Source organism: Musa acuminata, chromosome BXJ1-11 (genome assembly GCF_036884655.1).
Source record: "Musa acuminata AAA Group cultivar baxijiao chromosome BXJ1-11, Cavendish_Baxijiao_AAA, whole genome shotgun sequence".
Taxonomy (NCBI): Eukaryota; Viridiplantae; Streptophyta; class Magnoliopsida; order Zingiberales; family Musaceae; genus Musa; species Musa acuminata.
The window spans coordinates 9,352,501-9,467,500 of record NC_088337.1 but is presented as its reverse complement, the minus strand read 5'-3'; the positions used below and the strand labels follow the sequence as shown (position 1 = coordinate 9,467,500).

Genomic DNA, 115,000 nt, shown 5'->3' with positions numbered 1-115,000 from the left:
TAAGATCTTGAGGGGGGTTGTATAAGGATTGCGAGTGATTGTTGTGCCCAAGCATCTGGCTCCTGTTTTCATGATTCATCTGCTTCTTTCAAGTCTTTGTATGCGCTATGTATATGACGACATATTTATAGAGTGTACCTGGAATTTACTGGATTAGATACTGGCAAAATCATTGATCAACCATATCCTGAGAAATGTGATAGCCCCTTGTTTAAATGGATTACCAAAAACGTGAGTTTGAGATTTATGGACATTGTGATATGTCTAATGATCGGAGATTGTTGTTCCATGAATTTGTTCTTGAAGGGAAACGGCTTTTAGGTCGTTATATTAGCCATCGGTGTTGTTGCGTACTGACATCAGTTGGATGATTGTACTGTTAGCCTGTGACCTGTGATGTTCATATCATCTGTGCAATTTCTGAGCATACCATATTAGTTATTATGGTTTAGAAGTTTGAGCTGAAACATAATCTTGCTTGGAAGCTTTTATGAGTTCAAATTTTGTTGCTCCTTGGATGTGTCGGAAACATCTTTAGTTGCTCCTTTTGAGTAATCAATGTTTTGCTAAATCTGTAATTACCAATGAATAAAAAAGACAGGACAGTGGTAATAAGATTATCTACAAAATATGCAGACAAAAAGACTGTCAATAATATGTTTGAAAATTTGATCCTTCTCACAGCAACATTTTTTGCAGTTCATAAAGAAATGGCTGATTCTGAAGAAATCCAGCCTCTAGTCTGTGATAATGGTACTGGAATGGTCAAGGTCAGATATTCTGTCCAGATTCTATTTTTTTCCTGTATGCTCAGACAGGATAGTATACAAGTGTATAATGTTCATCATGCAGGCTGGTTTTGCTGGAGATGATGCACCTAGGGCTGTGTTTCCTAGCATTGTAGGTCGGCCTCGGCACACCGGTGTCATGGTTGGGATGGGCCAGAAGGATGCCTATGTTGGTGATGAGGCACAGTCGAAGAGAGGTATCCTTACTTTGAAGTATCCAATCGAGCATGGTATAGTTAGCAATTGGGATGACATGGAGAAAATCTGGCATCACACCTTCTTCAATGAGCTCCGTGTTGCTCCGGAGGAACACCCTATATTGCTTACAGAAGCTCCTCTCAATCCCAAGGCCAACAGAGAGAAAATGACACAAATCATGTTTGAAACTTTCAATGTACCCGCCATGTATGTCGCAATTCAGGCTGTTCTTTCCCTGTATGCCAGTGGTCGTACAACTGGTATGTGCTGCTTTGTTTATCATCGTCTCTGATATAATTCGACAGCTAATGTGTTGCATCTGTTCCATAAAAGGTATTGTGCTGGATTCTGGTGACGGGGTCAGCCACACCGTCCCAATTTATGAAGGCTATGCTCTCCCACATGCCATCCTTCGTCTAGATCTGGCTGGTCGTGATCTGACTGATGCTTTGATGAAGATCCTTACCGAGAGAGGCTATTCATTCACGACCACTGCCGAGCGGGAAATTGTCAGGGACATTAAGGAGAAACTTGCTTATGTTGCCTTAGATTATGAACAGGAGCTGGAGACTGCCAAGAGCAGCTCCACTGTGGAAAAGAACTACGAGCTTCCTGACGGACAAGTGATTACAATTGGTGCTGAGAGATTCAGGTGTCCAGAAGTTCTCTTCCAGCCATCCATGATTGGTATGGAAGCTGCCGGCATCCATGAGACCACTTACAACTCTATTATGAAGTGTGACGTGGATATTAGGAAGGACCTGTACGGAAATATAGTTCTCAGTGGTGGTTCCACAATGTTCTCTGGAATTGCTGATCGAATGAGCAAAGAAATCACGGCCCTTGCCCCGAGCAGCATGAAGATTAAGGTGGTAGCACCACCTGAGCGGAAGTACAGTGTCTGGATTGGAGGCTCTATTCTTGCCTCACTTAGCACTTTTCAACAGGTAGTTCGATACTTGCATCTTTTTAATGTTCAATGGAAGTTGTCTCTATGGACCGATTTCTTCTTTTTATATTGCAACTTGTTCTGACACTGAATGTTTGCATTTTGATGCAACAGATGTGGATTTCCAAGCAGGAGTATGAAGAATCTGGCCCCTCTATTGTTCACAGGAAGTGCTTCTGAGTTTCTTGGTTCAATTCCTCTTTTTCTTTTGGTTGAGGCAGTTTATTGGTGTTGGTATGGTAATGTTTGGGGTTATGTTGGATTTGCTTGAGATGTGTATGCGTAAGATCATAATAATTATATTCATGGGCTGCCATAAGATGAGTACTCAGTGGTTCTTTGTTCCCACCTTCTTCCAGCAAATTAGGCTGTTAAATTCTGGCAGCAGTAATACTAGAGTATACAACGATACGGCCTGGTTTGTTTGTGCCTTTTTGTTTTGTCTCGAGTAACTTGATTGTAGTCTTGATCATTCAATTGGTTGATTGTATATTGTATGCCGAAGTTTAAGAGGGCTTCATCATGTGGATTTTGTGGTTCTTGTCACCCAATTTGATCATGCAGTGCATTTAAATCCATCAAAGAATGTTGAAGAGCAATCATTCAAATGGTTCAGCTTGTTCAGCCTTGTGATGCTTGTACAGATGAACTGAACTGGTTTGTGCCATAGAGTCATGATCATGGGCTAAGGTGACACTTGACAGGTCATCATAATGTGGATTTTGTGGTTCTTGTCACCCAATTTGATCATGCAGTGCATTTAAATCCATCAAAGAATGTTGAAGAGCAATCATTCAAATGATTCAGCTTGTTCAGCCTTGTGAATGCTTGTACAGATGAACTGAACTGGTTTGTGCCATAGAGTCATGATCATGGGCTAAGGTGACACTTGACAGGGCATCATGGCCCGCTGGTGCAACTGGTCTTGGGTCAATACAAACTCAAAATCTGTTGATGGATAGACTTGGCCTTGAGTCAAATAAAAATTCCCAAATTTGTAGGAGATCAGATGTGGACTTGACCTGAATGTTTAATATGCTCAGAATGCCACTAATGGTGCCACTCCTATGTAATCATCAGCAATGAAATCAGTCCTATGTATTCGCCAGCCAGATTACAGATGTCCAGTGCAAGTATTATTCCGCTACTCTACAGCCCTAAATGACGTGATCTCCTCCTGCTTCCCCTAAACATATACCCATGGCTTGCATAGTCATAGATGCAATCCGAGTAACTAAGAGGAGATCCTTCCCTGGAGCGACGGGAGGGAGAGACTGGAAGGAGGTGGCGCAAGGGTTGAAACCGCCTGTCATGATTCTGGTGTTGTTTGCCGGATTGAACATACTCTACAATCTGGCCTCGAACGATGGCACGAACGCCAGCATCCTCGTCGCCGTCGCCAACCGATATCTCTTCGCCGCCACCTTCATCGGCCCTCTCGCCTGCTTCATAGAAAGGTCTGTGCAGTGCATCCAGTCTTCCCAATTTACACACCGATCAAGTACGAGATTGATCACAGTCCTTCACGCTGTAATAACCCTTCTCCATGTCTTCTGCATGTTAAAGATGCTATGCTGTGGCACTACAGGGATAGCCTTCACACTGCTGGGATGGTGCATCAACAAGTGTTACAAAGAGAGCAGTAGAAGAAATTAGGAGTGAAATCAGTTCAATCTACAGTATTTTAGATTAATCCAAGAGTACTTATTTGTATTGACTAGAAGATAGAGTATAATTTTTTCTTAAAAAAAATTATCATATCATAATAAATCTTTTACCCTCATCTATTTATTTAAATCTAATTTTTTTTAATCTTTTATTTTATCAAATCTTAACTATTTGAATTAATCTTAACATACCCTCTTAATTCAAACCGTTGTAACTTGAAGTTATCTTTGGAATAATTTTTTTTTTTGCCAAAGCTTTTGTGAAGATATCGATAAGCTAATTTTCGGTATCGCATCTATCATTTTTGTATCTTTAACCTTCTTTGGTCGCTCATATTCACTTTCCTTAGAAGACTCATCAAACTTACTATTGTTTTTTTGATGCTTAGAAACTTGTTGCCCTTTTGAATATTCATCATCAAAACTTTATTCAAAGCTGTCATCCATATTTTTATCAGGTGTTCTCCTTTTTGGCAGTTTTTGTAACAGATTTACTAGTGATAGATGAAACAAAATCAGAAAATTTTCGCTTCTTGTGACTCCTGATCACTCTTATCATAACTTTTCATCAACTTTAGTTTTGTTTTGAGGTATTTTCTTATCAATTTAAATTTTATAGGATTTGAGATAAATGAGATAGTTTGTATAGAACCACAAATTCAAATGATGATAGTTTTTATGCCATAATATTGATTCATCATTAACAGTAGCATGAAACGAGAAATTCAAAAATAATAAGAGAAACACTTTATTTTTTTGTCATCCTCACAATCGTTATCAATTTTTTTTTATTTTCTCATTATAAATCAAGTATTTTTTTATCATCAAAAATAGCATAATATCTTTTTCTCATTAGTTGTCCTATACTAATGAGATTTTGTTTTAAATCAGAAATAAAAATCATATGATCAATAAATTTTTTACTAGATTTGATGTTCATAACAACTTATCCTTTACCTTCTATTTGAACCTTATTTTTATTTTCTATCTACACTATAAATCTGATTGAATCATTAAATATTTGGAATAAACTTTTATCCTATGTCATGTGATTGTTATGTAGAATATTTTTCATCAGATGTTATAAAGAAAATATTTTATTCATCCTTTTTTATTATTATTTTTCTCATGATAATTTATTTAATTTTTATTCTAATAATCTTTTTCAAGATGATCATATTTTTTTATAATAAAAACATAGAGAAACATTTAGATTTTTATTTTTGTACAAATAATCTTTTTCAATATGTTCTATTTTTTTGCAACAAAAACATTGATTTGTTTATTTGTTACCTTCATTGGAGTTTCTCTTACTCTTATTTGATTGATCTCGTCCTTTGTCTTGAGTGTTAGATCGTCCACAACCTTCACCATTTTGACCTTTCCCTTGAGATCTAATTTTTAAATTTTTTTAGTTTTTTTTTTATCTATTGGAATATGTTCTAAAGTTTCATATGAAAATATGTTTACTTGTTTTCATTAATTAAAAAGGAGTCAATTAATTCATCAATAGATAACATACTTGTATCTTTAGCTTCTTCGATAACGATATAAATCATATCCAATTTTAGAGATAAACTTTGTAAAATCTTTTCTACTATAGTTTGAATTCATGATAGAAAAAACTTTGTAAATCATTTAGATTTTCATCATAAGATCTCACTTGGTTCATAATAGAAAAAACTTTTAAGAAGAAATCAATAATAGATTTAGAATATTTCATTATAAGAGTTTTGAATTCATGTCAAAGAATTTGAAGTTTTAAAAATTTTACATTTTTTTGGTGGCTCCAAATAGAATTTTTAATATGTTTTAAGATTTTATTAATGTTGATGCCATCATGATTCAGGAAATAGGGTATCATCAATTGCTTGTTGTAGCATATAGAGAGCTCTTGCATCATTCTGTATATTTATATTTATTTGATTTTTTTTATCTTTAGTAATATTAGGATCTTATATATTGTACTTAATAAAACTATATTCTATTAAATTCCATAATCCTTGTGAGATAAATAAAGTTATAATCTTAACAGCCTAAAATGGATAATTTTACTCTTAAAAATAAGAAGAAGTTGATTAGCAACACTCACTCCAATGCTTACCATCTTCTTGCTTTTTTTTTTTCTTTTTTTTTTTTGATCTACTAGTCTTTTCTTTTTAATCGATGTACTCATTTTGATCTTCTTCGAACCATGACTTTTCTATAGAACTTAGTGAGAATGAGAAAGGAATAATAGAAAGAATTAGGAGTACATTCAATTTGCAATGATTTTGATTAATCCAAAGCACTTATTTATATTGACTAAAAAATAAAAATATAATTTTTTTTTAAAAAAAATAATAAGAAAATCTATCATATCCCAATAAATCTTTTACCTCATCTATTTATTTAAATATAAATATAAATCTTTTTATTTTATCTAATTTCAACTATTTGAAGAAAGGTCCGCTGCATGCCACCGTCTTCAATCCTTTGATGCTTCTGCTTGTTGCCTTGTCGTGTTCGCTTCTCCTCTGTGAGAAGTTGTACATGGGATAGTAGGCTCAAACCTTTTCCGCTAGCAGAGTTGGGCACCTCAACTGATGCAAGTGATGGTTCTGTTCGCCATAGCGTGTTGGGATCGGCGTTGTTAGCGATTGGACTCAGCACAAGAAGCCATGGAGGTAGTAATCGTTCAAGAAACCACACTATATGTATATATTGAGTTGATTGCATCATTTCGAGCGTGGCAACAAATTGATTCATTTAATTGAGCTTCTTTAATTATGTTAGTTTTTAGGTATTCTGTAATGAAGTAAAAATAATAATAAAAAGATTTTTTTGGAAAAAAAAAATTCGCCCATATAATTCTATTTTTTTAAGCGGTAAGTAATGATGAAGGTGGGATTGCATGGGAAGAGGTTGACGTTACTTACTTAGCGTAGACTACATGCATACTGAAGGCCCCTCTTTTATTACTAGTACGTACCATGGAGGAGGAGGAGGAGGCCACTCGACGCCTATCGGCGGCTTACCATGCATGAACGCGGGCGATCACCAAACACAAACTTACACATACGTGGTAGATTGATGAAGCGATAAAGTAGGTAGCTCGCGCAGGGCCGACTCAGACACCGCTCGCTCCCGAATTCGAGTCGATTCGCGATTTGAGCGGGTAAATCCGGAGCTCGCCGGTGTCCAAGAGTGCAGCGATGAACCCCGTGGGCTGGACGGTCGTCACACCAGTGCCAAACACACGATGCCACACCGGATCTATGCCGTACTTCTCGGAGTTCACGGTGTAGAGTGCCGTAAGCAGCTCGCCTTCGGGCGTCAGCTTAACCTCGCAGGTGGTGGTGCTGTCTCTGGTCGTCGGAACTCGGTTCACCACCTTCAGGTGGTGGGGACGGCTCTCCTCGTTGATGACGCTGAGGTCGCAGTCGCTGGAGTCTAGGATTAGCCTGTACTTGTCGTTCTTGAGCAACGTCCCCGATTCCGAGACATCGATGGAACGGTCTGACGAGTATAAGATGTAGCCCGGGTCGGCTTCGGAACCCAGCCTGCTGCAATGGTAGGGTGCGGAGGTGGCGGCGGCGGCTGTAAGATCACCGGCCCAGATGGTGGGGCCGAATGTTTTGAGATGGCCTTCGGGGGTGAGGACGAGGGCGTAGCTCCCAACATCCCCCACGTCGCCGAGCACGTCGACGACCCGGCCGTCCTCAGTTCTAATGATCACCTCCCCCCTCTTATTGATCCGGGCGTTGCATTTGGTGTTGGCCTCGCGTCGCATCGACGTCCACCTCGAGCCATCGGCGCGTCTCAGGTCAAGCCGACAGTCATTGTTTATGGTCACCCTGTTTTCGCCGTTCACCAGGATTTGGCCGGTGGAGAGTGTGGCTTGGCCATCAGAGAAGAGGGCGACGTCGGTGTCCGAGAAGGCTGGGAGGAAGACGAGGAAGGGGAGGAGGAGGAGCAAGGAAGTCGTGACAAGAGTTGGCGTTTCCATTGATCGAGCACGTAAAGATGGCTCAAAACCTTTGTGCTTCTTAGTTCAACACTTGCCACCCCCAAATCTCTCTCTATATATGGGCATCTTCTTCCTTCTTGGCTCCGGTTTGAATGTTCCAGTACGATAAGGATTGTTCTCTGTTCACCGTCACTATGACCGTCTTCTCTCTGCTTTTATTTTCGGACGGCGTGCATTTGTTTACTTGTCATATCTCTTGTCCCTCTGATATCCGAACCCAAAACATCATATCTGAATTCTGGAGTGGAAAAGACATCAATTAATATTGACGGCTGTGAATATTTTGTAGACACTGCACTGGTCTTGGTTTCATATTGATCATCCTCTTCCTCTCTCATTACAATCTTCTCAGTTCCTCCTCCGCTCATTCTGTATTCTGTCACTACAAACTCAATGCTTCGAGAATATGCGAGACTCGTTTCATCCAGATCAGTTTGTAGTGACGATAAGGAACACGTATTCATGTGATGCGTCCTTACCTATGATGCCAGCCAAAATCATAGGGACATGGATATGACGAGTAAACAAATGCATGACCGTCCGAGGAGGAGTAATAGTCTTTCTCTTACATGTTGTTGCTTTGGAATGAAAACCTAGGAATCTTATTAGTGATGATATGGTTCCTTACGGATATCAAGACTTTTAAGGACACGTAATTTGTCATGCATGCACGTTAGCGGTCGCCATTTTCTTGCTCGTCAAATTCATCTTTTATGGTTTCGGTGAGGCAGACAGTAAAAGAATGAGTCGCATATAAAAGGATCATCAATGGGGAAGACAGACCGCCGCAAGGCAAGCTGAGAACACAGACGGCAAGAATCAACTCACCCCAATGGCCCATCTCCTCCCCCTCTTCTTCTCCACATTCGGCCTCCTACTCCTCCTCCACAGCCCGGCAGTATGGGGCTACGTGAACTCCATCTACTCCGAACCGTCGCTGCAGGGCATGTGGAGCGGCCATCATCTCAACGACGGCACAAACGACTTGTCACTGGGAGCCAACTGCAGCATACTCCTTGACCTTCGTCACTCAAGAAACCCTGAAACCATATACGGTGGTGTGCCCCATACGAGCTCCCAGTCTTGCGTGCTCTGGGTGGACAACAGGGGAACCATCAACGTGTGGCCGGCCGGATTCCCCAGCAACGTCGGAAACGTCACATCCATGCCCACACCCATGGGCCGCTACGCCTTGGCAGTCGCCAATGAGTTCGCTAACATCTACGGCCCGGCGATGTTCTCCTCGACCGGAGGTCTGACGCCGACCGAGCGAGGGAAGCTCCATGGCACTGAAACGGTCAAAGGAGGCGACGCCGTCGGCTTGAGAACCTACACCCATAATGGTAACATGAACATGAACATCCTGCAGTACGGGGAACACAGGCTGGTCCTCGAGAACAAGTGCAACCTCAAAATAGTGGGTGGCAATAATCAGGTCATGTGGGAGACGCAAACAGAGATGCCATCGGACGCCATCTGCATGGCGGAGCTGAGGAAGGACGGGGAACTCTACCTCGGCTACGTGGTTAACAACATCAAACACCGGCTCTTTGGCTCCGGTTACTTCTCTACTCAGAAGAAGTACATCATGGCTCTCCGCCATGACGGCGATCTGGTCATCTACCCCCTGAAGCCCTGGGCCGGATCCAGCTCGGCGGCGAAGATAAGGATGGTGCTTAACAGCATGAAAGGTTGAGCTCGCAAGTGCCGCCGGCCGGCCACCACGTAGCAAAGCATGCTTGCTCTTCTCTCTGCACGCGGTGCTTCTAAGTAGCACATCCTATCGTACCCGTGGTTGTCCTTTGTTCAGTCCGGTCTTCTTCTAGCTTGTTCTGCGTCCTTTCTGCTTATCGTCTGTCTTGAAGTGAATAAAGAGAAGGGCTTAGACAAAATCTATTTCCACGTGAGAGACACTGTTGCTTTATTTATCTATACAAATGCTTCTTATCTCTTGAATTAATTTTGTGATTTTTTTGGTATCTTTTGTGAGTGTTTTCTTGGACTATATATACATATATATATATATATATATATATATATATATATATATATATATTTATAGGAGGAAAAATTAAACCTCTAATCACAAAAATCCTTCTTTATCTTAATATGTGCAATTGATAGTAGTTTAATAAGTTTGACAAAATTCCTTCAGAAAGGCAAAAAAATGGGAAAGCATCAGATCAGATGAAACTGCATACATTAGCAAAATAGCCGAGATTGTGCTGTTTTACATGTGTTTCAGGGTTTATCAATATCACTTTCAATCAGTAATTCTAATCACGAGAAATAATCAAATCAGTAGGAATTCTTAAATCACATCAAATTACAAGTTCTTCAGGGAACTCAAAATACAAGCCTTGTTTTCATCTAGTATCCTAGCAAAAATTGAAACACCAATAGCTTATTATGCTTCTCCTTTTGTTCTCGCTTGAATGTTGCTAGGGAAGTATAAGAATACATTACTACATACAAACAAATAAATCCAGCTTGAGCTATGCATCTTTGCATTCCTCAGTGAGATAACAACTGCTCAATTGCTTCCACATACAGAGACTTGGGCATTGTACCAGTTAAACTCTTCAGCTTCTCCCCATTCTTGAACAGCAGAACTGTGGGGACTCGATCGATGCCTTCAAAAGCTGCAATTTGTGGATAGTCATCTGCATCCAGCTTGTAAATTTTGATTCTTCCAGCGTAGTCTCGTGCTATTTCGTCGAGCAAGCGGTCGACCATCTTGCACGGTCCACACCATGATGCCCAAAATTCGACGAGAACAGGCAAACCGTTTTGAAGAACAGTGACGTCCCAGGCAGATGCAGTGATTGTTTCAGCTATTAAAATGAACGAGATAAATCAATTATTAGAAATGCCAGCTGAAAGGTGGTAACATTGTCATTGAATAAACTTGCTAATTATAAACCGAAACAAATGACCTTTGACTTATAGGTGTCGGCAATAATGGTCACAGCGACACTAAAAAGTTCCACAGCATCAGCTTCATAAAATGAATAGGAATTTGCTAGTTAAGCCGGTGTATGATGCCTCATTGGAGCATCCTATAAGATGTACAAGAACACATTGGTTCCCAACATTTTAATACTATTATTATTTTTCCCTTTTTGCTCCTTCCATGTCATGACGATTACTGAGAGAGCTAAATAGACAGCCAGTATTGTTCAATCAGCTCACATTTAGCAGTCAAATCATCTTTAGTAGGCAAATTTATTATACGGTTGTCAATAGTCAGATGATAACAATACACCCCAAGTGTAGAACACCCCAAGTGTAGATGCGAAGAGAATCAAATTGAATATACCTATCTGGGTATCACAGGGGTGTATCATAAGACAAAGGAAAGCCTTCCATATATGAAAGACCTATGTTTTCTAAAACATTGGAAGAAATAAGAAGTGATAAATCATCCATGACATAAAGTAACTTAAGGATGGGGAGGACAAAGGTAAAGACAGAGGCCTAAGTAGGTCGATTAAATTACTTAAGCAATTGAAAACAAAAATATCCAAAAATAGGAAAGGAGCACTAGATATGCAGGTGTTAATAGTGATGACAAAGAAATTTGACCTAAAAAAAGAGGCACTTCTCATGTGAACACATTAGGTCAGATGAACTCAGGGGAAGGAAACAATAGGTTCATAGCAGCTTTCATCACAGAAATGTCAAGTTGTGCAAACTCTTCCGGTGCTATGATATGTATGGAAACTACCGGGTGAAAGATGGTAACCATTTCTGACTTGCAATACAGATAACAACACCAACTCTAATGCCAGTTCTTGGTTTACATATGTTTACCTATGTCCTCTGATCCTATCCCGGGTATACCAGGTACAGCAGGTCATATGTAGTTACAGCATTCAAAATCTGAAGATAGTTCAAGTGTAAACTGAATTAATTTTTCTTGTATTTCGACCATGATTTATAGTAAACTAGCAAAACTATAAACCTACAAATACAAATGTTTTCTCCAATCAATGTGAGTGCCTCCAAGACAGTAAATTAAAATAGAACATAATAACACCAACAACAAAGAAAAGGGTAGCATTTCAAAATGATCTTTCATCATATGATGGTTAATATCATATAGCAACATGATTTTCCAATCAACTAATATCAAAACAAAAAGTTGGTACCCAATTACATCTTCATTGACGGGATACGAGGTGGAGCATATGAAATGTCATTCAGTTCATACAAAGCTCTCACTTGAGGATCTTAGCAACACCATGGGTGGAAAAAAAATGGATTTTCCTTGAACATAGTGCAAGCTAATAATTTTTTATTTCTTTCAAATACGAGATTTTCTAAACCACAGAAATTCAATTTGGCCTTGTCCCCTCAAGATGTGATAAATGTTCAACTCTTCTATTTTAGCATTTCCTAGTTATCAATCCTTTGCCTATATACATCCCAGTTCTACCGACTTTGTTGGTTCTGTCTCTAAACAGCTCGGTTACGTTCTGGACAAGAAAGCAAAGATGGTTGTCATCAACCACATCCAATACAGCGGCTTCCAATTCCCTTTTCCGACCTCGTGCATCCATCAGCTTCCCACCCAGATGATGATGCCAACTCTGGCTCACAACTTCTAATGCATCAAATTGACAATGCATTCCAAAATTGTGATGGCATGCAGCCATATCTTTGCATTTCCCCCCAAAACAAAATTATGGGAAACCCTAATTATCAAAAAAAGATCAACTTTCGAATTCCATATACTACAGAAACTGAAACTTAAAAGAATACAGCCAATACCATCTCGAACTCGCACGAAAAAAAGCATGTAAACCATCACCATTATATGTCTACTAATGATCACAACAAAGAACGAATTTTTTAAGCGGGGGGGCAGAGCTTACGAGCATCCCGCCTTCTTGCTACAGAGACCGAGGAAAAGTTCGAGGGGGTTCGAATCCCCGGACCACGAAGCCCGTGTGGAAACGAATTCCGGAGGCGGAACGGCGGAACGGAGGCCACCGTCCCCCTTGCCGCGGGAGCGGGGCACGATAAGCAGGGCGGCGGAGCACGATACGCGGCGGCCATCTTGGAGAGGAAGACGGAGGGGAGGGGAGGGAAGATGGACGGAGAATAGAACGGGCCGCGCGTGCTTTAAAAATAGCGCAACGAGATCCTGCGGAGCATTTAATTTAACGTAGTCAACTGACAAGACAAGAGACTCGGCGTGTTTTCATTGGGTGAAATAGAGTTATCTCACAATGTTAAAGAGTACTCGAGGAGTAGTATATACGAGCAAATCAGGATCATCCGGAAGTCAGAAATAAATAACATACCCTATCACATATGCCCAAGAGCGTACCTGCTTTGTAATCGCATGGGCTCCGACGCGTAATAACCCGGGCGGCTTCTTCCATAAAACCCCAAGGAGGAACCCTAAAAGCCCTCGAACTGCTCTCTGCTACGACATCTACTATGGGCGGACCGGAATCCCCTCCAAACCCTAACCCTAAAAGGTCCTCTCTCTGCGTGGAGTGTGGCTCGAATCCATGGAAGTACCGTTGCCCCGGTTGCTCGATCCTTACTTGCAGCCTTCCCTGCGTCAAGTCTCACAAGGAGCGCACCAGCTGCACCGGAAAGCGGAATCGAACCGAGTTCGTGCCCCTCTCCCAATTCGATGACAAGCTCCTATTCTCTGGTCGATGCCTCTTCTCTGATTCGGTTCTGATTCTTCTGTAACCTTTCCTATTATCGCTAACTTGGTCTCTATTCCCTTTTCGATTCGCCTCGGTGAGTAAAGATTACGACTTGTTGGAGGAGACGAAGAGGGTAACGGAATCGGCTCATCGGTTGATTACTGGGTTCGGGAGCAATTACAGATTTCATCTGCCAACGAGGCTTCGGATGTTAAGGAATGCGGCAAATCGACGGAGGACTCGGCTGCTGAGCCTCCCACTTGGCATGTCCAAGAGAGACAAAAACCAGTCCCGCTACAATCAGAAGTAAGTATATTATATGCATTAATCTACGCCTATTCATGGCTTAGGACATGATTGTTTAGACTAACAGGAGAGGGAGTTAAAGTTATCAGCTGGCATAAAGAATAGGAATTATACTGTAAGTAGTGATATAGTTCCTCAGAGAATGATAGTGGCTGAAAGTTTTAATTTCAGTTTGGTTATGCATCTTATGGAGTCTATGATTGTTGTCCTTGTTTGCATAACTGAGATGGTAAATTATATATTTGCTTACCTTTGTTTCCTTTACATATACCATGTGGGGAATGAATTATTGGTCAAATAAGTGACTCTTAGTATGGCTATTTGATTTGATTTTTTTTGTTATTTATAAATGATCTTTTGAAGTATGTTAGTCCTTTGCATGTCTTGGATAATTATCTACTGGAATTTTATATCAGAATCTGAATTTACTAGCTGATATTGGAATGCCACCATAATTTTCCAATTTCTTTTTTGTTCAGGAATAATTGTATTTATTGGACTGTGGAGTGGAGATTTCATTCGACGGAAATTGTCTTATTTGACCATGGGTGAGTTCAACATTTTTTTTGTTTTGTTTTTGATTGATTAGGGCCATCAGGGTCTTCTTGGATCCAAAGAGGAGTCTCTTTAGTTGGTAGTATCTGCAAATTTTCAGATGGCATCAATGGAACAACAATTTTTGGATATCATATTGAGTCATGATTGCTTTACTTTGGGATTTTAACTTCCATGCTCTAATATTTCTTAAAAATTGTAAACTGAGACTTAATGTTTTTTTCAGTGTAGATGAATATGGAAGCATTTCTTCTGTAATTGAGAAGCATCTAGCACCTAGCCCATGGAATAATCAGCTGAGGCAATTTTGTGATATAAGTTTGGATGATTTGAGTTTTTTCATTCGGAAGAATGCAAAGGTATTGCAATCTCAGATTCTCAGTGCTGTGATCAGTGATGGTAATTCTTAACCAATATTTGAAAGTTTTATCTTTTTTTTTGTTTGTTCTTCTTCACAGGGAACCAAGTCACCATACCGTAAGCTGAACATCAGAGCTCCCATAGGTCAACAATTGCAGAACACTGTGATTGTGGAGTACCCTGTGATTTATGTTTTTCTTCCTTCACATAAGTATGATTTTGAAGTTGAGAAAGATGCAAAGTCGATTTCTAGGAGTGAAGAAGCTCCAGTTTCTGCTAGTGGTATCCCAAGCCCAAAGGGTATTTTGTTCAGGGAAGAGAAATTTGAAGAGGGTGAGATGCCTTTGGACACGCAGGTTATGGATCTTAAGCATTGCAGAACTTCTCAGTCTTCCCATCATTCTCAGATTAATAAGGATGATATTACATCTGCGGAAGAAGGTTATCACCAAGATAGGTCAATGCAAGTGGTAGCAACCAAAACTTTAGAACCTTTTCCTACTGAGAAGCATCAGGCTGCTAGTGCAGAAACCAAGGACCATCCGACTGATGTAATTCCAGAGAATCTTTCTCAGGATGATAAATTTGATTTCCAGCAGGAAATCAAAGATGCATATTTGGACCTTATGGGGGAAATAGATCCTGATGATTTTCTGTGTTTGGATGGTGTTTATAGTGGAGGGAATGAAGTAGTAACAGATAATCCCCCATATTTTGGTGATAACTTCTTGAGAGACGAGGAATTAGAGGAAGGGGAAATCCCAGGTTACTGAAGATAAGTATTGTCACTTAAGACAGCAGGCATTTCGGAAGTAGACCAAAACTGTCAATATTTGAGATTGAATGAAAATCATCCTCTTTTTGGGTTAAACTAAACTAATTTTATGGGGCTGTCATGGCAAGAACAAAGTCTGGGTAAGATCACTATAATTTGAAAGAAAACATTGCCAACTCTAATTCGTGTGAAGATCCCTATCTGTGGAAGGAGATATAACCTCATATTTCAATTTGTGTCTGCTGGTCGATTCCTTCTTTTGAAGTGATATGAGATATGTTGTTCTAAATCTGCTTCTTCTGTATTCTTTTACAGTTTTGGGAATTTAAGTTAGTGAATATGAGCATGAGCATGAGCATGTTTATCTTCGATTATTTCATTGGTGGATTCAGTGATTTCTAGAGATATGACTACTTGTTTCTTGTGCCGTCTTCCAGTGTCACAACTTACGTTGTTTCCTTCATCAAGGGATCTTCTAGTAATTCTATTTTTTTGCGTAGAAAGCTAAAACCTTATTTAGGAATTTTTTTCTTGGTATTAGTCTAGTCCTGACTTTAATTAGTTTTTAGTTTGCTTGATATGCTGACCTATGTTTAGTTAAATGTGAGTTTTCAAAGTATTTAGTTTATCCACTGTCATATTAATCTGTTACTATTTACTACTTTTTTTACATGAGATAAAATGTCTATCAGTTCGAATGTAGTATATTTTGGTCAATGCCATATATATATATATATACATATATATATATATATATATATATATATATATATATATATATAGATTAATCAAAGCAACTATTTTCCTACTCATATCCTTCATTTAATGTGTAATATTCAGTATTACATAATCTTTAAATGGGTTAATTATGTATTATATTTTTTAGTTAGTTATCTTTACTATTTTGATTCTTATAGGTTGAAAAGTTATCTTGACACTTTTATTAGTTATGAAAGAAAAATATATAGATCTATTTATCCTAATGTCATTGATTTTATTAATAGAAACATAAAAATAAAAAAAATAAAAGATAAATTTTATATTTATTCTAATGACGTCGTTGGTTGGTGGTGATAGACGACATCGATGGTGGCGCACGATGGTGTCACCACGAGTCGTAGGTGGTTATTGTAGATGTGAAGAGTAACAACGAGTGATGAGAGTTGCTTAATAATTGCATACACGATGGATATGACAATGCACTTAACGTTGAATTTTGGGATCTACATTTTTTTTTACCATCTCAATTAAGATATTGATAATCGCTCGCCCATTAGCTTTCCAAAGCTTTCTTTCCCGATCGATGATAATCGTGATAAATAAAACTCATTCGATTAGTCTTCCATCTCTCGTTTTTCATATTCATGTTGAAATCAACATGGTAGTAAGGGGAGTGGCAAGAGCTCCGACAACCCTAGCTTCAGATCGAGCGATCCACCTAACGGATCAATAGCGGGTGACCATCATGTGTTAACGTTGATGCAGTCGTCGAACGATAAAATAGTCACTCAGCATCTACATTATCATCTACATTATCTAAATGTTACATTTTCGTAATTATAAGAATATCAATATAATTTTTTAAAATATAAGAATCCAAATAGTAAAAATAGCTAACTATAATTAGCTCTCTTCAAATAAATTCATATCAAATTTCCAAAATTTTCTTTGCGGAGAAAACCTTAATGTTCAACCATCTAATCATTTTTTGAAGGTGTGAACAAATACAAATAATCTTCCACTAAGAAATCAATGATCACTGCATAAATAAATTCTGAAATAAATAAAAGAAACGAAATCCTCAATCTTTAATTTGTCGGCAATCCACGCGAGGCGCACGTGATCGATACCATTTTGTTTGGGGCCCAGCGTGCAACCCCGATCAAGGTCGAAGGGGAGCGACCGAATCGCGCACCGCCGCACCCCCGATGCAGGTCGCCGCCGGCTCCCCCTCCTCATCCACCACCACCACCACCACCATCGCCTCGATCGCCGCCGCGGACCCCGACGATGACTGCATCTCTGGCTCTAACCTAGGCGGCAGTGGCGGCGCCCCTGGGGGGACCGCGATCCAGTCGTGGTGGGAATCCATCTCCAAGGCTCGGTCACGGATCCTCTCCCTAGCCTCCCTCCTCTCCTCGCCGGACCTCGCCTTGATCGCCGACTCCGATGGCCCCGCCCGCTCCCTCCTCGATTCTCCCGCCGCCTCCGCCGCGATCTCCGCCGCACTCTCTGCCCCTTCCTCCGGCACCGGCGACGACCCCCTGTGCCACTGGCTCTACGACACCTTCCAGTCCTCTGACCCCGACCTCCGCCTCGTTGCGTTCTCTTTCCTCCCGCTCCTCTCCGGCCTGTACCTTTCCCGCGTTGTTGTCTCCTCCACCACCGCCGCCATCAACCCGCCGTCCTTCGCCGGGTTCGAGGCCGTCCTACTCGCCGTCTACGCCGCCGAAGTCAAAGCCCGCGGTGGAAAGCCGGTACTCGTCTCCGTCCCCGACCTTTCCCTCCCTTCCCTCTACCATTACCCTCGCCAACCCACCGCCTCCTCCGCCCGGACGCCGCCACGGCCCTCCGTTGGCGTTCTCTCCCCTCCTCTCGAGCCCCAGATCGCCGTCAAGTCCACCAAGCGTGCTTGCGTTGTGGCCGTGGCACTTGATTCCTACTACAAGAACATCTCCTCCATGCCCAGCCGCTCAAAGATTGATCTGTGCGAGTTCGTCGCGGCATGGGCTGGCCAGGATTGCCCTTGTCGCCACGAGTTCGATGATGAGGATGCGAATCCATCCGCCCTCTCTTCCTCCCCCGCAGTCTCTGCCTCCTCATGGCCCCATATTAGGATCTCTTCACAGGAAAACAGAGAAATTGGAGGCACTGCAGAGGAGATGCAGAAATTAGCAATCCGTGAGGGACCAAATGGCAATCACTGTAATGGGAAGGAGGAAGGGAGCAGAGTTCTGAGGAGGGGGTCAAGGGTTCCCCTTCCTTGGGAGCTCTTGCAGCCGGTGCTGAGGATCTTGGGGCACTGTCTTCTTGCACCTTTGAATCCCCAGGAGGTGAAGGACTCGGCATCCATGGCAGTGCGATGTGTCTACGCTCGGGCATCGCATGATCTGATGCCACAGGCTATCTTGGCCTCTCACAGCTTGATTAAGCTGGATAGGAGTTCCAGGAAGGTGGCAAAACCCAAAACAATCTCGGCCGATGCTTCAACACTCAACACTCCAAGCAAGCTGAAGAAGCCAGGAGTTTTCTTGGTCTCAAGGTGATTGGTTGGTACGTAGACGATCTGTTTACCAAAACAAACTGTGGTTATATTATCATTGAAAATAAGTTACATAGTTGCTTTGAGTGCTTTTGCAAGCTTTTTGAAACTACTAATGGTGGTAGCACCGGATGCATTTTACGTTCTATTTCTTGTGAGATTATTGTTAGTAGATGCAGTTAACAAATATTTTCTGGCTTTTCATCGAGTTATAGTGTTCTGTTTCATGATAGTTTGTATCTATAAGGAGATTATAGTATGATATGTAGATCTGTCCTCCTTGACTAAATTCATTGGTTCGTCAACTTCAAGGAGATAGAACCTCCTTGAATAAATTCAATGATCTTAGGCTGTAATTTATTTTACCAAAATAAAACTTTAGATAAGTTTAGGTTTACTTACTAGATTCTCTATCATTTACTCAACAATAAGCTGATTAATCCTGTCATGCTATAGCAATTGCATTGGAGTTTTACAAATTGTTTTCTTGGATTAATTCATGTTTAGATTCAATTTCATTTTTCCTGTAAAAATTATTATCTTTGTCTGATCATTCAGGAATGTCCTTGAATGTCTTATTGCATGCATTAATGAATCCAAGCACAGGAGTTGATAGATGTTGATATATAAGTATCAATGCTATGTGGAATGGTACACGCTTGGCCCAAGTTGATAACCTGCATGATAACTCTTTATCAATGACACAAGTTATCATGCACTGAGTTATAAATGACACGAGTTATTAAGTTACCTCATAACATTGTACTAATGAATCCAAGCACAGATATAAGCTCTTAATTGTTTTTCTACTTATTAAAGAATGGAGATATTTTTTGATAACTCTTCATCAATGGCACAAGTTATCATGTACCGAGTTATAAACCACACGAGTTATTAAGTTACCTCAGGGATATCCGTGTATACCTGATAAGGTTGTACTAACAAATCCAAGCACGAACATAAGTCTTAACCCTTTTTCTAGTTACCATTAGAATGGAGATGTTTTATTGGGGGGGCTGTACAGGAGCTTATTGCCAGATGTCTATAACCTACTTGTGAATTGTGGCAGTGGATGGTATCATGTAAATTTTACCAACACAACATGGTGTTGGGTGGGCAGGGTTGTAGAAAACCAATTAGGAATATAACTATCATGATGTAGGTTTCTTTCAAAGAGCTATATCTTGTCATGCCTAATTTTGTATTTATATATTTGAATGTGTACACATATATATGTCCCATGTACAGAACTACAGATATGAAATAAAAAATTTAAACGATTGAAATTAATCTTTATTATGAAGCATCCCCATAATAAAAAAGAATTTAAAAGTTTCCATCAATTAACTTTGTCCAAGAACAAATAATCTATGTACGGTTGATTAAACATGCAGATTTGAAATGAGAAGTAAAACCTTTGAGATTGACCTATGCCATAAAGTATCCCCATATTGACGAGGAAGAATTTTGTTCAATCAACTTGTCCAAGAACAATTAATGTATGCACTTATAAAAAACTTTGAAATCTAATGGTGTCGGATATTGGGATATTTAGCGTATGACCACAATCCATTTTTGGGTTGATGATTTGCAAACTGTTGATAAGCTCTTGCAATATGAATTCACTTTTGGATCCATACAAACTTACCCTAGCTCATCTCTGTCTCCATGTTCATATGAACTTATGTTTATAAAATTTATTCTTTGCTGGTCATATATGAGTAACTAAGATTCAAACCACAAAGCAACCTCTTTGCTTCGTGGAGTAAGGCTGCATAAATTGATGGGAGCCTCATGCAATAGGTTGCTCTAAAAATTAGTTCTTTGCAGTCATGTGCCTTACCTGGGCTATTGGCTACAAGAGGATGGGGTCCTGCTCACAACAAAATAGCATGTCTTGCCTTATCAACCATTGACCTGCCTCGCATGTGATTTTTATGATGGACCATCCACCTTTTTACTAATCATCATTACTACACTGTTACTCTTCTGTTCATTCCATAAGATTCTTCTAGGAACAAATCTGTCAAAGAGTTTTTCACTTATTTGGATGGCATGCTATTATGACATTTCATGACTTGATTCGGATTTTGTGTGTATGGTGGAGCTTCATGAAACTACTAAATTGTCCTATTGCAAATATCTACACTGGGTACAATTCTCCAGTTTGCATGACTTCTTATCCATGCAGCTACAGCTACCCTATTTTTTTTTCAAAGCTTCTTTCGACAACAGACTCAGAATTGGACTATGTATCTTACAGATATGCAAGCAAAAAAAAAAAAAAATCATAAAATTGAATTTGAATAATATACAAACACAGATTTAGTCTAAGTTTGCTTGTTTGATTTGGCTTGCAGTTGGCATCCACTATTTAGCATCTCCCTTAACCTCTATACTAAATATACCATCCATTAACCAGTCCAAGGCAGCAGTTGATAATTTTTTAATTTTCTCTTGAGTGTTTGTAAGTATTACTCCATTATAAAGCTTACGTGTTTTACAAACAATAAAATGAGATTTGGTTGTAGTGTGACTAGTGATGTTTCCTTAATCAGAGTTCATGTGGCGGACCTAAATAATATGTCGTATTATGCATATTCATACATATGACAGATTTTTGAGGTGAACAGGTTTCTATTTTATTTTTCTCTGGTACTGTGAAGTCTATTATTTTCCCTTTCATGTAAGCTATCATCAGCGTTGCATATATCAGGATTGATTCATAATTTTTTGTAATTTCAGAGAATATACTGGAGTGCCACTCTTTTCTTCTAACCATAGCCATGTACGTCATGCATGTTGTACGGACATGCTAATTTTATATCTTCCATTCAAGTATTACTTAATATGCCGACTAATGGCAGAATTCCTACATCATCTCCTATACATAGTCTGATCCACACTCTTTATTTACTTTCTGTAAGTTTCGGTAATTTGTTAATTTCTGTTGATATGATTCACTAAATGTCATTTTGGATTCTTAATCTAGAATTACATAATATGCCGACTGACTGACAGCAGAATTCGAACGTCATCTCCTATACATGGTCTGAGCCACACCGTTTATTTACTTTTTATAAGTTTCGGTAATTAGTTAATTTCTCTTGATATGATACACCAGATGTCATTTTGAGTTCTTAATATAGTATTACGTAATATATGGCAGAATTCGAACAACTTCTCTTGTACATAGTCTTAATCCAGTGTTTTTACTGGATGCAGGAACTGCTGAAGCAATCAATTGTGATGGATTTATCCACATTTGACAAGGGAAAGACGACGCCGATATGCATACATGCATCGACCAATTTACCTATGACAACCTTGGGATATGAATGGTTCGAGTTCTTTGTGTTGTTATCGGACACGGTGAACAAATTTTTTTTTGCATGTATGTAGATGACTTACTGACTGCCATGTAAAAAAAAGAAGTCTGAGCCAAAACAAAGCATTGTGCTAATCACACAAGTCATTAGTAGAACTATGGATGGGAAAAGGTTGTGACCGTGAGAAAGAAGAGGGATCTGAATCCGCACTGTGAACTTGCCATTATTGCCAAATTGAATCCCTCGAAGGTGCAAATGGTTGCCCTAAACATATTCCTTTTTGACTCTCGAAAGCGTTCATCGATAAATCATATAAAAAATGGAAGAATCAGAAAAGTCAAACGACGGTATGAATTGGAAGCAGCCGTGAAGTCAACAGTGACGCTGCGAGTGGAAGTTAGGATACGATCGGTACTGCTTGAGAAGTACCAATTGTAAGATGCAATCGCTACTGGTTGAGGAAAGAAAGTGAAGGTAATGAAAAATGGAATGGGCGAGGACACAGTCGGTGCCGGTCGAGAAAGACAAATGAAATGAAATGAAATGAAAAATTAGGTTGGAAGAAAGGAAAGCAAGGCGCATCCCCCCCTCCCCCCATCCAAATCCAAGCGGGACGACTCTATTAGGTTAGGTTGTAGTGTGGTCGATCCTCCTCTCCTAAGAAATAAATACCTCACAAAATTTAAAATTTTCAAATCATCGAACAACCAAATAGATAAATAAATATATAATAGAATGTTTGTGAACCTCAGTATATTAATCTGACAAGAGAACAAAAAGGACACAGATATTTATTAAATTTTATAATCAACAATTTTTCTCATATAATCACTCAGTATAATACAATTCACAATATAAATATAGTTGATTAGAGCATCGAAGGTCGCAGGTTCGAAACCTATAGAGCCTTACTAATTTAAATATTTTAAAATTTTCATAATTATGACAAATTCCATAAATTAATTATTTTAATATTAAAAAAGATATCATCATTAATTCAACATAAGGGACTCATGCATAGTAATTTTCAACTTTTTTTCCAAAAAAAAGGATTGAAAGAAATTATAAAGGGCCACAATTATTATAATTATTAAAAAAATTATCTTATATATTGTTTAAAGATTTCATAATCATGGTGAGTCCCATAAATTATTTTTTCTTTTACAAGTCCATATATATATATATATATATATATATATAAGAACTATAAAAGATTCAACATTATAATAATCTTTTAGTCGACCTATTCACTCGATTGGTTAGAGCATCTTTGTCATAAATTTAAGATTTGTAGATGACCTATTAGTTTAGTCGATTAGAGCATCATGCTAATAATGTGAAGGTCGCAGGTTTGAGACCTACATGCGTCAAATCTCATGAATTATTTATTTTTTTATAAGACCAAATAAATATCGTGGGACTCACCCAACATTAATATAATTTTTCAGTTCTTAAAAAGAACCAAAATTAATGGTAACAAACCTCAAATATAAAACCATGATTATTATATTTTTTTATAATTTATTTAAGGGTTTTATGTAATTTTTTTCTTTAACTATAAAAGATTCGACATCATAGTAATTCTTTGGTTGACCTATTAGCTTAGTTGGTTATAGAATCTTGATCACAAATTTGAGACTTGTAGGTAGCTTATTAGCTTAGTTGTTTAAAGTGTTGAACTAATAATGCAAAGGACGCAAGTTCAAGACCATCATGGCCAAATCCTATTAATTATTTTTTCTTTTATAAGACCAAATGAACATTGTGAGACTAAGCCATCATTAATATAATTTTAATAATTTATTTAAGAGGTTTATATAATTTTTTTATAGAACTATAAAAGATTCAATATTATAATAATTTTTTGACCGACCTACCAATTGGTTAGAGTATCTTTGTCACATATTTAAAATTTGTAGGTGGCTTATTAGCCTAATTATTTAGAGCATTGTGTTGATAACGTAAAGGTCACATGTTCAAGATCTACAAGAGCCAAATCTTATAAATTATTATTTTTTCCAAGACCAAATGGATATCGCGTGACTCACCTATCATTAATACAATTTTAGTTATTTCTTAAAATAAAATCAAAATTAATGATAACAAATCTCAAATCTAAAAACCATGATTATTATATTTTTAATAATTTATTTAAAGATTTCATATATTTTTTTTTTGTAAAAGTATAAAAAATTCAACATCATAATAATCTTTTGGCCGACCTATTAGCTCAGTTGGTTAGATCATCTTCATCATAGATTTTAGACAAGTAGGTGGCTTATTAGCTTAGTTGGTTATAACGTCGTGATATGCGAACTCACCCATCATTAATACAATTTGTCAGTTCTTAAAAGAACCAAAATTAATGATAACAAACATCAAATCTAAAAACCATGCTTATTATATTTTTATAATTTATTTAAGGGTTTTATGTAATTTTTTTGTATAACTATAAAAGATTTGACATCATAGTAGATTTTTGGCTGACCTATTAGCTTAGTTGGTTATAGTATCTTGATCACAAATTTAAGATTTATAGGTGACTTGTTAGCTTAGTTATTTAGAGTGTTAAACTAAGAATGCAAAAGTCATAAGATCAAGACTTTCATGGGTCAAATCTTATTAATTATTTTTTTTTACAAGACCAAATGGACATCGTAGGACTCAACCATCATTAATACAATTTTAATTATTTCTTTAAAAAGAATCAAAATTAATGGTAACAAATCTCAAATCTAAAAACCATGATCTTTATATTTATAATAATTTATTTAAGAGGTTTATATAATTTCTTTTTGTAGAGCTATAAAAGATTCAATATCATAATAATTTTTTGACCAAATTACTTGGTTAGAGTCTCTTTGTCATATATTTAAAATTTATAGGTGGCTTATTAGCCTAATTATTTAGAGCGTTGTGTTAATAACGTGAAGATCGCAGGTTCAAGACCTCCAAGAGCCAAATCCTATAAATTATTTTTTTTTCAAGGTCAAATGGATATCGTGAGATTCACCCATCATTAATACAATTTTAGGTATTTCTTAAAAAATCAAAATTAATGGCAACAAACCTCAAATCTAAAACCCATGATTATTATATTTTTAATAATTTGTTTAAGGCTTTCATATAATTTTTTTTTGTAAAACTATGAAAGATTCAACATTATAGTAATCTTTTGGCCAACCTATTAGCTCAGTTGGTTAGAGCATCTATGTCACAAATTTTAGAAAAGTAGATGGCCTATTAGCTTAGTTGGTTAGAGCATCATGTTAAAATGCGAAGATCGCAGGTTCAAGATCTGCATGGGCTAAATTCAATAAACCATTTATTTTTTACAAGTCCAAATGGATATCATGGTACTCACCCATCATTAATACAATTATAATCATTTCTTAGAAGGATCAAGATTAATGGTAACAAACCTCAAATCTAAAAATCATGATTATTATATTTTAATAATTTATTTAAGAGTTTTATGTAATTTTGTTAATAAAACTATAAAAGATTCGACATAATAGTAATTTTTTGGTCGGCTTATTTGCTCATTTGGTTAGAATATCTTGGTCACAAATTTGAGACTTGTAGGTGGCCTATTAACTTAGTTGTTTAGAGTGTTGAGCTAATAAGACAGAAGTTGTAAGCTCAAGACTTACATGTGCCAAATCAAATTAATTATTATTATTATTACAAGACCAAATGGATATCGTGGGACTCACCTATCATTAATACAATTTTAGTCATTTATTTTAAAAATAAAAATTAATGGTGACAAACCTCAAATCTAAAAACGATCATTATTATATTTTTAATAATTTATTTAATGGGTTTATATAATTTGTTTTATAAAACTATAAAAGATTCAACATCATAATAATTTTTTGGTTGACCTATTAGCTTAGTTGATTAGAGTATCTTTGTTACATATTTAAAACTTATAGGTTGCTTATTAGCTCAATTAGTTAGAGCGTCATGTTAATGAGAAGGTCGCAAGTTTGAGACCTACATGGGCCAAATCTTATAAATTATTTTTTTTTTACAAGACCAAATGGACATTATAGAACTCACCCATCATTAATACAATTTGTCATTTCTTAAAAATAATCAAAATTAATGGTAACAAACCTCAAATTTAAAAACCATAATTATTATATTTTAATAATTTTTAAGTGTTTTATGTAATTTTTTTTGTAAACCTATAAAAGATTCGACATTATAGTAATATTTTGGCTGACCTATTAGCTTAGTTAGTTATAGGATCTTGGTCACAAAAATAATACCTGTACATGACTTGTTAGCTTAGTTATTTAAAGTGTTGAGCTAATAATACGAAGGACACAAGTTAGAAACTTTCATGGTTCAAATACTATTAAATATTTATTCTTTTACAAGATGAATACTCAACCATCAATAATACAATTTTAATCATTTCTTCAAGAAGAATCAAAATTACTAGTAACAAACCTCAAATCTAAAAATCATGATTAGTATATTTTTACTAATTTATATAAGAGGTTTATATAATTTTTTTTGTAGAAATATAAAGTATTCAATATCATAATAATTGGTTAGAGCATCTATGTCACAAATTAAAAAGTTGTAGGTGGCTTATTAGCTTAGTTGGTTAGAGCATCATGCTAATAACGTGAAGGTCATAGGTTTGAGACCTACATGGGCCAAATCCCAAAAGCTATTTATGTTTTGCATGACCAAATGGATATTATTCGCTCAGATGATTAGAGTAGTGTCTATAAGTTCAGTTAGCTAGAGCATCGTGCTAAAAACACGAAGGTTATAGGTTCGGTTCGACTTGCATGGGCCAAATCCCATGAATTATTTTTTCTTTTATAAGACGAGGACTCAACCATCATTAATATAATTTTAATTATTTCTACAAAAACAATCAAAATTAATGGTAACAAACCTCAAATCTAAAAAAAAATGATTATTATATTTTTATAATTTATTTAAGGGTTTTATGTATTTTTTTTGTATAACTATAAATGATTCGACATCATAGCAATTTTTTTGGCTGACCTATTAGCTTAGTTGGCTATAGGATCTTGATCGCAAAAAAAAAAATCATTGATGGCTAGTTAGCTTAGTTGTTTAAAGCGTTAAGCTAATAATGCAAAGGACGTAAGTTTGAGACCTTCATGGGCCAAATCCTATTAATTATTTTTTCTTTTATAAGACGAGGACTCAACCATCATTAATATAATTTTAATTATTTCTAAAAAAGAATCAAAATTAATGGTATCAAACCTCAAATCTAAAAACCATGATTATTATATTTTTACTAATTTATTTAAGAAGTTTATATAATTTCTTTTTTGTAGAACTATAAAGTATTTAGTATTATAATAATTTTTGGACCGACTTATAAGCTCAGTTGGTTAGAGCACCAGTTGTAGTTGGACTATTAGCTCAGTTGGTTAGAGCGTCGTGTTAATACCACGAATGTCGTTCTGTGTGGGCCAAATCCTATAAACTATCTGTGTTTTAATCCATGATCAAATTGATATCATGGGACTCACTCGACATTATAGTAATCTTTTGGTCAATCTATTCGCTAAGTTGGAAGTTATAGGTTCGAGACCTGCATGGGTCAAATCCCATGAATTATTTATTTTTTACAAGACCAAATGAAAATTGTGAGACTTACTCATCATTAATACAATTTGTTAGTTCTTAAATCATAATAATTTGACGGACCTACAAGCACAATTGGTTAGAGCACCATTGTCACAAATTTAAGAGTTTTAGTTGGTCTATTAGTTGAGTTGGTTAGAGCATCGTGCTAATAACACGAAGGTCGTAGGTTCGAGACCTGCATGGGCTAAATCCTATAATGTATCCATGATTAAATGGATACCGTGGGACTCACTCGATATTATAGTAATCTTTTGGTCGATCCATTTGGTAGGTTAGAGCGTTGTGCTAAAACACCATCGTCAATTGGTTAGAGCATCGTGCTAATAACGTGAAGGCCATAGGTTCGAGATCTACATGGGCCAAATCCCATAAAATGTATATCGTGGGATTTACTTGACATAATAGTGATCTTTTGGTCGATCCATTCGGTTGGTTAGAGCAGTGCCTATAAGTTCAATTATTTAGAGCGTAGTGCTAATAATGCGAAAGTTATTGGTTCGAGACTTGAATGGGTCAAATCCCATGAATTATTTATTTTTTATAAGACCAAATGAAAATTGTGAGACTCACCCATCATTAATATAATTTGTTAGTTCTTAAATCATAAAAAATTGACCAACCTATAAGCTCAGTTGGTTAGAGCACCATCGTCACAAATTTAAGAGTTGTAGTTGGCTTATTAGCTCGGTTAGAGCATCGTGCTAATAATGCGAAAGTTATAGGTTCGAGACCTGCATTGGCTCAATTGGTTAAAGCAATGCATATAAGTACAGTTAGTTAGAGCGTCGTGCTAATAACGTGAAAGTTATAAGTTCGAGACCTGCATTCGCTCAGTTCGGTAGAGCAATGCCTATAAGTTCAGTTAGTTAGAGCGTCATGCTAATAACACGAAAGTTATAGGTTTGAGACCTGCTTGGGTCAAATCCCATGAATTATTTTTTTTAATAAGACCAAATAGAAATTTTGAGACTCACCTATCATAAATACAATTTGTTAGTTCTTAAATGATAATAATTTGACCGACCTATAAGCTAAGTTGGTTAGAGCATCATCTTCACAAATTTAAGAATTGTTGTTGGCCTATTAACTTAGCTCGTTAGAGCGTCGTGCTAATAACGCGAATGTCACAAGTTCGAGACCTACATGGTCCAAATCCCATAAACTATCTATGTTTTAATCTATGATTAAATGGATATATGTTTTAATCCATAATTAATTGGATATCGTGGGACACACTCGACATCATAGTAATCTTTTGGTCAATCTATTCGGTTGGTTAGAGTAGTGCCTATAAGTTAAGTTAGTTAGAGTATCTTGCAAATAACGCGAAAATTATAGGTTGGAGACCTGGGTCAAATCTCACGAATTATTTATTTTTTATAAGACCAAATGAAAATTGTGAGACTCACCTATCATTAATATAATTTGTTAGTTCTTAAATTATAATAATTTGATAGACTTACAAGCTCAGTTGGTTAGAGCACCATCGTCACAAATTTAAGAGTTGTAGTTGGCCTATTAGCTCAGTTGGTCAGAGCATAGTGCTAATAACGCGAAGGTCACAGGTTTGAGACCAGCATGGGCCAAATCCCATAAAGTATATGTGTTTTTATCCATAATCAAATGGATATCGTGGGACTCATTAGACATCATAGTAATCTTTTGGTCGATCCAATCGGTTGGTTAGAGCAGTGCCTATAAGTTTAGTTAGTTAGAGCGTCGTGCTAATAAAACGAAAGTTATAGGTCACAGGTTTGAGACCAGCATAGGCCAAATCCCATAAAGTATATGTGTTTTTATCCATAATCAAATGGATATCGTGGGACTCACTAGACATCATAGTAATCTTTTGGTCGATCCAATCAGTTGGTTAGAGTAGTGCCTATAAGTTCAGTTAGTTAAAGCGTCGTGCTAATAAAACAGAAGTTATAGGTTCGAGACTTGCATTCTCTCAGTTGGTTAGAGCAATGCCTATAAGTTCAGTTAGTTAGAGTATCGCGCTAATAATGCGAAAGTTATTGGTTCGAGACCTGCATGGGTCAAATCCCATGGATTATTTATTTTTTATAAGACTAAATGGAAATTGTGAGACTCACTTATCATTAATACAATTTGTTAGTTCTTAAATCATAATAATTTGACGAACCTACAAGCACAATTGGTTAGAACACCATTGTCACAAATTTAAGAGTTATAGTTGGCTTATTATCTTAGTTGGTTAGAGCATCGTGCTACTAAAGCGAAGGTCGCAAGTTCGAGACCTACATGGGCCAAAACCTATAATGTATCTATGTTTTAATCAATGATCATATGGATATCGTGGGACTCACTCGACATTATAGTAATCTTTTGGTCGATCCATTCAGTTAGTTAGAGCGTCATGCTAATAACGTGAAAGTTATAGGTACGAGACCTGCATTCTCTCAGTTGGTTAGAGTAGTATCTATAAGTTCAGTTAGTTAGGGCATAGTGCTAATAATGCGAAAGTTATAGGTTCGATACCTGCATGGGTCAAATACCACATCTTATTTATTTTTTTAAAGACCAAATAAAAATTTTGAGACTAACCCATCATTAATATAATTTGTTAATTCTTAAATCATAATAATTTTACCGACCTACAAGCTTAGTTGTTTAGAACACCATCGTCGATTGTTAGAGCGTCGTGCTAATAACGTGAAGGCCGTAGGCTCGAGATCTTTATGGGCCAAATCCCATAAAATATCTGTGTTTTAATCCATGATCAAATGGATATCATGGGACTTTCTCGACATAATAGTAATCTTTTGGTTGATCTATTCAGTTGGTTAGAGCAGTGCCTATAAGTTCAACTAGTTAGAGCGTCGTGCTAATAATACAAAAGTTATAGGTTCGAGACCTGCATTCGCTCAGTTGGTTAGAGCAGTGCCTATAAGTTTAGTTAGTTAGAGCGTAGTGCTAATAACGCGAAAGTTATAGGTTCGAGAACTGCATGGGTCAAATCCAATGAATTATTTATTTTTTATAAGATCAAATGAAAATTGTGAAATCACTCATCATTAATACAATTTGTCAGTTCTAAAATTATAATAATTAGTTGTTTGCTTATTAACTCAGTTGGTTACAATGTTGTGCTAATAACGCGAAGGTCGTAGGTTCAAGACCTAGATGGGCCACCAAATCCCATAGTTGGTTGTAGGTTCAAGACCTAGATGGGCCACCAAATCCCATAGTTGGTCGTAGGTTCAAGACCTACATGATCCAAATCCCATATACTATTTGTGTTTTATATGATCAAATAGATATCGCATGGGTCAAATCCCACGAATTATTTATTTTTTATAAGACCAAATGGATATCATGAGACTCACCCATCATTAATATAATTTATCAGTTTTTAAAAAGAACCAAAATTAATGGTAACAAACCACAAATCTAAAAACTATGATTATTATATTTTTATAATTTATTTAAGGATTTTATTTAATTTTTTTGTATAACTATAAAATATTCGACATCATAGTAATTTTTTAACTGACCTATTAGCTTAGTTGGTTATAGGATATTGGTCACAAATTTAAGACTCATAGGTGGCTTGTTAGCTTAGTTTAAAGTGTTGAGCTAATAATACAAAGGTCACAAGTTTGAGACCTTCATGAGCCAAATTTTATTAATTATTTCTTCTTTTACAAGACAAGGGCTCACCCATCATTAATATAATTTATCAATTCTAAAAAAGAATCAAAATTAATGGTAACAATCCTCAAATCTAAAAACCATGATTATTATATTTTTATAATTTGAAGGGTTTTATGTAATTTTTTTATATAACTATAAAATATTCGACATCATAGTAATTTTTTGGCTGACCTATTAGCATAGTTGGTTATAGGATATTGGTCACAAATTTAAGACTCGTAGGTAGCTTGTTAGCTTAGTTGTTTAAAGTATAGAGCTAATAATGTGAAGGTCGCAAGTTTGAGACTTTCGTGGGCCAAATTCTATTAATTATTTTTTCTTTTACAAGATGAGTACTCAGCCATCATTAATATAATTTTAATCATTTTTTCAAGAAGAATTAAAATTAATGATAACAAGCCTCAAATCTAAAAACCATGATTATTATATTTTTACTAATTTATTTAAGAAGTTTACATAATTTTTTTTTGTAGAACTATAAGATATTCAATATCATAATAATTTTTTGACTGACCTACAAGCTTAGTTGGTTAGAACATCATCGTCACAAATTTAAGAGTTGTAGGTGGCATATTATCTCAGTTGGTTAGAGTGTTGTACTAATAACATGAAGGTCACAGGTTTGAGACCTGCATGGGCCAAATCCCATAAACTATTTGTGTTTTACTTGATCAAATGAATATCATGGGACTTACTTGACATTACAGTAATCTTTTGATCGACCTATTCGCTAAGAAGGTTAGAGCAGGGCCTATAAGTTTACTTAATTAGAGCATCGTGCTAATAACGTGAAAGTTATTAGTTTGAGACCTGTATGGGCCAAATCCCATGAATTATTTATTTATTATAAGACCAAATGGATATGGTGAGACTCACTCATCATTAATACAATTTGTCAGTTCTTAAAAAGAACCAAAATTAATGGTAACAAACCTCAAATCTAAAAATCATGATAATTATATTTTTATATTTTATTTAAGGGTTTTATGTAATTTTTTTATAACTATAAAATATTTGACATCATAGTAATTTTTGGCTGACCTATTAGCTTAGTTGGTTTTAGGATATTGGTCACAAATTTAAGACTCGTAGGTGGCTTGTTAGCTTAGTTGGTTAGAATGTCGTGCTAATAATGCGAAAGTTATAGGTTCGAGAGACTTGCATTCGCTCAATTGGTTAAAACAGTGCTTATAAGTTCAGTTAGTTAAAGCGTCATGCTAATAACATGAAAGTTATTGGTTTGAGATTTGCATTCGCTCAGTTCGTTAGAGCAATGCCAATAAGTTCAGTTAGTTAGAGCATCATGCTAATAACGCGAAAGTTATACGTTCGAGACTTGCTTGTGTCAAATCCCACGAATTAATTTTTTTTATAAGACCAAATAGAAATTTTGAGATTCACTCATCATTAATACAATTTGTTAGTTCTTAAATCATAAGAATTTGATGGACCAACAAGCTCAGTTGGTTAGAGCACCATTGTCACAAATTTAAGAGTTGTAGTTGGCCTATTAGCTCAGTTGGTTAGAGCGTAGTGCTAATAACGCGAAGGTCACAAGTACGAGACCAGCATGGGCCAAATCCCATAAAGTATCTCACTCGACATCATAGTAATCTTTTGATCGATCCAATCGGTTGGTTAGAGCAGTGCCTATATGTTTAGTTAGTTAGAGCATCGTACTAATAACGCGAAAGTTATAGGCTCGAGACCTGCATTTCCTCAGTTGGATAGAGCAATGCCTATAAGTTCAGTTAGTTAGAACGTTGTGCTAATAACGCAAAAGTTATAGGTTCGAGACCTGCATGGGATAAATCCCATGAATTATTAATTTTTTATAAGACCAAATGGAAATTGTGAGACTCACCCATCATTAATATAATTTGTTAGTTTTTAAATCATAATAATTTGACCAACCTACAAGCTCGGTAGGTTAGAGCACCATTATCACAAATTTAAGAGATGTAGTTGGCCTATTAGCTCAGCTGGTTAGAACGTCGCGCTAATAACGCGAAGGTCGTAGGTTTGAGACCAGCATAGGCCAAATCCCAAAAAGTATTTGTGTTTTAATCCATTATCAAATGGATATTGTGGGACTTAGTCGTCATCATAGAAATCTTTTAGTTGATCCATTCGGTTGGTTAGAGCAGTGCCTATAAGTTCAGTTAGTTAGAGCGTAGTGCTAATAACACGAAAGTTATAGGTTCGAGACCTACATGGGTCAAATCCCACGAAGTATTTATTGTTTATAAGACCAAATAGAAATTGTGAGACTAACGTGAAGACATTATAGTAATCTTTTGGTCGATCCATTCGGTTGGTTAGATCGTCGTCTTAGTAACGCGAAGACATTATAGTAATCTTTTGGTCGATCCATTCGGTTGGTTAGAGCAATGCGTATAAGTTAAGTTAGTTAGAGCATCATGGTAATAATGTGAAAGTTATAGGTTCGAGACCTGCTTTGGTCAAATCCCATGAAATTTTTTTTTTATAAGACCAAATGGAAATTGTGAGCCTCACCCATCATTAATACAATTTGTTAGTTCTTAAATCATCATAATTTGACCGACCTACAAGCTTAGTAGGTTAGAGCACCATTGTCACAAATTGAAGAGTTGTAGTTGGCCAATTAGCTCAGTTGGTTAGAGCGTCGTGCTAATAACGCGAAGGTCGTAGGTTTGAGACCTACATAGGCCAAATCTTATAATGTATCAAGGATTAAAAGGATATCGTGGGACTCACTCGACATTATAGTAGTCTTTTGGTCGATCCATTCGGTTAGAGCAGTGCGTATAAGTTCAGTTAATTAGAGCGTCATGCTAATGATGTGAAAGTTATAAGTTCGAGACTTGCTTTGGTCATATACCATGAATTATTTTTTTTTTATAAGACCAAAAGAAAATTGTGAGACTCACCCATCATTAAAACAATTTGTTAGTTCTTAAATCATAATAATTTGACTGACCTACAAGCTCAGTAGGTTAGAGCACCATTGTCACAAATTGAAGAGTTGTAGTTGGCCTATTAGCTCAGTTGGTTAGAGCATCGTGCTAATAACGCTAAGACATTATAGTAATCGTTTGGTCGATCCATTCGGTTGGTTAGAGCAGTGCTTATAAGTTCAGTTAGTTAGAGCGTAGTTCAAATAATGCGAAAAGTATAAGTTCGAGACCTGCATTCGAGCAGTTGGTTAGAGTAGTGCTTATAAATTCAATTAGTTAGAGCGTCGTACTAATAATGCGAAAGTTATATGTTCGAGACCCACATGGGTCAAATCCCACGAAAAATTTATTTTTTATAAGACCAAATGGAAATAGTGAGACTCACCCATCATTAATACAATTTGTTAGTTCTTAAATTATAATAATATGACCGACCTATAAGCTCAGTAAGTTAGAGCATCATTGTCACAAATTAAAGAGTTATAGTTGGCCTATTAGCTCAGTTGGTTAGAGCGTTGTCCTAATAACACGAAGGTCGCAGGTTTGAGGCCGGCATGGGCCAAAACCTATAATGTATCAATGATAAAATGGATACCGTGGGACTCAATCGACATCATATTAATCATTTGGTCGTTCGCTCTTAGTTAGAACACCATCGTCAATTGGTTAGAGCGTCTGCATTCTCTCAGTTGGTTAGAGCATTGCCTATAAGCTCAGTTAGTTAGAGCGTCGTGCGAATAACGCGAAAGTTATTGGTTCGAGACTTGCATTGGTCCAATCCAACGAATTATTTATTTTTTATAAGACCAAATGGAAAACCTACAAGATCAGTAGGTTAGAGTACCATTGTCACAAATTAAAAAGTTGTAGCTGGCCTATTAGCTTAGTCGGTTAGAGCGTCGTGCTAATAATGCAAAGGTCGTAGGTTCGAGACCTGCATAGGCCAAATCTTATAATGTATCGAGGATTAAATGGATATCGTGGGACTCACTCGACATTATAGTAGTTGGTCGATCCATTCGATTGGTTAGAGTAATGCGTATAAGTTCAGTTAGTTCGAGCGTCATGCTAATGTATCTATGTATCTTTGGTCAAATCCCATGAATTATTATTTTTTTATAAGACCAAATGGAAATTGTGAGACTCACCCATCATTAATACAATTTATTTTAATGTATCTATGTTGTAATACATGATCAAATGGATATCGTGAGACTCACTCGACATTATAGTAATCTTTTGGTCGATCCATTCGTATGGTTAGAGTAGTGCCTATAAGTTCAGTTAGTTAGAGCATCATGGTAATAATGCGTATAAGTTCAGTTAGTTCGAGCGTCATGCTAATGGCGTGAAAGTTATAGGTTCGAGATCTGCTTTGGTCAAATCCCATGAATTATTATTTTTTTATAAGACCAAATGGAAATTGTGAGACTCACCCATCATTAATACAATTTATTTTAATGTATCTATGTTGTAATACATGATCAAATGGATATCGTGAGACTCTCTCGACATTATAGTAATCTTTTGGTCGATCCATTCGTATGGTTAGAGTAGTGCCTATAAGTTCAGTTAGTTAGAGCATCATGGTAATAATGCGTATAAGTTCAGTTAGTTCGAGCGTCATGCTAATGGCGTGAAAGTTATAGGTTCGAGATCTGCTTTGGTCAAATCCCATGAATTATTATTTTTTTATAAGACCAAATGGAAATTGTGAGACTCACCCATCATTAATACAATTTATTTTAATGTATCTATGTTGTTATACATGATCAAATGGATATCGAGAGACTCACTCGACATTATAGTAATCTTTTGGTCGATCCATTCGTATGGTTAGAGTAGTGCCTATAAGTTCAGTTAGTTAGAGCATCATGGTAATAATGTGAAAGTTATAGGTTCGAGACCTGCTTTGGCCAAATCCCATGAAATTATTTTTTATAAGACCAAATGGAAATTGTGAGCCGCACCCATCATTAATACAATTTGTTAGTTCTTAAATCACAATAATTTGATGGACCTACAAGCTCAGTAGGTTAGAGCACCATTGTCACAAATTGAAGAGTTGTAGTTGGCCTATTATCTCAATTGGTTAGAGCGTCGAGCTAATAACGCGAAGACATTATAGTAATCTTTTGGTCGATCCATTCGGTTGGTTAGAGCAGTGCTTATAAGTTCAGTTAGTTAGATCGTCGAGCAAATAATGCGAAAGTTATAAGATCGAGACCTGCATTCGCGTAGTTGGTTAGAGTAGTACCTATAAGTTCATTTAGTTAGAGCGTCGTACTAATAATGCGAAAGTTATAGGTTCGAGACCTGCATGGGTCAAATCCCACAAATTATTTTTTCTTATAAGACCAAATGGAAATAGTAAGACTCACCATCATTAATACAATTTGTTAGTTCTTAAATCATAATAATATGACCGACCTACAAGCTCAGTAGGAAAGTTATTGCCTATAAGCTCAGTTAGTTAGAGCATCATGCTAATAACACGAAAGTTATTGGTTCGAGAACGGCATTAGTCTAATCCCACGAATTATTTATTTTTTATAAGACCAAATGGAAAACCTACAAGTTCAATAGGTTAGAGCACCAGTGTCACAAATTTAATTGTTATAGTTGGCCTATTAGCTCAGTAGGTTAGAGCGTTGTGCTAATAACGCGAAAGTCGCAGGTTCGAGACCTGCATGGGCCAAATCTTATAACTTATCGAGGATAAAATGGATATCATGGGACTCACTCGACAGTATAGTAGTCTTTTGGTCGATCCATTCGGTTGGTTAGAGCAATGCATATAAGTTAAGCTAGTTCGAGCGTCATACTAATGACATGAAAGTTATAGGTTCGAGACCTGCTTTAGTCAAATCCCATGAATTATTATTTTTTTTATAAGACCAAATGGAAATTGTGAGACTCACCCATCATTAATACAATTTGTTTTAATGTATCTATGTTGTAATCCATGATCAAATGGATATCGTGAGACTCACTCGACATTATAGTAATCTTTTGGTCGATCCATTCGTATGGTTAGAGCAGTGTCTATAAGTTCAGTTAGTTAGAGCATCATGGTAATAATGTGAAAGTTATAGGTTCGAGACCTGCTTTGGCCAAATCCCATGAAATTATTTTTTATAAGACCAAATGGAAATTGTGAGCCGCACCCATCATTAATACAATTTGTTAGTTCTTAAATCACAATAATTTGATGGACCTACAAGCTCAGTAGGTTAGAGCACCATTGTCACAAATTGAAGAGTTGTAGTTGGCCTATTATCTCAATTGGTTAGAGCGTCGAGCTAATAACGCGAAGACATTATAGTAATCTTTTGGTCGATCCATTCGGTTGGTTAGAGCAGTGCTTATAAGTTCAGTTAGTTAGATCGTCGAGCAAATAATGCGAAAGTTATAAGATCGAGACCTGCATTCGCGGAGTTGGTTAGAGTAGTGCCTATAAGTTCAATTATTTAGAGCGTCATACTAATAATGCGAAAGTTATAGGTTCGAGACCTGCATGGGTCAAATCCCACGAATTATTTTTTCTTATAAGACCAAATGGAAATAGTAAGACTCAGCATCATTAATACAATTTGTTAGTTCTTAAATCATAATAATAAGACCGACCTACAAGCTCAGCAGGAAAGTAATTGCCTTTAAGCTCAGTTAGTTAGAGCGTCATGCTAATAAAACGAAAGTTATTGGTTCGAGACCTATATTAGTCTAATCCCACGAATTATTTATTTTTTATAAGACCAAATGGAAAACCTACAAGTTCAATAGGTTAGAACATCATTGTCACAAATTAAAGAGTTGTATCTGGCCTATTAGCTTAGTTGGTTAGAGCGCTAATAACAGGAAGGTCGCAAGTTCGAGACCTGCATGGGCCAAATCTTACAATGTATCGAGGATTAATTGGATATCGTGGGACTCACTCGACAGTATAGTAGTCTTTTGGTCGATCAATTCTAAAAGTTATAGGTTCGAGACTTGCTTTGGTCAAATCCCATGAATAATTTTTTTTTTTCATAAGACCAAATGGAAATTGTGAGACTCACCTATCATTAATACAATTTGTTTTAATGTATCTATGTTGTAATCCATGATCAAATGGATATCGTGAGACTCACTCGACATTATAGTAATCTTTTGGTCGATCCATTCGTATGGTTAGAGTAGTGCCTATAAGTTCAGTTAGTTAGAGCATCATGGTAATAATGTGAAAGTTATAGGTTCGAGACCTGCTTTGGTCAAATCGCATGAAATTATTTTTTATAAGACCAAATAGAAATTGTGAGCCTCACCCATCAGTAATACAATTTGTTAGTTCTTAAATCATAATAATTTGATGGACTATCGAGCTAATAACACGAAGACATTATAGTAATCTTTTGGTCGATCCATTCGGTTGGTTAGAGCAGTGCTTATAAGTTCAGTTAGTTAGAGCGTCGAGCAAATAATGCGAAAGTTATAAGATCGTGACCTGCATTCACGCAGTTGGTTAGAGTAGTACCTATAAGTTCAATTAGTTAGAGCATCGTACAAATAATGCGAAAGTTATAGGTTTGAGACCTGCATGGGTCAAATCCCACGAATTATTTTTTCTTATAAGACCAAATGGAAATAGTAAGACTCACCATCATTAATACAATTTGTTAGTTCTTAAATCATAATAATATGACCGACCTACAGGCTCAACAGGAAAGTTATTGCCTATAAGCTCAGTTAGTTAAAACGTCATGCTAATAACACAAAAGTTATTGGTTCGAGACCTGCATTAGTCTAATCCCATGAATTATTTATTTTTTATAAGACCAAATGGAAAACCTACAAGTTCAATAGGTTAGAGCACCATTGTCACAAATTTAAGAGTTGTAGTTGGCCTATTAGCTCAGTTGATTAGAGCGTCATGCTAATAACACGAAGGTCGCAGGTTCGAGACCTGCATGGGCCAAATCTTATAATGTTTTGAGGATTAAATGGATATCCTGCTTTGGTCAAATCTCGTGAAATTATTTTTTATAAGACCAAATGGAAATTGTGATCCTCACCCATCTTTAATACAATTTGTTAATTCTTAAATCACAATAATTTGATGGACCTACAAGCTCAGTAGGTTAGAGCACCATTGTCACAAATTGAAGAGTTGTAGTTGGCCTTTTATCTCAGTTGGTTAGAGCGTCGAGCTAATAACGCGAAGACATTATAGTAATCTTTTGGTCATTCCATTCGGTTGGTTAGAGCAGTGCTTATAAGTTCAGTTAGTTAGAGCGTCGAGCAAATAATGCGAAAGATATAAGTTCGAGACCTGCATTCCCACAGTTGGTTAGAGTTGTGCCTATAAGTTCAATTAGTTAGAACGTCGTACTAATAATGCGAAAGTTATAGGTTTGAGACCTGCATGGGTCAAATCCCTCGAATTATTTATTTTTTATAATACCAAATGGAAATAGTGAGACTCACCCATCATTAATACAATTTGTTAGTATTTAAATCATAATAATATGACCAACCTACAATCTCAGTAGGTTAGAGCATCATTGTCACAAATTAAAGAGTTATAGTTGGCCTAGTACCTCAGTTAGTTAGAGTGTCGTCCTAGTAACACGAAGGTCTCAGGTTTGAGGCCTGCATAGGCCAAAACCTATAATGTATCCATGATTAAATGGATACCGTGGGAGTCACTCGACATCATAGTAATCTTTTTGTCGTTCGCTCTTGGTTAGAACATCATCGTCAATTGGTTAGAGCGTCTGCATTCTCTCAGTTGGTTAAAGCATTGCCTATAAGCTCAGTTAGTTAGAGCGTCTAGTTAGAGCGTCGTGCTAATAACGCGAAAGTTATTGGTTCGAGACCTGCATTGGTCCAATCCCACGAATTATTTATTTTTTATAAGACCAAATGGAAAACCTACATGTTCAGTAGGTTAGAGCACCATTGTCACAAATTTTAGAATTGTAGTTGGCCTATTAGCTCAGTTTGTTAGAGCGTCGTGCTAATAACGCGAAGGTCGTAGGTTCGAGACCTGCATGGGACAAAACTTATAATGTATCGAGGATTAAGTGGATATCGTGGGACTCACTCGACATTATAGTAATCTTTTGGTCGATCCATTTGTATGTTAGAGCGTCGTGCAAATAATGCGAAAGGTATAAGTTCGAGACCTGCATTCGCGTAGTTAGTTAGAGTAGTGCAAATAATGCGAAAGGTATAGGTTCGAGACCTGCATGAGTCAAATCCCTCGAATTATTTATTTTTTATAAGACCAAATGGAAATAGTGAGACTCACCCATCATTAATACAATTTGTTAGTTCTTAAATCATAATAATATGACCAACCTACAAGCTCAGTAGGTTAGAGCATCATTGTCACAAATTAAAGAGTTGTAGTTGGTCTATTAGCTCAGTTGGTTAGAGCGTCGTTCTAATAACGCGAAGGTCGCAGGTTTGAGGCCTGCATGGGCCAAAACCTATAATGTATCCATGATTAAATGAATACCGTGGGACTCACTCGACATCATAGTAATCTTTTTGTCGTTCGCTCTTGGTTAGAACACCATCGTCAATTGGTTAGAGCGTCTGCATTCTCTCAGTTGGTTAAAGCATTGCCTATAAGCTCAGTTAGTTAGAGCGTCGTGCTAATAACACGAAAGTTATTGGTTCGAGACCTGCATTGGTCCAATCCCACGAATTATTTATTTTTTATAAGACCAAATGGAAAACCTACATGTTCAGTAGGTTAGAGCACCATTGTCACAAATTTTAGAGTTGTAGTTGGCCTATTAGCTCAGTTGGTTAGAGCGTCGTGCTAATAACGCGAAGGTCGCAGGTTCAAGACCTGCATGGGCCAAATCTTATAATGTATCGAGGATTAAGTGGATATCGTGGGACTCACTCGACATTATAGTAATCTTTTGGTCGATCCATTCGTATGTTAGAGAGTAGTGCCTATAAGTTCAATTAGTTAGAGCGTCGTACTAATAATGCGAAAGTTATAGATTCGAGACCTATATGAGTCAAATCCCTCGAATTATTTATTTTTTATAAGACCAAATGGAAATAGTGAGACTCACCCATCATTAATACAATTTGTTAGTTCTTAAATCATAATAATATGACCAACCTACAAGCTCAGTAGGTTAGAGCATCATTGTCACAAATTAAAGAGTTATAGTTGGTCTATTAGCTCAGTTGGTTAGAGCGTCGTTCTAATAACGCGAAGGTCGCAGGTTTGAGGCCTGCATGGGCCAAAACCTATAATGTATCCATGATTAAATGAATACCGTGGGACTCACTCGACATCATAGTAATCTTTTTGTCGTTCGCTCTTGGTTAGAACACCATCGTCAATTGGTTAGAGCGTCTGCATTCTCTCAGTTGGTTAAAGCATTGCTTATAAGCTCAGTTAGTTAGAGCGTCGTGCTAATAACGCGGAAGTTATTGGTTCGAGACCTGCATTGGTCCAATCCCACGAATTATTTATTTTTTATAAGACCAAATGGAAAACCTACATGTTCAGTAGGTTAGAGCACCATTGTCACAAATTTAAGAGGTGTAGTTGGCCTATTAGCTCAGTTGGTTAGAGCGTCGTACTAATAACACGAAAGTTATTGGTTCGAGACCTGCATTAGTCCAATCCCACAAATTATTTATTTTTTATAAGACCAAATGGAAAACCTACAAGTTCAATAGGTTAGAGCACCATTGTCACAAATTTTAAAGTTGTAATTTGCCTATTAGCTCAGTTGGTTAGAGTGTTGTTCTAATAACGCGAAGGTCGGAGGTTCGAGACCTGCATGGGCCAAATCTTATAATGTATCGAGAATTACATGGATATCGTGGGTCTCACTCAACATTATAGTAGTCTTTTGGTCGATCCATTCGGTAGCATGACGTGAAAGTTATAAATTCGAGACCTGCTTTGGTCAAATCCCATGAATTATTTTTTTTTATAAGACCAAATGAAAATTGTGAGACTCACCCATCATTAATACAATTTGTTTTAATGTATCTATGTTATAATCCATGATCAAATGGATATCGTGAGACTCACTCGACATTATAGTAATCTTTTGGTTGATCCATTCGTATGGTTAGAGCAGTGCCTATAAGTTCAGTTAGTTAGAGCATCATGGTAATAATGTGAAAGTTATAGGTTCGAGACCTGCTTTGGTCAAATCCCATGAAATTTTTTTTTTATAAGACCAAATGGAATATATGAGCCTCACCCATCATTAATACAATTTGTTAGTTCTTAAATCATAATAATTTGACCGACCTACATGCTCAGTAGGTTAGAGCACCATTGTCATAAATTGAAGAGTTGTAGTTGGCCTATTAGCTCAGTTGGTTAGAGCGTCGTGCTAATTACGCAAAGACATTATAGTAATCTTTTGGTCGATCCATTCGGCTGGTTAGAGCAGTGCTTATAAGTTCAGTTAGTTAGAGCGTCGTGCAAACAATGCGAAAGGTATAAGTTCGAGGCCTACATTCGCTTACTTGGTTAGAATAGTTACTATAAGTTTAGTTAGTTAGAGCATAGTGGTAATAACGTGAAAGTTATAGGTTCGAAACCTGCATGGGTCCAATCCCACGAATTATTTATTTTTTATAAGACCAAATGAAAATTGTGAGACTCACCTATCATTAATACAATTTGTTAGTTCTTAAATCATAATAGTTTGACCGACCTACAAGCTCAGTAGGTTAGAGCACCATTGTCACAAATTGAACGGTTGTAGTTGGCCTATTAGCTCAGTTGGTTAGAGCATCGTGCTAATAACGCGAAGACATTATAGTAATCGTTTGGTCAATCCATTCGGTTAGTTACAGCAGTGCTTATAAGTTCAGTTAGTTAGAGTATCGTGCAAATAATGCGAAAGTTATAGTTTCGAGACCTACATTCGCTTAGTTGGTTAGAATAGTTACTATAAGTTTAGTTAGTTAGAGCGTCGTGCTAGTAATGCGAGCTTGTAATGCGAAAGTTATTGGTTCGAGACCTGCATTCGCTCAGTTGGTTAGAGTAGTGCTTATAAGTTCAGTTAGTTAGAGCGTCGTACTAATAACGCGAAAGTTATAGGTTCGAGACCTGCATTCGCTCAGTTGGTTAGAGCAGTGCTTATAAGTTCAGTTAGTTAGAGCGTCGTACTAATAACGTGAAAGTTATAGGTTCGAGACCTGCATTCGCTCAGTTGGTTAGAGCAGTGCTTATAAGTTCAGTTAGTTAGAGCATCGTACTAATAACGCGAAAGTTATAGGTTCGAGACCTAAATGGGTCAAATCCCACAAATTATTTATTTTTTATAAGATCAAATAAAAATTATGAGACTCACCCATCATTAAAACAATTTGTTAGAGCTAATAACAAATGGATATCGTGGGACTCACTCGATATCATAGTAATCTTTTGGTTGATCCTTTCGGTTGGTTAGAGCTAATAACGTGAAAGTTATAGTTTCCATTCGCTTAGTTGGTTAGAATAGTTACTATAAGTTCAGTTAGTTAGAGCATAATGCTAATTGACCGACCTATAAGTTCAGTTAGTTAGAGCGTCGTACTAATAACGCGAAAGTTATTGGTTCGAGACCTGCATTCGCTCAGTTGGTTAGAGCAGTACTTATAAGTTCAGTTAGTTAGAGCGTCGTACTAATAACGTGAAAGTTATAGGTTCGAGACCTGCATTCGCTCGGTTGGTTAGAGCAATGCTTATAAGTTCAGTTAGTTAGAGGTTCGAGACCTGCATTCGCTCAGTTGGTTAGAGCAATGCTTATAAGTTCAGTTAGTTAGAGTGTCGTACTAATAATGTAAAAGTTATAGGTTCGAGACCTACATGGGTCAAATCCCACAAATTATTTATTTTTTATAAGATCAAATAAAAATTATGAGACTCACCCATCATTAAAACAATTTGTTAGTTCTTAAATCATAATAATTTGACCGACCTACAAGCTCCGTTGGTTAGAGCATCATCATCACAAATTTAAGAATTGTAATTGTCCTATTCACTCAGCTGGTTAGAGCGTTGTGCTTATAACACGCAGGTCATAGGTTTGAGACTTGCATGGGCCAAATCCCAAAAAGAATTTATGTTTTAATCCATGATCAAATAGATATCGTGGGACTCACTCGATATCATAGAAATCTTTTGGTCGATCCTTTCGGTTGGTTAGAGCTAATAACGTTATATTCGCTTAGTTGGTTGAGACCTGCATGGGTCAAATACCACATCTTATTTATTTTTTATAAGACCAAATTGAAATTTTAAGACTAACCCATCATTAATATAATTTGTTAATTCTTAAATCATAATAATTTGACAGACCTACAAGCTCAGTTGAGTAAAGCGTCGTGCTAATAACGTGAAGGGTCAAATCCCACGAATTATTTATTTTTTATAAGACCAAATAAAAATTATGAGACTCACCCATCATTAAAATAATTTGTTAGTTCTTAAATCATAATAATTTGACTAACCTACAAGCTCAGTTGGTTAGAGCACCATCATATCAAATATAAGAGTTATAATTGCTTCATTCGCTCAGCTGGTTAGAGCGCCATGCTAATTACACGCAAGTCACAGGTTCAAGACCTGTATGGGTCAAATACCATATCTTATTTATTTTTTATAAGACCAAATAGAAATTTTGAGACTAACCCATCATTAATATAATTTGCTAATTTTTAAATCATAATAATTTGACCGACCTACAAGCTCAATTGGTTAGAACACCATTATCAATTGGTTAGAGCGTCGTGCTAATAACGTGAAGGTCGTAGGTTCGAGATCTACATGGGTCAAATCCCATAAAATATTTGTGTTTTAATCCATGATCAAATGGATATCGTGGGACTTACTCAACATAATAGCAATCTTTTGGTCGATTTATTCGGTTGGTTACAGCAATGCCTATAAGTTCAATTAGTTAGAGCGTCGTGCTAATAACGTGAAAGTTATAGGTTCGAGACCTGCATTCGCTCAGTTAGTTATAGCAGTGCTTATAAGTTTAGTTAGTTAGAGCATAGTGCTAATAACGCTAAAGTTATAGGTTCGAGACCTGTATGGGTCAAATCCCATGAATTATTTATTTTTTATAAGACTAAATGGAAATTGTGAGACTCACTCATCATTAATACAATTTGTCAGTTCTAAAATTATAATAATTTGACCGACCTACAAGCTTAGTTGGTCAGAGCACATTCGTCACAAATTTAAAAGTAATTATTTACTTATTAGCTCAGTTGGTTACAATGTTGTGCTAATAATGCGAAGGTCGTAGGTTCAAGACCTACATGGGCCAAATCCCATATACTATCTATGTTTTACATGATCAAATGGATATCGCATGGGTCAAATCCCACAAATTATTTATTTTCTAAATACCAAATGGATATCATGAGACTCACCCATCATTAATATAATTTATCAATTTTTAAAAAGAACCAAAATTAATGGTAACAAACCTCAAATCTAAAAACTATGATTATTATATTTTTATAATTTATTTAAGGATTTTATTTAATTTTTTTTGTATAACTATAAAATATTCGACATCATAGTAATTTTTTAACTGACCTATTAGCTTAGTTGGTTATAGGATATTGGACACAAATTTAATACTCATAGGTGGCTTATTAGCTTAGTTGTTTAAAGTGTTGAGCTAATAATACAAAGGTCGCAGGTTTGAGACCTTCATGAGCCAAATCTTATTAATTATTTCTTCTTTTACAAGACGAGGGCTCACCCATCATTAATACAATTTGTCAATTCTAAAAAAGAATCAAAATTAATGGTAACAAACCTCAAATCTAAAAACCATGATTATTATATTTTTATAATTTGAAGGGTTTTATATAATTTTTTATATAACTATAAAATATTCGAAATCATAATAAAATTTAGGCTAACCTATTAGCTCAGTTATGTTAGAGCATCGTGTTGAAACACGTTTTAATCCATGATCAAATAGATATCGTGGGACTCACTCGACATTATAGTAATCTTTTGGTCAATCCATTTGGTTAGTTAGAGCAATGCCTATAAGTTCCAATTAGTTAGAGCGTCGTTCTAATAATGTGAAAGTTATAGGTTGCTTTGATCAAATTCTATGAATTAATTTTTTTTATAAGACCAAATAGAAATTATGAGACTCACCCATCATTAATACAATTTGTTAGTTTTTAAATCATAATAATTTGTTAGTTAGTTAGAGTACCATCGTCACAAATTTAGAAGTTGTAGTTGGTATATTAGTTTAGTTGGTTAGAGACTTGCATGGGCCAAATATCATAAAGTATTTGTGTTTTAATCCATGATCAAATGAATATCGTGGGATTCACTTGACATAATAGTAATCTTGGTCGATCCATTTGGTCGCAGACTTTCATGGGTCAAATCCTATTAATTATTTTTTCTTTTACAAGACGAGGTCTCAGCCATCATTAATACAATCTTAATCATTTCTTCAAGAAGAATCAAAATTAATAATAACAAGCCTCAAATCTAAAAACCATGATTATTATATTTTTACTAATTTATTTAAGAAGTTTATATAATTTCTTTTTTAGAACTATCAAGTATTCAATATCATAATAATTTTATAACCAACCTACAAGCTCGGTTGGTTAGACCATCGTCGTCATGAATTTAAGAGTTGTAGATAGTTTATTAGCTCAGTTGGTTAGAGTGTTGTGTTAATAATGCAAAGGTTGCAAGTTCGAGACCTGCATAGGCAAATCTCATAAATTATCTATGTTTTACATGATGCTTAGTTGGTTAGAGCATTACCTATAAGTTCAGTTAGTTAGAGCATGGGCCAAATCCTTTAATTTATTTATTTTTTATAAGACCAAATATATATCATGAGACTCACCCATCATTAATACAATTTGTTAGTTCTTAAAAAGAACCAAAATTAATGGTAACAAACCTCAAATCTAAAATCCATGATTATTATATTTTTATAATTTATTTAAGGGTTTTATGTAATTTTTTTGTATAACTATAAAATATTTAATATCATAGTAATTTTTTGGCTGACCTATTAGCTTAGTTGGTTATAGGATATTGGTTACAAATTTAAGATTCGTCGGTAGCTTGTTAGCTTAGTTGTTTAAAGCGTTGAGCTAATAATACGAAGGTCGTAAGTTTGAGACCTTTTTGGGCCAAATCCTGTTAATTATTTTTTGTTTTACAAGATGAGGACTCAATCATTATTAATACAAATTTAATCATTTCTTCAAGAAGAATCAAAACTAATGATAACAAGCCTCAAATATAAAAACCATGATTATTATATTTTTACTAATTTATTTAAGAAGTTTATATAATTTCTTTTTGTAGAACTATCAAGTATTCAATATCATAAAAATTTTATGACCGACCAACAAGCACAGTTGGTTAGAGCATCGTTGTTACAAATTTAAGAGTTGTAGGTGACATATTAGCTCAGTTGGTTAGAGTGTTGTACTAATAACATGAAGGTTATAGGTTTGAGACCTGCATGGGCCAAATCCCATAAACTATTTATGTTTTACCTGATCAAATGGATATCGTGGGACTTACTCGACATCATAGTAATCTTTTGGTCGACCTATTCGCTTAATAGGTTAGAGCAGGGCCTATAAGTTTAGTTAGTTAGAGCATCGTGCTAATAACGCGAAAGTTATAAGTTCGAGACTTACATGGGCCAAATCCCATGAATTATTTATTTTTTATAAGACCAAATGGATATCGTGAGACTCACCCATCATTAATACAATTTGTCAATTTAAGAACCAAAATTAATAGTAACAAACCTCAAATCTAAAAACCATGATTATTATATTTTTAATAATTTATTTAAGAGGTTTATATAATTTTTTTTTAGAACTATAAAGAATTCAATATCATAATAATTCAATATCATAACAAGCTCAGTTGGTTTAAGACCTGCATGGGAGAAATCCCATGAATTATTTGTGTTTTACAAGATCAAATATATATCGTGGGACTCACTCGACATCATAGTAATCTTTTGGTCGACCTATTCACTCATTGGGTAGAGCAACTTCGTTATAGATTTAAGACCTCTGAGTGGCCTTTTCGTTCAGTTGGTTAGTGCATCATGTGGTTTTAGGTTCGAAACTTGCATGGGTCAAATCTCCTGAATTATTTATTTTTTACAAGACAAAATGGATATCATGGGATTCACCCATCATTAATACAATTATAGCCATTTCTTAAAAAGAATCAAAATTAATGGTAACAAACCTCTAGTCTAAAAACCATGATTATTATACTTTAATAATTTATTTATGGGTTTTATGTTTTTGTTTTAAACTATAAAAGATTCGACATAATAGTAATCTTTTGGCCGACCTATTAGCTCATTTGGTTAGAGCATCTTGGTCACAAATTTAAGACTTGTAGGTGGCATATTAGCTTAGTTGTTTAGAGTTTTGAGCTAATAACATGAAGGTCACAAGTTTAAGGTCTACATGGGCCAAATCATGTTAATTATTTTTTCTTTACAAGACCAAAATGGACATCATGGGACTCACCCATTATTAATACAATTTTAGTCATTTCTTAAAAAAGAATAAAAATTAATGATAACAAACCTCAAATCTAAAAACGATCATTATTATATTTTTAATAATTTATTTAAGAGGTTTATATAATTTTTTTTATAGAACTATAAAAGATTCAACATCATAATAATTTTTTGGTTGACCTATTAGCTCAGTTTGTTAGAGCATCTTTGTCACAGATTTAAAACTTATAGGTCGCCTATTAGCTCAGTTAATTAAAGCGTCATGCTAATGTGAAGGTCTTAGGTTTAAGATATGTATGGGCCAAATCCCATAAGTTATTTTTTTTATAAGACCAAATGGACATCATAAGACTCACCCATCATTAATACAATTTGCTATTTCTTAAAAAAAATTAAAATAATGGTAACAAACCTTAAATTTAAAAACCATGATGATTATATTTTAATAATTTATTTAAGGGTTTTATGTAATTATTTTGTAAACCTATAAAAGATTCGACATCATAGTAATCTATTGGCAGACCTAGTAGCTTAGTTGGTCATAGTATCTATCTCATAAATTTAAAACTTGTCAATATCATGTTAGCTTAGTCGTTTATAATGTTGAGCTAATAACATGAAAGTCACATGTTCGAGACTTACATGGGCTAAATTTTATTAATTATTTTTTTTTATAAGACCAAATGGACATCATGGGACTCACCCATCATTAATACAATTTTAGTCATTTCTTAAAAAAAAAATTAATGGTAACAAATCTCAAATCTAAAAATGATGATTATTATATTTTTAATAATTTATTTAAGGGGTTTATATAATTTTTTTTTGTAGAACTTTAAAAGATTCAACCTCATAATAATTTTTTGGCCAACCTATTAACTTAGTTGGTTAGAACATCTTTGTCACATATTTAAAACTTGTAGGTAGCCGATTAGCTCAGTTATTTAGAGCGTCGTTTTAATAATGCGAATGTCGTAAGTTTGAGACTGCATGGGCCAAATCCCATAAATTATTCTTTTTATAAGACCAAATGAACGTCATACGACTCACTTATCATTAATATAATTTATCATTTCTTAAAAAGAATCAAAATTAATGGTAACAAACCTCAAATCTAAAAACCATGTTTACTATATTTTAATAATTTATTTAAGGGTTTGATGTAATTTTTTTCGTAAAATTATAAAAGATTCCACTTTATAGTAATCTTTTGGCCGACCTATTAGCTAAGTTGGTTATATTATCATGGTCACAAATTTGAGACTTGTAGGTGGCCTGTTAACTTAATTGTTTAAAGTTTTGAGCTAATAACGTGAAGGTTGAAAGTTCGGAGACCTACATGGGCCAAATCTTATTAATACTTTTTTTCTTTTACAAGACCAAATGAAAATCGTAGGACACACTCATCACTAACACAATTTTAATCATTTCTTTAAAAAAAATCAAAATTAATAGTAACAAATCTCAAATCTAAATACCATGATTATTATATTTTTAATAATTTATTTAAGGGGTTTATATAATTTCTTTTGTAAAACTATAAAAGATTTAACATCATAATAAATTTTTGATTGACCTACTAGCTCAATTGGTTAGAGCATCAAGATTGCAAGTTCAAGACCTGCATGAGCCAAATCCTATAAATTATTTTTTTTTACAAGACCAAATAGATATCATGGGACTCACCCATCATTAATACAATTTTAGTTATTTCTTAAAAAAATCAAAATTAATGGTGACAAACCTCAAATCTAAAAACCATGATTAGTATATTTTTAATAATTTATTTAAAGGTTTCATATAATTTTTTTTATAAAACTATAAAAAAATTGACATTATAGTAATCTTTTGGCTGACCTATTAGCTCAATTGGTTACAAAATCTTCGTAGAAAATTTGAGATTTATTGGCTTATTATTTTAGTGGGTTAGAGCATCATACTAATAACATAAATGTTGTAAGTTCAAGAACTGTATGGGCTAAATCTCATGAATTATTTATTTTTTACAAGACCAAATAATTTATCATTTTTTAAATAAAATCAAAATTAATGATAACAAATCTCAAATCGAAAAACCATAATTATTATATTTTAATAATTTATTTATAGGTTTTATATAATTTTTTATTGTAAAACTATAAAAGATTCGACATCATAATATTTTTTTTACTAACCTATTAGCTCATTTGGTTAGAGCATCTTAGTCACAAATTTGAGAATTATAAGTTGCATATTAGCTTAATTGCTTTGAGTGTTGAGCTAATAACATGAAGGTTGCAAGTTTGAGACCTACATGAGCCAAATCTCATTAATTATTCTTTCTTTCACAAGACCAACGGGACATTGTGCAACTCACGCATCATTAATATAATTTTAATTATTTAAAAAAAAAATCAAAATTAGTGATAATAAATCTCAAATCTAAAAACCATGATTATTATATTTTTAATAATTTATTTAAAATATTTATTTTTTTTAGAACTATAAAAGATTTAATATCATAATAATCTTTTGGCAGACCTATTAGCTCTGTTGGTTAGAGCATCTAGGTCACAAATTTAAGACTCGTAGGTGTTCTATTAGATTAGTTGTTTAGAATGTTAAGGTAATAACGTGAAGGTCATAAGTTCTAGATCTACATGAGCAAAATCCTATTAATTATTTTTTCTTTTACAAGACTAAATAGACATCGTGGGACTCACCAATCATTAATACAATTTTAATCGTTTCTTTAAAAAAAATAAAAATTAATGTTAACAAATCTTAAATCTAAAAACCATGATTATTATATTTTTAATAATTTATTTAAAGGATATATATAATTTTTTATAAAACTATAAAAGATTCGACATCATAGTAATCTTTTGACCTATTAGCTTAGTTGGTTATAGTATCTAGGTCACATATTTAAGATTTCTAAGTGTCATATTAGCTTAGTTATTTAGAGTGTTGAGTTAATAATGTGAAGGTCACAAGTTCAAGACCAACATGGGCTAAATATTATTAATTATTTTTTTCTTTTACAAGACCAAATGAACATCATAGGACTCACCCATCATTAATAAATTTGTCTTTTTTATAAAAGAATCAAAATTAATAGTAACAAACCTCAAATCTAAAAACCATGATTATTATATTTTTAATAATTTATTTAAGGGTTTTATATATTTTTTTATAAAACTATAAAACCTCAAATATAAAAACTATAATATTTTAACTGACCTATTAGATCGATTGGTTAGAACATCTTCATCATAAATTTGAGACATGTAGGTGGCCTATTAGCTCAATTGGTTAGAGTGTTGTGCTAATAATACAAAGGTCGCAAGTTCGTGCTAATATCGTGGGACTCACCCGACATCATAATAATCATTTGGCTGACTTATTAGTTCAGTTGGTTAGATCATCGTGCTAATAACTCAAAGGTCATAGGTTCAATACTTGCATGGGCCAAATCCCATGGGAATCACCTATCATTAATACAATTTTAGTCATTTCTTAAAAAGAATCAAAATTAACGATAACAAATCTAAAATCCATGATTATTATATTTTAATAATTTATTTAAAGATTTATGTAATTTTTTTTTGTAAAACTATAAAAAATTTGATATCATAGTAATTTTTTGGTCGATCTATTAGCTCATTTGGTTAGAACATCTTGGTCACAAATTTGAAACTTGTAGGTGGCCTATTAACTTAGTTGTTTAGAGTGTTGAGCTAATAACACGAAGGTCGCAGGTTCATGACCTACATGGGCCAAATCTCATTAATTATTTTTTCTTTTACGAGATCAAATGGACGTCGTGGGACTCACCCATCATTAATACAATTTTAATCATTTCTTTAAAAAGAATTAAGATTAATGGTAACAAATCTTAAATCTAAAAACCATGATTATTATATTTTTAATAATTTATTTAAGGGGTTTAAATATTTTTTTTTGTAGAACTATAAAAGATTCAACATCATAATAATTTTTTGGTCGGCCTATTAACTTAGTTAGTTAGAGCATTTTTGTCACAGATTTAAAACTTGTAGGTGGCCTATTAGTTCATTTAGTTAGAACGTCATGCTAATAATGCGAAAGTTGCAGGTTTGAGACCTGCATGGGCCAAATCCTATAAATTATTTTTTTTACAAGACCAAATGGATATCGTAGGACTCACCCATCATTAATACAATTTTAGTTATTTCTTAAAAAGAATCAAAATTAATGATAACAACCTCAAATCTAAAAATCATGATTATTATATTTTAATAATTTTTTTATAAAACTATAAAAGATTCGATATCATAATAATCTTTTGGCCGATCTTTTAACTCAGTTGGTTAGAGCATATTTGTCACATATTTAAAACTTGTAGGTGGCCTATTAGCTCAGTTAGTTAAAGCATCGTGCTAATAATGCAAAAGTTGAAGGTTTGAGACCTATATAAGCCAAATCTCAAAAATTAGTTTTTTTACAAGACCAAATGGACATCGTGAGACTCAACCCATCATTAATATAATTTTAGTCATTTCTTAAAAAAGAATCAAAATTAATGGTAACAAACCTTAAATCTAAAAATCATAATTATTATATTTTTAATAATTTATTTAAAGGGTTTTATATATTTTTTTATAAAACTATAAAAGATTCAATATCATAATAATCTTTTGGTCGACCTATTAGCTCAGTTGATTAGAACATCTTTACCATAGATTTGAGACTTGTAGGTGGCCTATTATTAGCTTAGTTATTTGGAGTGTTGAGCTAATAATGCGAATGTCATAAGTTCGAGACCCACATGGGCTAAATCTTATTAATTATTTTTTTTCTTTTACAAGACCAAATGAATATCGTGAGACTCACCCATCATTAATATAATTTTAATCATTTCTTAAAAAAGAATCAAAATTAATGATAACAAATCTCAAATCTAAAAACCATGATTATCATATTTTTAATAATTTATTTAAGAGGTTTATATAATTTTATTTTATAGAACTATAAAATATTCAACATCATAATAATTTTTTGACCGACCTATTAGCTCAATTGGTTAGAGCATCTTTGTCACAATATTTAAAACTTATAGGTGGCTTGTTCGCTCAGTTAGTTAGAGCATCGTGCTAATAATGCGAAGGTCGCAGGTTTGAAACTTGCATGGGCCAAATCTCATAATTTTTTTTTTAAAGACCAAATGGACATCGTACGACTCACCCATCATTAATACAATTTTAGTCATTTCTTAAAAATGAATCAAAATTAATGGTAACATACCTCAAATCTAAAAACCATGATTATTATATTTTTAATAATTTATTTAAGGATTTTATATATTTTTTAAAAAAATATTAAAGATTCGATGTCATAGTAATCTTTTGGTCGACCCATTAGCTTAGTGATTAGAGCATCTTCGTCACAGATTTAAGACCTATAGTTGGCCTATTAGCTCAATTGATTAGAGCGTCATGCTAATAACATGAATATTGTAGGTTTGAGACTTACATGGGCCAAATCTAGTAAATTATTTTTTCTTTTACAAGACCAATTGAACATAGTAGGACTCACATCATTAATACAATATTAGTCGTTTCTTAAAAAAGAATCAAAATTAATGGTAGCAAACCTCAAATCTAAAAACCATGATTATTATATTTTTAATAATTTATTTAAGGATTTTATATAATTTTTTTAGAACTATAAAAGATTCGACATCATAATAATCTTTTGATCGACCTATTAGCTTATTTGGTTAGAGCATCACGTTCACAGATTTGAGACATATAGGTAGCTTATTAGCTCAGTTGATTAGAGCGTTATGCTAATAACGCGAAGATCGTATATATTCGAGACATGCATGGGCCAAATCCCATAAACTATTTGTTTTTTACAAGACCAAATGGATATCGTGAGACTCATCCATCTTTAATACAATTTTAGTCATTTCTTAAAAAAAATCAAAATTAATGATAACAGACATCAAATCTAAAACCCACTATTATTATATTTTAATAATTTATTTAAAGGTTATATATAATTTTTTTGTAAAATTATAAAAGATTCTATATTATAGTAATCTTTTAACCGACTTATTAGCTTTATTGGTTAGAGCATCTTTGTCACATATTTAAAATTTGTATGTGACTTATTAGTTTAGTTGATTAGAGTATCGTACTAATAATGTAAAGGTTATAAGTTTGAAACTTACATTGGCCAAATTTTGTAAACTTAATTCTTTTTACAAGGCCAAATCGACTCATCCATCATAAACACAATTATAATCATTTCTTTAAAAATATCAAAATAAATGATAACAAACCTCAAATCTAAAAATCATGATTATTATTTTTAATAATTTTTTAAGGGCTTTATATAATTTTTTTATAGAAACATAAAAAATATAATATTATAATAATCTTTTAGTCGACCTATTAACTCAGTTAGTTAAAGTATCTTGATTAATTTTATTAATAGTCTATTAGTTCAATTGGTTAGTGTGTTAAAAACGTGTAGGCCATAGGTTCAAAATTTATATGGGCCAAAATTTGTATATTTTTTTTTACAAAACCAAATAAACATTTGGACTCACCCATCATTAATATAATTTTTTGAAATATTAGAATTATTATAACCATTTTAATATAATTTGTTTTAAATAATTTATAATTATGACAAACTAGGGTCCCTAGAAGGTGGCTGTTGACGAGTCAAAAGGGTAGATTGGTCTTTTACCATCCCACCTTCAAAAAAATGTCGTTTGGAATCAACTACGTTTCAACAGTTTAATATAGTCATTTCCACAATCAAAGGTAAATTCTTAGTAAACAAGCACCCTCATCTCCAATATCAAAAGGTTAATATTGGTTGCAGAAACAAACGAAGATAAGATGTTCAGTTCATAACTAAAGATGTCAAAAATGCCAAACCAGCGATCAAGATCATGATATTCAAAAAGTAATTAGATTTGAGAGGCGTATCTGGGCTGCCACCAAGTGCTTCATATTCTGCCCTTATCTTCTGCTTCATAGCATCGGATAGTTCTTTCTGTGATTCATCAAACAAGTTTCACAATTGTTGTAAACCACTTTTTCTAAATTTATTGTCAGTTAAAAAAAGTCCACTTTTGTGATAATTTAATCATGCAAGCCATGAGAGTAGCAGAAATATATTTCTTTTTTATGTGGTTCTGCATATGCATCCCGGAAACTGTCTTCCAGAAAGAAAATGATAACAGGGGAAGAAGGCTAGATTTGTACCTTTCTTTCACCATAGGAGTACTTTGCTGCAACAAATGGCTCTGCTGCTACAGTCTTCGAGTCATATTCTATTGAAATCCCCTGGAAAAATAACACCGCAGCATCACTGTGTTAAAAGGCCTTGCAGAGGGAAATCTAATTTTTGTCTTCCTTTGATCTCTCCCCTTTGGAACTAGCAAGCAAAATATATATATATATATATATATATATATATATATATATATATATATATTCTTAGTTCAGTTAATACCTCCGGAGGATCAAATTTGGCACCTAAGTTGCTTAGTTTAGCATGAGCCTCAGCGTAATCTTTGAAAAATGCATCCTGGTCCATTGTGTATTTTGTGGCATAGATCTACACTTGTGTGTATACAATAGCAAATTAGTAAGTTGTAACCTTCGGAAATGTGAATGACAACTGAATTCATCCCAGTCAAAAAAGAGTATCTACGTCTACCTTAAAAGATGGATCTTCAAGTAAAACACCATCTGTGGGCAGAACTAGTAGCTCTTCATCTTTCCGTTCCATGATATCCTAAAGTGTTAGCAAACCAAATTCACTTTGCTGAGGAGCCTTTTGGTATTGCTGAGAGGCATGAAAGAAAAACCTTACTTTGAAATAACTATTGTCGAACTTTAACCATTGTACTGTCCATGATTGTCCACCAGGTGCACCAGGTCCATCTTTCTGTCAAGCAACGTGACATTAAGGATGTGGTCAAATCACAATTAGCTTACAACAATCCACTCCCTAACTTCACAAACTAAGCACCAAGTCTATCACTTGGTAGACGATAAGCAATATATAATGGAATTAGTTCTGACCAAAATTGTGCAAGTGACGAGAATATTCGTGATGCTCTAAATGAAGAAGCAAGCTTGGAACATAAAACTTAATGCTCAAAGATGCTAACACATGTGCAATCAACACAATGAGACAAGAAACTATAACAGACCAAAAGCTCCTTTATTACTGAAAACAATCCAAGTTAATCAACACAAGAAATTCATGTCACTTATTACTCTTCATTTAATCATCCAAACACATTGGAACGCTCACATTTTTAAAAGCAGCATCTGTAATCACATTTAATTTGTAAAATGTGCAATGCCAACAAAGACATTGGCATCCATTTTTTGTGGAATTTTTCAAACAACAAAAGATATTATTTCTGCCAGTAATATGGTATACGTCACAAGAAATCAACTCCAAAAAGCCGGAAAATCAAATAAAACATGTAAAACAACTTATATAAAAAGACATGATGGATTAATTAACGAGCATTAGAAAAGGAACAAGGTTTGATCTATTCCTCATAATTTAATCATCTCTTTATATGATAAACAAGTGAAACCACTAGTAGCTGAGTTATAGCTTAGGTAAGGTAAAACAGAAAGATCAAAAGGATACTTCTGAGAGCATAACTTAATATATGTTGCCTGCTCTTCTAGTTCATAAAGCTTTCCGTATCATTCTTTTTTATCCAGAATTGCAATTTGTGAAATTAACCTCCACATAGACCTTAGTCAATGAAGTTTTTTCAAAATCCACAAACAAATAGCATTTGGTAAATTTATTGTACAATTAAATGATATGGAAGTTCTAAATTATGCCTTTAGAAGAACATTTATACTATGAATTTTGAAAATGACCAAAGGGGACAAAACTCGAAAAGGAATATTACCACTCCATCATCGCCTTAAGCAAAAAACATTGTTTTGGGGTTACTTTTTTAATTTCGAATAATGTCGCCTGGTACGGGCAACACATACCGGTCCGCCAGTAGACCAGTATGCGAACTGCCCATTACCGAGCGAAATGCTGGATATCACCCTGTATTGGACGATATAAGGCTATATCGGATGGTAACAATCAAAATTTCGATTGTTACTGACTTGTAACAATGTTCCAATTGGAGCCCTTTCTCATGGGTTTTTAAACCCATCCTCCCCCCTATTGCACTTCATTTCACTCTCACATTCTCTTCAACTATCTCAAACTCATTTTTTCTCACATTTGCACTCTCCTAAAGTCTACAAAATAATGATTTGTGAATTGAATCGAAGCTAATTTGGAAGGATTAAGAGGAATAACTTTTTAATCATGAGCAATATTTTACATATGCCACCCAAGATTCAGATCATAGAACTCGATAAGGTACTGGTCAAGTTTATACACGGAAGAGGAAGGAGAAGGCAATGGATGAATTTGAGTGGATGGGACAGAGCTTATATGATATGGACACAAAACGAAGCTCATCGTATTCACAGACGTCGTCTTATGGAGAATCATGCAGCCAACAGTAGTACGGTGATAGTTGATCATACTTCCTTCGAGCAACAGTAGCGAAAATAGAAGCTCTGTAGCGAAAGTAGATCAATAGAAGCTCTGATATTCACCAATACATGCCTTAGGAGCCACCTCAGACAGATGTAATTCATCACAGTGATGCACCAATGGCATACGGTGTATCAATACACTATATCGTGGGATCAATTTCAGGATTGGGTCCAACATACATATCATATTGATATGTAGATGCATAGGATCGAGGACCCCGATCCACCACCCGTGAAAGCCCGTCATTCGTTTTGGTGGTAGAATCAACAATCAGGTATATCTACATATGTGATTATTTAATTTATTTGAATTTTAAAGTTTATATTGTAATAAAATAATCTAACAATTCAAATGATTTTTCTATAGATATTTCAATATTTATAGAAGGACAATCCGTAACGAACCGAAATACAAACCTTGCATAAGGTTACTCCTTAAAACTCAAAAAAGATATGTGATACTATTCTTACCTAATTTACATTGATTTTGCTAAACTTATACTATTACTATATTTATTTCTAACTTAAAAACCCTATCCTACCTTTTTTTATTTTTCAGGTATTTTCGGAGGATTTTATGCCTAAATTAGATGTACCGTATTGAGCAAAGCTTGAAACTCCGATACAATACGAAATTTTAATCCTTGTTTTAGAGAATATTCTATCATGATTCATGACCTCATCTTAGAAAGAAAAGAGCATCACTGTTAAGCAAATCTATTACTACACATATAAATGAGCTAAACAAGAGGTCAACATACCGTATACCTAGTTTCTGGTTTTCCCCATCCACTACGTTCTGGTCTCGCTCGTCCAAGTGTATGTGCACCAGATAATGCCACAATCTCCTACATCCAGAAAAAATAATTTTTTTAAAAGAAAGTTATATTAAGCTATATGTTGGAACATTTGTATAAGATTAAACCTTGTCATCAAGGCCCATTCTATAGAAAACATTCCGTAGATGATCAGCTGGTGAAGATGGGCCAGCATCTGAAACAAAGAAACTAAAATGGAGACACTGGGAAGAAAAGAAATACCTCAACAAAACTAGGCACATAAGTTATGGTCACAATCTTTATAGACAAGTCCCTGCTCTATAATAATTATGATGATGATATAAGCTCACAAACCTACCATAGCGATGCACCGCATTAGGGTTGTGAGGTTATTTGCAAGTTGTTGCAATAAAGATAGGGACAAAGTGTATGTCAACAACACTATATGACATCATCGGTACAATTTGGAAGGGTGAATTTCCAAATATTGTGTCATAAACTCAAAGAGTGTTGTACATAAGAACTTGAAATTAACTCTGTGTGGTGGTACTGTTCCTTCATCCAAAATCCACAAAACCAAAGGTAACAAGTTTACCAAAATCATAATCATATGGAACAATAAAATATGTCAGAAACAAAGGACACATGTTTCCTTGTGAATCTTTTCCCTTTTATGATTTTCCTTGTGCATTTTCCCTTGTTATGAGCACTAGTAGAAGTCAAAGATAGACATTCATAAACTTCACTGGTTAAATTAATAGGTATTTAATGATATGTTACTTTCATTGTAGGTTAAGATAACTCAATGGGAAGAAAAGAATGGCCAAAATGTTCATTGCAATTTTATACAGTTACATAGTAATTCTTATTTATATTTTCCTAAGACATGATTTTCATTTTCAGAATCCAAGAATTTTCAAATAGAAAAATTGATTACTTCTGAATCAGGTTGCTTTCACTATAAAAATCACTATGAAAAATGTCATATGCATAATTTCATTCAAACACTTCGAAAAAGGAAACTCATCAGAATTTTAGACATTGAGTAATGTGATCAATAACTCAAATGAGAAGGCATATTGGTCCAAGTCCAATGATGAATAGCATATATGCAGTTGGTCCAATATCGTGAAAGAAGGAAAATGCATAAAATTATAATTTTTCTAGAAAATTGAAGTAAAATATGATGTGCATACAAACATCCTACGATAAGCAAGAAACACAAAAGGAAGAATCTTACTCTCAGTATACATGGATAAGGAATTAAACATCAATAAGTTAAAATCTTTGTGCGAAACAGAACTTATAAAAATCTAATGTCCAGAAAATGAGTCAATGTCCACAGAAACAGTAGAATCCAAGAATTGAAAGATTTGCATTGCTATCTCACCAGGAAGTCTCCCCTCATCAGGGCACTGTTCTGGCCCAGAAACATCCTCCCTCCCATACCTCATAGGAATTTGGGGACCACCAGCCTCCTGATAGAAAACAACAGCAGATTAATATGATCTGTGTTACAGTAACAAGTAAAAGAAAAATGAACATCCGCTATATAGGAGCCCAGTGGCACTGGAAGCAACTAGGTCAGGAAAATGACCTCAATAGCTGTGGCACTTGCTAACTGGAACAAATCTGCATATGTAACGCTCGAATACTTATCCTTAATAGGCTGAATAAGCTTTAGAGCATTTACAAGACCTGCAGTATCAAGTCAGTCCCCCTCAGTTTCAACAGTAATTCAGATTATTTGTGCAAGAAAACCATTACCGGCATTGGCTGCATGATTTAATTCTATTTCAAAACGCAAGCTTCCATTAGCTCCCCCACATTTTGGCCATTCCACAACATTCTTGTCATATGTACCGGCATCATGCCATCCCAGGCGAACCTGTGTGGTCATATATCATCATCATATGATACCTTATTTTAAATAACCTAATAGATCAACCAGGAAAAATTGAAGTGTGAATCGTTATGATGTTTGCTAAAGTAGGAACCAGATAATGTCAAATTAGTATACTTTTTTTCCTATTCTAGCACTACCTTGCTAAAAGATGCATATGCATCAGCACAAAGCAAGAGTGCAATGTTCAGATAAGAAGAGCAAAGACATTCTTTATCCAAAAGAAAAAGAACGATCATATATAGGCCCTATTGATAAGCTTGGAACATGATGAAACAATGGCAATGTGAAAATAAATAGAAGCCATAGGACAATTTATCACACAAGAATAAGATACAATAGAAAACAGATACTCAATCAGACGAATCAGTTAAAAAGAGATTGATCAAATATAATCAGTTCAAATAACAGAAGCAATCTATCTGAAATCAGCAGTGATCAGAGCCAAAAAAAAAAAGTATGAAAATATTTACTTTTTTCATGTCTTCATTAACACAGACAATTTGTGCAGTCCAATGAGATAGAACTGTAGCTTGAACAATCACTATTTCAATCAATTTTTAAAAAGATAATTATAAACAATCTATCTGAAAACAAGCACCGTTTGTAAACTGTTCAAGAATGGCTTTGTGAGTGACCACTACTAAGGATAATTTCTGACCAACATAAGTAAGGAAAGTACATGTTTGACAACAAAATCCAAGCCTCTAGTCTCAGGTACTCTCGATCAGCTACATGGATCCTTCTTACCTTCATCAACCACAAAGTGATATATAGATTTGAAGTCAAGCCAAAGGTTTTTGACGTTCCTTAAACCTTTTTTGCATGGACCCAATTAGCCTGTGTCTCCAATTTATATTTACCAACACAACTAGCGAACTACAAAGCAGTACAACATATTCGGATGTGGCTCCTTCTCTCTGCTTCAACCTTGTATAAAATAAAAACCCATTTTTTTTCACTAAATTTTGTTTAGCGTATGGTTAATAAAACCAGTAGGACCATAAACTCTATCATATTTCCCAAGAAAGGTGCTAACAAATAGCAAAAAAATGGATTCCACCCATAAACTATTACCTCGTATAAAAATATAAAAATATACATTCGTATACTATTAAAAGCACTCTAACAGGATCAGAGAGCTCAATTACCGCCTCAGATCACTAATTACCAACCAACTGTTTCAAAGCATGACACAACGAAATTTGAATACCAGAATCGGATGGCAGAAGGTGGTCTTGAGAAGCTCTTTGATGTCCTCCCTAGCGCTTCTCAGCTGCGCTGGATCCGAAGACGCGCACAAGACCAACATGGTCCTGCGAGGGTGGATCCCAGGCCTCTGGGGATTTTCCAACCAAGAAAGCACAAATCAAACAACTAATTGATCCTACTTCTTCACCGATGTCATCAAAGAGTAAGAAAGAGAAGAGGGGCGGACCCGGAGAAGGCGGAGGGAAGATGAAGAAGAAGTGAGCAAGTAAGAAGCAAGGCGGTGAGATGGGCGGGAGGAGGACGAGGAGAAGCGGTGGGGGAGCGGAGGAAGGGTTGCGGAGGACGGCATCGCCGCCCGCTTGGAGGTAGGGAGGAGACAGCAACAGGAAGACGACGCCACCGAAGAAGAGAACCGCTCCGCCATCATCTAATCCAAATCGCTCGCGGGAATCTGACTCACATTCGCTCACTCTCATCCATATAATATATATATATATATATATATATATATATATATATATATATATATATATAATGTAAAGGTCATAAAAATAATAATAATATTTTTAATTGATTTTGTGTCATCTCGCCGTCCCGCCATCGTGCCTGGGTCCCGCCAATTGCTCCAGCCGCAAGACAGGTACTCGTTGGGTAAGAGAGAGAAACGCCATAACCTTCTGAGCTTTCTCCCTTGAGAGAAGGGGGCGATCACGACAGAGACATTTAGCCAGCAATACTGAGATCTATGGCAGACGTTGTATACAACACATCTTAGTGAAGAAAACCTAGGCAGATAACATCCCCCAATTGGGAATTACCTGTAGGCGTTCTTGAACCCGTCGTCTAATCTATAATCGATCTGCCGAAGAACTGCGAAACTAGTCAAAGAAAAGATGGATTCTTGCATTCGAACCCGGTCAAAGGATCTTGGGCGTCCGTACCGATGTTTTCCTAGCCGACGAGGACTTGGGTGTTCGTCCTAGAAGACATCCTCGTCCGTCATTTCCTCGGCTGCTGCTGCGGCTGGGGTTGAGGGTTTCAGCCGCCGGACGGGTATCGTAGGCGGTGGCGGGCCCCGCTCGCCGCTGATGAAGATGGTGGAGATGGAGCGCGACGGCGACAAATCGGAGAGAGAGAGAGAGAATGGGAATGGGTTGACTGGGGTTCCCGCCACCCGCGGGGGGGGGGGGAAAGGGGGTTCGACATAGTGCTTTTATGTCACGTGATGAGCACGTGCCACATTCGAAATTTTAAATTTTTTTTTCTTTTCGTTTTATCCATTCCTTTGTTTCGCAACAAAAGGAGAGAGCTCATCCACTCGGGACCTGACGCCATGGCAGCCTCATGTTCTCACGCAATATCCACTGAGAGAGAAATCAGTGCTGCTCATCACAAGCTGCAAGACCCCATCTTCCTTCTTCCCATCCGAGAGCAAGTGAGAGAAAGAAGGGGGAGATCGCGAGGTGCAAGTGAATGGCTCTGAAGGCCTGCTTCCAAGTGAGCACCATTGCCTCCTCGGCTGCAGCTACCACCGGCACCTGGGCTTTACCTGCGCACCGACCCTTCTTCATCAGGGACAAGTTCCACCTCCCTGCCGCTACCGGACACAGGAAGTCCGTCTCATCTCCTCCTTCCACGTCGACCGGAGACGACGGGCGACGGAGCCGCGTCACCTGTCGAGCCAAGAAGACCGTGGACGAAGGTAATGTTTGCATTTACCACCGCTTCAAAAGCTTGTGCGGCAGAGATGAATGAGACCATCACAACATAATCTTCGACGCTGCACGCCGTGCAGTGTTGGTGGTGGTGGATGCGAACTGGGAGAATCTGGTGGCTGCCAGCGACAAGCCAGTGCTGGTGGAGTTCTGGGCACCGTGGTGCGGTCCGTGCCGGATGATCGCGCCGGTGATCAAGGAACTGGCCAGGGACTACGCCGGGAAGATCGTGTGCTGCCAAGTGAACACCGACGACTGCCCCGGCATCGCTTCCAGGTTCGGCATCCGCAGCATTCCCACCGTGCTGGTGTTCAAGAACGGCGAGAAGAAGGAAAGCGTCATCGGCGCCGTGCCCAAGAGCACCTTGGTGAGCGTCGTCGACAAGTACCTGGAGGGTTCATGAAGGCATAAACTACATCAATCCAAGTCAAATATGATTTATGGCGCTCTAATTGACGTAGATAGCGTGCACATATTAAGTCGATTATATTGTGAATCATCAGTAACGGGTTTCTCCCTCAAGTCCCTCTTGTCGCCTTCCTCTTTTCGGCACTGTTATGGTTTCCGCTGCCTTTCTCACCTACTGGGAAGGTAAAGTGTCAATGATCTCAAACCGAATCTCCAACAGATTACTGCAGTTCATCGTAAAAGAGAAGAACGAAACATGAAAAGATACGACAGGTCAATTTTCTTTCTTTTTATTTTCTTATTTGATTGGAAGATCACTGGGCATCAATCAGACTGCGACTGCCGACCTAAGCTTCTCATCTTGATCTTGATGATGATGATGATGCATTTCACGATAGAGAACAGAATGCAACATATTTTAGGCTGCTCATGCTTCACAGACGAAGCATGAAATCGGACGAGAGGAGAACGAGGAGGACTTGATCGATCAACGAGCACGAAAATTATTGCACGACGAATACGTCCCACTCCAAGACGGCATCGCCGGTGGTGGTGTTGAGCGAGTACGTCTTGATGAGGGCGTAGCCGCGGGCGAGGCGGAAGACGCCGCTGCCGCCGACAACCGGGAGCTCCCTCACCGGCAAGTAGACGGCGTCCCTCCCAAGCACCGCCAGCGTGCTCCCGTTGCGCGTCCCCTCCGTGAACACCAGGTTGACCCCCAGAAGCAGCGCTGGGTCACCGGTACCCTGGGAAACCATGGCGTAGAGACCCTGCGCCCTGCCGACAGGAGCCGACCGAAGGTCCGGCCCCTCGGTCAGCGGGTCGTCTGTCACGACGACGTCTCCGAAGCCTAACACCGTCGAGTCGGACACTCGCACGACCCTGATGGCGCTGGGGGTGGAGCCGCTGAGAGTGTCGTGCATGTAGAAGTGCAGGTGGGCCGCGTTGTCGCCGGCGGCCAGGTCCGGTGCCATCACCAGCACCGAGACGAGAGGCAAGAGGAGGAAGAGGTTGGGCTGGAAGACAGCCATGGTCAGGAGCGTGCGAAGGCCGCCACTCGATCAGGAGGGATAGACCACAACGTGGGGGTAGGGAGAGGCAACAACTGAGTGTGATATAATGGCTTTTGATGTCTTGCTTGAATGATGGAGCAGAACCCACAAAAAGACTTCCCCCTGAAGTCATCATAAGGACTCGAAACATAACTATCAGAAAGCGATCATTATGAAGTCATTATGAAGCGATCTCGTCGAATCTTAGATCAATGGTTGGACCGAATGTTAGGCAAAACATCAGTTGTATGATAAAGATGATGATATCTACCGTTATAAATATAAACTTTTAACCAGATTAAATAACATGTGATAAAATCTAAAAAGTAATTACATTAATTCAATCCAAAATAAATTGGTCAATGAAATAAACGAAATAGTTTATCCAACAAAGTTATCATGACTTGAATAATAGTCACATATGCGTTCCTCAGAGATCAAAATATATATTTTTTAATCATCAAGGATGTCATTCGATAATTTTACCCCCATGAATCCATTCTATATCATATTCTGAATTTTTAAACTCATTTTGGAACAAAAACGATCCAACCATGTAAGGTTCCTCAAATAAGAAGGTATGATCAATACTAAGCAAAGTCATACGTTGGAGAAAGATGCTATAAGTTACAAAACCCTATATCTATACTCAAAACAGCAGACCAATTCACAGGAGCTATGATAACCAGCTGAGGTGAGTTACCAAGAATTTGCTCGAGCGTGAACTGCATTTCGAAACTGTGATGCATAGTTTACAGCTTCACCATCCGATGGGCCGGCAGCGGGCGGCGGACAGATTGAATTGTCAGAACCATGGACCCATGCATGTGAAGTCCATCATGGGTAACCCGATACACCAGGAAAGAGTTCTGATATCTTGGTGAACACATCCATAATCTAAGATAAAAGAGTGATGAACACAAGAGATCGCAGCATATGAAAGAACATAAAGTGAGATATGAGGAAACTCTGAGATGGTGTTATCTAGGGAGTCCCAGATATGACAAGTAAATTATATGCGGACGATGCACAGTGACTATAGATGCATGCAGTTGCTACATTGTTTACAGGTCATTGACGTTGTTACAATGACAGCTAATAACAGTAAAAGATATCAGCCAGCAATGTCATAACCAATATTGCATCAACATGGATTTAAACATGCATGGTAACTTCAAAAGGAAAAAAGGATAAAATAAAGAGCAGAAGTAATTGGAATCTCATTATTCTGATTTGCAAAATAGACACTGCAGCTATCAAGTCATCAAGGTGTGAGTTGTCACTTACTTCCACTGTTGTGAACTATGAAATGAAGATATCAGTTGGTTCAAATTTCTTGATTAAGTGGTTGCTTCAAATGTAGAAAACTTTATTACAGTAACTTGTTACTTCTTTTACATATAAGATATGGTTATATAACCACAAAATCAAATTCCTTATTACATATATAACCAACATCAAAGAACATAAGCATCAGGAGCGATAAAAAATGATGCTAATGCAGAATAACTGTGCCAACAGAACCAAGTGTTAGTGTTACATAAGATCAAATTTCTCTTTCTTGAACAACCTTAAGATAAGATTATAATGTATTTTCATAATATGCAAAGTTCTTTGAAACCACCAACAACTCAGGCTTAAGAAAGCTAAAAAAATCATTCTAGAATCATTAACACAACTCGTCTAACACCATTATTTATATAGGTATCTAAATCTTTTTCTTAACAGGCAACCAACGTTATAGAGCCTGAGATGACTCCAAAATGTCCCTTGAAAATCCAACTTCTTGATGGATGTCAATATGCAATTTTCAAGCTCAGCATTCAGCATTCAAGGAATAAGCTAAACCAAGAGTCATCTAAATATGTGACAACAGAACCTTACATAACCATCTAACATGTTATCCTACAGAAGCATAAAGTTTCTTCCACCTTCTAAGTTGTTACGAACCTTTTGCCAACTTCAATTCCTTCATCTTGTGATTACAAGTTCAACTTCATATCGTAGTACTACAGCAACTAATTTCTGACTATGATTGCAAATAACTCTTGATACGTCTACAGAACACAACTCACTAAGAAAGATAGAGCAATGGTCTCACACTATTATCTACAGCATAAAGAACCAAAAAAATACCTACATAAGAAAATTCATGATGACATATTGCCAAACAAACTGTATCTATAACTTACCTCCTTGTCATTCTGATATTTTGCAATGCTGAGTGGATTCTGTGAGCACTGTTGAATGCAAAAATATGTTAATATACAGAATATAGATAGACATTTTAAGAAAATGAAATGTGTCTGAGCATACATCTAAGATAGCAGCTTGCACTTTAGGATTTTGAAATGCCATAGCAACATCAGGATTGGCCATTATTTTAGAAATAACTTCTTCCGGGGTGAGCCCTATCTGTTCTGCATTAAATGTAAGATGTATAAGTTTCAGCAAAAGTCACCAGAAGTAGCACCACAAAAAAGAATAAGCAAAGTTTACCGCTACAAGATTTGCTAATAGTTACTTCAACACATATCAAAAAATGAGTAGCTATTCAACAATAGTCACATAAGGAGTACAGTAAACAGTGTGATACTTCTCCAGTTATACTTTCTGCTTCCATGTATGAGCTCACATCAATGTAACTGTTCAGGTAGCTCCTAAGACCAGATGCACTGCCCATGCCATGTGCACTGTGCATGCCCTGTGAGCTTAGTCAAAATCAAGGACAATGATGAACTATACAAAGATGGTTCTCAAAGGCATTCAGAACCTCCATCAAACAATTAAATAAACTATGCTGCTTGATTCTCACAGTGCCAACTAAATCAATACCATAAAGAACACAACATTTTAGGTTGTATTTCATAGAAATAATCTAGAAGACATAAAAGGCTTGTAATGTCAGCCCATCAACAGAAGTTTTACCTGATCTAACCTGATTGTACTTATAAAGCAAACTGATCAAACTTAAGAATGTTGATAGATTATGTTAGCTACATAAAACCAATTCAATAGGTACCCCAGCAGAAGGCAAGGGCAAAATACAAAGATACAATAGAGATGTTAACGAGCATAAGTGGGAAAGAAAGGATGCGGGAGAGGTGATCAAGGCTAGATAAAGTGATAAACCATAACAATTGTTAAAAAGGTGGCAGTGATGAGTGACAGCATATATAAGGGATGCTAGGCTTAGGCAGTTAGGAAAGGTGATGACAGTCTGACAGCCAAGATGGATGTTAGCCTACAAAGAAAGCTGGAATGTGGAAGGGAAGTACTTAGCAAAGATCTAGTAAATTGTGGAAATTAGATAGGCACATTTTCAGAAGTAGCAAAAGAACAAAAAGGTTAGGAGAAATCAGTGAACAAAAAGACAAAGTGAAGACAGAAAGGAAAGAGGATACACACAGATAGTTGCAGCAAGCTGAATAGACAGAGAGATGCAGTTGACTTTTTGCTTTTCTACTGAGTTCTTTATCTGTTATATTCAGTCAAAGTCCAAGGCAGGGTAAACTTTGCTTAGAGCCTACCTCACCATAAAACAAAAATTACAAATAAGGAGTCATGTCCAACTCAAATTTACAATTCTGTACTAAAATTTTCTTCCATGTAAAAGGTTGAACAAGGGATTGAAGAGTTTTCTATTGTATGAATATGCTTTGTCTGAAGATCTTTTCATATTGTTTTTCCAAACCACTTATCAAAAAAGTACACAACAAAGAAAAATGATATTTTTCTGAAAAGGTAATTGTACTACAACAATTAAAGAAGCTTTAAAGAAGTATGATTCAGAAATGACTTCTTTTCCATAACACCGACTGCTATCAACAAAGAGATACTTTCTGACTTACCAAACTGCTGCTTGATCTCAGGACTGCTAAGATTAAAATTTTTCAAGGACTCTGTCAGGCGGTTGTCCCATTCATTATTTCCACCCATATTGTTTCTGAATAAGGACAAGAAATCATAAATTCAAAAGTAGGAGATAACAATGCAAATTCTAATGAAATTGTTGAAAACCACAAATGTAAACCCATTAAAAAACTTGCATATAAATTAGAAACATGACAGAAACTACGAGAAATTCCTTATATTTTGTGTTATAAAGATTCAATAATCAACCACAAATATCCAACAGGCAATTCATTTATTTGCAGCCCAAGAATATTTACAACAAAAATTTCTTTGTCAAGTCTCATAAGGTACTCAAGGATCAAAACAATAATTATACTAATAGGATAAGCTCGTTGAACTTAAAATAAGAATAAAAACTAATTTAACAACTGAAAAAAGACAAAATCATAGCAGTTAACCATAATAAGAGTAATATTCACACATTTTTATACTAGATACTTCAATCTAGTAATAATCTAAAGGATTTGTACAAAGTGCTAAGCATCATAGTTTATATATATGTGTGTGCGTCTGTGTGTGTGTGTAATGATACTAGCTACCATGGCTGTTATAAGACCACCTTGTCAATCACAAATCAAATGCAAGAGTTTATTTAACATGCATTTCTTCAGAAAAAAATATATTTCATTTCTATGTTTGCATATTTTAGAATATATTATTCCAAATAACAAAAGCTGTTGTGTAATATAAAAAAACAAAATGTTTAAAAACGCAAACGGAGATCAGGATTGAGGTCATACAGCATATCTTGCATTTGCTGGCGAAATTGAGGATTTTGCATCATCCCTGAAAAACAAAAGAAAAAAAAAATCAAATGTCTGCCAGTAGATTTATAAGAATTTGCAAATATATGGTAATATGTCTAGATATCTAATGAACAACCACAAGAAGGGAAAGTAAACTTCTCAAGCAGATATGATGAACACATACAGTTGAATGTCTCTGGGTTCCTCATTTCTTCAGGTAAATAGCTGCCACATGAATGCATCGAGACAAGGTCAGTCCTATTTCATGGGTTATGAAGGTATAGTATTATAGTAATGAATATGATAAAAAAAAGGAATAAAACTAAGCCAAATGGAGGATGAATGTGCAACATAAAAAAGCACTTAAGGTAAGACCAATACAAAACTTTCTTTGGTTTTCATTATATCAAAGAAATCCAACATATACTGATGGAAATAAAGACACTTTCCAGATTGATTATATATGAGGTGTGGAAAGAAGATGGGTCAACACGAATTTCTTTGGTGTTTGATGAACTTCGATTCTGGTTTAACCAACATGCTTTAAATCCAGCCCAGTTATTTTTTTCTTTTTCTTCGGAATGGTTTATTATTTTAGAAGGGGTATTTTGTAAAAAAATTATAAATTGTCACGTGGAAATATCTCCGACATTTCTATCTTCATTTCCTAGCTTGATCAAGGAGAAGAGAAAGGAAATGAAAGAAGAAAACGATGAATGGATGGAATCCAAATTTAGTTTGATTGAAGATTTCATATCCATAAGGAAGTTTAACCTACCTGCAAAGATAGAAAACCGTCGAAAATATATTATATCAAAAGGGAAGATTATTTGTCTCTAAAAATTTATTTTCCCCAATTAAAGAAAATTTAACTAATTGATTAGCCTTGATGTAGTTGTCTTTTTTCCTTATTATAGCATTTCCATTTCTTCTTGTACTTTGGCCGATGAAAAAAGTTACTGAATGAATTTTTTCTCTTACAATATATGTAACAGGTGTGAGATCACAAATTTAGTCCTTTCTGCTCAAGCTCCAACCTGAGACAGATTAGATACCTAATGGAACAGAAGAAGCTTCAGACGATCTTCCTCTACTCTCTTTCTCAAATATCCTACCACCTAAATTCCACCATTACTGGATTCCAAAACCCCAAACTGCAGGGAGCTTGACATTATTGGAGTCATCTAGCATAAGAGAATCATGTATCAAACTTCATAACCAAGTCAAGCTAACAAAAAAGGGCATATCAATGTTTTTCTCCTTCATTGTTTGAATTGAGATTTCTATGAATCCATTGTGTTTTATTGAATCCTCCCCTTATTTTGTTTCCATTTTTCTTGTCACCAACTCTCTACCCAAACCCTTAAGTCTATCACCATTTAGGTTGTCCTACGTCATATACAATGCAATAAGATCTAACTACTGTCATGTACTTAAAGAATCAAACAAAAGAATTGGACAAAAGTTTCATGTTATAATATAAAGACAAATGAAGGTCTACATGACCATAAGTTGCCACAAGGAATTTTCTCTAAAGACCAAGTTGTATGCATTATCTAACATCTACATGCTTCTTTCTGACTTCAGTCAACAACCCTGGAAAAGATTGAACCAACGAGATCTCGTAGCTTCATGTCAAAGATGAAGGCAAATGATAACTTTCTATTTAAAAAAATAAAAAAATCAAGCTAACCTTTAGAAAGACTGTAAAGCTTGGATAGGAGTATTCCAATTAATTAATTAGCATGATACTTACGGGTAAACCATATTTTGCACAGTTGGATCTTCCATCATTTTCTCCAATGCATCAACTGACAAGAGAGATGGTGAATCACCTGTGCACAAGGTGAACAAATTAACTTACATGAACATAGCACAAATTTTGAGAAAATTCTTTTTCACAAGTATTAGGCTAACAAATATGAAAAGCTTCATAAATATATTTTCTTCATAAACCATAAAATAATTTGGTAAACAGAGTATGAGAGATGTAACCATTCAGCACAGTGGTGTGTGAATGAAAGTACCTTTGCATTCATGAATGCATAAAAACAGATGCACATAGACAACACAGACACAGGTACATACGTAATTTTATCCTTTTCAGCATTATTTATCTTTTTCGGCATCATAGATGATAATGAATGAAGTAGAACAACATCGAATGAAGTAGAACAACATCTAATGGACATATCAATTCATCGGTATCAAAAGATTGCAATTTTAATACATCAATAAATTTCAGGAGGGCCTGAATGTTTAATCATAAACTATGACCACTTGTATGCACTAAAAAATCCATAAAATAATGCAAAAACTCATGAACTGGCACTGCATAATATCTCTATATGGTCTGCCTTGAGCTTTGAAATATAAAAAGAAAAATGCCATTGTTGGGGTCGCATAACATGTCCCAATAACAAATCATCCCCATAACTTACGAGTTTGAGTTTGTTCATTTGAAGCACTTCCATCCTGCTTAACAGTTCCATTTGGTGGAATCTTCAAAAAGTACAAGCTGATATTTCAGCAGATTTATCACTCAAGAATAAAGCAACTGCTCTGTAACATGCCAAGTACTTACTTCGTTCACGGGTTGAGTCTCAGCTGGACTTGCCTTTGTTGACTCTTTTAGATTGGAAGGATCATTTTGCAGTAATTCTTCTGGAGAAACATCCACAAAAGCTGCAGAAATTTGCAACAGATAGCGAAGTGTCAGCATAGACAACTGATTCCCGTATGCCAAAGATTATAGGAAATTGCTAACAAGATCTGCAACACATTTTTGCTTTCTTCATCATGTCTTGTACCACGAAGGTAGAAATTTGTATCTTCTACTTGTATTGCTGTAACAAGGAAGAAGTCATTTGGCTTTGGTTCAACCTAAGCTGGTAGACCAACTCAATCATTAGGCTGAATTGGGATATGATGGTATTTTTTGGGCATGATTTAGTTAGAAATGGAATAACCTGAACCAGGTTAGATTGACCCATAAGCAACCCAATATAATTTGGCAATACCATTTACAGACTAAATATTTTATTATAATTTATTTAGCACCGCTAACATGCATGTACCTAAACTTTCTAACTGGATTTTATTTTAGAATTTGAAATCTGCGCAGCCCATGCCAACCAGACACAAGATAATCAGCCTATCAACAGCCCATCGCCCCAACCTAATTGGTGCTTAATTTGGGCTGGGTTACAAAGGATAAAGAATCTCAACTTCAGGTCAAGTTAGACTCTATAAGGTTAGGGTCAGGATCTGATGATTGTTTCGGTTTGATAAGGTTGACTTTCAAACCAGGTTGGTTGCAGTCCTATATTAAAAAAAAAAAATCCCCTAATAGGAAAGATCAAAGTGTGGGATATGGTGGATAAAAGTTTGTGGCTTTTGAATTCCTGGTGACACACAGGTTAGTGAAAAAATTTAACCAAAGTATTAGGTCAGTAATAGTGAGATTGACATAAGATTGCTTATGCGAAGAAAGAACAAATATATCGTCACAAAACTTCCATTCAATAAGATCAGAATCATGCTTGTTGTAGATCTAGTAAAATCATCGTCAAGTGCCAAGAAACTAAAGATCCATTGACATAAAAAAAAAAAAAAAGCCTTCAGATGCTAATATATCATGTCAGCAATTCTAAGATGAACAACATTGTTAAAGCACGACATCATGCAATGGAAATCAAGATACTTTCCAGATCTATAGTAGGCATGGAAAGAATAAAGATCAACCTGAATCCCTTTGACTCAGTGATAAACTCATGTTCGTGTTCAACTATCCAAGGAGAAAAATAATAATAAGGAAAAAATACAATTATATCAAGATTAATCAAATAAACTATATTTTTTTTCCTTTTATGGGGAAGATAAATTTCAGGATTTGTCTTAGCTAATAATCTTCCCTTTTGGTTTTGGTACTTGATACTTTTTCTTTCTTGCAGTTACGTGATTCTTTTCCTTTTTATCTCTTCGTTATTCTTTTGTTTTCTTCATAATCAACCTAGGAAACATATATAGAAATGCATAGGACGTTCATATGGCAAAACACAAGTTTCTCAAAAGACCCCTCTAGCCACTCTTTATAAATATATAAAATCTAAAGTAAACTCATCTGCTAAATTAATCTATTCAACATCTTCAAATGAACTTCTGGTCCAAAGGGCCTAATGATGCAACCTTTACATATAAGGAGAACATCTTAGCAGAGGCATTTATTCCCTTTACATATTCAGGAACGATGAGGAATAAATCATGAGGTGATCTTGAATGGCTTCCGGTAAGGATCCACAATAACGGTGGATAGTTTAACTTGCGTCGAAATTTATTACCATGCAGAACAATATTAAAGAAGGTGACTTGAATCTAAAGATGCATACCAAATTTTTTGGATTTTTCCTCATCTAATTGATTTTCATCTCCAACTTCAGACTGTGAAGTTGATTCCACTTTGGTGGCTGGAACATCTACGGTAACAGATTGCTGGGTGGAAACACGTGCTGGTGATGTGGTTGATGCAGTTGGAGATGATGCTGTTGTAGCAGGAAATGGGAAAGGCGAGCCTGGTCCAAAGGAAGGATTATTGAATTGTCCACCTTGAGATGCTGCTTGATCCATCATGGTCTTGAAAGCTTGCTGAAGTGCAAATCTCTAAAACAAGAAACTCACAAGTTCTGTCAACAAGTTTTCCATATGATAAGATTGCCGAAAACAATGAAAACTGAAATGCATGCATGATATACCAACAGCTTCTTTAGGTGCCATGCACTATACTATTTTTGAAGTCCCTAAATGACTGATCGTATAATTAATTATGAAAGGAAACAAGATGAGGATTCAATAAATATAGTCTAGATTTTCAGAAAAAAATTAATTAACCGACACTGAGAACCCTCTTAACAATATTTTATTTCATTTTAACGAAGCAAAGAGGCTGAAGGCTAATTACACCATTAGCCAAACACACCATAATGGAAAGGCATACAACATAACAAATAAAAAAGTATTGAAGAAACAAAAATATCAAGGAGCTATCCTAACTCAAAATATTAGCATTTTAAGTATTTAATAGAATATAGACGATGAGAATATAGCCTATCCAAAAGGACTATACAACTAGTTTGCTAACAAATTCTACTGAAACTCTAAATCACATCTGGCGATAAGCAACAACCTTCTTAAGGACAACATACCTCGGAAAGGAATATAATTAAGAAATGGTGCTCACCTTTAACTTTGCAGCCACCTGTCAACCAAACGACATTGTTTTCAATAAGAAAAGAACAAAAGAAATAAAAACATTATCATCCAAGAGGAATCTGAGCAACATACAACTTGGAATACTACTGATAGACCAACTCCAACTCCAATCCAAAACAATGGTGAACCTCTGCAGATTCTCAAGAAGAAAGGAAGGAGGGAAAAGATTACGTTAGCCTCAGCAACACACACCAAGAAAGGAAACAAGATCTTCCATACTTGAGTAAACAGAAAGCTATTGATTCGATCACAATTGTGTGGCGATGCTTGAATCCCACACATTACAAATATACACAAAGATCCACGTGTGCTCAACTTCAAACACAAAGAAATATGAAGTAAAAAATATACATGGATGTTGGTGACGAAGGCACTGGAAGTGGCGCCATCGCACTACTAGTTGTCATCTCACTGTTGCTTGAAGATGAAGCACTTGCAAAAACTTGTGCCTTGAATTTCCCACGCCCTATAGCAGAACAAGAAATGAAATATAAAGATAAACCAGATCAAATAAATGTATTTAGGGAGAAAATCGTGATGACATGTACTCTAAAAATAGAAGCAGATGCAGGTAACGGATGTATGACTAATCAATTAAACAGCGCGTAAAAATCTCAAGACAAATTTGCGAAACATAAAAGGAAATGCTAAGAACTAATACCAAAATGTATATTTTCCTGCTATCTTCAGTGTTTATAGTACAAAAGAACCTTTCATTCACTGCCTAATGAACTAATTCAGAGTCCAAAGGGCCACAGCATACTTTGCTCCCATAACCACAGAAGGAATTGCCCACCCACAATTTTACGTGAGGAAGAAGGAACCGTAACCAATCAATATCTTCGTCTTTAACCCAATATATTTCAGGAAAATGCTTCGAACACAGATGTGGGACAAAAATTACCGGCATTAGACGGGGCTCGATCAATGTTTCCGCTCTTGAGAGCAAAGAAAACGAGTACGGGAGGTCTACCACCGCACCCGATTCGTCTACCTCTTCTCGCAGGGAGCGAGGGAAGAGAAGAATGAGCCGACCGCCGCCTGTTGAGGATCTCGTACGAAGCTGGAGCTGCTACGACAACGGAGAACTTAGAGGAGAGGAGTGCGAAATTATCCATTAATTCCGGCAAAAACGAAACCCTAGCTCGAGGTTCCCCCGGTCGCTTCCTTTCCCCTCCGCTGTGCCGCTCAACGGCGGAAGAAGGCGTTTACGATTCGAGGGAGCGAAGGCAAACGACTACAGATCGAGTCGGTAAGATGGCATAGGATATTGGACCGGATACCGAATAAATCGTACCCGACCCGACCATTAATCAACGGATTCGGGTTACTCATTCGATCGTACCCGTACCCGTACCCGTCACGAATCAACGATATACATTCTTGGTTCGGTCTTTGTGTCAATTTTGGGCCAACCGGACCGGTCTTTCTCGAACCGAGGCTCTCACATGTCACGCCTGGCGGGCCATATAGGGGCCTGCCGAACCATTAAGGCCACAATTGGGTCAATTGGATCGGATATGAATCAACGTATCGGATCCGATTTCGATCTGATCCAAATATAATTGATCTCAATCCAACGGCGAAAGGAGGATCACGCGACCTGCACATGAGACGTCGGGATTAATTAGTGAATTATTACACAAGTGATAGATCTTATATTCGAGTTCAAGTTTTATATGGATCAACGACAGATATTTTGGTTGACCGACCATAATTTTAATTATTTTGTTGCAAAGTAAAGATGTCGGTAAGACCTATTCAGATATTAATATCACGATCAAAGAAAAGTGGATCGTATCAAAACGTCTATAGTACTCCCACTGTGATGCTTAATTTTGTATACTTTTAATGTGGTCGGATTTCAAAACACGTTGTCGAACCCAATTCGTCTTCTACTTTGCTATGTGATCGTATTCAAATAGACATTGTGAAAGTTGATCCCTGTCCCAAGAACACAACAAGTTTGACTAAATTGGCAGGAGATGGTAGCACAGCTCCTGAAAAGTAGAGGAAAACTTTTAGTCCCCATCTCTCCCAGTTGGCCCCCAATATGTTGATCTCAGCAATTGATTCCCATTGCCGTCGTCTTCCTGCTTTACGCTCTTCTTTACAGCTCCCTAATCCATGGTGTCTTGACCGAGATTAGACCCGTTGACCGCCGGGAAGCATCCGGCTGCTTCACCAAGAACAAGCTCCGACGATGGAGACGCTGAAGCTTAGTGCTGCATCCGCCTTACTCGATTCCCCGGTTGTTAGCTGTTGCATGAGTGTTGGGACAAGGAAAGGAGCAGTCGATCCTTTCCCGACACTGGGGATCTCTCAGATCTTCCATCCCCATCACAGATTTGCAGTAGAGTCGAAACTTAATCCTATGATACGGTCACAATCTCTGCTTTCTTCCTTCGACTGGCTTCAGCTTCTTCTCTCGCAATTATAGCTGTCAAGAATGCGAAATGTATCCTTAATTATCATGCTGTCCCATCTTAATCAAGAAAGAAGAGTGCTCTTTACCTCAGGAGAAGAAAAATCCAATGGATACAGAATATTTAAGGTGATCTGTCCGAGTCAGAACAAAGCGACAGAATCTACAAGATTTTGCCTCCAAAGTCTCCAAGTATCTATCAAAAGCCTATCCTAATGTCCTGTGATTTCTCTCTCTCTCTCTCTCTCTCTCTCTCTGTGAACTGATCGAGTAACATTTGCTGCGTTATGTCATGCCAAACAGCTCGATCGATTTCGAGTAGGGGATTAAACATGGAGTAGTCTCTTGTTTCTTCTCCTGTGTTTCTTACGCCGTAGATTCAGCTTTTGAGCGTCGAGTAATTAATCACCATCTGAATGCAGAATGTGATCGGAAAGAACGACATAAACCGTATGCTTCGAATGATATGTTGTTCTTAATCATCTGCGCGTGAATCATCCTCGTTAAAATCGAGGGTGTCAGCCGATGAGGTAATCGTTACGAGGGGAACGTACGATGGATTACAGGAAGGGATCCCACAAGGATCCATGGGGTTCCCACTCCTCCACCTCGCTCGCCTCGCTGCTCCAGACGGGCGGGCTGAGCAGCAGCGCCTCCGCCAGCTCCAACCACATCTTGGGCGAGTCGAGGCCGAGCTCGTCGTTGCCCAGCCGCTCCAAGGCCGGCGCTATCCCGGCCCTGGCGGTGGCGACGGTCCTGCACCGGAGCCTCGCGGCCGCGTCGAGCGCCGCCGACCGGATGTCCTGGGGGTCGGAGCTCCGGGGCCGCGGCAGCTGGTCTACCGACTCCGGGAAGTTGAGCTGCGCGTCCCGGCCCCGGAGCCGCAGCTCCGCCACGTCGTGCGCCACCGCCGCCATCTCCGCCGACTCGAAGCTCCCCAGCCAGATCCTGGTCTTCTTCCCGGGCTCCCGGATCTCGGACACCCACTTGCCCCACTTCCTCTTCCTCACCCCTCGATAATGCACTCCCCCATCCGCTCTCGTCTCCTCCAAATGCTCCATCGGCACACTGCTAACGTACTTGGACGACGAGGAGGGAACCGATGCACAACATGAGATCATGAGCGTGTCCGAGGAAAGCATATATAGGGAACGGGAGAAGCGAAGCGAGCTTCCAAGTAACTACGTAAGATGGATACAGGTTCAGTGGATTTACACGACGACATCCGAATCCACCGATCGCTGTCCTCAGACCAGCGTACATTCATAATTCTCACTCGACACAAAATCTTGGATTTGTTGCATGCAGTGCGTCACCGAGAGGGCAGCATCGCCGTGAGACAGCTGGATCGAACTGGCTTCCACCGATAGGGCATAACGTGTTTGTCGAATTGCCCGGGGAGTTCTCTCCGGTGGGTCAATTCATCGAACATCTCTCGTCTACGCTTCTGTTTGATCGATCGATCGATCGATCGATCGATCTCAAACGAGGCAACGATTTACGTGGGAGTAACGATTGGTGTTTGCACGACAAGGACATGAGTCGATGGATTCGATGCATCGACACGATGCTTCTGTGGCGAGATGCTGCGAGAGGCCACCACGTGGACGGGACATCGATGCCAACACGATCCAATAATGCAGAGAGTTTGTATTGAAGTCTCTGATGGAGATATGACACATGATCCTATAATTTAGATTCGGAGAGTGACAATTTGTGAGAATATAAAATAGTGTTTATATTTCTTCATCTTCTTCTTCGAATCCTATCATCTTTTTTAAGTGCATTTTTATTTTAGTTTTTATCGATTATATAAATAGATTATCCTAAATTTGTCAGCCTTACTCTCCCAAACATATATTCCATCAACACCACATTGTTAACCTTAAATGATGCTGGTAGTGAAAATAAGTAATAAATTAGGAAATGTAGTATGGAATTACATGCTTAAGAAAATTAACGGATTGTTTATCATCGATTAATATGTTAATATATCGGAATTGTTAATGAAAACAGTTTATTCGTGATATTTTTTTTCTCACTTATTTATATAATATTTTATTTGAAACCATAAAAACACTATAGCACCATCAATCCTCTTTCCTCCCTCCTGTGCAACCAAAGCAATGCTTTTTCTATTCTTTTAATGTTGGAAACAGCTGCATATGTGACATCTCATATGGTTTTGTTGACAGAGATCGAAGTGAACACACATAAATTCCAAGAAAACCTACTCTTCTTAACCAACAAATTTGATCCTGCAGGAGCTTGGAGGCGACATGGAAACAGCACCAAGCTTCCTCTGATCCCAGTGCTTTGGCCATGGTGATGCAGAAACAGCCAGTGAAGACAGGAAGGGATGGAGTCTCGGGGAGCCACCGATCATTGGCTACCCCATGCACTGATCTGGAGTTTGTGCAAGGGGGATGTACCAGTCTTTAAGACCTGTCCTTTCAAGTACATCTGCTGGCTGAAGGCTACTGGTTTTGTCCTGTAAAGTTCTGCTTGATGCTGAAACCATTCTCACATTCTGTTTGGTTCTCAGGAAAGAATAGTTATCATAGGCAGCAATTTTGGATAAGAGACCCACAAATTAATTTCACTCGCCAGCATCCTTCTTCTTATTGTTGCCTTGGAAAAGGGAATTGCGGCATCAAACAATGGCAGCTTATCAACAAATAAATGTCTTCTACAGTATTTATAGTTCTTGGCTGTTAATTTATAGTTGTTCCACAAATTAATGCGAATCATGGATTTCGTTGTTCTTATTGTCGGGTTTCTCACTCTTGCTGTGTCTTTTGGACACTCTTTATTGCTTCCTAACAAAGGTAGTTACTTACAAGGCATTAATAGCAGCCAACAAACGTTTGATGAAATAAATGCACAGGACATCTGCAAAACAACAAATGCCAACAGCAGTCTACGATGAAAGTTTAATGACTCGATGCTCATTGCAGAGAGAAAAGTGTTCCAAGATATAATTGCTAAGTGATAAAAATTCGAATAGAGTTTACAGAGAATGTTGTGCATGCTGTCATCTAACAGACTACATCTTACAGATAGACTGCTTTATCAAATTGTTTGCTGAAATATAATTAACCAATTACAACATTAAAGAGCTCACATTAGTCTTGTAGAGTCGTAAGCTCCAAGTAAAGAAAGAAGGGAAAAGAGGGGGACATCAAGAGCACAGCACAGCTGCGGTAAGATGGATGCGTCTGCTCTCGACAAATCTCTGTCGGAACAAGTCAAACTTCCCACCCTTGATAGCTTCTCTCATAGCACGAAAAAAACCCAAATAATGGTGTGTGTTATGTCTGCATGTAGTAATAAGGACACAAGTTAGACAAGAGTCTGCAAACCATCCATCATAATAGTAGACGAGTTACGGTGCTTTTCATAATTGGGAAGAGCAACTTACATTTCTAGTAGGATATGAGCCAACATTTCATGAACATTAAGTAGGTGGTTTATGTAAGCTCGAGTGTGATTTTGGCATGTGAAGCAACTACAGTTGGCAATAATAGGCGAAATATCCTTCCTGAAGAGAAAGTGGTGTATACAAAACATCAGAGAACAGGTATATAAACAATTCTGTTAAAAATTTGCTGATGACGGCAGTTGCTGTGAAGTTAAGAATGTTAGACTGGTCATTCACTTGGGTTGGGCACATATAGCCTTCGTGATAATTACAAGGTGAATATCCATCCATCATTCACTAGCAAGTTTGAGAGGTATCTAGTAGTATGACTACAAAAAGCAGAAGAGATTGTAGAGGAAATCTTACAAGACCTATACTGGAGTGTTAGTAAAAAAATGGCAGCAGTCAAATCTGAAAAACTATGAAACGATTTCCAACTCAGTCAAGAGCTTCTAATGTGCTATAAAGTTCACGAGCAAGACACTTTAAACTCTATGATGTGTCAAGGTATTTAGCTGCATCAAGAAATACAAGAGAGCAGAACTATGAGACCATGCATGTTTGTTTTTCGGATGAAACCATGTGTGTTAATTTACAACTGTATGATGTATTAAGAGAACAGAGATCACACACCTGTAGATTGTTGCCCGCAAATTTATTTTTGCGCGATCACCAACAGTATCATCGAGCTGAAAATCTAGATTGTTATGATCAAGAATCTTGAATGGGAAGATTAGTGCAAAACCTCCAAGTGTAAGATGGTAAATGTACCTGCATTCGTGTTGGCATCGGTTTAAAAATAATTATCATAAGTTTTAAAAAATTGTTGGAAAATAAATATCTAGAGTTTCAATACGTACGTGGAGTCAAAAAGGTCAATTCCTGAAGCCACACCCTGCAAGACTTCCTCTATAAGAGGGATTACACAATATCACCAAAATTATTATGCAACAGGGATTGAACGCATATCACAACATGGCAAAGCGTTATCGTTAGAAAGTTGCCAAAAACAAGATTACTGGTCATGATCAGCAATATAGTGTAACTTATTCGATTGATCAGAAAAACAAAAACCAGGTTATGCTAAACAACAGCTGAAAAATTCTTTTAAAAGTAGCCAGGACTCAGAAAAAAGCTTAGGAAGAGGTATTTTTTATGTTTCCTAAGCTATATAGTATCAATGACTGAGACAAGGCAAGTGATAGAAATTTTGAGCTTATGAAAGCTAATCATGTGTAAAAGGAAAAAAGAACAGAGCACAAATTCATTTGGGCAATAAGCAGCCAAGAAATGAAAATAAATTTTTTTGTCAAGATGGTTCTCCATAAAGAACACTTTGCTTATCTAGACAAATTGTATAAAAAGAACTGAACAGTGATATGAGGATAAATAGACCAGGATGATGATAGTCATATTAGTAAAGATTTGGGATAATAAAGTCAATTAACAGCACAACAGGAAAATATAGGCACTGGGAATGAAGATGTTAATGGTACATGATAATGATTATGGTAATAGGAAAAAGGGCCATAACCAGATTACACAGGTTCGATAAAGGGGCCATGACAGAAGTATGCAAGATACAGCAAATCAAATGTGCAAGTTTTAGAAAGGATTCAAAAAGAATGCCATTGCTTTTTTACATCTATGAATTTGATTTCAATGATATGTACCATTTCTACCATGCGAGTCACTGCAAATTACTGGTACAAAAAAGAAAAAAGAAATGGCACCCAGCATTCAGCTCTGCTTTAACAAATTAACAAAATACTGATTTAGCCATTAATATCATCTGTGTTTTCAGTCAAAGTAGAAAGAACACGAGTGCACAAGTATGTCTTGATGATGTAAAATAGCTAGGTGTATAACATCAATACCTGGGAGAGAAAGTCCAGATATAAATCGCACCTTTTCCTCCGGGAGATTATCCTGAAAGATAAGCCAAAAAGTATCATAATCCTGCAAGAAGCACTAATAGATGCCACTGAAGAATTCAGTTTCTGCATTGACATTTTAGTTTCCATACCTTGACACACAAACTGATAAAGCAAAAAAATATTTGAAAGACTCCAATTTCTGCACTAATAGAAGCACTAATAATTTGAAAGCTAAAATGTCTCATTGATAAATAAACGAAGCACAAATTGTCCCAGTAAAACAAGGTGATCATTCATGAAGCATTATTTGGATATTTGACCTCAAGATCATAACTTGATTTTCTAACCCTATTGAAAATTAAGGGACAAGACAGGTCAGTCACATACTGTTCTTGGGTGTCCAAAAGAACGATGCATTTGCATATGGACTCAGCTAATTGTTCTTCATTTAAAACAATGAATCCAGGAAAAAGAGTGTGCATGATTACAAGGTATACTGCCATTTACAGCATAAGCATATGCATGCAATCATTCATGAAATGGCCCTGAAACTATACAATGATAAACAACATACCTAAAGGTAAACAATGACAAACAACACAGACGTAGATCCAAGAATACCTCACAAGGTAACAAAAAAACCACTGTGGTTGAAATAGCACTTGAAACAGATAAAAAAAAAGATTGAATCAATCTTGCAAAATATAAAAGTACAACTTCCCAACAAAATCAGTTTTCACTTCACATTCCATGACTGGATAGAATTAAGCTAAAATTTATGAGGCTATCAAGTAATTGCATCATGAAAATTGAACTAGTCTGCATCTCTAATATCCTAATTGGCATATGACTCACCATTGAAATTATGTCTAGCTCAATAATAACCATAAAGAAGCTCTATGGATCAAGTAGGTTCATTCTTAATCTTGTATATTATATTAAATCAACCATCTGAGATATATACATGGCATATACTTGTGGTTGTTCGTAATGCAATTGTTCATTACATTTACAAACACATGTAAAAATAGTACATAATGCAAAAGGAGTATGCAGACCAGCATGTATATTTAGGCCTACAAACCACCACTTCTGCAATCTTTTCTATTAATAGGCCATTAATGTCCAGTAATCTGCTTATCACTTACTGTAACAGCATTGAGCAAAGCTGAGCGTTCTTCCACATTCTCTCCGAGCCCAAAACCTCCAATCCAAAAACCTAGATCAAGCATCACATAGGCACTTTATTTTGTATCAGAACATAGATTACAGTGGTGGGATAAAAGTTCTGCTAATCACAATAAAAAAAATAGAAGCATCAAACAAATAAAATGCATGGCATATGATGAATATATAACATGATATAACTCAAGTGACTTCTTGCTCCATTTGTTGCAGCAGCTTACAACAAAACAAACAGCTAATGCATCTTAAAAGTTAACAGTTATTTAGAGATTGCAGAAAACAGAAACCATATATAACCAATGGGACAGATCATGTCACCAGATAACCATACTAAATCCCAGGGTCAATAACTACAAATGTTCATACTTTCAAACACAGTCTAAGAACATTCTACAAAACCTATCATCGTCTACAGTTTATGCTGGCAACTGCATGTAGATCATACTTTTGTGTTCATTAGCCAACAACCAATGAACTTCAACCTTGAAGGTGTCCTTTTCACATCTGGGAATCATGATAAAAACATTGGGTGCAATTAATTATATATTAAGCAATTAACTTATAACAGATAGTAGCAGTTAACTAATTAACTGAGAATCATGACATATGATATTCAATAGCAACTAAACATCTCATAAAAACCCAAAGTTGCATTGTTCTCAGCCTGATGAATGTACACATTAAGAAAATCAAAGAACAATAAGAGACAACAATAGCACATGCATTGCCTGGAACAGCAATGGCATCTATATGCATATTAAAAGTTAAGAATATTTCATCAAACCTGATACATTCCGAGTTGCCACTTCGATTGCACAGTGTTTCCGTTCTTCAATATTGGACCCACCAACAACAACTCCTAACATAGTTTTCCCACCTGCCTGTATCAGATATCACAGTATAATCACCAAACCCCAAATCTTAATTTAGAAAAAAAGAACATAGCATGTTTAATGATGACCAAATGCCAAATTCTTAATTTAGAAAATAGAGCCTAGTAAGTTAATGTGAACCTCTAATAATTTGCATGTGAGAAGCAAATTTATTATCAGTAAGCTAAAGCATTTTATGTTCTACAGTCACATGCTAGAATGCATAGCTATGGACTATGGTGTGAATAATTCAGCATATAATGAAGTCATCCTATTTTGACCTAAGTTTCAAAAGTTTGTCACAAAAACAACTTCTATGTAAGGATGGTGTATATATTTGACTCCCGCAGACATGCATCAGCAGAAGCCTAGTACATCGGGCCACCCTTTTTCAAGGAGAAGAGCATTGACAAGCTGCAAGCAGTAGACATCAATCCAGCTGCAAGAAAAAAAATCAACCCTAGTCCATATGCTTGTCGCCTAGTTTACTATTATGGTAGAAAACTCTACCAATGTTTAGAGCCACGATTAAAGATTACTAGTGCTGATGCCATTCTCAGTCACAAATGCAGCATGATGGAGTGTCAAGACATCTAGATGGTCCGTACAGAGGTCACCAACTTGAATATTGCCTATAAACTTGTGGCAGAACAAGAATAAAACGTAGCGAAGGATAAAAGTTTTTGGTGTCATAAAACTGCAACTGTTTCTGAGGCAGATTTTGCAACACATACATACGCAACAATGTGTCCATTAAATCGCAATACAACCAAGAAAGATAACTGAAGCAGAATACCAACATGTATTTCCAAAAAAACTACATTAATTTATAATACAAGAAGAAAATCTGAGACAGCATTCAAAAAATAAATCTGTAGAAATAAAGAAGGGAGTACAGGAAAAGAATTTGCCAAAAAACAAATATTGCACATGAAAGAAAAATTTTATGCAGCTCATACATGGTGGTAAATTTCAGAAATGCCAATCTGGACAGATATATACTGCTAATAAAAAAAGGATAAGCAAAAAATCAAAGGTAATTACTACAAAGCATACTCTGGTACACCTTTTATGCATCATACAAAAAGCAATCACAAAGCACACCACAGTTCAAATGTCGTATATGTTTAGCAAACTTCAATATATGCCAAGTTTCAAAGCATAACCCTTTACAGACCGGGTCCAAAGCAAGGCATTCGTCGAGCCAACGCAATGTTCGATCTACAGAAGTCTTATTTCTCTTTTCAGAAACCCAAGCAGGCACCTCATCTGCCATACTAGCCCACAAGTTTGGCTTCAATGAAGCAATCTTTTCCATATATGCTAAAGGCTTGATCTAAGAAGAAGAAAGTGAATGACAGTGTTAAGAGGAAAAAAAATACTGCACAACTTTCTGTCCTGTGATGCATGATAAGGAGGAGCTAATTTCATGCAAATATGGACTACCAGTCGACGACCACAAGGTGTTTCAAAAGAAGCCCCGAGCTTATTAGTGCCTTCACTCTCAGGTAGACTCTCTAATGAATCCCTTGGGGCAGCAACAAAAAAATGCTCATGCAGCCCCAGCATCTGATGCAGACCTCCAATGTTAGAAATAGTTTTGGATGAAGGGCAATCTAAACTGCAAAGAACCTCACATGTACAACATCGATAAGCACATTCTCTTGAAGCAAAACCAAGCAGATAAAAAAATATTGAGGATTTCCACAATGAGATTTAATCAACATGTAATTTACTAAAAAAGTATAGTGTCAAATAGAAAAAAAGACAATTTGCTGTAATTAACTACTGATATTTTACATGGATCATCTTGTAAAAATCTGATTCTACTGTGACAAAAAAAAACTTGTTTCCATAAGCATGATTCACTTTATTAGCCACAGCCTACTCTTCTTACACCTCAAACGACGAAGTAAAATCTCAGGACCCAGCAAACCCCAATAAAAAAACATCAAGACTCGTTTGTCCATGCAGGATACCTTAAAGAACAAGTAATAAAGAATAGCTTTTAGGAAAATGCAATGGGAAATGCAAGGGAAATCAGCCTCAACTAGCAAATAACATCTTCAAACCTTAGAAACCTCTCTCATAGACCTGCAAGCCAAGTGCTTATACTACACAAATGATCAAAATCACGCTTTTGAATATCAGATTGGCACGGGATGCATATCAAGGAATTTTCAACATCAATGCAAGATCATAATTTGATAACGAAATCGATATCAACTCCAAATAGGCATTTCGACGAACACCTTTAGTGGGATGATTCAGAAAAGAAAAAGTTATATAAAACTTACAAGTGCAGAGGGCTGACGTGAAGGAGAAGAGAATCGGGTGTGGGGAGGGCGGCGAGGTGATCGCGGGATACGAAAGTTGGGAGGCCTTTTCGCGTCGATATCAAAAGTGACGGGGTCTCGATGGGCGTGGTCGTGCTCCCTCCAATGTAGAGGGCGCCAGAGCGAGCCCTCCCTCCGCCGCCACCGCAAGCCCTCGTGACTGCGAATCGCATTCTCCCTACCTTATCTTCTGTTTCCTTTACTTGCTGAGGAACGTCTTCACCGCGAAGTGCCGGTGGCGGGGCCGCGTACTGGTTCTGAAGGGCATATATATATATATATATATATATATATATATATATATATATATATATATATATATATATATATATATATATATATATATATCATGTTTTTAAAAAAATCATATATTTCCTTATAATTAAATGATATTTTAACGTTGGAAGCGGCATTTGAGCCGGTTCAAGTTAATGGACTTGAGACACAGACCCAAATTTAACCCGGACCGGTCCATTTAAACAGGGGCGGTTCAATATAAAGATAGGCCCACGGTTTTGGCCCGTGAGCAACCCCTAATCGGATTCCGACTCCTCTCCCAGTCTCCAAGCCCTAACCCTAACCGTCGCATCAACGCTTGCGGGAGGTTTCTCGCGAACCCTTCGGTAAAACTTCTGCGGGGTCGCTACGATTTTTCATCTTTTCTCCGGTTTTTTCTTGTGCTTTTTCGCTTTCCTCTGTGTTTTCTGCTGCTCTAGATGTCGTTTCTCGGATTGCTGTGGGCAAGTGTTTATAGACTATTGATGTAGAAGAGTCATCTGTGTGTACTGGATTTCTTGTTTTAGGGCTTATCCTATTGATTCTTGATTAGCTTCATGTGTGTTTCTCCAAATCGAGACACCTCAGTTGGTAATTAACTCTAAAAAATCAGGTTGGCACCTTTTCTCTCCTTGAGGTTTCATATGCTCAATTCTTCATCTTTGAGAGATATTTACTGTTGATAATTTTGTTTTTTTGGTGATCTGATGCTGTATTGTAGTACAATTTCCACGGTTTTAGTGAGCTTTTACTTGGCTGCTACACATTAATCTGTGGTGGGACTTGTTATAGTTTTCCAAACAGTGTTGGTGCAATGATGCAACAAAAAAGTGGCCTAAGTAGTATGTAATATTCAATTGTGTAGATATCGTGAGTCCGTGTCAATATACTACTGTTTACAGAAGCAACAGAACTACAACTAAGTCTTGCTTAAATTTAGGGCTCATATGAACTTGTGATAAGAAATATATTTCGCTTGATTAATGGTGGCTACTAACTTGGTACAGACCCTGACAACCAAGGTACACCATGATATGCAAATATAGAACCAACATTTATGCACTAGAGATTTATATTTATGTACTTGAAGAGTTTTTGCCTGCATCATTTTATTTCTTATATTAGCATATCAATAGAACCAAAGTTTACATAAGTGATGATTTAGGGAGCATGGCACACAAGTTGATTTGTTTTCTTATTATTCTCTTTGATTATTACTTAGTTGTAAACAGTTTCTAATTATTCATCTTTTTATTCGTTGTATTATTTTTACAAACCTGTTGTTCTTATTATTCACTCTATTTTGTGGGAATTGCTCATTAAGGGATTAAATGCATATGCTTAATCAGTCTTTCCTTTTTTTATTTTTTAATCTGGACATCTTTTTTATTCTGTTTTTTAATTCTGTCTCTGAATTTTTTTTTGCACAAAAATTTCAATTTGAATTAGTGGGATCCATATGGACATGACCACACTTGCCGGTGCAAATATTTTTTTATGGTGCATTTGCACTAGCAAGGAATTTGTTTCTGATACGTGTTAACAAGCTTATCATGCAATTTTGTTGCCCTTGTATGAACATCTGTACCAGCATAAATTTACTTTGATACTTCATTGAATAAATTGACCCACTAATTTATTTTAAAACTTTATTCATCGCCTGCTTGAAAAACTTGTTAATCTTCCTCTCTAATCTGTAGAGTGCAGTGATCAGCCATCGGGTCAATGCAAGTACCAAAGAAGGGAAGATATGGAGTAAGGAGAATGACCCATCAAAGGTCCTAGAAATTCCTTATTCAAAACCTAGGAACCACACAATATAGTAATGGCAGTCTGGTAATGCCATGGAGCCTTTTTATCACACTCCACCAGATAAATGATGGGGCCAGAACAATCTCTTGTGCCCATCATCATGAAATCCGTTTGTTTCTTTGATATATCCATCTCAGTTGGTATTGGATTGACTCATTCTTGCTGTGCGAGTCCAAATTCCAATAAGATATGTGGTCCAAGTTTGGACCCCAAGTGGGGTGTGACATAAATCATGTTCCATGAAGAATAATTAAGTGACCTAGCAATGATAAATCTGATCTGTGATGAAAGATAAGTAGGGAGTGGTGAGTTGGGTCATTCCATGTCCAGTTCTAGGCTTGTGTATTGAACACTGGTGTCAAAAGTATAGTGACAAATAGAGAAGAGAAAGGCTCCTCATAATCTCATGATGTGTTATGGACCAATGATTTTTGTCAAAACCCACTAACCCAAGTTGGGAATGCTTCAGAAATATCAAAGTTGGAGAGGTATGTGGGATTTCTTAATTAGGACCGCAGATGATAAGAATCCAGACAACGTGATGGTGAACCCTACTAGAACTGCTTGGTTGGATTACATCAGGTCTCCATTGTTTTGTTGTAACTGGGCCACCTACTGGTAAGTTAACCAAGGACAAGTGAAGCTTAAGGAAAACAGGAAATTAGCATGTGTCGCCGGAAATACATCAAGATAACCCCCTAAAATAAGCTCAAAAACAACTTTTGGAGTTCCCAAGTTATCAGAAATTGTGACGAAATTTGGCTTGACATCAGAACCACTTTTACGTGTACTTGTAAATATACATTCATTTATAAAAACAACAATTTTGTATAATTAGCTCTGTATGGCTTCTCAATAGATACAAATACAACAGTATCATTTAGAAGTAGCAAACAAATGCAAGCATGCTCGATGGCAATTCTTCACAAATTTGGATTAGCATTTTATTCATGCATTTAATGTTATTGACTGTTTGAATCTTAAGTGCTCCTTTGGACAAACTACTATCCAGACCAAAAAAAAAAACAGTCTTCTCTCTCTTTCTTTAAGTCGCTTTATAGGTGAAGTGGTCCGCGAGAGAGAGAGAGAGAGAGTACAGAATTATTGACACTCTTGTGGCGTGTTGTCTGTGGCTATATATAATCCCTACTTCCCAACCAATAACGAAGAGGTAACCAACATTATGCCTTTGTTAGGAACAAAGGTAATGACTGGTATTCAAATCTGAGCACATGGAGTCATTGGTCGACTGTATGTACTCCTGCAATTACCTCCTAATTGTGTTAGGAGGCATCAGAAAGCCATAACTCGTGATTGAAATTGGTTGGTGAGCTTCTCATCAGTCCCACACCCAAACAAATGGTATCTCACAGATGTGATCTTATAAAAAAATAATAATAAACATCAAGACTATTTATCTGTGAATTCTGTAAGCGTTGAAGCTGAAAATTCTTACGATGAATTTTGAGAAAGTAAAACAAATTAATTCGTTTCAGGTGCAATTATTTGAATAATCTATTGGTTTATTTTTTTTCAAAATTCATTAGTTGTTTTTTTTTTCTTTCAATTTTGGACTTCGTTTCTTGGTTTGACACATGCAGATGCTCATGGGTTTGATTCAGTAAATTTCAAACAAATTTAAATATATATAAATATATATATATATATATATATATTTAAAATAATAAAACAAAATATATTTTAAATTTTAAACAGAGTTTTAAAATACCGGTACTGTTTGGGAAAGAAAAAGATCGTATAAGAATATTTGGATTCGGGATTGTTCGGAACTATCTCAAAAATCCACGTAATGGTCATATCTGCTTTGTCGTCAAAAATATCCCTTTCGGTTTGGGCTGTTCTTCCACTTCCATGTCGGGCGGCTTCATCTCCATTTAAAGCCCGCTCGATCTCCCTCCTCTCTGCCCTGAGCCGCCGAAGCTTCTGCAACTCCATCTCCACTGGCCACTGCAGACGAATTGCCGGTCTTGGAACTGGTGGTGTTCATCTGGTTCTTGAATTCACCCGGAAGTCGATCTTCTGTATTTTCATCTCGCTCGATGTTTCTCGGCAGAGAGGTGTAATATCTTCGTTAGGTATTTGTCCTTGTCAGATGTTCTCAAGAAAATCTAATCGTGTTTGGTGGTTTGGTCCGTGGATTCCGGACGCTGATTTCATGTGATATCTTGTGATCTTCCATTCCTCTAGTTCTGGTCTTCTTCAGCTTGGTTGCTCGACGAGGAGGAGGAGGAGGAGGAGGCGGAGCGGGATGAAGATACAGTGTGACGTGTGCGAGAGGGCGGCGGCAGCGGTGCTGTGCTGTGCCGATGAGGCCGCGCTGTGCTGGAGCTGCGATGAGAAGGTCCATGCCGCCAACAAGCTCGCCGGGAAGCACCAGCGAGTCCCTCTCCTCCCGACTAATCCCAACTCTTGTTCTTCGCAGATCCCCAACTGTGATATTTGTCAGGTTGCTGTCTCTCAGTCTCTCCTAAGACTCATTTTGATGCCCTTCGGTAAAGAATTCTAGTTCTAAATACACTAATTTAGTTTTCTTGTTGCACACGTTGCTCTTTAATTTCTTTCTAATTTCTTGAATAAAAACAAAAATAACTGGGAAAAAAAACAGCTCTTGGACTTGTTTGAGTTGGAGTTGATTGATTTAGTTGCCATTCACTTAGTACAGTGTTGCTTGCAGCTTTAGGATACGAAAAATTGCTTTGCACATCCTATCCGGATCTTATAATGCAAATTTTCTTACTTAATAACCAACCTTTTTCTTTTTTTCCCTTGATTTGAAACAGTTTGCTTTAGATATCAAATCTCATAAGAAAAAGAGAAAAGAGGATATTGCATGTTCTTCCTATTGTTAAGCAGCCTGCCCTTGCTGGATAGTTGCTCAGCTGAGATTGAAATGCTTTTGAGCTCAGCCTTGTTTATATGTTTGTGTCTACTCTGACGTTGAAAATTGGTCAAGAGCTAAGTTGGCTACTCTATCAATCCCTTTCTAGTCTTTGGAGGGGGTGTTTCATTTTAATCAACATGCAGAATCCTACTTTTTGAAAAGGTTGGAGTTCATGCCTACACCTCCCTGTTCTTTTCTAGGAAAAATAAGAGAAACTTTTCTTGTCATGTAAATTAGAACAAGGATTATAATGAAGTCTTGGAGTTTCTTGCATGAAAATGTTTGGAGTGCATGCAAATTCTACTATTTACACATGATGCTGTTATATATCTTCATTAGAATGCGTCTGTAACAAGTAGTCAAATTTCTTTTTCTTCAGCAGACCTATCTAACTTGTTAGGTTGAGAGTCCATTCTCTGTAAGTGAAACTGGAATCTACATCCGGTACACGATGGAAAAAGGTTGATGGGCTCTTATCTAGTGACAACAGAAAGAAATAAATTAGCGGAGATTGATTTAGTTTGCAGACACAAAGCAGTTGCTTCATAAATGCGGCCCAAGAAAGTTGTCACATAACTCCTCTACCAACAAGCTTCCTCTTTCTCACTTAATTTTGTGGCTTCTGCATTTATGATGAGCGCTAAAAAGATACTTACAATCTTTTCATAATTCATTTCATTGTCAAAGGGACCAAATGCTTTGTCTCATTGTTGTCTACTTCCCATTTGGTTCAGGTGTTAGGAAAATACACATTGCAAACTATAACTAATTATGTTTTATTGGATGGCCTGGTGGATGATAACTGACGTTTTTAATGATAGCATATACTCAACCTTGTATCTTCAGGTATGGTACAAGCTATTGACATCTTCGGTTATTTGGTCCCAACAGGTGCAGTTAAATATTGTGGTAATTGCTATACACATCCTCTGAATGTGTTAAGTGGTCGGACATGTAACCACTAAGATGCAGTGAGTAATATATATGTACTCTTATGTGTATGTGTGTGTGTGTGTGTGTGTGTGTGTTCAAATGCTAGAAGTTTATAAAACTTGACAAAAAAAAAAAAAAGAGTTTGTACGTTTTGAAGTCTTATATCCGTTTTCTTAAGAAGAGAGTGATTAGTTTTGTTTTATACACCTTGAAGATAAAAAAAGAAAAAAAAAGAATAATGTTTAGGAAAGCTTTGATCCAAATGTATAGTGTTGGTTGCTAACTTGTAAAGGATGCCACACAAAGCTAGATAATTTTCTACAATTGTTGGAGAGGAAGAAGATATAGAATTCGTATGGTACAACTCTCAATATGAAGTAGATGCACTGTGAACTGATGGTTACTGTAAGCTTCGTTTATTATTTTTTGGGACCAAGATATATTAAGTTCTTATAGCTACACTTTTGTATGAAGAGTATACCTGCTGAGCCTTCCATTTGTCTGCTTTTGTTCCTTTTATATCGTGCATGATGAGTGCTCTTTTTAAACTCCAATGTGTAATCAGTCATTAGATTGATCACTTGGTGGCTTACTGAGTTTTGTTCATAAAAAAACATGCTATGACTTCGACTTATCTGCTGTTGTTCCTTTCTCTTCGAGCATGATAAGTGCTTTTTCCAAACGATGATTTGAAATCAGTCATTAGATGGATTGCTTGGTGGGTTGCTGACTTTTGCTTGTGAAAAACATGTTATGCCTTTCATTTGTCTGCTTCTGTTCCTTTCTCTTTGAGCATGATAAGTTCTCTTTGCAAACTATAATTTGTAATCAGTCGTTGAATGTTTTTGGTCATAAAAAACATGCTATGACAAGCTATTTTTCTGGAAAAAGAAGGCAGGGACTTCTAGCATGTAATCTGGTGCTCTGAAGTCTGAACTAAGTGAACTGATGAAGTTGTGCTTTCGACAGGTGCATTCGTTAATGCAAATGTACTCTGGTGGTTGATAGCCCTCAAAAGTTCGATCTCTTATATGATAAAAATCCTACTTTTATTGCTTCGACCTACCATTCAAGGCAGAACCTTTCTTGCTTCTTTGTTGCCACCAAGCAGGAGTTAATTCTCTTTGGTGCTTCAAATTGTTCCATTCTTTTTATTTGTAGACAATCTCACAATCTTTTTTTAATCTAATTAGTGTGGAATATTGGTTCCCACCACATTTGCCTGTTCTCCCCTAGCAGGTTAAAACACACGGCAAGAAAATTTTGGCCTTGGTAGTGACAATTTGGTGCAGATATAGATTGTCTTAATGTTTCTTCTCTTAGCATAACTTTAATATTAATCTCTTCTGGACAACTTCTACCGATGCATGAACTAGCCTTCAAATCTTTCATACTGTGGATTACAGGAGAAAGCTGGGTATTTCTTCTGCTTGGAGGATCGGGCTCTACTGTGTCGGCAGTGCGATGTGGTCATCCACACGGCCAGTCCATGCGTATCCTCCCACCAGCGTTTTCTGATCACCGGCCTACAAGTTGCTCTTCAGCACCATCTTACCAACGGCAGCAACAAGAACAGCAGCAGCAGTAATGGTGACAGCAACAGTACCAGGAGCGACGTCCCCCTTAGATCTCTGGTTACAGCTGATTCAATTGTCAATCAGAAGCTTCAAGCAGCCACATCAGGTTATGTTACGGAGGAGGGTTTGAGGCCACCATGGCCTTGGAATGAGATTCTTGGTGGTTTTCAATTCGATCCGTGCCACGGACTGTCGGAGCCAGTTTCTCCGGATCAAACAGGGTGAAGGTAAATTGCATTTCTCAATGCCATTAAGTCAGAAAATCAAATTATTCTACTACTTTGATTTGCATTCTCTGGAGGAGTTTGTGTCTGCACTATTCCTCTTTTGTGTGGGAAAGATCAGTACATGAGTGCAATAATAGTCCAACTCCCTCCTAATCTGGAGGGACTCCTTCAATTTATCTCTATTTATAACGTCTGTTTTCGTTTATATAATGACAGAACCTCCATAAGTTCTGATCATCGATCGTTTTCTAAATCTATCAATTATAGTAATCCGGTAGAAAATAAAAAAAAGAGAGTAAAAGAGTCTAATCTTCATGTGCCGATAGATATACGGAGGCTTTGTGATCTTCGAGGTATCAAAGCCAATAATATCATCTAAATGGAGGAAGTCAGGTGCTCGTCTTCAATCGGTTGTGTGAATGGAGATTAGAGACAATGTGAGGTCATCAACCCATTCATCTATTTCCTGTAGGACGTGCTTCAGTCTCCCTTAGGATTGACTGGACACGTCTTGGATCGTCGGTTTCCTTCGTCAACGCTTAGGTGACATGAGGTCGGTCGATTACAGATTTGACATTGAAAAGTTGATACTAAAAAAGTCCTTCGTTTTTTAGCTCTTTTTAATTTTGATTATCCTATGACATGTCGATGACAATGAAAAGCGATGATACTAGAAAGCTCCTGCATATGTAGAAAATTGCAGCCCCTACACCCACAACCAACCCTTATCATGAAGCCAAAGGTTGACGGAAGAGATTTCTGGCTCTTTTTAAGTTTGATTATCGTATAACATGTTGAAATCGATGATTCTAAAGTTCCAATCTGATAATGTTAATCTCGGTAGTTAGCTCGTATGCTAAATCTGACCTGTTCTCTAGCCCGCCCACTTTCAAAGGAGAAATTACCTTTTGATTCCCGAACTCAGAAAGAGATTCTCTCCCGATGAGGATCAAACCCGTGTCTTCAATTTCCCGATGTGATTTATCTTGACGCATGAGAATCCTGCAAGACTTAGTGCCAGAGATTAAAACCTGAAAGAGCTCAAGTGTAAAACAAAGACATCGAGTTACAGCTACCATCATGGAACTACCGATTGATAGATTGATAGATCGATAGCCATCATCATCTGCATTCAAGTTTCAAACCTGCTAGATGACACGAATTATGAGTCTGCATTCTTAGAAACTACAGCTCGGGGAACATGCGTATCAGGTCAAAACCTGACAAACCAGCAATAGACTGGAACGCTCGTTTCATGTCCATGTGAGCAGGCCACAGAAACCAAGCCATGAGCCGATGAAGAATTCCAAGGCAGAAAAAGCTAAACGAAGCTTACGTGAAATCCCCTGGAGGGGGGATACCCACAAGGAAAACATTGGCATGGATCAGCTGTATGTAACAGATCCCCAATGGAAAATGCGCTTGACCTTACCTTTGTAGGTTCTATTTATTTCTGAGTCACATCACATGAGAAAGGTAGTCGAGCATACTCAATTCTCGAGAACCAACTTCTTGAACCGAGTGATGCATTGTAATGCCCGTTCAAACTCGGAATTCTCGAGAGCGAAAGCGAGGCGGCAGTAGTTCGGAATTCCAGTCCATGATCCACTGTTAATGCACAGACCAGTAGCTTTTAGAACGGCTTGTCTGAAATTGGTCGCATCAAGCTTGGCCTCGAAGTCATCTAATTTAAGCATCTTGCCCAGATAAGCTGTTGGTTTAGCTACCATAGAAACACCACCACAGCAGCCAACGACGTCCCATCCGCAGCTTCGGAGTGTCTGCAAAAGAGAAGGAACATGTACCAGGATAATTTAGAAAGTCTGTCTACTTGAAAAATAAAATAAAATTAAAAAAAGAATTTCTAATAGAAGTAAAAGTGTAAGATGAGATGGTCTCAAAGCAACTTTGATTCTTATGGCCAACCTTTGAGGCTCCATTCAGGTGAACTTATCCATCTCGGATACAAGTCAAAAGTAGACAAATAAATAAACAAATAAATATTTTATATATAGCATTTATCAAGCAGTCAAAGACTGCAGTTAGTCATGAACTATATATATAGCTGAAACATTGTTTTGTCCAATTTCTTCTATGCTATCTATCTATGGTCCTCATAATATTTGAATTGATTTGAAACTCTAAATGCATAACAGTATATACCTTAATCAAGCAATCAGAACGACTTCTTAGAATATCTTTCTGTTCATCCATGACTCGAGAGAACTGCTGAAACTTTTGGCCGCGGAGACCCAACAACTTTTTGATGGCATATTTGACTGTGCTGTGTGGCCTGCCCAAGCTCGGTAGGGTAGAAAATGCATCGATCAGGGTTGACTCATTCAAAATCAAGAATCCAAACTCAAGACCTCCGGTGAGCAACTCAAATGACAACCCACCAAGCAGAGACACAGCGAAGGATGAGTTAGTAGTAGTACATGTAAGTGAAGAAAGACAATTTTTCAGATTCCATCCCTCCCAACCATCTCTGCGGAACTCTAGACCTGAGAAACAAGTATCAATTACCACCCTGGCACCATACTTGGCACAGACAGCAAGTATTTCACTAATCTCTTTGTTGTCATATAGCAAGCCTGTTGGATTGACGGTGGGTCCAGACAAGTACAACCATGGGTTTGTTAAGGTCCCAAGCAAGCTTGCAAGTGTATCTGGAACAAGCTTAAAACCTATTTCTGATTGTGTTGGGACAGTCAAAATGTTTGCATTCATGAACTTTGCCACAGAGACATAATTCCCATTTGTGCCCGAGGGGAAAAGTAAGGTGCCTTTTTCTTGTATGCAGCAACGAATTAACTTGTTGAAAAGGGCTAACTGAGAATTCGCAAAAATGAACTCTGAAGAACCATCACATGGGAACCCATAACTATTCCTTACCAGCTGCTGAATTCCAAAACGAACATCAGTTTCAGACTCAACCATGTTTTGTCTTGCAAAGCTCTCGAAGATGGATGCTTTTACGGCAGAAGGTATTGGCAAGAAGCTTTGATCTACATCCATGTGAATCAGTAAATTGTCCTTATGATCAGTGATGGAAAGCTCGGCATTGTTTACGGCAGAAACAGCAGAACTTGCAAATCCTATCAACTTAGCCGAGTTTCTGTCTGGACATACCCTCTGCACAATATACACAAAACTATGCAGAAAATTACAGGTAATTACTTAAGATTTGTTGCAAGAATCATCATAACTGCCAGTAGCAATGCTAAGAACATGAATGCACGTGCATGATTGTGCATGCATGTTAGAGAGAGAGAGAGAGAGAGAGAGAGAGAGAGAGAGGCACCTCTGCAGGTGAATGACGATCTGCTAGCTGAAATGCGAGCAGCTCATGGAACAGACAGCCATAGTAGTACTGACTAAATAATGCTGTATGCCCTTCCAGTAACTCCACAGTCTTCGGCAATGTTGTATATACAGACTCATCTTCAGATATGACAAAGGCCACTTCTAAATCAGAATAAACCTGAGAAGAAAACTATTATTCCACCACTCAAAGAGCCATTAAGACTACTTATTTAATTTTTTGATCTAAACTGTTAAATCAGAGAACTGTCCTAAAGATAATATAGGAAAGGGTAAATATATAGTAAATTTTTAATCAAACATGCCCTACAATCAATGTCATGATGTGGAGGAACTTTCCCTTGGCTAAATAGGTGTTTCTTGGGGAAATAATTTGCTAAAGAGCTTCCTGTTAAACCAAAGAAATATATGGACAAACAACAAAACCAAGTTCTTAAAATTTTGCCCATCTCCAAATTTCCAATTACATAAAGCATTTGAGTTCAAGTGCTGAAATCGAGACACAAATAGTTTTTACCTGATTTTTCACTAGTCCACACAAGATAGCTGCATGTGACGGCAGACTCTTGCCAGAAAGATACTTTAACACTCCATTTGATCCAGGAAGACTTGAGATCTCAAAGTGGTCTGATATATCCAAGAAAAGACGGGCACCAAGCTCTTCAGTAGTATTCAATAAATTTTCAAATGCAGAAGTTGTAATGGCCTCAAACTGAGCCATGCCAGTAATTACAACTTGTGGCTTTAGCTTTTTAATCAACTCAATCATCAGGTCTGACTGGCGCGGTGCCTCAATCACGGTAATGATATCTTCAAGTTCATCATTAGTTCCCTGATGTAAACGAAATCCCATCATATGATTAACATGAACAGTGCTAGCTTATGGCATCATTATTTTACAATTAAGTGTGCGCCAAACAGTTACATACAAAATCCTTCATCAAGCTAGTATAAGCACAGTAAGCTCTGAGCTCAAGCATAGCTTTTTTTAGGCTACTAAAGGCATGCACACATATGTACAACCATGAAGGGCAAGAGCGAGCATAGCTGATGTAGGGCCTTACCTCAATTTCTAAAGATGTCAGCCATTGCTTTGGCAAGTTTCTAGTCAAATGTTCATCGACAATAGCAAGTCGTGGAGAGAAGAGCCGAAGAGCATTCTCAATTGCCACAGATCTTGAAGGGAATACTGTAACATTCTTGTAAACCAGAAAACATATAAAGTCAACATGCCACCCTTTGTTTTTTTTAGAACAACACCAAGCACAAAAAGAGACTCAAATATATGGCACCGTTTATTTCACATTGACAACACAATAATTGTATTTGGTTATAATAGTGTCAAAAAATACATGTCATGCTCCCAACTATTTGGATCAGCTATATGGACACCTATAAATATTTCAATAGACAAAAATAGCAACTCAAGTAATTGTTAACTCATATGAGTATATATTACTTCTCATATTATTATTAAAAAATTGCATGGAAGGTTTAAGCATGAAACTTACAGAAATTAGGTAGTGGATTGTTCTGTTTTAATAAATCCACAATCAATTAATAATGTCCACACCTTCAATTAAAAACATTTCTATGTCATTATGACCATGATGAGCTGTTATACTAGTTGATGTATGAAGCTACAGTATGTGCCACTTGGCACTATAAAAGAAAAATTGTTCCAAGAAAGCTACACCGAACCAGGGGCACTGCAACATTGGCTTGGGGATAATGCATGCTTGAAACTTTTAACTTATTTCAACTATGTAAACTTCCTTTAACTTATTGTTAAAAGAAAACTAAACAAAAGTCAAAAGTTGGAGTAAGTGACTTGTAATTTAATCTAGCTGCAGTAAAAATCATAAAAAAGAATGCTTTTCTGCTGTTTGATTCCAGAGGTTACAGTTCTAAAATCATAGTTCTCCTTAAACAGTCATGTATTTGCAGTTAGCTAACTGTCTGTGGCCAGTATATGAGGTTATGATTGTCATCATATATTAAAATTAGAGAGTAAAATACTGTAGGCAGGACACTGCAACCAACCAATGAAGCTCAAAGTTCAAAGAAATTGTGTCTATTAGCAAACAGAAATTAGCTTGATCAAAATAACTAAATTGAATAGTCATTGTAGCTCTGAGAGCTACACATATCATGCAAAAATTAGCAGGAGTTGAGGGACTAATAGAAGCAACTATAAGAATAATCTAACAGAAAACCACAAGCATATGAAGCCAAATATTGCACCCCACTCAAATGCACTAAACAGGGTTGCATGAACACCTGTTCACTGAATCCAACATTTATTAGAAGCATATTCACTTATCAGCATTAGAGAACATAATACTATTGCAGTAGTGATAACGAAGAAATATATGAAATACATAAATTTTGTCACACATCTGGAGAAACCATTTCATGTGGTACTCTTCAACAAGAGGAAGTTCTATCATCTTGCTGTATATAAGTTAGTACAGATTTTCCTAATAAGAGTTGCCAATTATGCAACTTGCAGAATTAGACTACAAATGGGCCTCATATCTTCATAGTATCATCATGAAGAGTGTTCATGAAACACCACTGGCCAAAACCTATATCAATAAATATGTAAATGCAAACTTAAAACCAAAAAACAATCTAGACTGGAGTGGCATGTTTGATGTCTGACCAGAGATAAAACAATTACAAAATTGACTTTAAAAGCAAGTGACACTCAATGCATGTCCAGCTTTTATGACAAGTTCATGAAGAATCATCAAATTTTACATGCTTATGGTCTACAATCTATGCTATGATTTCTGTGACTTAATCTGTAAACAACAGTAGCATTTGCAAATTCCAATTCTAAAAGTAGACCATTCACATATAAGCAGGCGCAGGAAATAAACTTCTTGCAGTAGAAAGGTGGCGTGCAGATTTTAACTGCTTACATCTGCACTTAGTGGAATGTGATGGTATACTTTCATAAATCCAGCTATAAGGCTTCTAAAACGCATACTTCCAGCTGGGGGATCATATGGAAGAAATGAATTTTCTTTTAATACACTAGCAAGATAAGCTAGGAATGGTATCTTTTCATCAGCAACAGAATCATCATCAAATGACAGATCTAAGGAGCTGCTGACCTCTCGAAAACCATTTATTAAAAATTCAAATATGGTTTTCACCTGCCAACATACTACAAATTGTTAGTTATGTGCACTGCACAAATTTCTCTAAAAGAACAAAAAAGAAAGTAAAAATAATGCACCTGATTTGGTTGGCGAAGTTGACAACTATAGACAGACAAAGCATGTGAAATACGACAACCAGACTTCACATATGCCCAAGCTGTACGAGCACAAATAGGCTGATCACCAACAAGACCCATAAAAAATTCAAAGCGATGATGGCTGTTCTTCTCAATTTCAACTAAGGCTGAAATATCTGTATCAGCAGCCTACGACAACTCATTTCAGTTGGATTATATTAGATTTTCAGAACAATGTTGACCAAGGAAAACATATTACACTTGAAAGTAACAGAATACGAAATGATCTTGACTGCAAAAACTCAAGAAATATAGATTTCCAGGGATGTCTTTAGGTAATCAAGCAGTCACAGTCAGATTTAGTCAAAGATTGTCAATTTCATATACCTGCATAACTTTTGTTTGCCAAAGCTTTGTGATATGGAAACCACGACGTTCAAACAATCGTTTGCAAACACCTTGCCCTGGACGTCCTCCTATATTAAATACCATAATTCCCATAGGCTTTATGACTTCAATTCCTTCCTCAACAGCTCGTGCAATTAAACCCAAGCCAAATTGATCCTCAACAAAGCCCTAGTTTGATAGTTTTATGCAACAATTATAAATCATAGAAGGATATGACATATAGAAAATCTACCATTCTGAATTAGAAAGTAAACTAAAAGGAAAGATAAGAGATCCAAAAATATCAATTTCAATTGTTTTAGGCTTTCATTTAAGAAAGTAACAAAGATTGCTCAACTGAATTTTATCTTGCATGCACAAGCCTATACAGGCATAAATTTCTTGCAAAGTCTGAATGTCATGCAGAACTAGGATAACATAGATGAATGGACCCAGAACTGGTTGCAAAACTAATATTCATATTGAAATGATTATTTTCCAAAAGGCACTAGAGACCTAGAAAGTTACTGGCCTTTCAGGTCATGAACTACTAACCATATCATTTGTCACAAAAACTTTAAACATAATACTGGAGCAAAATAAATAACAAAAAAAGTACATATGCAGTCCAACATCTTCAAAATGAACCCACAATGATATAAAATGAAATTCACATAATTGATAGTAAAAAGGCAAGGATGGAACATCTCACTAGACATGAGAGGACAGCTACGAATCATAAAGCACAAACACTTCAAAAGGATTACTGTGTGCATGTCGGACACTAATACATATCTGAAACTCTCAAACATGTCTGGTACTTCGTGATGTGTTGGGTGCTTAAGAGAATATTAGGACACATTTCTTATTTATTGTTTATGTTTTACAAAGTAAAGAAGTAAACAAAACATTTCTTCTTTATACATTTTCTTTACATCAAAGATCACTATTCACTTCTGTTAGGGACTTTGCTTTCTCAAGTGGTTCCATGCATAGTTGCTAGACTGTGCCTTCTTCTAACTTGTGAACTTTTTACTAATTGGGTTGATGTGAAATAATATCATGACCAAGGTAACATCTCTGTTTTCATGATGGTTGTTCAGAAATTTGTAATAAGATAAACTTATGGTTGGATGATGCCACTAAGAAATAAATTTAGTGGAAGGTGCCACTTAACAGACCTACATGCATCTAAAGTGTTAACAGCTGGGAATATATGACTTCATGTCACAAAGAACACAATGTTCCCAATTGATCAAGCTACTTAACGACCACAATAACAGAATTTTCCTTTCAAATTATAACTCAGAAAAGAATACAAAATGAACCTGTTGAGTCGTTGACATACTACAACAAATTACATTATAGCATAATATTATATTCTGCTAGGGTCAGCAATTGGTCTAAGTTGTACAGCACCCTTGCGGTCTCTGTTTGCAAAGGGTCAATCTCCCCATAACCTTGTGCAGTCCCAAAGGGACTTGCAAGCGGATTAATGAATGTGAATGCATGGAAAAGCTGCCATTGTCGCTCCTCCCAGTTATAAACTCAGGGTAACACAAATAAACATCACACAAACACTTTATGGGCAATGCAATAAAAAGATAAACTTCATAAGCTCATAACAATTTCACAACAAAGGGGCTAAGGATGGGTCGTTGCACCGCTTGCAACAGGTGTCTGATGGGCATTACTTTTTCTTCTTCCATTGATATCAATTAGCTGACTCTTCCATGAGCCCTTTTGTTTTCGAGTTTGTGATCAATAGCCAACACCACACAATGGGTAAAAGCTTGTCTGACTCTGTCATCCGACCAATACTTGGCATTTTGGTTAACACTATTTGTAACCTCATATACTGACTAGTGTAAAGTAGCTGGGATCTTTGCATGAATTCCAATTGCATGTGATTCTCATGAAAGTTTCAGATGCATACAGCCAATTCATGAACGACCATGTACAAATGAATCAGGTTTTTACAGCTTGTCCCATAAATTTTTTTATACGGCAAATTCCTTTGAGTCTCTAAAGGCCCCATTCTGCACAACTATTCTGAACTATTGCAAAGTATTAACATTCATTCTTTGGTAGATTCCTTGGCTATTAATCATAGTTATTTGATCAAAGCTCCAAGTAAAAGTCTACCAATTAGAGTAACACTAGATTAGGTCCTGCTTCTTACAAAGATGCTTCTAATTTTCAACAACACATAGTTATACCATTACACTGCAAGTAGAATATATCTTCACCCAAAAACCCACACCCACTACAATTGGGAAGTAAAAGGCATTGGTGCAGCTCACATAGATATTGTATCCAGCCATAACAGTTTTGTCTTACTTAGCGGAGAAAAGCTTACAATTTCAAGACCCTATATACACGAACAACAACAAGCAGTAACGTCCCAGGTAGTTACATGAGTCTTTTGCGGCCATTGAGCTTTGTACAAATAATTTTACATTACTTAATTGGACTTTCAGCTTGCCTTTTTTTGGTCCATCTTAACTGCACTTCCAGTTATAAACAAATGCTCCATAACATAATCTTGTCAAGGATCCATTTGTCGTTTTTAAAGTTACATTTATAATAGACACAGGATCCTCTTTATCTAAGGATTTTAACCAATACAGAATTATCTAAATTATAAAATAGGTAAAAAAAGGGGTAAAACACCATCTAAACACTCAAAGGCATTACAATAAATTATCAGGGAACAGCATATGACATTTTTTTTGTGGCTTAAAAATTTTATCAAAATTAACTTCCCTACATATCGACATGCAGATAAGCAAATGCCACCTTTTAGAAACCCATGATGAATATAAAGGAAACAAAACAAAGCATATGCAGTTTGTGTGCCAACCTGAAGAGCGCAATAGTTACTTAACGAGTACAAAAATTCCTCGCTTGCATTTTCAGTAATCATCTTTGACATGGCCTCTGGATTTGGGTTGAGAATCTGACAAAGGATAGCATAAACCAAATCATGCAGGAAAACAAATATCTCAAATCATCTATCGATAATACAAACAAGTGAAGACATGGATAAATTACTAAATAACTTCAGGATGATTGCCACGAAATTGTGTGTTTAGTTATGTGAACATAAAGCATATTTGCGCTTAAGATTTTAGAAGGATCATGTTGCTGAAAGTTGAGTCCAAGAATTGCAAAACAATCAACTAAAATAAGCTAAGAAACTTCAAGATATGGAAGTTAAAAGTATAATTAAAGAGGACAAGTCTACTTCAGATTGGTCAGACAAGTATTAAGTAACCCAATCCAACCACACAAAGGGAAAGAATGTACATACATAACCAACCAACATTTGAAGTAGATAAATTATGGTTTTACATGTGTGGAAGTCCTAATTTGGCACAAACCATCATGTTTGTACATTAGCATAACTGAATAATAACATTGGTCGCAGATGAGCTAAATTGCCAAAAACTAGGTTTTCCACATTTTCAAAAACTTTGTTCAGTACCTGAGGGATGCATCCAACAATACGCTCTAGTTGTATATCATTTTTCCTGCAATAAGCTAGAAGATCTGATTCATGGAATTCCACCCTATCAAGCAGAGTTTTTCCCTCTCCATCATAGATAGGACACCCATTCTCATCCAATGCATTCAAGAACAAATTAATCCATGAAATTTTGACAGCTCTTGGATTAATATCAAGCCCATACACCTGGATAGAGCCACATTAGTACTTGGAGATTACTATGAGGACAAATTCATAATAACTTTAAAATAGAAAGAACATGAAGAAATTGGCACTTACAATCAGAGGGAGCATAACACAAAACATGCCAACCTTGTTGTATAAGTAACAATTTATTTGAAAAAAAACACCTATATAATTATTTATACAATAAAGGTGTTAAAACAAGAATATGGAAGATGAGCATCAAAGTTTATGCACTATGCTAAAACATACTATTTAAGGGCAAGAAGTTAGTTGCTTGTCAAAGAGAAAATACATAATGTTTGTGATTGAATATATATCAGTTCAACTTTGTTTATTTACCATAAAGTTCTTTGGAAGAGTTTATTTCATTCGTTGTCTCTAAATCTTTACACGTGCATATTGCACAGAACTTTCTCTAGATCAAATTCCACATTCTTCCCTCTTTATCCAAACTCTTCAAAGATCCGAGAACCTAAAGAAAGCATGCACCACTGCTGCAAATAGAAAGGAATAAATAGGTACCAATAATTCCAAGCTATAAGCCATATATCTAATGGCATAAAGATTGTCAATTTGAAGCTAGAAGCAAATGGAGAAACTTCAAACCAAGGTTCGCTGTATCGTACCGTACCGGTGTTTCAACCCGGGCTCGGTACGGTACCGATGTACCGAATAATTTTATGTTTTTTATACTATAACAGTGCTACAATATAGTACTGTAGTAGTGCTACAGTACTACAGTAAAATACTGTAGCACTGTAGCGGTACCGGGCGGTTCGCGTACCGGTAACCTGTCGGACCAGTATGTACTGCCCGGTACTGGCGGTACATTTCGGTATGACAAACCTTGCTTCAAACTGTGTCTGATGATATTTTGATACACATAAGCAGCTTGCGCCGATGGTAAATGACTTAAAGCTCACCATGGTAAATCACTTATCCAGGATGAACTGAAACATGACTTATGTATAAATTATGGATACGAGTATCTGGCAAACAGAATTAAACCTTTAAAGGGGACCACTTTTCAGCAAGTGCAATGGATATCCATCCATTTCCACAACCAAGCTCAGCAACAGTTTTGTCCTTGAAAATGGAATCAGGATGGCGATTTATGCCCTCATAGAAAGTAAAAGACCAATCTTCTGGAATGAAAATGCTAGGGATCACCATCATGGTCAGCTTCTTTCTCTTTTGGAATCCTGGTGAATTGTAAATTGTTAGATCAGCAATGAGAGGAAACTAACTTTGAGAAGAATAAGTCTAACCTGATATCCAATTGGTAAGCATAAAACAAGCTTCCAAATTTTCAATACTCAACCAGCAGAAATTTTCAACATATAAAGAAACAAATATTACTTGTTACTTGCCCATGTAAGCGCATTAGTAAATGAAATATATGCTTCCACATTGTAGTTTCATTCAAATAATCTGAAAGAACGAGTAATACATATATTAAGTACCAAAACTGGAAACAAGAAGTTAGCGATGGGTTACTTAGCAACACCAAGCTCAATTGCATTCTTGGAGCATAATGAGCAGGTAAGTATCTTCTTCCACGTCATAAGTAGAAATATAAATGTTGACCTTTTTCCTCTTTGTTGTTTCTAATCTTACCTTGATTTTTTGGAACCTGTAATATCTAGACACTATCCTTGAATATAAACTCCAATCGTCGGGGGCTCCCCCAAAAGTAAGATAAGCCTTAAGCTCTCACATTGACCCCACCCAGTCACATTCATGCTTGGAAAACATGAATTCTAGGGTATCTTGTTACAAATGTTCTTCCCCCCTTTTTTGGCAACATCCTGTTTATGTGAAACCTGGACTCCAACCTTGCCTCTCCTGGGACTGCTAGATAAGTTTGAGAGGAACAAGGTTGACTAAAAATCGTCACCAAAAAAGAGAAAAATTCTAAAATTTTGATTTGATTTTTTATGAATAGGTAGGTTTACTGAAAAACGGAAATCAGTTACACAGAATTCTGATATCTGTCGTCAGATTCCCATAACAAGTCCAGATCAATAACCAAATAAAGCTACTCAAATAACCTATGGGCTTAAGTACTAGATGCAATTTGCATCCACCGGATAAAAAGAGTGTAAATAAAAGGTAAGCAATTGATGACATCGAATGAATAACAACAAATCATTAGCGTGGGACGAGGATACACATAATCCAGATCTCAGTACGTTTCTTCCACTACGTCCTATCACACTACACCATTTGTCTGAGTTCAACCTTTGCGTTAGAACCAAGTCAACCTTAACAGACAACTCGAATCAGGATCCCCAGCAGCCATTTTCTTGAACAAACAACAAAAGATAAGAAATATCCAGTGTGATTTGTCATTTACACAAGCCTAAAGTTCAAATTTTAATGGAAACAGAAATGGAACATAATAGATTTATATCAGACGTCCAATATGTGTGTCAACCAGATAAAGAAAGGATGAAGACAGATTGATCCGTATGGAATCTGATCCAAAACTTAGTCGAATCCATAAAGCTAACAATCGGAAACATCGCAAGTTCCTGTGTAGTAAGTTAAGTGAGAAGATAGATTCTAAAGAGGATCAAGAACGACAGGGTGACGATAGAAAGAGGAGACAGAAGCGGGAGCAAGACTGAGAAAGGAGGGAACCCTCGACCTTGGAAATCGTGGAGGAGGACGTCGTGGATACGGAAATGGTAGGTGCGGAAGCATCGATCAGCGTCGTCCTTGGCGTGGAACCGTTGCTGAACGCGGGCGAGGAACACACGGGCGTCGGATCGGGTGGCCGGGTTCTCCAGCTTCTCCAGAAGGAATTTGAGAGCGGCGTAGGCGGCGTCTCCAGACCTCTCACACTCCCTCAAAAAGCCCTCCATCTCCATCTCCATCGCCATTTCTGTTCGCCTCTTTCTCTCTCTCTCTCTCTCTCTCGTTGTGTTGGGTGTAGAAATGGATCGCGGTCGATTAACTATTGCTCTTGTATCAAAGCATGTTGGACAAGCAGGGTTAGTTATTTCAAAAGCTCACGTCGGTGAGTGGTGTTGACAAGGAGAGGGAATCGGTCGGAGCCCCACCTTGTCGGTTCTCGATTCCCAACTCCCACAAGCATTCTTGGCCGTCGATGAAAGAACGAAGGGACGCCAAGATCCCGAGAACAACAAATATTCGATGATCCTTCGGACGCTACCAGAGACACATTGTGTGGGCCCAGGAGGCTATCTACACATCGACACACCGACGTCACGACTTGAGGCCACGAGCGTGACCCACCGTTGGTGGGGTCGCAGCACATGGACCAAAGCACCCTCTACCTCTCTGTATGCGGGCCGCATGTCGGGGCACGACGCATGAGCTTTTCGCGCCGCCCCCGCAGAGTTTGCTTCGAGTCTGTCAAACGCCCACGTAAAGGTCAACTTTGTGATACCGCCGACGCGCCTTTGATCACATGCTGCCCCAAAATGACTGCGAGAGAATGATGATGGAGCACGAGAGGGGCGGTGGTGGGTGCCCGGTGGATCGCATCGCCACGAAAGCAAAAGAAAAGCAACGGGAACATTTCCCACTGTCTGGTATTGGAGGAGCGCGTGGGTCTGTCAGAGGGTGGCGGACGTGCCGCACCGGTCTCGACCGCTGTTCTCGTATTGCACATATAATTCCTCCACGTGCAGTTTACACTCCGTCGTCGAGCTCACTGTAGGAGTCGTGTTAGTCGCCTCGTGGAAGAACAGTTAGTAACTAATTGACATTGCTTATATGATTTATCTTTAGTCATGTATACATCTCAGGAATTTTATCTACATATATTAGAGAGAGAGAGAGGTTATTTGATGAGATATGACCGTACTAGTAATCCAAGCTCCAGGGAAGAAGATGCCATGTACGAGCGAGCTACTAGAGATCAAAGCTGTGGCTGTTGAAGTGGAAGACAGGCTGATTCCAGCTTCCCCGGATGTTCTGCGACCTGCACTCCTTAGCGACGCTCGTCTGAAGACCAGGCGGCCCACACACGATGACGCCGACGTCGACGCTCCCCTTCGTCTTCGCGAACGAACCGAATAGATCTGGACCAAAAGGAGCAGAAATGTAGATTACGAATGTTCATGAACTGGGAAGAAAGTTACAGGTTTCGACTGTGACTTGGGATGAGAAGCAGCGGTAGGCGTACCATGGAAATCCGGCCGGCGGCCATATTGAGTAGTTAGCATGCTTGCAAAGTTCGCAGTGGTGGTTTCGTTGCGCAGGGTTCGTTCCTTCTCATCGTCTTCTGTCGACCTCGCACTGCTTGAATGCTTCTCCCAGAGATGCCAGAAGAACACGACAGAACCTCCGAGGATGACGACGCTGGCAACCATGCAGATCGTAAACAGGAGGCCGCGGTACCACCAAGCAGAGATTGCAGAAGGCACGATGTAATATGCTTCCACCAATCCATAGAGCAGAACGAAGCCGAAAGTGGATACAGCGAAGTAGATCCCAGACCAGATGTTGTTCCCTGTGCCAACCAAACATGACATTCTGCTTCCACTGGTGGTTAAGAGGGAGGAAGACCTCGAGTTTTCATCAGCATTGATAATGCCCTCTTCCTGCAACAAAGAAGTAGAACTTAGGGGAGTGCCAAGCAAATTCGATGAACAAACATGTTGGAAGTGTGCATCTACCAGTGGAGCCTCTGATTCTTGAGTGACACAAGCAAGAATATCCAGCTGCAGGGAATTAAAGCAAGATGAAGAGATGGCCTGGTCATTGAGAACTGAAAGAAGAGAAAGCTCCTTGGATTTCTTGACAGCCCAGATGATGAGCACATTCTTTGGAACACAAGGTTTGCCCTCATTGATCCGGCGGCAGATGTCGCTTATGATAGCAAAAAATGGTGAAATGCCAATGCCTCCAGCTACCAGGATTAGATTCTCATACCTGACAGCCACAAATAGAATGATCAGTTGATCTGAAAGCAACAAATAGATGATAGCAAGAACAAGAAAACAAGAGAAACAACTGCCACAGAATAGGCTTACATCAAATGGTAGGGTACTTCATGTCCATATGGTCCTTCGACAGAGGCAGTGATCTTAGGCTGTGAAGGGATGCTGATTTGTGGTTGCTCAGGGACTTTGGAGATGATGTCACGTAGTCTCCCTGTCCATTCTCCAAGAACTTTTATAAGAATTGATAGATGGTGTTTGCCATCCATCGGACTGGAGGAAACACTGAAGGGATGCCACTGCAGCCATGACAATTCACGTACTTGCAGGAACACAAAACCGAGTGCGTTGTACCGAAGATCTGCAGTGCATGAACAGGGAGTTTAATTAGGAGATCAGTAAGTTAACAAAGATCAGCTGAAAAAGATAAAACTTCTTCCCAATCTTGCTGGAAATGGTCAAGAAGTTATACTTGCTGGTTTTGAGAGAACAAGTTCCACAGTTCCACATGGATGACAGGCTGCTGAGAGGATGTTCACGGTGGTCCGCGACTGGCAGAATCGCAGAAAACGATCGAGAACAAAAAGGAAGATTGCTCCGGCAGCGATGCTGAAGACGAAGTCACCAACATGTAGGGCGAGGAAGACAACAAAGATCACATACAACTGGTGGGTGTAAAAGAAGAGCTCGAAATAGTTCTTCCGCACAGGGTGGAGTGATGTAACCCACATAAGCAGCCCAGCGGCCAGACTAATTACTCCCGGGAGATTGGCAATTCCGATGTCCTTCCACTCCAGAATCTGCATGCAAGTTCACATCTTGCGTTAACATAGCAGATAAATCTGAGTGGTTTATACCAAGCATGCCTCTTCAGATTCGGTACATAAACATGTAGTGTTGCATGAGTACATAAGCCCCTTCAGATCTGATGGGAGTCCACTGAAATCTATAAGTAAAATTCTATCTACAGAATTTTCTTCTTTGAATATTTAATATAAAACTTAAGTGGACATACAAAATCAATGTTCACAGGATAATATTTCAATAATAATGTTAATGATTCAAGTTAAAGCCCACTGCAAGTCCAATTTGGTAAGAAAAATTATTTAGCATAAAAACATAACTGAAAAGAAAAGTAGTATGTTAGATAAAAAATAATTCTTTTTTGCTCAAGATCAGCATCTAAGGTACTCTTTTCCTGGAAAATGAAAGTATGAAACATCATTAATGCACCACAAAAAAAATCTTAGAATGTGACTAATTTAATATCGAATTATTTCTGCTATAATATGTATCACAAGCAATTGCTTAGCATAATAACAGATTAACCGCTGAAAAAAATATTTAATTCATACTAAACTAGTGCTTTTTTGAAGATATACTCTGCTTTGTGGAAATCAAACTATCTAACTTTGTCTAAGCAAATCATAAGGTTAAAACAATCCAGGAGGCAATAGTAGAAACAAATGCAGCATCTCGGATACTATCACCATTGTGATTTATTTCTATGATCATTTTAATTGCTAAGCAGAACAATTAAAGGAAGTCAAGCTCACTTCATGCAGGAGGCGCCCCTGCAGTGCCCATGAGATGACATAGAACAAGCCATGTAATGTAAACATAGCCATTGTGAGATGTCCAAGCCACACATGGTATCTGGTAACATGCTCAAATGGGATGTCTATTAAGCGGAGAAGAATCGATCCCCTCGCGACTGGGAGAAATAGAAATGCCAAGCAAAACAATCCGATCAAGCCTAGGCGAAGCCCAGTCAGCTCCAAGAATAAGTACCTGAAAGCTTGAAATTTCTACATTAGAGAGGATGCCAAGCATTACCTACTCAAGTCATGGCAATCACAGGTTCAACTTCAAATTATTGTTGGATGAAGAAGAATGACGATTTCTATGGGTTTTATGATTTTGTGACATGGGGAAGAAGAACAAGAAAAGCACAGCATGCAGATAGTACCGCAAATATGATGGAAGCGAATTAAACCATGTGCAGATTCCATAACCTCATAAAAAAAAAAAAAAGTATCATCAAGAACATCGAGAACGATTTCTGCAAAGATCTAATGATACTGTGATACTCTGTTAAGTGTTTTGTTTTTCGCTACAATTTCATTAGCAGCAACATGGACTGAAGCTCTGAACATGACTAATATGACTGAAGATCCTCACCACTGATGATGCTTGACAAGTAATTTATGTTTCGTTGATGGAGCCCAAAAATTGAAATCTAAGCATGCAGAATGAAGCATAACAAATTTCTACAAGAAATACATTCAACTTCGCGATCTTTAAGTGAGATGATCATGTCGGAGCTGACATACAGTTTAATATTCGAAGGGAACAGGAGCTTTGAGATCAAGCTGCGATTCTCCACGGTGTAAGCGATGATCGTCCACAGAACATAAGCGGAAAACAAGACTATCCCGATGAATTCCGCAGCAGAAACAACACCAAAAGGCCCATCAACGATGACCGGGAACGTCCAGAGCCGAAACCTCGGAAGCCTCGCACTCTTTTTCCTGACAAAAAGAAGCATCTTAGTTCTGAATTCTTGCAGCACAAAAGTGAACTCAAATCGAATGAACGATCGATACGCATACTTGAAATCGTCTCTGGGGAAGGCAATTATGTATACGAATGCGAGAAGAGCGATAACAAGGATCGGGCCGCTGAAACCAAGGAAGAAACTTCCTGCACATTTGAAGCCACACTTGATCAGTCAGACATCTGCCATCTCTTAAGCCAAACATCAAACAGTAGGAAGAGAGCAGACCTGTGAGCCCGAAGACGGTTTGTTCAGTCAATTTAGTCCATCTCGAGAACAAGCTCTTCACCAACTCGGTGGGGAAGAAGAATATGGCAGCAACCCAGACCAGGAAGATTGCCCACATCAGTGATTTGAGCCCCAGTCTAGCCAGAGAAGGCAAGAAAGAGGTAGTCTTGCCACTGCCATGGCTTAGCTTTTCCTTTGGCAAGAGGGGTTCACGGGCAAGGAGTTCAGCCATGGGTGGGAGAGGCAGTCTCGGTGCTTCAGGTAACTGTTAACTTCCAAGAAGAAGAACCGCTCAATTTATCTAGCAGAGATTCGATTGTACATGATGGGAATGTGGGTGAGACATGGACAAGAACGTCGAGAGAAGCCACAAGTTCCTCGTCGTTCACCAACTCGATCAACATCAGGATTTAGCTGTGTGATAGCTTTGTTAACACTGAAGGACTACGGGAAATAAGAAAGAAAAGTATACACAAGAAAATAATTGAAGACACACTGAAACAAGAAAAGAAGAATTATTATAAGAAGAAGAAAAATGTTAGGCTAACAGTCTGATCTTAACTTATTTGGATCTTGATAGAGGAATATGGATTTTTCCATATTATTTTTTTTTTATTTTTTTCCTCCACACTTATTTTTTTTTATACCTTTTTTTCCTCTATACTTGTTTTATTTATTGTGGAGATACTATTAATATTATTTGGATTATGATTACTAATAAAATTAAAAAAATTAATCAAAAAATATTTCTGATTAAAGTGAAGGTAGATGTACGGTTTAAAGAGAGTTGATGATGGTATGAGAAGATCTAGAAAGTAATTATTATTATTAAAATATTATATTTTAAATATCGATAAAATTATAAAAATAAAGACATTTTTAAAAAATAAAAAGTTTAAAATAACCGTTAGGATGATAAAATATAAAATTCTTGATAATTTTAATAATAAATTATGTACTAAAAATGATGAAAAAGATATACATCAATTTTCTAAAAGATAGAGAAAAAAGTGTGAGGACTAAAGTAATATTAGATGTATTAAGGCCGAATACCTAAGAATACCGATTAATAATAATAAATTTAAAATAAAAAAATTTATTTGATAAACATTCCACACATGATTTAGCTTTAATAGTACATTTAGTAATCATAGATTTGTTCATAAAATTAGAACTAGTTAAGTAAAAAATCCTATAAAAAAAATGAAATTAGCTTAGAGTGTAAGACCTATTGATATCCTCATCTAGGTTTAAAAAAACAAAGAAAAAGAATAACTTATTTAATAATATTATGATGTTTAAAATAATGCTTGATGGATGGAGAAAGAGTTTTTATATAATTTATAAGAATAAGAGTAATATACAAAACTATTCTAATAATAAAGGAATAAAAATTATTATGAAATTTTGAAAAAAGAGTAATAAAAGTTAGACAAGACTTCAGGCAAATGAATCTAAAAATTAATTTGGTTTATTCTTTGGAGATTAGCAATATAAGTTATTTATTTATTAAGATAATTAATTAAAAAAATATAAAGAGAAAAGAAAGATTTGTATA

General features: G+C 36.7%; 14 protein-coding genes and 10 non-coding genes across 30 annotated transcripts in view; 16 read left to right on the top strand and 8 right to left on the bottom strand.

Moving 5' to 3' along the window:
• The window catches only part of LOC135597167 (actin-7-like), a 2,785-nt gene extending 330 nt beyond the window's left edge, over nucleotides 1–2,455 (top strand). The window contains exons 2-5 of the mRNA XM_065089754.1: nucleotides 700–770; nucleotides 853–1,246; nucleotides 1,320–1,933; nucleotides 2,050–2,455. Coding sequence (XP_064945826.1) covers nucleotides 711–770; nucleotides 853–1,246; nucleotides 1,320–1,933; nucleotides 2,050–2,115 — 1,134 coding nt within the window. The 5' untranslated portion in view covers nucleotides 700–710 and the 3' untranslated portion in view covers nucleotides 2,116–2,455. The remainder of the gene's footprint in view (nucleotides 1–699; nucleotides 771–852; nucleotides 1,247–1,319; nucleotides 1,934–2,049) is intronic.
• Nucleotides 2,456–8,443: 5,988 nt separating this feature from the next.
• LOC108951687 (uncharacterized) lies at nucleotides 8,444–9,307 on the top strand. The gene has a single exon (XM_018820413.2). The coding sequence runs from the start codon at nucleotides 8,444–8,446 to the stop codon at nucleotides 9,305–9,307; it is 864 nt and encodes a 287-aa protein (XP_018675958.2).
• Nucleotides 9,308–9,908: 601 nt separating this feature from the next.
• On the bottom strand, nucleotides 9,909–12,704 carry LOC103971284 (thioredoxin M3, chloroplastic-like). The gene is made up of 2 exons (XM_009385276.3): nucleotides 12,489–12,704; nucleotides 9,909–10,445 (listed from the first exon to the last, which is right to left on the bottom strand). The coding sequence occupies exons 1-2, from the start codon at nucleotides 12,670–12,672 to the stop codon at nucleotides 10,126–10,128; spliced, it is 504 nt and encodes a 167-aa protein (XP_009383551.2). The 5' UTR covers nucleotides 12,673–12,704; the 3' UTR covers nucleotides 9,909–10,125.
• A 258-nt stretch (nucleotides 12,705–12,962) lies between these two features.
• On the top strand, nucleotides 12,963–15,650 carry LOC103971214 (uncharacterized). Its single transcript, XM_009385180.3, has 5 exons — nucleotides 12,963–13,282; nucleotides 13,385–13,586; nucleotides 14,066–14,134; nucleotides 14,368–14,500; nucleotides 14,600–15,650. Exons 1-5 carry the CDS (start codon nucleotides 13,060–13,062, stop codon nucleotides 15,272–15,274), a joined length of 1,302 nt encoding a protein of 433 aa, XP_009383455.2. The 5' UTR covers nucleotides 12,963–13,059; the 3' UTR covers nucleotides 15,275–15,650.
• A 1,508-nt stretch (nucleotides 15,651–17,158) lies between these two features.
• LOC103971213 (uncharacterized) lies at nucleotides 17,159–22,022 on the top strand. Of its 2 annotated transcripts, none has more exons than XM_009385178.3 (2): nucleotides 17,159–18,538; nucleotides 21,764–22,022. In XM_009385178.3, the coding sequence occupies exons 1-2, from the start codon at nucleotides 17,205–17,207 to the stop codon at nucleotides 21,771–21,773; spliced, it is 1,344 nt and encodes a 447-aa protein (XP_009383453.2). In that variant the 5' UTR covers nucleotides 17,159–17,204; the 3' UTR covers nucleotides 21,774–22,022. The 2 variants fall into 2 exon arrangements, with proteins under 2 accessions (XP_009383453.2, XP_009383454.2); XM_009385179.3 differs by having other exon boundaries at nucleotides 17,159–18,549.
• Nucleotides 22,023–26,469: 4,447 nt separating this feature from the next.
• Nucleotides 26,470–26,543, top strand: TRNAI-AAU (transfer RNA isoleucine (anticodon AAU)). Its single transcript has one exon. It is a non-coding gene; the product is annotated as a tRNA-Ile (tRNA).
• Nucleotides 26,544–33,164: 6,621 nt separating this feature from the next.
• On the top strand, nucleotides 33,165–33,238 carry TRNAI-AAU (transfer RNA isoleucine (anticodon AAU)). The gene has a single exon. It is a non-coding gene; the product is annotated as a tRNA-Ile (tRNA).
• A 579-nt stretch (nucleotides 33,239–33,817) lies between these two features.
• TRNAI-AAU (transfer RNA isoleucine (anticodon AAU)) lies at nucleotides 33,818–33,891 on the top strand. Its single transcript has one exon. It is a non-coding gene; the product is annotated as a tRNA-Ile (tRNA).
• Nucleotides 33,892–35,008: 1,117 nt separating this feature from the next.
• Nucleotides 35,009–35,082, top strand: TRNAI-AAU (transfer RNA isoleucine (anticodon AAU)). The gene has a single exon. It is a non-coding gene; the product is annotated as a tRNA-Ile (tRNA).
• Nucleotides 35,083–36,760: 1,678 nt separating this feature from the next.
• TRNAI-AAU (transfer RNA isoleucine (anticodon AAU)) lies at nucleotides 36,761–36,834 on the top strand. Its single transcript has one exon. It is a non-coding gene; the product is annotated as a tRNA-Ile (tRNA).
• A 2,182-nt stretch (nucleotides 36,835–39,016) lies between these two features.
• TRNAI-AAU (transfer RNA isoleucine (anticodon AAU)) lies at nucleotides 39,017–39,090 on the top strand. Its single transcript has one exon. It is a non-coding gene; the product is annotated as a tRNA-Ile (tRNA).
• Nucleotides 39,091–40,099: 1,009 nt separating this feature from the next.
• Nucleotides 40,100–40,173, top strand: TRNAI-AAU (transfer RNA isoleucine (anticodon AAU)). The gene has a single exon. It is a non-coding gene; the product is annotated as a tRNA-Ile (tRNA).
• Nucleotides 40,174–40,528: 355 nt separating this feature from the next.
• TRNAI-AAU (transfer RNA isoleucine (anticodon AAU)) lies at nucleotides 40,529–40,602 on the top strand. The gene has a single exon. It is a non-coding gene; the product is annotated as a tRNA-Ile (tRNA).
• A 310-nt stretch (nucleotides 40,603–40,912) lies between these two features.
• Nucleotides 40,913–40,986, top strand: TRNAI-AAU (transfer RNA isoleucine (anticodon AAU)). The gene has a single exon. It is a non-coding gene; the product is annotated as a tRNA-Ile (tRNA).
• A 326-nt stretch (nucleotides 40,987–41,312) lies between these two features.
• TRNAI-AAU (transfer RNA isoleucine (anticodon AAU)) lies at nucleotides 41,313–41,386 on the top strand. Its single transcript has one exon. It is a non-coding gene; the product is annotated as a tRNA-Ile (tRNA).
• A 14,022-nt stretch (nucleotides 41,387–55,408) lies between these two features.
• LOC135597164 (probable L-ascorbate peroxidase 6, chloroplastic/mitochondrial) lies at nucleotides 55,409–62,628 on the bottom strand. The gene is made up of 12 exons (XM_065089750.1): nucleotides 62,372–62,628; nucleotides 62,147–62,272; nucleotides 60,798–60,918; nucleotides 60,628–60,728; nucleotides 60,421–60,508; nucleotides 59,177–59,244; nucleotides 59,013–59,099; nucleotides 56,525–56,599; nucleotides 56,369–56,446; nucleotides 56,162–56,266; nucleotides 55,912–55,992; nucleotides 55,409–55,699 (listed from the first exon to the last, which is right to left on the bottom strand). Exons 1-12 carry the CDS (start codon nucleotides 62,570–62,572, stop codon nucleotides 55,547–55,549), a joined length of 1,284 nt encoding a protein of 427 aa, XP_064945822.1. The 5' UTR covers nucleotides 62,573–62,628; the 3' UTR covers nucleotides 55,409–55,546.
• An 858-nt stretch (nucleotides 62,629–63,486) lies between these two features.
• Nucleotides 63,487–64,382, top strand: LOC135597165 (thioredoxin M-type, chloroplastic-like). Its single transcript, XM_065089752.1, has 2 exons — nucleotides 63,487–63,847; nucleotides 63,941–64,382. The coding sequence occupies exons 1-2, from the start codon at nucleotides 63,619–63,621 to the stop codon at nucleotides 64,261–64,263; spliced, it is 552 nt and encodes a 183-aa protein (XP_064945824.1). The 5' UTR covers nucleotides 63,487–63,618; the 3' UTR covers nucleotides 64,264–64,382.
• Nucleotides 64,383–64,533: 151 nt separating this feature from the next.
• Nucleotides 64,534–65,430, bottom strand: LOC135597166 (dirigent protein 21-like). Its single transcript, XM_065089753.1, has one exon. The coding sequence runs from the start codon at nucleotides 65,297–65,299 to the stop codon at nucleotides 64,772–64,774; it is 528 nt and encodes a 175-aa protein (XP_064945825.1). The 5' UTR covers nucleotides 65,300–65,430; the 3' UTR covers nucleotides 64,534–64,771.
• Nucleotides 65,431–65,877: 447 nt separating this feature from the next.
• LOC135597163 (protein TIC 40, chloroplastic-like) lies at nucleotides 65,878–76,491 on the bottom strand. Of its 2 annotated transcripts, none has more exons than XR_010481140.1 (14): nucleotides 76,154–76,491; nucleotides 75,601–75,715; nucleotides 75,322–75,379; nucleotides 75,218–75,235; nucleotides 74,370–74,640; nucleotides 72,566–72,666; nucleotides 72,423–72,483; nucleotides 71,738–71,816; nucleotides 70,166–70,206; nucleotides 69,976–70,021; nucleotides 69,172–69,266; nucleotides 67,637–67,735; nucleotides 67,513–67,560; nucleotides 65,878–66,217 (listed from the first exon to the last, which is right to left on the bottom strand). XR_010481140.1 is itself a non-coding variant. In XM_065089749.1 (14 exons), exons 1-14 carry the CDS (start codon nucleotides 76,365–76,367, stop codon nucleotides 66,158–66,160), a joined length of 1,311 nt encoding a protein of 436 aa, XP_064945821.1. In that variant the 5' UTR covers nucleotides 76,368–76,491; the 3' UTR covers nucleotides 65,878–66,157. The 2 variants fall into 2 exon arrangements, 1 of the variants encoding a protein (XP_064945821.1); XM_065089749.1 differs by having other exon boundaries at nucleotides 67,637–67,740.
• A 1,636-nt stretch (nucleotides 76,492–78,127) lies between these two features.
• Nucleotides 78,128–79,133, bottom strand: LOC103971208 (ethylene-responsive transcription factor ERF022-like). The gene has a single exon (XM_009385172.3). It carries the CDS (start codon nucleotides 78,814–78,816, stop codon nucleotides 78,235–78,237), a length of 582 nt encoding a protein of 193 aa, XP_009383447.3. The 5' UTR covers nucleotides 78,817–79,133; the 3' UTR covers nucleotides 78,128–78,234.
• Nucleotides 79,134–80,625: 1,492 nt separating this feature from the next.
• LOC103971207 (uncharacterized) lies at nucleotides 80,626–87,619 on the bottom strand. 3 transcript variants are annotated; one of them, XM_009385171.3, is made up of 10 exons: nucleotides 87,327–87,619; nucleotides 86,476–86,650; nucleotides 86,207–86,365; nucleotides 84,942–85,038; nucleotides 84,121–84,191; nucleotides 82,973–83,024; nucleotides 81,956–82,004; nucleotides 81,729–81,866; nucleotides 81,096–81,215; nucleotides 80,626–80,991 (listed from the first exon to the last, which is right to left on the bottom strand). In XM_009385171.3, the coding sequence occupies exons 1-10, from the start codon at nucleotides 87,536–87,538 to the stop codon at nucleotides 80,856–80,858; spliced, it is 1,209 nt and encodes a 402-aa protein (XP_009383446.2). In that variant the 5' UTR covers nucleotides 87,539–87,619; the 3' UTR covers nucleotides 80,626–80,855. The 3 variants fall into 3 exon arrangements, with proteins under 3 accessions (XP_009383446.2, XP_064945820.1, XP_018675786.2); XM_065089748.1 differs by having other exon boundaries at nucleotides 86,476–86,598; nucleotides 87,327–87,457; XM_018820241.2 differs by having other exon boundaries at nucleotides 86,476–86,661; nucleotides 87,327–87,456.
• A 266-nt stretch (nucleotides 87,620–87,885) lies between these two features.
• On the top strand, nucleotides 87,886–95,268 carry LOC103971205 (B-box zinc finger protein 22). 3 transcript variants are annotated; one of them, XM_065089747.1, is made up of 4 exons: nucleotides 87,886–87,988; nucleotides 89,342–91,549; nucleotides 91,662–91,920; nucleotides 94,695–95,268. In XM_065089747.1, exons 3-4 carry the CDS (start codon nucleotides 91,723–91,725, stop codon nucleotides 95,088–95,090), a joined length of 594 nt encoding a protein of 197 aa, XP_064945819.1. In that variant the 5' UTR covers nucleotides 87,886–87,988; nucleotides 89,342–91,549; nucleotides 91,662–91,722; the 3' UTR covers nucleotides 95,091–95,268. The 3 variants fall into 3 exon arrangements, with proteins under 3 accessions (XP_064945819.1, XP_009383445.2, XP_064945817.1); XM_009385170.3 differs by having other exon boundaries at nucleotides 87,896–91,549; nucleotides 91,678–91,920; XM_065089745.1 differs by having other exon boundaries at nucleotides 87,896–91,549.
• Nucleotides 95,269–96,170: 902 nt separating this feature from the next.
• LOC103971204 (methionine S-methyltransferase) lies at nucleotides 96,171–108,712 on the bottom strand. Its single transcript, XM_009385168.3, has 12 exons — nucleotides 108,395–108,712; nucleotides 106,753–106,946; nucleotides 105,538–105,744; nucleotides 104,914–105,009; nucleotides 102,051–102,239; nucleotides 101,664–101,852; nucleotides 101,344–101,580; nucleotides 99,481–99,615; nucleotides 98,934–99,248; nucleotides 98,397–98,576; nucleotides 97,256–98,227; nucleotides 96,171–96,873 (listed from the first exon to the last, which is right to left on the bottom strand). The coding sequence occupies exons 1-12, from the start codon at nucleotides 108,627–108,629 to the stop codon at nucleotides 96,583–96,585; spliced, it is 3,240 nt and encodes a 1,079-aa protein (XP_009383443.2). The 5' UTR covers nucleotides 108,630–108,712; the 3' UTR covers nucleotides 96,171–96,582.
• A 145-nt stretch (nucleotides 108,713–108,857) lies between these two features.
• LOC135586462 (ferric reduction oxidase 7, chloroplastic-like) lies at nucleotides 108,858–113,721 on the bottom strand. The gene is made up of 10 exons (XM_065089744.1): nucleotides 113,443–113,721; nucleotides 113,270–113,360; nucleotides 112,991–113,188; nucleotides 112,214–112,448; nucleotides 111,130–111,457; nucleotides 110,751–111,018; nucleotides 110,394–110,649; nucleotides 109,901–110,318; nucleotides 109,580–109,796; nucleotides 108,858–109,426 (listed from the first exon to the last, which is right to left on the bottom strand). The coding sequence occupies exons 1-9, from the start codon at nucleotides 113,672–113,674 to the stop codon at nucleotides 109,627–109,629; spliced, it is 2,196 nt and encodes a 731-aa protein (XP_064945816.1). The 5' UTR covers nucleotides 113,675–113,721; the 3' UTR covers nucleotides 108,858–109,426; nucleotides 109,580–109,626.
• Between the last annotated feature and the right edge of the window lie 1,279 nt (nucleotides 113,722–115,000).

Bases quoted from the DNA above. Each gene is read 5' to 3' on its own strand.
- LOC135597164 (XM_065089750.1), bottom strand. From the start codon at position 62,572: ATGATGGCGGAGCGGTTCTCTTCTTCGGTGGCGTCGTCTTCCTGTTGC. The intron at 62,273-62,371 runs GTCCGCCCCTCT...GAAAATCCCCAG, and splicing joins CTTCCCTCCGCCTTCTCCGG to AGGCCTGGGATCCACCCTCG. The intron at 55,700-55,911 runs GTACAAATCTAG...GATGAATCACAG, and splicing joins ACTCCTATGGTGAAAGAAAG to AAAGAACTATCCGATGCTAT.
- LOC135597163 (XM_065089749.1), bottom strand. From the start codon at position 76,367: ATGGATAATTTCGCACTCCTCTCCTCTAAGTTCTCCGTTGTCGTAGCA. The intron at 72,484-72,565 runs GTAAGTACTTGG...TACTTTTTGAAG, and splicing joins AGACTCAACCCGTGAACGAA to ATTCCACCAAATGGAACTGT. The intron at 69,267-69,975 runs GTATGACCTCAA...GTCCTTATTCAG, and splicing joins CAGCAAATGCAAGATATGCT to AAACAATATGGGTGGAAATA.
- LOC103971205 (XM_065089747.1), top strand. From the start codon at position 91,723: ATGAAGATACAGTGTGACGTGTGCGAGAGGGCGGCGGCAGCGGTGCTG. The intron at 91,921-94,694 runs GTTGCTGTCTCT...TGTGGATTACAG, and splicing joins CCAACTGTGATATTTGTCAG to GAGAAAGCTGGGTATTTCTT.
- LOC103971214 (XM_009385180.3), top strand. From the start codon at position 13,060: ATGGGCGGACCGGAATCCCCTCCAAACCCTAACCCTAAAAGGTCCTCT. The intron at 14,135-14,367 runs GTGAGTTCAACA...TGTTTTTTTCAG, and splicing joins ATTGTCTTATTTGACCATGG to TGTAGATGAATATGGAAGCA. The intron at 14,501-14,599 runs GTATTGCAATCT...TCTTCTTCACAG, and splicing joins TCATTCGGAAGAATGCAAAG to GGAACCAAGTCACCATACCG.
- LOC103971207 (XM_009385171.3), bottom strand. From the start codon at position 87,538: ATGCGATTCGCAGTCACGAGGGCTTGCGGTGGCGGCGGAGGGAGGGCT. The intron at 85,039-86,206 runs GTCTGTAAAGGG...TATCTGATACAG, and splicing joins AATGCCTTGCTTTGGACCCG to GCAGGTGGGAAAACTATGTT. The intron at 83,025-84,120 runs GTAAGTGATAAG...CTTATCTTTCAG, and splicing joins CTTTGCTCAATGCTGTTACA to GATAATCTCCCGGAGGAAAA.
- LOC135586462 (XM_065089744.1), bottom strand. From the start codon at position 113,674: ATGGCTGAACTCCTTGCCCGTGAACCCCTCTTGCCAAAGGAAAAGCTA. The intron at 112,449-112,990 runs GTATGTCAGCTC...TCAAGCTTTCAG, and splicing joins TTCCCTTCGAATATTAAACT to GTACTTATTCTTGGAGCTGA. The intron at 111,458-112,213 runs GTGAGCTTGACT...ACTTGCATGCAG, and splicing joins AGGGGCGCCTCCTGCATGAA to ATTCTGGAGTGGAAGGACAT.
- LOC135597165 (XM_065089752.1), top strand. From the start codon at position 63,619: ATGGCTCTGAAGGCCTGCTTCCAAGTGAGCACCATTGCCTCCTCGGCT. The intron at 63,848-63,940 runs GTAATGTTTGCA...CACGCCGTGCAG, and splicing joins CAAGAAGACCGTGGACGAAG to TGTTGGTGGTGGTGGATGCG.
- LOC103971284 (XM_009385276.3), bottom strand. From the start codon at position 12,672: ATGGCCGCCGCGTATCGTGCTCCGCCGCCCTGCTTATCGTGCCCCGCT. The intron at 10,446-12,488 runs GTAAGCTCTGCC...TCATTTTAATAG, and splicing joins AGCAAGAAGGCGGGATGCTC to CTGAAACAATCACTGCATCT.
- LOC135597166 (XM_065089753.1), bottom strand. From the start codon at position 65,299: ATGGCTGTCTTCCAGCCCAACCTCTTCCTCCTCTTGCCTCTCGTCTCG.
- LOC103971208 (XM_009385172.3), bottom strand. From the start codon at position 78,816: ATGCTTTCCTCGGACACGCTCATGATCTCATGTTGTGCATCGGTTCCC.
- LOC108951687 (XM_018820413.2), top strand. From the start codon at position 8,444: ATGGCCCATCTCCTCCCCCTCTTCTTCTCCACATTCGGCCTCCTACTC.
- LOC103971204 (XM_009385168.3), bottom strand. From the start codon at position 108,629: ATGGCGATGGAGATGGAGATGGAGGGCTTTTTGAGGGAGTGTGAGAGG. The intron at 105,010-105,537 runs GTACTGAACAAA...ATCCTTTGTCAG, and splicing joins TTGTTGGATGCATCCCTCAG to ATTCTCAACCCAAATCCAGA. The intron at 98,228-98,396 runs GTGCCTCTCTCT...TATATTGTGCAG, and splicing joins ATCGTCATTCACCTGCAGAG to AGGGTATGTCCAGACAGAAA.
- LOC103971213 (XM_009385178.3), top strand. From the start codon at position 17,205: ATGCAGGTCGCCGCCGGCTCCCCCTCCTCATCCACCACCACCACCACC.